Source organism: Mastacembelus armatus, chromosome 4 (genome assembly GCF_900324485.2).
Source record: "Mastacembelus armatus chromosome 4, fMasArm1.2, whole genome shotgun sequence".
In the NCBI taxonomy this organism is placed as follows: domain Eukaryota; kingdom Metazoa; phylum Chordata; class Actinopteri; order Synbranchiformes; family Mastacembelidae; genus Mastacembelus; species Mastacembelus armatus.
The window spans coordinates 8519883-8664061 of record NC_046636.1 but is presented as its reverse complement, the minus strand read 5'-3'; the positions used below and the strand labels follow the sequence as shown (position 1 = coordinate 8664061).

The 144179-nt window shown below is 38.9% G+C and overlaps 3 protein-coding genes across 7 annotated transcripts; all 3 read right to left on the bottom strand.

Moving 5' to 3' along the window:
- Window positions 1-81736: 81736 nt before the first annotated feature.
- kdm4b (lysine (K)-specific demethylase 4B) lies at window positions 81737-120532 on the bottom strand. Of its 5 annotated transcripts, none has more exons than XM_026322972.1 (22): window positions 120379-120532; window positions 117413-117823; window positions 116871-117046; window positions 115200-115314; window positions 114550-114743; window positions 108796-108845; window positions 104615-104718; window positions 102807-102944; window positions 97117-97313; window positions 96692-96930; window positions 96090-96337; window positions 95487-95607; window positions 94292-94452; window positions 93797-94001; window positions 92099-92175; window positions 91737-91792; window positions 91490-91598; window positions 88852-89040; window positions 87771-87947; window positions 87262-87381; window positions 85353-85445; window positions 81737-83912 (listed from the first exon to the last, which is right to left on the bottom strand). In XM_026322972.1, exons 2-22 carry the CDS (start codon window positions 117794-117796, stop codon window positions 83379-83381), a joined length of 3687 nt encoding a protein of 1228 aa, XP_026178757.1. In that variant the 5' UTR covers window positions 117797-117823; window positions 120379-120532; the 3' UTR covers window positions 81737-83378. The 5 variants fall into 5 exon arrangements, 4 of the variants coding, with proteins under 4 accessions (XP_026178757.1, XP_026178760.1, XP_026178758.1 ...); XM_026322975.1 differs by having other exon boundaries at window positions 96090-96334; XM_026322973.1 differs by lacking the exon at window positions 120379-120532 and adding an exon at window positions 120200-120286.
- Window positions 120533-121271: 739 nt separating this feature from the next.
- uhrf1 (ubiquitin-like with PHD and ring finger domains 1) lies at window positions 121272-132891 on the bottom strand. The gene is made up of 17 exons (XM_026322977.1): window positions 132762-132891; window positions 130789-130951; window positions 130234-130500; window positions 129098-129252; window positions 127616-127831; window positions 127266-127381; window positions 126704-126890; window positions 126238-126361; window positions 125839-125946; window positions 125608-125712; window positions 125300-125406; window positions 125047-125209; window positions 124616-124753; window positions 123973-124093; window positions 123599-123747; window positions 123374-123472; window positions 121272-122772 (listed from the first exon to the last, which is right to left on the bottom strand). Exons 2-17 carry the CDS (start codon window positions 130939-130941, stop codon window positions 122626-122628), a joined length of 2355 nt encoding a protein of 784 aa, XP_026178762.1. The 5' UTR covers window positions 130942-130951; window positions 132762-132891; the 3' UTR covers window positions 121272-122625.
- A 997-nt stretch (window positions 132892-133888) lies between these two features.
- On the bottom strand, window positions 133889-140355 carry kcnn1b (potassium intermediate/small conductance calcium-activated channel, subfamily N, member 1b). The gene is made up of 10 exons (XM_026323747.1): window positions 139686-140355; window positions 137779-138912; window positions 137126-137551; window positions 136630-136725; window positions 135908-136326; window positions 135580-135721; window positions 135249-135359; window positions 134942-135069; window positions 134596-134665; window positions 133889-134364 (listed from the first exon to the last, which is right to left on the bottom strand). The coding sequence occupies exons 2-10, from the start codon at window positions 138895-138897 to the stop codon at window positions 134080-134082; spliced, it is 2796 nt and encodes a 931-aa protein (XP_026179532.1). The 5' UTR covers window positions 138898-138912; window positions 139686-140355; the 3' UTR covers window positions 133889-134079.
- Between the last annotated feature and the right edge of the window lie 3824 nt (window positions 140356-144179).

The window sequence follows — 144179 nt, the reverse complement described above, 5'->3', positions numbered from 1 at the left end:
TAGTGGGTTTGAATGTGAGCCCAGGTCCAAGATACCACGGTTCTCTTTATTCCCATCTCATTCAAATGAGCCTCTTTTATCTGCAGATTATCCAGATTGTTGTATTCTTTCTGGTGGCTATATTACCCAAATGCTGTCTCACTGCACACATTATTATTTTAAATCCAAAACTTTTTTTTATTTCATCTTTGTTTATAATCTGTAATGAGATTTTTGCCATGTCAGGTGTTGCTGGATTAAAGGAGAATTAGTCCTGTTGAGTGTCAAAAAATTAAGTGAACCAATTTACACAGGTAGCTTGACATTTGCATGTGGAAAATGAGACAACTATTGTAAAGCATATTAGGAACAGCAGTGAAAGTATGTTTCCGTCTGTCATTTTTGATCTGTGCCCACAAAACTGGAAATAAATATTTGTAAAAACTTTGTAATAATTATTACAAAGTTTTTATGTATCAATGAGACAGAAAATTTGATCAGTAGCATGCACAAAGCATGTGACTTAAATGTCCACTGAAGCTTCTGCTCCACCTGAGGCAAAAAAACTGCAACAGAAAAACAACAGGTGTGGAACAAAGAGACTGTAACATTCAAGAAACTACAACATAAATGCCACATTTCCATTTTGTGTTCATGCCTCTGAGCTTTGACAGGTGGTCCTTCCATTACATCATCTCATTGTGCCATCAGCAGCTGCAATGGTTTGATAGCATCTGACTGGGCAATTAGCCCCATAGACTGCTTATCTTGATGTGTCCAAATCCAAACATTCACATACAGTAAGTATAGTCAATGGAAATGTACATAAATTAGTGTTGTGATAAATTTCAATGGAAACTTTGTAAATGAGAAAAAACGGTAGGGTGAATAAATTGTTCCTTTTGAAAACAGCTATTCACTTGGGAGCTTGAGAAATACTATAATAATAATATTACATTTTATTTATAGGCACCTTTCTAGCACTCAAGGACACTGTACAATAAGTACAAAGCAAACAATAAAACCATAAAAATTATACAAGATAAAAGAAAACAAGTTAAAAGTCGACAATGCAATTGAAATCAAAGGGATGAAGTGATCCTAAACATATGGGATTTGAGTGTGGATCTAAAGAATGGAAATGAGTTGATATGAATGAATGAGTTGAGAGCTGGGGAGCACAGTGGCTGAAAGCCCTGCAGGGGCATGCGGGGTAAGAGACAGGCAATGGCAGCTAATGTTACATAGGTGGAAGTATGCAGACCAGGTAATGTGCGATTGGAAAGATAGAATACTGTTGACAATGACACCCAGACTCTTAAAGACTTTTGAGGAGGGGGAAACAGTAATTGTCAATAATAAGGGGAAAACTGTCACTTTTGGATAGTGTTGATTTTGTACCAGTGAGGAAAACCTCAGTTTTTTCACTGTTTAATTTTAGGAAATTTAAAGAAAACCAGGACTTGATTTCTGCCATGCAGTCAGTGAAGGAAGAGGGTGGGAGGTTGAAAATTGGTTTATTGGTGAGGTAGAGCTGGATGTTGTCTACGTAACAGTTATAGTTGATAATATATTTGCGGAAGATATTGCCAAAGGGAAGGAGGTAAATGATGAAGAGAAGGGGGCCCAGGACAGAGCCCTGGGGCACAACTGAAGTGACAGTAGAGACCTTAGATGAGAAAGATTTGTGCTGAATGAACTGAGTACGGCCAGAAAGAATAAGATTTAAACCAGTCTAGTGAAGAGTGAGTGATACCGATGGAGGATAATCTATTGAAGAGGGTAAGGTGACAAATAGTGTCAAAGGCTGCACTCAGGTCAAGGAGGATGAGAATAGTGATACAGGTATCGCTACCAATTTTTAAAAATACACAAAAAGTATACAATATTTTATATCAAAGTTAAATTTCCCACTTTAGAACATCTGATTGTCTAGTTTTAGCAACACAGGTATCTATCTGTGCATGTTCTGGAAAAGTTGGAAATGTAAAAGATTATAGGAGTCAAAGACCACGTTGACATGACCACAGAAAGGGAGGCACTGCATCGGCCTTCTTTGGAGAGTAAATTACTTCAAAAAAGGTCATGGGTTGACATTTATCCAGAAAAACTATATAAACAAAGTCTGACACCATGAAAACTGGACCTGGTATGATCATTGAGGAAAAGAACAGAAAAGGCAGTACTTTGAACATAAGCATAGGCGTCTTTCTTCTGTTGCTGCTCGAATAACGTTCACAGACCTTGTAAGAAAAAACAACTGTATCTTGATGGGCTGGCTCACTGTTCGTGCACTGTCATTTTGTCCTGAGGAAATACAGCCACTTTGGCGACTGCTCTGTAATTGCTGATTTTGACAAAATGATGGAAGTCATTTTAGAGTTGTCATTCAAAGTCAAACAATGTGCAGTCTTCAAAATGACTGGATAAGAGCATTCACCACATAATTTGGCTTTATGTCATTGAGCATTTTTGCACGTTTGCATAAAATTTGCATTTTATTCAAGCATGCGTGACTAGAAAATAAATCCATCTGACCTTGGATTCTGACTCTGAATACAATGGCACATCTGTTTATTGAATACCTGCGTATCACTCAGGCTGTTCGAGTCTGTACTGAATCAGATACACAACTCTTCGCTTATTCGATTCATACAACATTAAATAATATAATTTCAGTCTTTTATCTCAGGATTTTCTATCACCTGTTCATCCTGCAGTGAATGAGACCTGCAATGCCAAAATGCCCATCACAAGTGTGTTATTATCTACTGCTTCTCAATATTTCAGATTTTTATTTATAAAAATAACTTACTTTCCTTTACATACAGACTCTCTTAGTTTGGGAATTTGTTTATAGGTGTGAATATTAAAACAGGGTACACTTAACGAGATCACTCTACCACTAACAGGATGAAAACACTGAAGCAAATTTTCCTTTTTAAAATGAAATGCTGTCAATCTAAAAAGGATTTATTCTTTAGTGAAATATGAAATTTGAGCACTTAGTACTATTTGGTATTAATGCCCTTAAATCCAGTCCCTCTCTGCTCTGTTCTCTTTTTAATTCAACTGTAAACTCCACTGAGAGCACCTCTGTGGGTCACCTCCAAGTTTTTTTTATTTTTTTATGGTAGAACCCTAACACTTAAGTAAAATTCATAATTTTTTTATAAATTTCTATTTTTTTTATGTGCTGCAGCACTGAATGTTATCTATTTATCCTTTCCATATTTTTTTTATATCATTCTATCTCTATATTTCATGGCCTTGCTGTTTCATCAGTTGCAATCTAAGGAGATTTTGTGGGTTGTGAGCATTTCATAAGTATGAAATGCTCAAGCAGGTTCTACAATAATGATCATTACAACTCCTGTGTCTTTACCATTTGGGGAGAACAGATTTAAGAAAATGTCACTGCATATCCTCAGGAAAAGCATCTCACTGTCATGCTGGGCAGTCTGGCAGGTCAAGAGACATCATGACATGTTTATTGTAATAAAATAATGTCACCAAGATGCAACAAGGCTCCTATATGTGTAGGCTAATTGGCAGTTGTGTATAGAGGGAGGTGGTTTCCATATGAGAGTGTGGTTTCATGTTACATGCTACAAGAATAGGCTGAATGCAATGTTAGTTTTAAACTTAGCATGGAAATTATATTAATATAATATTAATATTAAGAATTTGCGTCCATCCATCATCTACCAGTTATCCTTCCAGGCTGCCAATCCCAGCTGCTCATGTCCAAGAGGCAGGGTATGTCCAGGGCATATCACGAGTCACAATCACAGCCCACACACAGAGGCATATTCACACCTATGGGCAGTTTCACCAGTTAACCTAACCGCAACCAGTATTTGTACTGTCAATGTATTTTAATTTTTATGTACAACAGGTTGCATATTTACATATATCACTACAATTTTAAAAATATATATTATTATTAGTATACTTTAAACCATGGCTACTTTTGAAATAACTAAACATGTTGGTCCTTCTACAAATCAACCTTCCTGGCTGCTCTAAAGCGTGAAGGCGTTTGAGTATTAGAACAGTCACACTGGTGAAACTTGAAGAAAACTAATCTGTGATGTACAAAAATAATCACCAACTCAGAAAACTGAACAAATTTAGTTTGTTTGATGCTACCCACTGCTGTTGTTGCCTCCAAAACAGTAAGTAAAAAGTTCACACTGAGAAATTAAAGATGGAGTCACTCATGTGTGAGAGAGTCTTAAGCCTGTGGTTGTGTGTGTACGTGCATATTTGTGTTTACGTGCCACAGCCAACCAAGCAGAGCAGCGGTGGTCAGACCTTTGCCTGGACTCACAAAGCTGAAAGCAGATAAAGGAGCAACTCAATTCCACAACAGCACTCAGTCCCAAGCCAAACACCAGCTTCCAGAAGGCTCTTTAAGCCTCTTACAGGACTGGCTTCCTGCCTTTCCTTATCCGAATTTTTTTCGCTGCTTCCTTCAACTCCTCCTTGATTTGGCATCTCTTAGCTGAAACAGTGTTGGCAGCAGGGGTGGACATCAATGCAATAAGTCAAGCATGATAGAGATCGTGGGTTTACAAGATGAAATTGTTGAAAATCAATCAAATAAAACATTACCTAGGTAGAGGAGGGGAAGTAAGGGAGTCCTTGGAGTATGCCTAAACATAATTGTACGTGAGAAATTTTTAAAAAATCAAACAAGCAAGTTGTGCTGCTGAGGCATACACACAAGGTAGTGGACAGGGAATTGGCAATGACGAGTGAACTTGTTCGCCTTGAATTTTACGAAGCTGTTTCTTCAGGGAGTTTCATGCTGCCTGTGATCATTTCAGGGACACACAAGCAGTTTACAGTTGGCAGCATCACAGCTTTCTGTTGTCAGGCAAAGCAACAAAAGGAAGTATATGTGTATTTGTGTCCTTATCAACATGTGCTTGTCTTCCTTTTTATTAAGCATACAAGATTTTCCCCATGCTTGAATCTTATTTGAGATTTAAGGTGGCACCATTGTCTTGTGTCTTTCTTGTCAGCAGCTGGCAGAGATTGCGGGCCTCCATTCACCCAGGCAGACACAGTGATTGCCTCACCGTCGCTTGTCTTCACATGTCGGGCCCACATCCAAGCCCTCAGCAGCCACAGGCCTTGTCACAGTTAATAACATTGGCCCCCAAGATTTTTAACTGACTGTGCCTGCAATAAATTTTCCCAATTATTGATTAAATGTTTTCTCCCTAATAATAAAAGAACATAAATCCACCTTTTCTTAAAAGACAAGAAATATAATCAAACAAGAGACTTGCAAACCTGCATCACTGTTGCTCCAAAAATAGCAGTGGTTTCAATTATAGAAAATATATGACAGGGGATGGCAGCCTTATGGAGGAGAAACCAGCAATGAGATGTAATGTGCAAATCAGGAGCGAGGGAAGGAGCATGACAGAGATAGCAGAGGGCACATACAGTATGCAGCTCATATAGCTGGTTTCACCAAGTTATTTACTTGTTCATAACTATCAGCAAATTACTGATTTCATGGTTTTGTTTGTCTTTTAGAAACAACAAAATGTACGGCAGTCTGAATGCATGCAATTTAAGATTACTAAGGGCTTGCCAGGCACAATTGCATGCCATAAATTGCTGTGCTGTCTGTTACACTCCTTTTATCTAATATTGCAGATCAGTCACTCACCTCCCACATTAATAGCTGCAGAAAGAGAATCTAGTAAAATAAATAAGCAAATTATATATGTTTTCAGATATTTTTCTTTTAAAGGCCTTGAAAACTCATATCGCAGGTGTTTTCACTTTTTATTAGCCAGAATGTGTAAAATAAAAGCTGTGTGGGTGTTGAATGAATGTTGTTTTCTGTTAGTTAAATGGATCATTCTGCATTGAAGGCTAAATCAGATGTTCATTGCCCATAATAATTACATATGCAATATATTCACATTATATATAGGATAGTTAAACCTTTATATCATAGCATAACTACTGTTTTTTTTAAACTACTTTTAAATATATTATTATAAAAACACCAATATAAAAGTTAATACAAAAATATAAAAGCTATAGATTCAGGATTTGCATTAAATTTGCATGTGCCTCATTATTCTTGTTTATCCTTAGAATTTCAGCAGCAAAAAAAGGTGAAATATAGGCAGCATGAATCCATAAATATCCCGAATGGCCCTTTGGAAACTTACATGCTGCCTACACATCAATGACCTAACAATCAGAAGAATCATGACGCAAACAGAAATTCACATGTTCAGTCATCCATGTGCTTGGGAAGGGTGCTCAATGTTGTTCAAGCTGGGAAACATCATACTCTGAAGCAATGAACTCAATTTCAAGTGTCAATAGAAAATAAAACAGCAGATTTAGATAGAGCTCTGTTATTCAGTCACACAATCACCAGGTATGATTTGCAAGAGAATTTTATAATTAATTACTTTGGGATGATGGATGCAAGTATTCATATCTGAAATATATTTGGAATTTTATTAAAATGACCTCATGGCTAGAGCTGTGCAGATGGAAGGCTAACTCTGAATATGTGGAAATTGCTTTTTTTAAACCATATTTCCTTTGCTTTTGTCTCCCTCCTTCCAGTGATGGAAGGTGGCAGAGGATAAGTCCTCCTCCTTTCATTCAGGCCAACTCTGTGCTGAGGAATGTATCTACAAATTGGAATAACAAGGTAATGAGGTAGAGCCCTCAATCTTCACTACGCTATGCTGTGGTCCCCTGATCATCATCCCTGCTGACTCTCTACAGTAAGTGGTCCACACTACTCATCTTAACTTGCCCAAACATCATACACTGTGCCCTTGAAGGATGCGGATCATTGAGACCTGTCGGAGGTTCAGAGGGAAGGAGATGTCAGAACTAAGAATAAGGGATGTGTCTTCTAAAGAACTGAAGGATCAGCAAGTAATCATCAGCCATTAAGGTGACATATGTGTATGTGTGTATGTGTGTGTGTGTGTGTATGTGTATGTGTGTGTTGTTTTTCTGCTTTAAGAATTGATCTAATTCAGCACTGAGGTTAGAAAATCATGCTCCTCCTAACATGAGAACTCTCAAGACTCTTGTTTGTTTTTCCATTAACTGTTGTCTGCAATGCATTTCCCAGAAATCAACAGCCATACAAACATTGTGAGTATTTATTTGTCTTTTCAGTTTAATTTGGTGTGTAAATGTGCTGACAAATCTTCTGTTTATACCAGAGAAATTGCCCATCTTACTTCTGGATGATTATTTCCACTAAAAAGCCAATATTGCTTATAAAACAGCAATTAACACTGATCATATCTACTGGCAAAAAAGAACAGAAATATATATCTAAATATATTAAAAAATGTTATTCCTTTGAAAGGCACATTCTATATCAGCCATTATACAGCATTTGCCAACTAGTAGTAGCGGAAGACATATGTTAAAGCAATCGGTAAAGTGTTATTGACAGACAACCAGCCTTTCTTCAAATGTTACAACTGAAGAATCTTAGAGCGGTTTCAAAGTGCTTTGCGTCTGTGGTGAGGCCATTTCACAGTTCCCAGAGAAAAGACCACCACATACAGAAGCTGTGCAACACAAATATTCTTTCCTTGTATGACTGTGCGTTCATTCTATCTATTTTTTAAATTCAAGCAGTCATTTCATAGGTGTATTATAAATAGCACATGTTAAATCTTTGAATACTTTAAAATGTCTGGCCAAAATCTTTCTAAAAACTTAATAATGAAACAACATAGTGCTGAAAGTCATTTAGTAAACTGTTTGACAGAATAATCTTAACTAAAGGTCCACTTATGAGCTTCAAGCTCAGCCCTTTTTTCTTACAACACTTACTTTAAGTTTAAATTAATTCCTTATTTCTTATTCCTTCTTGTGCGTTATTAAATGACATGAACTTGTGGAGGTATAGTTTTTCTAATAAGATCAAAGTCACACTGAGATTTATTTGGTTCTTATTTGGTTAAAATGAGTTGTCCGACATCTTACTCCATTTCAGCCAAGGGTGACCTCTTTTGCAGTCAACAAAATGAGTCTTAATGAATCCAAAGTGCAAAAAGACTGGCTTGGGGAACAGTGGAGAAGAGAGCAACATCCCCTCTGAGCATTCTGAGTCAGGACAATGTGATGTTTGTACATTTAGTGCGTTTTTACTGTGGCTAAAATTAACACTAGGTCCTGCAAGCAATGACACCTGGTGTACCTAAGTAAATACGATTGTCTTTTCTCACCGTACATACTGTATGCTGTAAACATGGTCATAAAATGTTGTGTGGAGGCAGATGAAGCACTTGACAAACATTTGTTGCCATTTATGTCTCTGAATAATTCTGTATCTGCAACACATGTTTTTTTATAATTGTCTCGGTTTTAAAAATCAGTGTGTTTTTAATTCTTGTCTGTTGCATAACACATAACACAGAAAGAGGACATGCAGCATCATATGATCAGAGCTCTCTTCAAACTCACACTTAATATCGGATAATACACAGAAAGAACAATATGCCATAATGCGTATAGCCTTGTGAGAAAAAAATCATGATAGTAAAAAAAAAAAAAAAACATTAAAAATGACACTAAGAAAAGACAGAGCAAATAGGAAATCAAAGCAGTGATGAACTGAAGTTCTTAAGGGTTATTGTCACTTTTTTTTCATTCTTTCCAAACCAGGCTTTATGAAAAGCTTGCTTTTTGCTGGTGCTTTGAAATAACTAAAAAAAAAAAATATATATATATATATATATACATATATATATATATATATACATATATATATATATATATATATATATTTCTTCCCTCTTTTACAGGGACAAATTAAATCACATGCATTGTAGCATTATCCTGATAGCATGCTCTGGTGGCTCCAGGAGATAACCCCAAACAGGCCTCCCCATCCTTCAGTGGAGTGATTTCAAATGCTGGGTAGATCCCTGTGGTCCTCTAGCCTTTGAGCTTCTGATGAAAAGAAATACATGCAGCTGGCCCAAGCACTCTCCAAATCCCACATACACACTTGCTCTTATATGCTGTGTATATACAGCATATACTGAGACTGCAGTAGTTACAGAAACACTCAAAATACAGTTTGTGCAGGTAATGCAAGGTCAAATGCGCATACAAGCATCACTAACACACTCGATTTGTACGCTTTATCGGAAACATCTTGAAAATCAAATAGAGTCCACATTAACATTATACTGTACCACCCCACTACACAGACTAACAACAGCCAACACAGTAAACACAGGAAACAGAGAGATTTCCCAGGCAGCGAGCCATAACCATGTTAACAGCACTCAGGATCCTCAGCAATCAATAACCAGCATCTAAAGAAACCCCACTGATCTGTACAGATCAGCAGAGGCACAATTGACAGAAGTAAATAGGACTGATATTGCAGATGTTATTGCAGATACTGCAGAGAGCATAAAGCTCCCACACAACAGCTAAGACGAATGGATCCAAAGTTCATATATTTAAATGACTTTATTTTGATAGCAATGCTTATTAAATGGTATAAAGTCCCTAAAGTATCTTTGAGTAGAAATTATGCAATATCAACAACCTAGGATTTCCACCTTTTAGTTAGTTCCATCATAGGCCCAAGCATCACTCACATAAGTTTCACTGGTATTAAGTTGCACTTTGGGAATTGCAGCAATTTTTGGAGACAGGCCCATTCTGGGAATACAATTAAGACTATTTCAGCCTCTGCTTGATTAATTTCGCCCATTTCTTCTTTTAAACACTTTTCTCAGTCCCAGAACTGTACAGTACTGCAATAAATTGCAGAAATACTGTTTTAAAACAAACATCAATCAAGTCTGTAGTGACTTGTATTTTGGCTTTTCTTTCTTGCTAGATTACTTTATGTACTGTATCTGAGTTTGTATACTACAGTTCTCACCTAATGAAAATCCAGAGATTGAATAAAGCACTTAGGAGATGGTCAGAAAATACAGTGCTTCGACTAGGTACATGTGATCCACTTTGTATTGCAGATGAATACAGCATTCATTAGGGAAAATACACTAAATGTGCCTAATGGGTTTTCAGGCCTTACCCATAAATTGTCTCCTTATGCACACCTTAACAATTGATGCAGAGAGCATTTACAAATAACATAGAATAAAACAGAGACTTATAAAACTTTTTTTTAATTTCCTATGACTTCCATTATGTTTTAAAAAACAATATTGAATGGAAGTATTCAATCCCATTATTCCTTTAATGGTCAGTGATCACGTCACATATCAAACATTTGAACAGGCTCTCCAGGGAAAAAAATTACATGTGGCTGCATAAAACCAATTTGATCCACTGACTGTGTGGTCCCAAAACAGTCTATAATCCCCTTTCCCTTTGCCACACAGTCACTCTTTCCTCACTACAGTATTGAGTTCAAATGATTGACATCATAATAGGCTCAGCTAAATTATGATAGAGGTCAAATTAGAATTTAATCATCTCCCTTTTACCCCCTCTCTCCTGAGGGCAAAATGAATAAACATGATTTTGTACGAGACTGATGGGCTGGTTATGCAAAAACTGTGATAACTCTTGCAATTTTTCTCCTTTGTAACAGCTTCAAAGAGTGAATGAGAGAAAGCATGGGGGTTAGTAATAAGAAAGTCAGAGATATGGAGATGAAGTAAGTGTGTGAAATACTGCAGTCATCCAGCACTTCTGTTACCCATCAATACTGGGTACATGATTTTGTCAGTCATGGTTTCCATTAAAGTCCAATAATTTTCTCAACCAATGACTTGGCACATAACTAAAGACATTTTGGCCTTGAATCATGGAGAAAATACATATTCCTCTACTCAATTGTTGCTTTTGGCAATGAGAATCTCCAACAGTCAAAACTTACTTTGGCGATTGTTTAACGTACACTGGTAACATATTCTTCGGTTTAAACTAATCTATGATCTGTGAATTTCCACATAACTTGTATTTTCAGTTTGCTTTGTAACATTATCATCATCATCTTCTTGTTAAGTCCCCATAAAGATTTTTAAGGGGTTTTTAATTGCATTTCACTGTTTACTGACAGGTAAGTTGCAAGTAAACAAAACTTTGCTCTGACTGTTCTTAAGTATCATATTTGACCAATAACTTTACAGTTATTGGTCCAGTTGAGTATTATTATTATTATATACAGTTTACAGTATTATTGCTGTTAGCATTAAAAAAAACATTGTCATGAATTTGACAGAACTGTCCCTGTACTTTATTTCTCTGCACCCACCTCCCCTTCCTTGCCCAAATTCCATTAATAAAGTTAATTGCTTAGCTTGGTTCCAGTCTTCTGAACTAACACCCACATCTCAAATTTTGTCAGTGAATTAATAGGCCTGGTGTTGCTCTTATGAGCAGAGTGCCAAAGTTTTGCCCCCTTCTTAAGCTATAGCTTCTGTTCCACTAGTCTGAGCCAAGCAATGATATAGAGCGTGTCTTTCATTAGGCTTCCAATAAATAATAATGTCATCTGAGGCATTAAGAAGCAGAGAAATACAACTATGCATTACAAGGTTTTATTTTATTGAAAAGCATGTGTTTGAACAGAAATACACCCTTTTCATGGACCTTATCTGGCACTTGTAAAGTTTGTTTTAGTATAATAATAGAAAAACATAAACATAAATGCACAAGCAAAATTATGAATAACATTCAATACAAACTCTCTACAGTAGTACAAAATTAGTCTCATGCCCAAAATCCAGACTGAGCAAACACCAAACAATCTGAGCCCAATAATAACAGTCTTCTGTTCCTCCATTCTACCTCCAGCAGACAGCTGGATGCAATAAGAATTATGGAGCAAAGGACATACTTGTTTTGCTGTCGAGGCTCTTCTACTTTGGAGGATGGGTATTTGTCTGCAGTGTCGTCCGATCCACTTAGAGGTGGGAAACAAATGCCAGCAATATATTTAATACCCCCCGAGATCATGTCGCAGCAGGCCCAAGGCGTCCAATCGTTCATGGGGGCTTACAGGCAGCAGAGGAAAATAAATAAATAATTCAATATCCAAAAGGAGTGGAGCATTATGCTTTAGTGGGCAATAAAACATGTGGCGTGTCAGGGATTGGGGCTGCTGCCCACAGAAAGAATACCCATTCTGCTATGTGTGTGGTAAGGGAAGGGAGAACACCATGAGCCAAGGGAAAGGGAGATATAAATTTTCACGGCAAATGAACTTCCCATCTTGCCTTGCTGAGTGTACGAAAGGCCATTGAGATGATTCTTTCTGGGCTCCACTTCAGATCAGTGGTGTTGGGAAGGTGAAAAATCCCTGTCCTCCTCTGTGGCTACAGCCTCTCAAGACCAGGACTCTGCATGGAGGCCACCTCATACCCCATCATGAAAATAATGACGCAGTTTAATTACTGTGAGTGATACTAGTTTTCACAGATGATGAAATGAGAAGACCAAAGCTGCAGATTCACAGATTATTTAAATGTATATATGAAAAAACATAATGATTAGCACTGAACCATGGAGTATAGAATTACTAAATGTAGACAGAGTAATTACAATTGAGATCACAGTGCATGGGTTTTTATTATGGAGCAGAACACAACAGCCAAGCACAGAAGACCAGCATGTAAACTTCCGTATGTCCATACATGTATGTACATGTACATCTACATGTGTGTTCACTGACTAGGGCAAAACTACAGCAACACTGCAAAACAATAATCTTTACACCCATTAGGAAGCTTCTTGATGGCTGTTTGATTTTAAATAAAGCTGCTTTTGTTTGCAAAGGAAAAAGAATGAAAAGACATCCAATTATAAAACAAGCTGCTGCTTGACCAAAAGGGCTCATAACAGCTTGACCCCAGTGGGGATAAACCTATTTATAGAAGGGCTAGCCGATCAGGGTGAAGGACAAGATTGATAACAGAACTGACTGCTAAATAAAGAAGACACTCACAACAACAATGTAAAGGACAATCTTGTGTCAATCAAAAGATATTATACCTTGCCATTCTATTCACTGATAAAAATGCCCATATATAGACAGCACATCCTCATGTCTCACTTATTGTGATGTACTGTTGGTAAGACTACCAGTTAAATGATTAAAATGTAAATTTAAATCTTCTGAATGTACTGCTATTTGTGATAAATGGGGTTCTGACTTTGTATTCATTAAGCTGAATGAAAGTGAATGAAGTTTGACCTTTAACAGAGATAAACCTATATATAGCAAAAAGCAATATCAAGACTCAAAGAAGAAGCTTAGCAACAGGCACTCCAGGCAACATTTTTGTTGCTAAGGCTTTTATAATTAAGGTAACAAATACTGCTCTCATAAGTCATAACTCAAATCACAAATCAACACAGACCACTTCAATGTTGTATTGGCTAATAGGATATCATGGCTGTTTCCACGCTTTGTTTCGAAATGAATTAAAAGACTGATATGTCTCTGTATTCTGATATTCTTGATATTATCAAAAGCTGGCTTCTTGTAGAGTTATTTTTATTCAAATTCAAATTAGTCTTCAATTAGTCTTGCTTACATGAAGGCGTACAGTAGCTGCCACATGCCCAGATGTAACTGAGGAGCTAATGATAGAACAAAAGGGAACAGATCTGCATCATTTGTCTGAAAGAGCAGCAGGGAGTTCAAAGTTCAGGTGGTGCCTCTGCTGGAGGTTGCAAGATTAACGAATTCATTGGGGGAAAGAGTCGACATAAGATAACAGAGTAAAACGAAGTGAAAAATCTACTGTAGGTAAGTAAGTATTTAGGAGATGGATAAAGATGAGAAGAAGAAGACTGGCAATGGTTTTGTTGGGTTAGAGGCAAATTGTGGAGCATTAAAAAGTGTTAAATTTGACCAAATTGTGTTAGAATGCATTTGCAGGCAGCTGGCTATAAACATTAGCCAGAGATGAATGTATGAATGCTGCACTTAAATTCAACCAGTCATTTCCATTTAGATGAGTTAGACGCAGAGAAGCATGCTGTAAGATTTTATCATCAGTTGGAAAATGAACCCCTCATTGTATAGTAGCACAAGTACATTAGTTAAATTATGAGCAGCATCACATGAGAAATTGAATATGTTTGCAGCAACATTTACTCCGTCTGTCCTTCTTCATGCCATGGTAGATTCAGCCGACAGCAAGTCGAGTTTTTCACCATGAATGGGTTCTTAGCTCCTGAGGAAATGCTTAATAGTTTAACATACTTCTCCTTCTGTAAAATCTTATATTTTCGAACTGACGTTTGAATAGAATTTTTAGACAAGTCTTCTGTAAGATGCCCGTTGACTCCTTTTATCCAGAATAACATAAGAATTTTGAATATCATTCATTACAGTTTTAAGAACATTTCTAGTTGTAAAATTGTTCCAATTTTCTACACCTGAATTTAAAAAAAGCCGATATACTAACACAACACAACCCTAATATGAACATAATGGCTACAATATAAATCTAAGCTGTGACAATACAGTTTTAAGCAACAAAAATGAGGGCACAGGATATAAAATCAATTCGAGTAGGCTACTTGCCTGGCAGTAGAGGTCCCAACTTGTATTTGTTTGTTTTGATGTAGTTGCCACTTGTCCATAAAAGCAATATGAGAAAAATCTATAAGTTTTTTTTTTTTTCCCCTGCAGAGCAGCCACAGAAAAATAAAAGAATTCAGTTTCAGACAGCTTGACGATTTCCAAAGAACAAAAGAAATTTCCTCAAGTAGAAAAGGTAGCAATCTAAAGTGGAGAAACAAAGGTTCGCTCTTTTTGTTGCCTGAGAAATGTCTTTGAATCCAGGCTGTAACATTGAAAGAAGGGGACATGATAATGCTTTAGCTGAGTACCATACTTAAGTGCATGTTTGTGCACAAGTATTCATGTGTCACATTACACTGTGTAATCTTAACACAACCTTAGGTACCATTTTCCTTTTATATGTGTTTTTTTTTGTTACTTATGTACAGTTGTGTGTGTTTGTGTCTATTTCAAGTCTATTGTCTAAGTCATTAAATTTCACTCTACAAAACAAGGAGCTATCTATAATTTAGTACCTACTATTGATATTAAAAACACTCATAAATTCACTTGTTCCACTGGCATGAAATAACTGCACCACAGTTTCTTGTGATATTTAATATCATTTCAGTTGTTTATTAAAGTTACAAACTTTACTTAGTCAGATAAACTGATTATTGGTCATACAATGGTAAAATATATAGTGGTCTAATAATTGATTAATAGGACTTTCAGATTAAATTCTTCAGTTTTGAGTGAAGCACAGCTGTGTAGTGCTTTGGTCCTCTTCCCCCAGCTCCTTTTCCCGAACAGCTGCTAAATTAGCCGCTGAAACCTCAGTTCTGGGCCCTCATGTTCAAAAACTCCAGATGTGGAGCCCCACTGGGCCCCTGCTCCATTTTCAGCACTGATCTTCAACCAACTGCTAGGAAAACACCCCCAGATGGAATCCATGAGCAGGTGCTTTTTATAAATCACATGTATGGATATTATATTTTGTTCAAGCCCACATATCCTCCTACGCTGCACTTATATTTTCAGACTTTACGGGAAGATTCGGATGAAATTTCTGATGTAAACCTAATGAGATAAGTTGTAGATTTTATACCTGAATATATTGAAGAATCAACAGTTTGATTTTAAAATATACAAATATTTGAAAGTAGAACAATTTGCATGCTGTCAAGGAAAGACCCAAGCTCAGTTGTAGCTTTATTGTGCATCTAGACATGCACAGATGCAAGTGACATTTTCACTTCCAGGTGTAGAAATTGGGATTTAGTTAAGATAATCTGAGAACGTGAAGCCAGCTGTTGTGTTTTGTAAAATTAAATCTGAATGCTAATGTTATGCCATAAAGCAATCATTGTATTCAGTACGTTGTTCCACTAGAGTACATTGTTCCCCTAAATCATGTCCTCCTTTGTCAAATGCTTGAAGTTGGTTCATTCCTATATGACTGTAGCAGCAGCAAAGAGGGGAAACAGATGTTTGTGCAATCCTCCAGGACTCCTCATGTAACATAATAAAGATGCCATCTGACAGTTCCTGCTGTCAAACCACTGCACCGTACACAGCTTCTTAACTCTGGTCCCCCAGTGTTCTGTTGTGTTTGAATATAAGTTGAAGGGGCATGTTCTCCTGAGAGGGGATTCAAGAGTCATAGTGGTGTATGGGAGACAATTTTTGTTTCAAACCTTCTGGGTTTTGTTTTTATACAACCTTTGTTTAAAATATACCAGGGTTACTTCAGCTGTATATCATAATTCATACTATTTCATTCTATCTCCAGCATTAGCATAACAGTGCATGGAGGATGGTGGGATTGTAATCAACAGGGAGCAAATAAAGTGGAGGTGTTAGAAATATGCAGCTGGATGTGCTACACCTACAACACTTTAAAGAATCCTCCAGGGCTGAAAGATAATGAGGTGATAAAGTATACAGAGATGTGGGGAGGGAAGTGGGTATGAGGGCAAGGTAAACTCACCAGGGTTTCTATGTGTTATTTGTCTTTAAATCCATGTCAGAGATGAGATGCTACATGCTGAGGTGCCTACCAATGGAGGAAATCTAAACTAAGGGAGGAGAAGTGCTCATCAAATCATCTATTGCGCCATGTTTCATGTTTCATGTTTCTAGAAGAGCCATATAATTTATGAGAAAGGTGATTGGCAAGTGTGAAGCACTGACAGTGTGCAGGTGTCTCAATGGGAGGCTGTTTCTTTGATCATATTTCCAGCTCCTTTTTTGATTTTGATAAAACCTTCCCACACGTTTTTGAATTGTTTCAATAATTCCACAGTATCTTCACCACTTGTTCATTAGGACATCTGCAGGGGCTCATGAAGCCTTTTTCACTTTTGGTTCTTGCTTCTATAAATACTTCCCTTCTTCTCTTTGTGTTCGCGTAAGCATTATTGCCTATTGCAATTGTTTGTATCGCCTAGTTTGTATGTATGTGCTACCGTTTCATTCGGTTTTCTCAGTTTCCTGTTTCATTCTGTAATTTTCAGTTTTCCAGTTTCATTCGGTTCTTTTATTTTTTTTTGGATTTTTCTTGCCCTGGTTATCCCAGGAGGAATAAAGCTCGTTTTGGTTCTGCATTTGGGTCCTACCTCTCCTTCTCTCCAGCACACCGACACATAACAGCTGTTCAGTTTGTGGTCAATTCATGGAATCATTTTGCCATGACGCAATGTTCATATACAATTACCATGTAACATTATTATCCTAAAATATTTAAATGTTGGACACATTAAGCTGTTAAAAAATAAAATATTTGTGTTTTACTATTCTTATCAGTCAGCTGTACTGTTTAAGCAAGCTAAGCTTTATCACACAGTACTCAGGTGAGTTTTCAGCATTTTCATTTATACAGCTGGCAGTTTGATAGCATAAAAGGAGAATAGTCAGGAGAAGATGAAAAGTTCAGTCAGTGTTGGACAACTGAGCATATGGCTGTTTCCTGAAGGCAGTATGTAGCGTAAGCTCAATTCATATCAAACTCGCAAAAAAAACCATTCGACAATAGCTAGTTGTTCATTTTGTGCCAGCACTATGTTTGGATCAATGGGCTGCCATAAAGTTTTGGTAAAACCCTTCTGACTTAGGTGATCATCCAACTTTTCCTGCAGGACAACCAGCAGGTTGACATTTGTATACTTTGATGATCTCCTGACTTTTCATCTGGTGACAACATTTTTCCAATATTTTGATTTATCTACTCAACAGTTTCTAAGCCGTGCCACTATTCCATTTGCATAAATGTACTGTACCTCCTTGGACATGGATTTGTCTACGTGTGTGTATGAAAATTGTCTGCATAGTAAGAGCCAAAGTTGCTTCCTAACCATGCACAACTTAACAATATATAAATGTCAATTTCTATTGATGTATTGCTTGAGATATGTTGCTTAGAGATATGTATTGTAGTAGAACTTTTTAAGAATCTTCTAGATATTCCAGAGACATTTAACCTTTAGCCTCGATTTTACTGGTGGTTTTGTGTTCCCTTTTTTACCTCAGTTTTGGAGCACTGCTGCCTGTATCTCTTCATTACCTTTTGTGCTCCTCAGTTTAGCAGCAGTTTGGTCTTTATCTCTTTAGATTTTTCAATTAATCAGACGTGCTTCATGGCTCATTGGCCAGCTTTAGGGCCCAAAACGTTTATCTAAGTTGGAGGGAAGCAAGACAATCCACAACACCAACAAAGGCTAAGATATAATCAGCAGAAAAGAGGCACTACTATCAATGCTATGGTGCAATGGCACTATTGTAAGAGCTGAACTACTACATGTAATTGAAAGAATGAAACAATTGCACTGTATTTATGAGAGTTCAATTACAGATGTTAGTGATACTGTGATACTGTATCCTGTTTCTTCACACAATGAGCATTTCTGCACTTATCTACTTGAACCCCTGAGCCCCAGTATCCACAGTGACATTGGCTTGCACGGATACTATACTGTACATACATGGACAGTGGTATCAAGACAGCACCCCTCGGTTAACACTGTGTAAAGTACTATGCACTACTGTACACTCTGGACTAAGAGCTTAGTCACGGGTGTAGAGTGGATTATTCTCTCCAGTATTTCCTCTGAAACACCAGGGTATTCACATTTGGATGTTTAACAGAGAGTAAAATCACATTAGGAGACAAAATGGGTCAAAGATACAACAAGTAAGAGTTGGAATAAGGAAAAATCTATGGTGTTGTTTGTTAGTGGGAAGAACTGGGCAGTCCCTGTTTCCTGCGCAGCTATTGATCGGGGGTGTGATTAATGAAGCTGTTGCCAGACAAAGGAATCCATAAGTGTCTTCTTCTCTTCCTGTCCTCCAAAAGCCACAAGTTGATATAGTCGTCAGTGCTCAGAGGCAGAACTCCACTGAAGCAATAGCCATTACATATAATTATACATTTTGACAGGTAGTGTTTATTAAACAGTAATGTTGCCGTATGCATATTGTATCAATATTTATATATTTATTACACACAACCAAACTTTTGCTTTACAGATTTCATGCCAGAGAAAATGTTTAATCACAAATTTACTATGCTAGCTGTGTTTCTCTTCCCTCTATATGTCTCTTCTCATTTGTGTTGCATGTATTTCCATTTATGTAGAACTTTAGGTGGTCCATTTAGTTTCAAGCATTAGAGTTATTTTCTTTCATCCAATGAGAAATTCTGCTGCCATCCTCAAGTTCATTTTAAGAGCAAAATATGATCAGTAGTAGATAACTTGACACCATTCTGAAGCCACCAGTTGCTTCATGGAAGAAAAGGAAGATGGCACCATCTGGGCATGTTCTCAAAACCCTCTCAAGCATAACACAGAGCACATGGCACTCAGATACATCGAGCAACTTAGCGAGTATGTAACACCAAGCCTTGCATACGTGACAGACACCCTCATGAGATGATATTTCAGCACAGAGTTTTTATCCCTTGCTGTAACTTTCCGAACACATGCCTTAGTTGTAGTCAAGAAAAGTTTTTTGCCAAACTCCTCCAACTGCCATAGCTTCATCCCCCAAAGGAATACCAGTGAACAAGAAAGAGCTAAAGGATCACTGTGAATGAGCAAAAAAAAATTACATTTTGAGCGAAAGAGTCGAAAGCTAAAAGGCAATGTAGCTCAGGCTAAAAATAGACAGTAACTACCAGCCTTCACCTCACTAGAAAGTAAAAGAAAAGAGGAGAGAAGGAGAAAATGAGGAAACCTCATTCGATTTGACTGGACTTGAAAAAGTGGTAGTAAAACTGAGAGGGTGCAGGAAATGAGGCAAAGTTTTTGTGTGAAGCACTAAGGGTGAAGCTCTTCCACTGGCACACAGTTCCTGTTTGAGGTTTTCACTGCAGGAAAAAAAATGCTTCATACTAAGAAAGGTATATTTCATACAGCGGGGAGACTGCTGTGCACATGGACACCTTAGCATAAACTATGGAAAAAGTGCGTGTAAACACTTTTGCTTGACGTGCAACTTCTGACAGGATGTCACAGTGGAATTTTTTCCAATTAAAGAAAAAGAAATTAACACTTGCCATTTAGTGAACATTTCTATCCAATATTATTTAATCTATCCTTATTTATCATTACACTATCCATGCCTTACCTCTTGCGATTGCAATACTAGACTAGTGATGCTTACTCAAATGATATTTAAATGGTAAACAACTTTGCACTATACTGGTACCAGCTGAACTCCTCTTAAATTCCGTCCTAAATCCTGTAATAACACCCAGGAATAGTATATTGCAATTGCAATACTAACATATCTAGTTTTTCAGGGTTTAGTTCTGTATTTGAAGCTGGGAAGACATATACTGTAGAAACATGCCATCAATTAGCTCTGTTAATTATCTTTATCAAGAGCAGGAATTCTAGGGCCCCTAAAGCTGTTACCATGGAAACAGGATCCCTGACAAGGGGATACGTGTGACACATAGCAGATATCTCAACATCATGACATTTACAACTATATCAAATTTGCAAAGACATTAAGAACTGCAAAGATTAAAAAATATTCATTGGAGAGGCTTGTTTAATCAATCATGCCTGCTCCCTGAAAACAAAGGTCTCATTTACAGACAGAAAATGTACCTCTTAGGGATGGATGGGGTTATTATAAAGTTTTTGGCTGGGAAAAATAACAACATATAATGAACATAAATTTAGTGTTTTCAGTATCAACTCCCTTGGTTTATTTCTGTCAGTATTTGTAACCTTCTGTCTTTATCCTTGGTTCATAATAATCATTCCAAAAATGACACCACTTGAGAACACTTGCCAATTCATCAGCAATACAGAGGCAATTCATCTACAACAGAGCACTTCACAACCGGCTTGTGTGTTTACTGGCTGATGAGTTCGACAACTCAGGTGCTCTCTGAAATGTAAGACACATGACAGAAATATTTGTCAAAGTAGGTTGAGAGGGGAATAATGAGTTTGGATGGTACTACTAGCTCATTGGCAAGGCTGCATGTCAGAGAGACGCTACACGGCAGCTCCCAGCCCGCCGTCTGCTGTTGCTGAGATAAAGAACAAAACTAGGCCGACGTGGTGGAGATCTTTCAACATGACATGTTTCATTTCAGTTTATTATTTGTCACAAGCCACAAGAAGGAACTCATCATACAGGTCCAATACAAGGTGAGAGATACGACAACAAGCAGGCTGGTAAAACATAACACTGCAATGTGTAACACACATATTTTACAGCACAGAAACACCTCTCTCATCATTAACTGAGTTGCTTCACCTTTTTGAAACTGTCTCCATTATTTGAAGGTTTAAAATAAATTCTACATTACTTCTTTATTGGATATTTATTTTATATCTTATCTTATTGTTAGAATGAGTTGCTCACAGAAGTGTTTCTAAGGTTTTTTTTTTTTTTTCAAAAAACAAATTTCTTTTTACTGTATTCTGAAGCAATTCAATTCAATTCAATTCAATTTTATTTGTATAGTGCCGAATCACAATACAATCATCTCAAGGCACTTTACAAAAAATAGAAAAAAAACAACAAATCCCTTATGAGCACCACTTGGTGACAGTGGAGAGGAAAACTCCCTTTAACAGAAGAAAAAAACTCCAGCAGAACCGGGCTCAGTTTGGGCGGCCATCTGCCTCGACCGTTTGGGGTGAGTGGGTAGAGGAGAGAGAAAAGAACAGCAACAATAAACAACAAATAGACACTGCAGGTTGGTGGGGCCAGTAACTGCACATCAGCAATATACAGCTCCAGGACCAGGGACACCTGCAGAAGGTACAGGGAGAGTACAGAGAGAGCACAAACTAGGGGAAAGAGAGAGCACAAGGTTAGTGACATTCAGTGGTTAGGGTAGGGGAACTTAGTGCACCGATGGTCCTCGGGCAGTCTAAGCCTATAGCAGCATAACTAAGGAATGTTTCAGGGTAACTATACACCTTGTCAAAAAGGAAGGTTTTAAGTCTAGCCTTAAAAGTACAGAGAGTGTCTGCCTCCTGAACCCAGACTGGGAGCTGGTTCCACAAGAGAGGAGCTTGATAGCTAAAGGCTCTGCCTCCCATTCTACTTTTGGAAACTCTGGGAACCACAAGTAGACCTGCACTCTGAGAGCGAAGTGTTCTATTGGGATCATTTGGTACTATGAGGTCTTTAAGGGTCTTAAGCAAAACTCTTCTAGAAATTTAAAGCATGGTTAATGTCATAAATGATTTCTTTTTCACTTGTTTTTTAGAAAATAAGGCCTTTAAAAGTCAAGTACAGATAGGAGATTTTCTTCTTCAACCTAAATGATTAGTGCAATTGTACATCCTGTCCAGTGCTGACGGTCTCAAAAGATTATTATTGTCTGTTTGAGATTGAAGGGGAAGTTAATTTTGGTGCATCTGCAATAGTGCACAACAGAGAGGTTTGCAAGTTTTGGTGAGTCCCAGATGTGATACACATAACTACAAATAATATTTGGGTTACCAGGTTGTGAACCCAAAATCCATCTATTCATCCATTACCTACCACTTATTCCTACTATCCAGGGTCATAGGGGGACTGGAGCCAATACCCTGGACAACCCTGGACGGACTAGTTTAACAGAGGGCTGGCACATAGAGACATACAAACACTCACAATCACATTCATAGCTATGGGCAATTTAAAGTCAGCAAGTAACCTAAATGTTCAGCCCAAAATTTCATGTTGTTTCAAGTTATTTATGTATTTTCTTATGCTGCCATCCCTTGTAGTGCTGATATGTAGTTCACATAATGCTTGAACTTCAGCAGCGATGGCTGTGTGTGACAAGGTAGGAACTGCTGTTTATTGGAAATGGCTGCCATTGGTTTTTGAGGAGTATCTGTTCTAAACCACATCACTTATTTAACCATACAGACTGGTTAATTGGTTGAGTTGGTGGCTAATTGGTTAATTAAGTTACACAGTTATAAGAGTGAAATAATAAGATTAGTACCTAATTTATGAAGGACTTCTGGTGTATCACCTTGAAATATAACCTCTTTAATTGTCATCTAGGGCCATCTCCATGCTTGAAATATTAATATTTCAAGCACTAAACATAAAAAAACATTATGTTTTTGCTTGTACACTAATAATCAGAATAAATCCTCAACCAGAATAGAAACAGTAGTAGTATGTCTCTTTCTTAAAAGACAACGACACTTGAAAACACAGGCATACAGAGTGAGTCAGACAAGGAGAAGAAAGTGGCAGAAAGTGCAGGCACCATCCTGACAGTTGTTTGTCTTCTCTAAAAAGAAATGCCAACTGAGGACACCCTGTGAGAATATTTTCTTGAATATTTCCTTTTGATATCTGTGTGGGGAAAAATAACCTTTAATGAAGAATGAATGCTGTCTGGCTCACTACATAAAACGGCCTTAGGTGAAGTGTGGCCTGGTGGTTAGTGAGAACTCCCCGTGACTGATAACTTACAGATCCAACCCTAAGTACATTTGATTTGTGTCAGTGATGTTTTTCAGTATTAATTGCCTTGAATGAGAGTGTAAATTGAATCCCTGATGTGAAAATGTAACAAGTCTTAGTGTTTTTATTTCCTTACTAGACAAAATGTCCAAATCTGAACTCCCCTTGGAGCTTAAGAGGTTAATTTCCAGTTCATTCAAAACTTAAAAAGAGCAAATAACCAATTAACCAAAGTTCATGATCTTTAGAACTCATTTAATCAAAGCTAAAAGGTCCATTGTTTCCCAGGTAATAGTTCATCCTTTGTGCTGCAAGGAGACATGGTGTGCCCTGAAATATTATAGTTCTTCATTTTGAAAATGTGAGAACTTCATTAAGGTTAAAAAGGTCTTTCACAACTTTTAGATGAGATGAGATCAGATAGCCCAGACTGAATTCATTGCTTTAAACAGCACTGAAAACATCAGAGAGTTAGAGAGATTTTTCTGTTAAATATGTTCAGTAAAAATGACATTTGGAGCTATAAGATAAGAAATGAATAGAAGAATTCTACAAGAAATATGTTAAACCAATTGCTTGCAGAAAATGTGGGGCATATTGTATTGCATCATATCCACCACCCTGACCTCCAGACTGTGTTAGACCATGACACTGCTGTGCTTATAAACATAAATACATACATCAAATCAATGTGCTATCACAAAAAATGTGATTACATGTATGATTTGAAAGTGAAAGCATCTTCAAATGTACAAGTGATAAATGTAGGTAATCAAAATATAAATCTGTTAGTTCATATGAAAAAATGACAGCCATATTTAGTTGAAAATTTGAGAAATTTGTGCCTAGATAGAACCTAGTTGGATAATTAGGCAAGTCTATAGCAAGTCAAAAATACAAAAATACACAAACTCTAATAAAGATGTGACAATTTTTAGCTGGAGGAAGGCTCTGTTATTCCCTTCAAATCTAGGACAAACTGTTCAGTTTTCTGAACATTGGTTACTGCACCTAACTATAACAATCAAATATTAAATATGTGCATTAAATTGCACCTCATTCATATTCATGCATAAGAATTACTTGGGAATAGCAGGTATGTAAGGGGGCATCTTGGGCTACATTAAAGATCTTCCCTGCTCAGTCAAATCAGAAATGTCTGACATGTAAAAGGGACTATAATGTGGACTTCTGAGAGGTCAGCCACTTACAAGCAATCATCACAGCAGTCTGTGTTTGTGCTACAGTACACTGTGAACATTCCCAGATATAACTGTACACAACAACATTTGTTACTCATGTTGCTCTAGAAGTGCAATCGCAAAGATACAGCTTAGGCTGTTAGGATGGCAAAACATATATTAGGTTGCAGAAATGTACCACATCATTCCATTGAAAGTTTTAAGTTTTTAAGTTTTTGTGCATCATCCTGAGCTGAACACACTCGATTATATGGCTAATGAGCCAAACTCTGCTCTGCAGGCAGTGTAGGTCAAGATACTGATAGTTCACGTCAATTTCCTTTAAGGCACATGCTGACAAATCTGCATCAAATACATTGTGTATTAACAATAAATTAAGCACAATGCATTAAAGTGCAGCATATGGACACATTCAGTATGGGATACATAATATACAGTTCACTAATGCTTAAATACCTAGGTTTGTCCCATGTTAGTTGGCCCTGTAATGTATGACAGTGTTATTGTGTTGTAGTGTGTTAGCACATGCTGACATTGTTTACCTAATACTGTGTTTCATCAGGAATTGGATATTTACTTCCAACAACAACATGAGAATGAAGTGTTGCCACCACATTTGATTACATGGTTTTCCAATAACAATCTGCATCACTAAGCAAAATGATGATGTGTTTTGAGCATCATAGACATCACAGGGGGGAACTGAAATGATGCTGAATAAAAAGTCACTGCAAAGCCCTCAAATCCAGATGATATTTTAAAAAAATAATTGGCCTTCTCTTTTGTATGATGATTAAAATAAAAGATATTGTGCACTTGTGACATGACATGCAGGTATTAGCATGGTACATTAGTTTATTTATAGCTACAGTACAGCTCAGATGTTCTATACACACTAGCTGGGTCTCACAAACAATTTGTTCGAATTTGGTGAGAATATCCATATACTGTTCCACCTATATATTATATCTTCTTCTATTCTGGAACAAAGACAATTAAGCCTGTGAAACTACTTATTTCCAGCCTCCTTTGTTTTGATGTTTTGTTAAATGTGTGTAATGTGACTACACCACTAATTGTTGAAACCTTTTTTTTTTTTTTTTTTTTTTGAGGTTTTTTTAATGGTTGTCTGTGGCAAAATGACCTGTCATCCATGCAGCACTACCTTGCACAGCAGGAAACAATATGCCAACACAATACAACCACCTCATGTTCAAATGTCTCCCTTCCTTTAGCAAAACAATCTGAATTGAGTGCAGGATCATACCCCTTGGTTATGGGATGGTTTACAAAGGGTGTGCTGAATGACTCTCAAAGCATAGTGCAAGTAGATTATAGTCCAGCAGCAAGAGGAGCTTGTATTCAGAGTTGTAGTTCTGGCTTTTTCCAACTAATGCTAGGGTTTGTATGAGCAAAGTACTTCTTATTCCTCTATAATTCAATAGCTAGTAGAAGGTTGTGTTGTTGGGCACTTACCATGTATTAACTTCTGTCACTGAGTTGGGAGCTGGGTTTCCATTAGGGAAATCATTCAGGCTGAGAATGAAGCTCTCCCTCAGACCACCCTGCACACACAGACCACAAGGTGCTGTTATTATAACCTTTTATATTACTGTTCTTTCCTTAAGCTCAGAAAGAGCTAGCCAATATGCATTCAGGATTTAATACTTAACACCTTAGAATTAAAGGACTTGCACATGTCATGCTTTAGTATTTTCACAGGTTTAATCCAGGTCCTGAACCATGATTACTTGTGGTATAATACAGAAAATGTCTTAAAGTTTAATTTTGTTTGCACTTGAGGAAAATACTTTCCACACCTCTCCTACACATATGTTAACAATATAATTCTACATTCTTTAACACATTTTGGTAGTTCATTTCTGCTTTTAAAAAAAGTAACCTCTTTTTTCACTGATTATCTGATTATCTTCGCGTGGTGGGACGGATTAAGTTACCTGATATAATTTTAGCATATTTGGTCATACAGGGGATCAGGGGATTACACACAGTAGTAGTACATAGTAGATTACACATTGTAGTACTACACAGTAAAACAGTTCAAGCTGGTTAAACTTCAGTACATTTCCCTACCACTCAACCCTCTATTTTGCATGTCTTCTTCAATCAAGAAAATACAGGAGTCTGCAGAGTTTATACATGCTGGAAGTTTGCTAATATGATTATCGTGTTTCTAGAAGTTAATGAGTTGAGTGAACTTTCATCAGTACAGTAGTTTTATTGATTTCATCATTTTAAATCAAATTATTTGACGACAAAAGATCAGTTGACTGTACTAAAGTTTAAACAGAGGCAGAACCTTTGAAAAGACCTCTCTTGTTTTGCCCACTTGCAGGCTTGCAGGCCAGTGTACAGAAATGGGGCAACCAAGAATGAATTCACTGTCTTGTCCCAGTATACCTAAGTTTATAGCAATATATAGTAGTAATATGTTTCGTGTATATCCAATATACCTCACAAAGTTGTGTTTGTGGTCTGTTGCACACTGACCCAGTTTACTCAGTGTTAGCATCAGATGTGTTTCAGGTTTGCACATACATTTATACAACTGTTATTACAGAAGGTTGATTCTCCTGCCTGGCTGTCATGCCCTTCCCCTCACCTTTCACTCTGACACACAAACACACACCTGTTTTTATATCTGTATATACATATATATACATATATATTATTTTTGCTTGTGTTATCTTGCTTGATAGAGATGCCACAGTTTCCATAGCAACACAATAAAATGACATATTTGGCTGGGGTGTTGCCTGATACAGGGATCCAAGACAGAGAAAAAAGAGGAAATGATGGCAGTGCAAGCAGTAACTTTGAAACTAATCCAGCGTGCTATCAGTGTACCTGGACTTTTTAAATCATTAATAAAAAATGAGGAGCTGTTGTGCTGTGAAAGAGCATCTAATCACAGTTGAATGATTTTTCACTTCATTTCACTGACCTTCTCCTACACTGAGGTTTATAGTGACAGGTGTGTATTGTGTCTACGTGTCTATGTGTGGGAATAACTGACAGATGGCACTGGTGTGTGTTGCCTATATTGTAGTTATTTTCATGGTCATCAAACACAGACCTGACAGACTGAGTACTGTTGCACATGAAGCCTTGTACCTGTAACCTTTCTTGTCCTTCTTCCCTTTGTGTGTTTATGAGAGAGAGTATGTGTGTGGGTCCACCTGTGGAGCACTGAAAAGAGAGGCATTAAAAGATTGCATCTGACCCCACTGAGTAATAACTTCTCAGTGACCACAGCTCCTCGTCAGGGAGGAGGACTAGCTTTATCTTTGCCTGACAGCCTTTCTTTCATTCCCTCTTACTCTGTTCCCCCCCCCCCTGCTTTTTCATTTTGCTCCTGTTTCTAGTGTCAGTGGTTTACGTATAGAGTTGGATCACATCTCCTTCTCACTCATATTTTATTTCTGTACTTGCACATTGTCCTGTTTAAAAGGTACATTTTTCTCAGCTCTGTAACCATAAGAATGATCAGTTGTGACACAACTACACTTTACATTCTCCAGTATTGATCTATTTAATTTATGTAGGTGTCCATATCAAGCAAAAGCGATTCAGACACTTGGCGATGGTATTACTGTTAATATTAAAACCATTTACTTGGTACTTTCTTGACAGTTACAGTGAATTTATAAGCAGTACATATATTAAATGCAAAAGGTTGCTGAAAAAAAATTAGATGAGATGATAAGAGATAAACTTTCTTCATCTCCAAAGGGAAATACAATGAAAATGGATGCAGGCCTTACTTGAACACCCAGTCAGCTCAAAGTTTTCTTATTTTCCAGAATGACTTGGCTGTGTGGTTAGACCATACATTGACCTCAGAGTCCACTTCAGTTGTGAGTTGACATACTCAAAAAAAAATGTTTCGAACCTCAGTATCATAGTGGGATTTGATGTGAATTAGACTGAGATTTGCACTGATTAGACTTATAAAAGTAAACAGGTTTGTAATGTACAGTTAAATATCATCTGCATATAGTTTGAATTTCTCTCCCAGTTTCTAGGAATGCTATAAAATAGATATGTGGGAGTGGTATGGAAAAGTATTGCCTCGAGACACAGCCTATCATACATATTTCTAGATTTATTAGCTCAAAAATTTTTGGTTGTCTTCCAAGGAATATGTTTGTGTTTGTAATTTTGTGTGATATAAATAAGCCCCAAGTTATTCAAGTCAGAAATAATTGTGTCAATAAATTATTCAGGCACTAGTCTTAATGTGCCATCAGAAAAAATAAAAATAAAAAAAATATGTTTTCCATATATACATCTATATATTTATGCATCGCTAAAAAGAATATTTGATTTTAACCAGAATACCTAATATTTAATTGTTACTACATTTAAATGAACCAAATCTGCTTTTCCTCCACTGATGAGTGAGACAGAAATGTTTAAGACTAAACACACACACACAGGCACTTAAGCAACTAACTTGTGTGCTTGTGTGAAGCCCAGCTCAAATTAAGGGAGGTACAGGAGTAAAAGCTACAGAGTGCAGGTCGACTAGTTCCTAGAATTTCTAAAATTAGAATGGGAGGCAGAGCCTTTAGCTATCAAGCTCCTCTCCTGTGAACCTGCTCCGAGTGTGGGTTCAAGAGGCAGACGCCCTTTCTACTTTTAAGATTAGGCTTAAAACTTTCTTTTTTGACAAAGCTTATAGTTAGGGTTGTCTCAGCTGACCCTGACCTATCCCTTAGTTATGCTGCTATAGGCCTAGACTTCAGGGAGACTTTCTATCATGCACCAAGCTCCTCTATTCCCATCTCGTCTCCTCTCCTGTCCTTTCTCCTCTTTTCTCCTCTCCCCTCCTTTCCTTTCCTTTCCTTTCCTTTCCCTTCCTCTTATCTCATCTCCTCTTCTCGCCTATCTCATCTCCCCTCTGCTCTCCTCTCCTCCCCCCTCACACTTACATGCCACCACTGAATGTCACTAACTGTATCCATTCTCTCTCCTTCTCTCTCTGTGTACCTTCTGCAGGTATGCCTAGTCCTGGAGCTGTATATTGCTGACAGATTCTGTCCCTACCAACAAGCACTGTGTTTATTTGTTGTTTATTATTGTTTTCTCTTTCTCTTCTATCCACACACTCCAGCCACCTAAGGCTGATGGCTGCCCAAACTGAGCCCAGTTCTCTTGGAGCTTTCTTCCATTATAGGATGTTTTTCCTCTCCATTATCATCAAGTTTATATGGGTTTATATGTAAAAGTGCCCTGATTGATGATTTGTTTGTGTGAGTGTGTGTGTGTGTGTGTGTGTGTGTGTGTGATTTTGTTGCATATATAATTAAACTGAATTGAATTGACATAATGGCCTTCCAGTGTGTCCAGTGTCTATGCTGTTTGTTATGAGAGATAAAGGCAAAAGAAATGAACCAAATAAACAAAATGGCACCAAGTCTGGTCCCCCACTCCTGAAACAAGAGGAAGATAACCTCCTGTATCATTCAAGGTGATCGGCAGACATTGCTGTGGCTTGGTGGGGCTCTGTTTCCCCAGTGTGTGAAGGATTTCTTGGCAAAAGGCATCCAGCAGTGACACACATATACACACTTGTGAGGCAGTCACAGGGAGGATAATAAGAGCCATTTTGCCCTGTTGTGTGAAGGCCTCAGCAGCATTCTCCCCCACTGTTTAACACACGTAAGCTGCAGGCACACAAGGACACACAACCTTTGGGATAATAGTTTTTCTTCCAAATATAACAGCGCACAGCCCCTGTCTGGTCTGTAGACTCCAAACATGATTAAAGCATGACTCTGGACAGGTGCACAGCATTTATTGCCTCTCTTTTCATTTCAAGCATTTTGTGCTGGCATGCTTTAGGCTAGGGAGCTGAAGCTTTGTTCACATACCATTTATTTTAGTGCTATTTAAGAAAACGCCTAAATGTGATTAAAAAAAAACAATGAAAACCTTGACTGTATCAGGAAAAGGGGGTTTTAGTGTCCTGTTTGTATGCTGGGGAACCTGCACAAACAATGTGTCATTTCTCACACCAGCAGCATACCCTATCCATGTGCCATGGAGGTCTATGTATATGGCTCACCAACTTCAAGAATTGATTTCATTAGTTACGAGCTCCTGAGTGCAGATGTCAATAGCAGTGAAAACACATGGAGACTTTTGGGCCGCAGTGACACATGGCTTGGGCCCACTGCACCATAACATCCAGCTCCACCTGAATAAATAACACTTTATGTTTCCAGATTTCACATCCCACACCATCTCATATGTGAGGCTACACAGGTCATTTCACATTCCAGCTAGCACTACATCAGCAGTAGTAGGGCCTGACCAGCCCTTCTTTTATTTATGACTTGAGCCTTATCATCTGTTAAAAGTGCTGAAAATGTAGCAATCTGGGACCCCCATAGTAGTAACCCATCCATCCATCAAACACACCTCATCTTAAAATGTCTTTACACTATCTGTCCTACTTCTCCCTAAAACTGCTCTTGGATCTTAACAACTTGTGATAGCACCAGAGAGGAGACAACACCCTTTTTGCCTTACCTCGGATGATCGATGCTAAGAACATCATATTTTAAGTGTATTTCAGTTGTGCGGGGTAACGTGTGAAGTTGAGAGACTGTGTGGACATTTTTCAGTGTAGTTAAAATAGAACAATTATTTCTTCACATTTCCATACAATACTGGATGGATCGCAGCACTGGTATCTTATGGATATTGCACAATGAAAGTTGACTAAAGAGTAAATTTTGCAATCCACTGGTGGTAATCTGGTTACTGTTAATGTGACATAAAGCAACAATGTCACATAAAGCTCAAATTGCTCCCAAATTAAAATCATATAAATTTAGTACAGTAGTTGCTAATACGTCAATGGAAACATAATTTAATGTTAGATACTTGTCCAGAAGGAACACCACATGTGAATACAATTTTAGCTCTTTAGCTGCTTCTCACATACAGTGGGTACGGAAAGTATTCAGACCCCTTTAAATTTTTCACTCTTTGTGTCATTGCAGCCATTTTCCAAAATGACAAAAGTTCATTTTATTTCTCATTAATGTACACTCAGCACCCCATCTTGACAGAAAAAACCAGAAATGTAGAAATTTTTGCAAATTTATTAAAAAAGAAAAACTGAAATATCACATGGTCATAAGTATTCAGACCCTGTGCTCAGTATTGAGTAGAAGCACCCTTTTGAGCTAGTACAGCCATGAGTCTTCTTGGGAATGATGCAACAAGTTTTTCACACCTGGATTTGGGGATCCTCTGCCATTCTTCCTTGCAGATCCTCTCCAGTTCTGTCAGGTTGGATGGTGAACGTTGGTGGACAGCCATTTTCAGGTTTCTCCAGAGATGCTCAATTGGGTTTAGGTCAGGGCTCTGGCTGGGCCAGTCAAGAACGGTCACAGAGTTGTTCCAAAGCCACTCCTTTGTTATTTTAGCTGTGTGCTTAGGGTCATTGTCCTGTTGAAAGGTGAACCTTCGGCCCAGTCTGAGGTCCTGAGCACTCTGGAAGAGGTTTTCTTCCAGGATATCTCTGTACTTGGCCACATTCATCTTTCCTTCAATTGCAACCAGTCGTCCTGTCCCTGCAGCTGAAAAACACCCCCACAACATGATGCTCCCACCACCATGTTTCACTGTAGGGATTGTATTGGGCAGGTGACGAGCAGTGCCTGGTTTTCTCCACACACACCGCTTAGAATTAACGCCAAAACGTTCAGTTCTTGGTCTCATCAGACCAGAGAATCTTATTTCTCATAGTCTAGGAGTCCTTCATGTGTCTTTTGGCAAACTCTATGCGGGCTTTCATGTGTCTTGCACTGAGGAGAGGCTTCCGTCGGGCCCCTCTGCCATAAAGCCCCAACTGGTGGAGGGCTGCAGTGATAGTTGACTGTGTGAAACTTTCTCCCATCTCCCTACTGTATCTCTGGAGCTCAGCCACAGTGATCTTTGGGTTCTTCTTTACCTCTCTCACCAAGGCTGTTCTCCCACGATTGCTCAGTTTGGCTGGACAGCCAGGTCTAGGAAGAGTTCTGGTCGTCCCAAACTTTTTCCATTTGAGGATTATGGAGGCCACTGTGCTCTTAGGAACCTTGAGTGCTGCAGAAATTCTTTTGTAACCTTGGCCAGATCTGTGCCTTGCCACAATTCTGTCTCTGAGCTCCTTGGGCAGTTCCTTCGACCTCATGATTCTCATTTGCTCTGACATGCACTGTGAGCTGTAAGGTCTTATATAGACAGGTGTGTGCCTTTCCTAATCAAGTCCAATCAGTTTAATTAAACACAGCTGGACTCCAATGAAGGCGCAGAACCATCTCAAGGAGGATCAGAAGAAATGGACAGCATGTGAGTTAAATATGAGTGTCACTGCAAAGGGTCTGAATACTTATGACCATGTGATATTTCAGTTTTTCTTTTTTAATAAATTTGCAAAAATTTCTACATTTCTGTTTTTTTTCTGTCAAGATGGGGTGCTGAGTGTACATTAATGAGAAATAAAATGAACTTTTTTGATTTTGGCAAATGGCTGCAATGACACAAAGAGTGAAAAATTTAAAGGGGTCTGAATACTTTCCGTACCCACTGTATCTCCAAAAAGTCACTACTTCAATCTGGCAGTCACCATTTCAAATACAGTTATCCTTCAGCTAATGAAAGGTTCTTGGCTGATGCAGTGTTATTTTATCCTGTTTTGTGTGTGTGTGTGTGTGTGTGTGTGTGTGTGTGTGTGTGTGTGTGTGTGTGTGTGTGTGTGCGCGCGCGCGTGTGTGTGTGTGCGCACGCGCGTGCGTGCGTGTGTGTGCGCGTGTGTGTGTGTGTGTGTGTGTGTTCTTGGTGTTGTTTTTGACAAACCTTGCAACTTATACTGGGGTATTTACATCTCATGAACTACTACAGCCATAGCAGAGATTATTACATCTGTTGTTACACCTCCCTTGGATTACAGTCCTCATGTCTGCCAAGCCAGTTAGTTGTTCCTATGCTTGACCAGCCTCTATGGTCTAAGGGCCTCATAGTTTTCTACCTCCTAGGCAACATGAGTGGTTTGTGGTAATGCTGTCAATATAGGGTCATCTGTGACAAATGTGAGAAGTGGATGGGATGTGAGAGTTGCACGGTAAAGAGGGTTACTGACTGACTACAAGCTACAAGATTTCTGCAGAGTGTTTATTAGATAGAGGGTGCAATACAATACAAACAAGCAATAGTGGAGACCAAAGGAAAATTGCAATTACAAGTGTAACACTGCATTTAGCATCATGGACCTGACTTGTTATTAGTGTTGGCATTATCTTGTTGAGCCTAATTATACTTTTTTTCATATTCATTCGGACTCCACAGGTCACTTGAAGATCTGGTGTCTTTATGCTAATTTTTGAATAGCTTTCAATGGTCCATCGTGTATAACATATTTAAACCAGCTATTTGATTCCTGCATAATTGTAATGCAATGACTGCAATGACAATGTGAAAGAAATATTCCCTAGTAAACATGCTGACAGCTTGGTTATTAGTCTTCATAAATTAGTCATTTGCAGTCATTGTCCATGAATGCACATAACAAATTTCATAGCATCCTGTGTTACTGTGGCCCATCCAGCATCATCATATTTAAAGACTGTTCAGAAAATGTTCTATTTTATTTTTGACAGAGGAAATTTTAAGAATATGCATGTTTACATCAGGTGGACCATCAGGACCATCAGGTGGCATTCCTCTGAATCCCCATAATATGTACAGTACTTTTATGGAACACTCAGCAGCATGTTAGCTGCATTAGTAAAGCAGCTCCTGGACTAATAATGCAACTCTCTGTTTAATCACAGAAAACACTGGTTTAACTGAATCCAAACAGCTCCTCGGTTTAGGTAGTCAAATGCTGACAGAACCACAGCTCCACTGTGTGACTCAAAATTGAAATATTTTCTCATTAACATGTAACACAAAAAATTGGCATTCTTAACTCTAAACCTAATGAATATGAAAAAGGTGCATACTCAGGGATATTATAGAGGATGTCTGCACTTGGAATAGCTTGATTTAATGCTTCTTTATGTGCAGAGCAGCAGCCAACAATGGGCACATTTTAGTGCTAAGTCCATCCCCAAGAGTGTAAACACTGATGACAGCTTAGTGCTGAAATATGTCAGTTGTTGACTGCTGCTGTGCACATAGAGGAGCATAAATTTAGACTTATGGACAACATTTTTCAATAGTTGTACTCATTAAAATGTTTTCTTTATAGAAATGGACCCATGTGCCAGTGTTTGGTAGATATTTCATAATCTAAGCAGAAACCTTGATCTATTAGTATACAAGATGTGCATCCATCCATCCATCCATCCATTAGCTAAAATGCTTATATTGCAGAGAGTTGCATGGGGCTAGAGCCCATTTCACCTGACAAAAGGCAGGTACCCACTGGAAGATCACCAGACTGATATACTGAAATAGACACTCATTCACACCGACAGCAATTTAAAGTCACTAATTTACTTCATTTGCATGTGAGTATCCAAGGTTCAAACCCAGAATCTTCTTGCTGTGAGGTGACAGTCCTAAGCACTGCACCACCATCCCCCCTATAAATACATTCAGAAAAATGAGGCTGTAATTCCTGGCTCTTAAGACTGAGAGTACTGCTGGTATTCTATCCTACCAAGTAGTTAATAGCATTCATCTGGCTTTCATTATAACTAATAGATCTAACTTTCTAATTAGATTAGTAGAAGTAGCACCAAACAAACTAGACACAATGTGTGTGCTAAATAACCCAAAGGCCAGTATCGTTCCATACAAAGCAAAACCAATAAACACTGTCAGTGTTTGCAGAGTTCAGTAGCTTTTAGCAGATTTTTCTGTTTGTCTTTAACGTTATCAATGGGCCTACAACTCTTTATGTTATATACAGTAGTAGCAACCAAGCTGAGGCTTTCCCAGAGAACTGCTTCAATGTGGTGTCACAAAAGACACAAACTGCTAAATAAAAATAACAGAGTGGAAGCTATACTGTAGAAATAGGTTTGCAAGCATAACATTACCCATAAACCTGGTTTTCTAAAATGATTATGTAATTTTGCTTTTTATATTGCTTTATTATCTTCGACATTTTGTCTTTGTATATCTGATTCCCTGAATTAATGCCATGAATACTACAGATAATTTAATGTTTATTTAAAGGCCCATTGCCAATTACCAACCCAATATCACAGTTTACAAATAATTCAAGTCCAACTAAGTCAATACTGTTTATATCGTCATCCAAAATGTTGCCATCCTGGCTGGGTCTCGTGTTTAGATAAAGGTTAAAAAAAAAAAAAAAAAAAAGTTGATGAATTTGACCTGGTTAATGTAACCTTCCCTTAAGATGTTAATGATTTGTTATTTTGAGCTAAATTCAGAGAAGACCAGCAACACAGCAGAATAATCCTGTAATATGTAGAACTGACAATCTACAGTAATGTGTAACTCCTGTGATTGTGATAGCACAGCTATAAATGACATTTCACTGCACAATGAAGATCTCGTACAATATTTGGTATAGTTCTGTTCTTCAGTCAAGCTATTAAGTAAGAAGAAGGGGAGAAAAATCCACAGATGCATGACACATAATAAAAGCTGGAACACTGCCTCGGCCCATTAACGATAAAGGGGGAAGTGGGGGATGATGGGCATGCTAATGCATATTAAGCAGAACAGTATTGCTGGCAACTACCATCACTAGTCTTTATGAGAAAGAGGCTTTAATGGATAATTGATTAAGCTATAAATTAGCACCCCACAAACAAGCAAATCAAAAGACTGAAGACAGGCAGTTTCTCACCGAATGTCACCAATGGAAGGGGAGGAGGAAATGAGGGGGTGTATGTAGAGGCACTTGATTTGTGGGAGGCTACTGAGTGTGTGTGTAATTGTACTTCTATCTTTGTGAGTACCATATTGAGCATATTTCTATCAAAGGGAGGACATTCTGACAAGGTGAGAACATTTTTCTGGTCTTCGCTTTTTTCAGACTCCTGTTTGAGCATTAAGACTTGGTTTTAGGGTTAGGGTTAGAAAAAGGTTTGCATTAGGGTTACACATTTATTTGTGATGGTTAAGGTTATGGCCTAGGGGAATACATTATGTCTAAGAGTATGGCCACAAAGATAGAAAAACAAGTATGTCTTTGTGTGTGTTTGCGTGTGTGTGTGTGTGTGTAATATATAATATTTTTTATTGTCTATCCACCTGTTCTTTTCCATCCTTCCATCAGTTTGTTTAGTCACATCCTGTTCACAAATATCCTATTCATTCTCCTGTTTTTATCCATTCACCTACTTGTAAAACAATCCATCTATCCCTCAATAAGCCACTCATATAATTGTGCATTATCAATAAATATTGAATGCATTCTCTTTCTCTCCTTCATATATCCCTTGACTTTAACAGATTCATGGAGTTTTCTCTCAGATTTTTTCATTCATCCATCCAGGACATTTGCATCAATCTATGAGCCTGGCTTTAATTTATTCCTTCACTGCTGTTTATACCCAACAGTACTTATAGTCATCCATTAAGTTATTCAGTCAGTTAATCATTCTTCATCAATCCATGCTTTGTCCATTTATATAACTTAATCTGTCCACTACATAGTTATTCATCTATCTGCCCATCCAGAAAGTCTTCTCTTTAGCTATTCATCATGTTCCACTGACTCCTTCTTCCACCTTTCTATTGTCCACTTTTTCAATCTATCCAGCGCTCATTTTCCCAATTGGTCTTTTTACTTTTTTGAATCAGCTGCAGAATTTCTCTGCTTTAAACACCAGTCAATAATTTATGAATTCCTACTTTAACCCCTTTATTCACCCATCCATTTATTTCTCACTTAGTCCATTCATATCACATTAATACTTGTTTTGTTCAAAGCCACCAACAAGTGTGACCTTGGACCACCACAGTCCCCCTGCCCAGGACCCTCTTCCCTGGAGAGAACATTTCAGCTGGAGAAACGCAGCGGACAGAGCCAGCAGGCATTTGACATTTCTCTGACATTTCCATTCTCCCCACTCCATTCTTTGTACATACACCTACTTGTAAACAGTATGATGGCTTTACACAAAAGCTTGGACTTTTTTTTTTTAACAATGGCCGACTGGGAAGCACATAACCTTTTACAAGGCACAGGGAGCAAAATGCAAGACCTTAGAATCACTGGCCCTCTAGATCTCACTACCTTTCTCCACATTTCACTGTGAAAGTGACACATTACATGAAGGAACTGAAATAAAATGACTAGGAAATAAAAAGAGATACAGTATGTGCACACACTGTAAACCTGCTGTGCCTACTATAGTTTGTAGTACTGAATAACATGTTAGAAAATGTCATGCAAATTTTCCATGACATACACAATCTCATAAATAAAACTGCCAGACTTTACATTTTAAAAAGGTTGCGAACAGAAAAACAGCAGATTTGAGACAAAGCTTACCCCTCTGTCCTGCCCATCAAATAAACCAGTCCTTCTCAACGTAACCAATTTTCCCTTGCTTTACAATGGCAAGGTTACAGTATGTCCTTCTCTGACATGCTGTTTCAGTGGGAAATAAATCAAATTAAAGAGGTAACATGCCATTTTACTGGGAGATTAGTCACCGATTAGCTTCTAAGCCTTTACAAGTTCTCATTATCTCAGTTCTGATGTAATGCCTGTGCAAAACAGTATCACACAATAATACAATATACTGTAATGTGACACTATTAAATCTCAATTTTGAATCTTTATTCTTCACCATAAAGTGACTTACTTGGTGGGGAACATAATGTGAGTCCCCATAAAGTAAGTGTGTAAGCACCCTAATCTTAGCCATCACAACAACCCCAACCTTTAAACTTTAAGCCAAGTTTTCACTTAACATTGTGAAGACCAGTATTTTGGTCCCCATGAGGACATCAAGTCCCCACAATGTGCAGATTGCAGACGCCACAATGTGAGTAACAAACAAGAAAAGGTGGGATTTCTATCACATGCACATGCACTGTATACATTTATGTACATATACATTATATACACCAATCATTATTTATTGCCTGGAATCTGTATCCCTGCAGTCATAATTATGCCATCATTCAACATTGCACAGAAACTGAGTCTGAATGGAAATGAAGCCAGCGATGTAGCAGTGTCTCGGTAACATTCAAATTGCTGTCTTACCCAGCCCTTAAAGGTCAGCTCAGTCCTTAGCAGCAGTATGATCATAGAAGCAAAATGCATGCATGTTTGTCCTAATATACGGAAAAGGCTTCTTTGTATTCAAGACATGTTCTTTGCTGCTAGACAATGTTACTACTTAGATGGTGGTACATTCATTATACTAATGCATACATGGGACTAAAACGTGTTGGGTCAAAAAATGCATACACGACATTCAATGCATATGAGTTAGTAGAATGGTAAATAAATACTGTATACCCATCTAATATGGCAATACATGAATCAGTGTATCGGCGTTCATCCTTTTTGTAATGTGTTAAAGTTTGCTTGCACATTGTGAGCCCTGAAACTTGTGCAACTGAGACACCTAATTATCTCCTCTGGGATACACTCAGTATGTCTGCATGTTAAGTGTCTAAATGTTGAATTAAACATAAATAGCGTAATTTAAGCACATTGTAAAGCTAGTTCCTTCATATGACCAAGTAATGTGAGTGCACACACATTTCTACAAACGTTCAATATATGCTGCAACCTTTTCTGTATTTCCATGTTGATACTCTTTTATTCTTGTTACAGATTTAAGTTGGATGTTAATATTTTCATGGTTATATTATTTTATGTTTCATGTTACGTTTGTAACCTGCTTTAGCAGATTTTCATTTAAATATTTTCTGCTTAACATGTCTGAATGTTGCAAATGTCAAAAGCGCTGTTTGTAACACCCATTTTCCCTTTTGTTATCTCATGCTCTACTCCTCTTTGCTCTCCTTCGTTCTTGTTACTACTTTCTGCTACAATAGTGGTTTCCCCACAGGGATCATTAAAGCTGCATAACTTCACACACTGGCAGCTCCAAATTGTGGTGAAAGGGGAACATGTTTTGAAAAGTTTTTACTTCGGTGCTAAAATATCTTGTAGGGTGATGTAAGTAAACTGTGCACCGTAGGGTCATGGGCACCAGCCTGTGCCAGGAAATTAGTCTTTATGTGACCCAGCATGTATATCAGGCATAGTGTTGACTATACAGGTTTGTCGGTAATGTTGAATGGTCTCAGCAAAGTGCAGTGGGTGTTTTATGGCTATGGTAAGCCTTTAGGGGAAAACGTGTCACCACCTACACAGCTAAAAGTAAGTTACACAGTAACTCAGACAGTGTAGATAGGGTTTGTAACACTGAATTAAGGTTGTTTTGCTTCCTTTTGAAATCATTGGCAGTATGTTGTTTGCATGGTGTTTTATGCAGAGCCAGGAAAAGTGGCTGTGAGGCTCAGAGTAAGAGGTTGATACTGGAAGCATTACATGGACCCACATGCTCACTGCCATATGGGGAAAAAAATTGTATTTTGTACATTCGTTGCACTCTTTTCCTTGTTGCTTTTTTGAATTTTCTGTAGGCAGAGACATGTCCTTGTTACCTGCACTGCATTGGAGAAAATATGCATATAGGCTTTTACATTCAGTGTGAAAGTTACAGTACACTGATGTTTGCATTTTCAATTAAAAATGAAATAGTTATGGTCCAGATTTTTATCCCACTTCTCATGTAATAAAATCGACGTACAGTATACAGTACACATCTTCCTAACACAAATCCTTCATTACTGCATGACTGAGGCTTTTCTACAAATACATTTACCCTTACTGGATTGAGCACCATGCCCACTGTTCCTGAATCCACACTGCTCACCAAACCATAGCAAATTGTCCTGATTGGCCGACATGGAGAGGAAGTCGGGGCGCTTGGGTTCCCGCCTGATGCGATTTATTGCGCTGCACACAACAGACTAATGGCCCATTGGCTGCAAACAGGGAGCAAAAAGAGGCTGCTGCTGCTAATGAGGACTGTCTATGGGAAGAAGCTAGTGCGAGAAAGAACAGAGAAAAGGTGAAGACAGACAGAGAGGAGGAGGAGAGAAAGAGCGAAGCAACACAGACTGAAAGAGTGTGGGATGGCAGATGGAGTGAAGGGATGAGAGCGAGAACGAGAGACAGAGCTGGTGACAATAAGCGGAAGAAGCGACACAGACAGAAGTGGAGAGTGGGAGGAGAAAAGGAGAGAAAAAGGAAGAAAAACACACAAGAGAAGGATAGCAGCACTGTAAGTGAGAGAAATATAAAACAAGGAAAAACTGAGCAGTATTGGATTGTAATGAGATAGCTCCTAAGTATTTTATAATATGTTTACTTTTTCAATAATAAATATAAGGGATTACAAGACAATTTATAATTCAGTAATTACATCACAGTTACTCAGCACACTATGCTCTGTTACATTAATATTTTGGGGACAGCTTGTTTACTCTTTTCCATTGAGGGTTGTTTGTTATGTGGAGTAACTGGTCCAGGATCTGTTACCGTGGTCCGCTGGGTGCAGTTTTAACCCAAAGTTGAGTAATATGGACATCACAATTAGACTACCCTTTAGGTACATCACAAAATCTACATGGTTAAGTTTAAGAACAAAAACAACATAGTTAGGATTAGGGCCAAAAACGGATGTGGCTATTTGAGGCTTGACACATGAATGGCTTTAGTTACTGATGCAACTGTGTTAACACCGTTCTCTGTTGAAAAACCCTCTGTCTTAGTGCTACTCTAAATCTGTGTGTTTCTGCACAGGTTGTGGCAAAAGCATCCTGTCACCACTAGTTGGCAGTGCAAATGGGATAACTCGGCTGCAATAAAGACAGCAATAGAATAGCAGGTGCCATGAAAATGGAAAGTAGGAAAGGAAGCAAGAAGTGAGAAGAAAAGAGAGGGAAGGATGTAGCAGCATCAGTACAACTCACTCCTGCCAGCTTCCACTTCAGTCACATAGAGGACATGGTGATGTGACACATGAGTAGAAGGACATGTCCATGTTTAAACATGTGTACTATATACACTGGTGCACATTTGCACCTACATTAAGAAGTATAGTTTATGCAAACTGTTTAAACCATAAAGACCAAAGGCTTGTTAAAATTATTCTATTTCCTACGGGAATGAAAGCGCTCTGCCCACCTGCAGCACACTGCCTTTGTAAGGCTTTTTCGTTTCCATCAGCTTAAGTGGAGGCTGCTCAATGGTGTGCTACCCACAATTAGAATTGAAAAGTAGTTTAAAACATGGGCAAACAGCTACAAGAGGTGTACTTTGGAAGCATATCCATTTTATTGTATAATGCTGTGTTTCTCTTATTTCTGACCTGCCATATTTAGGTAAATTTGCATACTTTGGACCATAATTCTTTTACCAGCACTCATTGTGTGTGCTGTAGGGGTTTGCAATTTGGCACTTTGTGGAAGTGCCCAGTATGTTTTAATATTAAAACATGTAGCAAAATGACCTAGAGAGATTTATCTTTAAGATTCCTTGGACATGTGCAGATGAACACTAAAAATACCACCAACAAATGACTTTACTTAGCTCTGAAGCCATGACAAAAAGTGATCAAAGATGAATAGATATGTTAACACAAACAAAGCAGAAAATAATACAATATGGCAATAAGTCTAGTCAGAAATGAAGGTGTGTGTATGCATGGTTTTAGGATATAATGTCGGATGGCATAAATCAAACAAAGGTGTGTACAACAAAAGAGCTACCACTACCACTGAGAAAGGGTGGAAATTTATGGTGGAGAGACATTGAGTCAAGGTGCCTCCAACTACCATAATTGTTCCTGCTCCCAGCCACCTACTATATCAGGGTTAGCCAGTCCATGTTCCTACAGGGTCACTATTCTGCTTTTTTCCAACTGTCAGGGCAGGGACTGCTGATTACCTGGATCAGGTGGGTTCAGTCATTCAAAAGATGTAAGGGCAGGAATAGCTGGAAAATAAGCTGGGCTGTGGCACTTGACCAGGGTTGGCTACACCTGTATTGCATCATAGCAGAATATAACATGCAGGAAATCATAAACCAGCAAGCCATCAGTCACAGTGACATGCTGTAGTTCTACATGGCCTAAGTCTTCATGCTAACAACAGTCAAATTTCAAAGTTTTATGTTTCGTGATCATCTGAATAATTACATGTTTGTTACATAAACCTTGTGCTACAAAAAACACCTTTCAGAACCTTTTCATACACCAAATAGAACAGAAAATTGTGGCTACTTTTTTCTTTGGTTTATGTAAAGACTAGTTTCTTTTATGATGAGATATCCGTCCTCTTATTCTACCTATTCATCTTGTATCTTCAGCAACATGTCTGGTTAAATAAGATGTTTTTAAAAAGCAAACATGGGTTCACAGACACACAAAAAAAGATGGCCTGTGACTGAGCTTCAAGGCAGCCAAGTACAATGCTTTTAGCTTCAAGTACCTAGAATAAAGTTGCCAACACTGTTGGCCAACAACCTTGATGAACCTACTGTAAATGTGTGTGTACACCTACTTTCAAAAGAGAGGAATCAACTCTGCTCCAGCTCCCTGTCAGGTAAATTATATTTGGATTGGATTCTTTTGGATAGTATAGTAAATTGGTCCACATACCTTCAGTCATTCTCCTGTAATGCTTGATGGTTAATGGGGTTATCCCAGGATGGGGCTGCAGTGTCAAATATATTCTGGAGCAATCTCAGAACAGACTAATAATCTTTTACGTTACATATGAGCAGCAGAGGTTTGTTATGATCAAGCTGTGTTTGATTTGCAGCCTGCTCTTCTGTTGTTATCACCCTGCATCTGAGCCGAATGTGGAGTCTGAGACACTCATCACAGCATGATATATCAGAAGACTCCCACCTCTCCCTTTTTCTTCCTGCACGTTTCATACCCTAAATTTGCACTTCCCCCTCTGTAAGCAATGAGCTGTTAGCACAACCAAAAAAATGTATCAGTTCTTCTTCAGGACTTGTCTGCAGAAACCATAAAATGTATTTATATATTGAATATATGTATATATTTACCACCCTCCTCTTCCTCTCCGTCTTTACTGACTGTACCCTGCAGTGGTGCGTTAAAGGTGTTAAGGTCCATGCAGGGCGTTATTCCCACAGCAGTGCTGTGTAGCGAGCTGTCACTGGCTCAGTAAACAGGAGGCGCAAAGGCTAAATGCCTGTTCCTGCCGAAGGAACAAGGAAGCACAGGAGAAAAATGATGGACAGCAGAAAACAGCACATCACCGCTGCCACATAAGCTTGTAAAAAAAAAAATTTAAAAAAAATAGGAATTTTTCAACCCTCTGTTGAAAAGCTAAAGTAGAAACTGTATAAACCTCATATTCCTGCATTGCATCTGTAGTAGTTTAGTTTCAAAATTAGCAAAAAACTGTTTTCTTTTGCAGTCAGTATATACGTTCACTATCCCTCTAAACTCAAAGACAACACATTGTGCCCATTTTATTTTCTCGGATCTGGTCACAGTACAATGATGAAAAAAATAAGTGGGATTCCTACACTGGCTTCCAACAAGTGTAACTGTGGTAGTACGACGTGTCTGACAGGTTGTAGTTCGGTGCAGGCTTTTGGTGCTTTACCAGAAATAGCACCAATTGTTTGTTCCAACAATTCCACAAATCTGTTCCTGTAAATAACAGCAGAAGATGAAGATGCTGCACAGTAATGTGTAATTTTTCCATGTTTATGATAGGTCTTAGTGCTGTGAATCACAGGCTGAAGAGAGGCACCCAGTGGTAACCTGTAAAACTCCATGCCCCCACCTCAGCTTTACAGGGATATGTGAATTTTTACAACTGTGTACCTCACGGACCGTTCACAAACCCATCTGTCGAGCCAGAACGATCATTAAGAAATGCATAAATATATAAGAGGGATTAGTTTCAACGTGTGATCATTCCAGCACCAGCCCTCCTAACGACTGTATCCTCGTGTTCATGGTTTAGTCATCTACTGGAGTCCCTTTTCGTCTGGTCCTCAGTTTGCCAACTATTTTCATCACTACCCTCTGACGCAACAGCAGCATCCGTCTCTTCAGAATTAATGTAGGAACTAAAATCCATGAGGTCAGATTTCTTGCTTTAATCTATTATTTCTAGCCAGAAGTTGAGTTCACATTACATATTGACTGTGAAGAGAATCGTAACTTATTTGACTTAATATGCAAGTAGTGGCATGTGCCTTTCCTAAGATGCTGATGTAGATATAATTTTAAAACTTTAGTCTTCAGTGATTCGTTCAACCCTTTTTTGGATTATTTTGAGAGTTTAGAATAAATAAATAAAATAAATTTGTACCTCCCTGGAGGTGTTTCACAATGTCTCGTATTTGCTGTGTATATTCCCTCGGAGGCCACTCGCTGTTGTCCTTCATGAAGTAGGACAGAACAAAAATGCAACAGCCTCACTATAGGTTGTATGGCAGATGAGACTGGTTCAACACAAAACAAGGACGGTTGACGAGTTTCTAGTTTCTGTGTGTAGCAACATTTGCTTTTCCAAAAGGAAGTGTGTTATAGCCTAAATAGTACCAAGGCCTAGTTATTAATGTTGTGGGTCTAATACAAACAGTTTTGACATTTTTATACACTGCCCTGTATGTCAATGATCATTGTATTATTTTAAAAGTCATTTATGAATATAATGTAAGTAAAATAAACAAACCAGAATTAATTCTGTAAAAAAGCAGTAGTAGCACAATGTTTCTCATTTTAGCAGTTTTGTGCCTTGACGCAGTACCTCTAACTTTGAGACAGGTACTTTGTTAAGGATTCCAGTGTATTTTTTGCCATTAATATATTTTTCCATCAATATATGTCAGTACATTAGTTCTGAGGTTGCAGGTTTATCTGTGTGTGTTTTCTCTGTGTGGGTACTCCGGCCTCCTCACGCAGGTCATAACCGTATATAGGACAAGCAGTAATTTGTCACAGCAGTTTAAAGAAACATTTATTCTTTTTGCAAGGCATAAGGTCAGGTCTTTCCATTTGCATCCAAAATGGCAGCACGTCTCTACATTTGTGTGTATGTGCACTTGGCTGTGTGCTGAGTGATACACATCGTTTTGGACACTATAGACACTACAGTCGATACTATCTCTGTGTGTCTACAAGTGTTCCTATTAGCTAGAAACTACACTTGTTAGTAACTTGTATTGCATGTATTGCATGTATGTTTTATTGTGATGTTTTAAGTCATATGTTTTGCATATGTTTTATTGTATGGATGAAATTTGTAACTGATCTCTGTAATGCTTGGCCAGCATTTAATTTCAATTAGTTATTTGGTTAAATAAAGGTTAAAAAAAAAAATTAAATTCTGTTTTGTCTTTACACATATAGCCTACTCTATTTTTTAGTTTACCCCAGTTTGCTTCACTTTGCCACATAGATTTATTTTTGCATCACTGACATGAGCTTTTCCCCATGACCCTAGTTAAGGATTAAGTGGGTATAGAATGGACATGAGCTTTTTGACTCCATCACCTTGCAACACCCTTCACTTTTTAGGTCTTTTTAGTCACGAAGTGCAACAGCCTCCTCTTCCATGAAAAAAAAATGAATTTTTACATAACCTGTTTAAATTCAAGGCATCATCAGTAGCAGGTTACTAATTTTGTGGCAAAGTTGATCTTTTATTTTATTGCATGTGTTATGCATGTGTTTTGTCTTTATTGCATCTTTGATTTGGAATGAGTAAAATCAAATCTTTTGAATCTTTTTTCTCACTGTACTTTCACATCTCCCACTCCCTCTCTGACCTTGCAACCATGGAGAAACCTAGAAGCCATACCTCCTCTCAAGCACAGTGAACGTCATCTGACACGCTCCATTACATAGTGCTTGTTCCAATTAAAGCTGACACCATTTGCTGTCAAGAGCACAGTGATACCATGCAGAAAGGTATCCCACCCCTTCTACACCCACTGCCCATAGGGTTTAAGTGTTTCTAGATGTATATTATGTTGTTACAAGAAGATCTATACTGTGGGATGACTGTCTAAAGGTTGGACCACTAAAATTCTCCCTTTGGGGAAAATGTGTACTTGATATGTACAAATGAAGTCTTATACCAAAGTGAAAAAAAATATATATATTAGTTTTATTGCACTGAATCAAAATTTCATCGTAAAATGGTCAACAACAAGACAATGAATTATTAAAGTGAACTGACTTCTCAGTGGAAAGCTCAAAGCTGATCCGTCACTGGATATGAGATACAGTGAAGATGAGCACAGTGTTCTACAAAATGAAAATCGTGTCTAGAATAAATGTTCTTTTCTTTCATTGAGGGGAAATTAACAAAATATTGTCACAAAGACATAAAAAGTCTAAATTTTTTGCACCTCAACTGTAGCGAATTTAAACATATACATGTATCGAACATGAAGGTTTATTATGTCTAGTTTATGAATTATGAATGTCATAAACCATCTTAATAATTTGGGGCACCAGATCCAGTCAATGAATTAACCATACAGGATATCAGTCTACAATCTGAGAGAGAGTTCTCCCAATTCAGTGACGTATTTACTGTGTGAAATAACATTAATGATGCCAGTCAGTTGTCTTTTTGAGATTTATTCAGCTATTTACAATATTCACACAGAAGGGAGAACTGGTCAGGGAAATTAGCTGAATCAATGAATAAAACATTTTAACAGTCTAACAGTAGGTTGTTTGCAGTGGTGGAAAAGAAATCTTGAGATTAATTTATGTTCTGTGTTTGAGTCTGAGGTCTAAACATACTTTAGGAGGAAGCTAGAGTAATTATGGAGACCAACTGAGATTAGTGTGAGACAACCAGCACAGCCACAGGTTACTTGCTTGTCCTCGGGTTTACTGAGGCTCAATCCGTTCGTCTGTGGGCTGGTCCGACTACAGGGTGCCGGTGGGAGTAGGAGAAAGTAGACATTCCCCAGAGTCTTGGGCTTCAAGCCTTGGTCCGTTCGTCACCCTTTCTCGCTCTCCTTCTGGCCACTGCAGGGTTGTCTCATGGAGTTGATTGATGTGAGATGGTCATCTGGGGGACAGCCACACGCAGGGAGGATGTCTTTGTTTCTCCTCTGCTGGGCAGTAAAACAATCTCTACATCATCTTCTCCTCGGGGAGAGAGAGAGGGTCTCAATGAGTCTGGAAATCTGAATCTGTCTGGAACTTTGTCCATTTCTGTTCTCTTTGGGGTGTTCAGTTCCAAGTGTTCATTCTCAAGTCTGCTTCAAGTTCCAGTTCTTCGGTTCGGTTCTTGTTTTCTTTTCTTCTTTTTCTCAGTTCAGGTGTGTCTGTCTGTGTAATGTGTTTTTTTTCTCATCATGTAGATGAATATTAATGTGAAGGACAGAAACAACTAACTGACAATGAAGAATCTGTTGGCTCTGAAAACAGCAAGGCTGAGTAAAAGTTTATAAGCAGCCCCTGACTTTGGCTGAAAATATGAAAACACTGAGCCAGCTGGCCTGACAGCCAGCCTCTGTGGCCTATCCGAACCTTTGATATTTAGATAAACAGCAAGCCAAATCCAATATACTTTGCAAGTATGTCACGTTACCTGTACCAACTTTTTAATTATTTGTACTACTAAAAAAAAAAAAAATCCATCCATGATGGCTGTTTACATGAGTTGCTTTGACTGGAACTTTTCTCTGCATGTCTCATTAAGCAGAGTAATGTTAATGTACAGAATCAGGGTACAGAAGAGTCTCCATTAAAACTATCTGTTGGGCACGCAAAGCAATGAGGCTGACAAAAAGTTAGTCAGAAGGCCCCTCCTTCAAAGAAATGACCCCAAGTAAAGTTGTGGAGAAGCTCTAACATGTTTCCTCTGCAGCTGGCTTCAGTCTGCTGGCCACCCAGAACCAATCTGAGGCTTATGACGGCAGCAGGGGAGAAGATACATTAGGCCTCCCTCCAGTGGGTAATGAATGGAACTAATAGGAATAGGCAATCCCACTCTACACCACTGATATATGTAGAAATATACTAGATGCAGCCTGTGTTGTTCCTATAAGCAAACTGTGATGCCAGTTGTGACCACCACTACCTTGTTCCAAAGTGTAGTCATTTTGATCTAAATAGGAATCTGTGAATGTGTAATGTAATTAAAATTATAAATGACCATTATTTACATGCAGAGAAATTTTGTGTAATAAAACAGACATGGCTGAAAAAGTTAAATTATCTATGTAGTGACTAAGAAACTTTTTAGCCACATGCAGCAGTATGGGAGTATTGCTCAGTTGGCCTATAGCACATAATGAAACATCTCAACCAATCATCTTGGAAGATTTGTACATATAATGTATCTTATGAACTTTAGTGATCCTGACTTTTCATCAAGTGCCACCTCCACCGCCAACTGCGGTCTTGAGGGAAATGTTATTACAAATACTAAATGGATTATGATACACTGTTAGTGATACACTGCATTATACGTAAGACTTTGAAACTATCGCAAAATTTACTTAAAAAAGAACAGATATAACTGTGTTATTTTACTTAACATACTAATTTCCCACAGTCTAATCTAATTTTTTGTAAAAATTCAAAGCAAGATTAAATTATTTGTGCACATGAATACTTCATCCAATGCAGTTGCGTAATACACGGGATTACTCCTGAGACATTTTCAATTCTATAACCTTAGCTGCATGTCAGAATGATGTAACAGATCTGTATGTCAGGCAATGCAGTATCTACTATTTATGAAGGCTCATGAAAGGGAATATAGAATTGTCATTGACCATTTGCGTAGAAATTTTGATAGTGCGTCTGACTCAGGCATTGACAAAATGTGTTCATGAAGCTCTTATCAGTGTGGGACCATGTGCTCTCCACTTTCCATCAAAATGCATGAAGACAGATAAAAACAGAAAAGAAAAAAGGAAGCTAAACAGCATGGACATAAGAATGACTCGATGTTAAATCTCATACTTCGGTTTCAAAAAGGATCTTATGACCAATGCCGCATTTAAGTTGTAAATTCCTAAAGCTTCAATACAAAAGGTTGAACCTGCACACACAAGGGCTGATACCACAACATTTGTTTCACAAACGTAATACCATGAATATACAGTGTAGCTGCTAGTGACCATTGCATGATGAGACAAATGGATGACAAATGACAAAAGACCTCAGGCTGTAAATTTGCACAATATGTAAATCGTATGTTCATTAAAAGGAGCCTACTGACCCAGCCATTGTTTTCCTCAAAGAAGAAATAAACAAAATTAACAACAAAAAACCTTGGACCCTTATAGGGAATCAAGCAGCATTACATCATTACATTTACAAGCCTTTAATACAATACAAAATATTTATTGATAATTTCTCTGACATTAAAGCCAACTCTAGAACTCCATGTGTAACACTGTGCCACTCTGAAACAATGTTTTCTTACACTGTGCTGAGGTGGCAGAACAGTCGACACACTGAGCCACAGAAATAGAGACAGTGGGGAAATCAATTTCAATGACTAGGCTCACAAACAAAACCTCATCAGTGGAGAAAATGGCTTTTTACAACCACTGCAAATTGTAAGCTTTTATAAATTTCACAAACAAGACAAGGGTAATGTTGGTCATCAAACATTTAGCTCAGCATAACTGCTATTAGGAAGTGCAGTTTGAGTGTACTGTTGGTCTGATAAGTGTGCATGTCTGCTTGTATGGCTATCCATTGTGAGTTTTACAGCACAGAATGGGGACTTTCGGGAAAATTAGGACATTTTTATAAACTTCTATGTGAGGGTTAAGGGGGGGGCAGTCATGGCCTAATGGATAGGGAGTCTGATTTGTAACCTCAAAATTGCAGGTTCGAGTCTCAGGTCCAGCAGGAATTGTTGGTGGCACAGAGTGAATAGCCTGCCCACCCTCAACACCACAACTGAGGTGAGACCCTTGAGGAAGGCACCGAACCCCCAACTCCTCCCCGGGTGCTGCAGCACTGGCTGCCCACCGCCCCAGGCGCGTGCCCACCGTGTGTGTGTGCACTTTGGAATTGGGTTAAGGGCACAAATTCTGAGTATGGATCACCACACTTGGTCATATAAGTCACTTTCAACTTTCAATTTTTTTCAAGACTTGAACCACTTTGTGGTTAAGGTTGAAATTAGATTTAAGTTAAGATTAGGGTAAGGCAGGTGTGAAACATTGTAATGTGCTCTAAAGTGATGGAAACACAACTGTGCAGTGTCCGTGTGCGTGCATGCGTGCGTGCGTGCGTGCGTGCGTGCGTGCGTGTGTGTGTGTTGAATGGCGGAAAAACCAAACATTCACCTTAGTGATAGTCTTTTCACGTTGTACTTTTTACAGATTTAATGAATGTCGAGAGCATCTCAGTATGAATATTTTGTTGAATCTGTGAAATTCAGTACAGTGCAATGTTTTTGTTACTTATATGTTTAATAAACATATAAATGTCTTATTGGTAGGCACACACACTCAGTGTAACCATATAAACCATACTTAGGTCAGATCCTGTGTAGTGATATTCATGCTCCTCCAAAGACTTTCTAAGAATTCATGTACTCAAAATAAATTATGTTAGTTTTATTTTGTTTGTGAAGAAAATCCTTCACAGCAATTAACGCCTTCGAAAAGCCTGAAAGAGGAGCTCATCTGTAAAACATGGGCAACATCCTTAAGGCCAGCAGCTGAGCTCTGAATAATGCAAGGCCACGGCTTCCATCAAAACCAGCTTTAATTGCATTTTTCCCCCATTTTCTTCTGCTTTGGCTGTAAGTGAGTTTGCAGAAAAACAGCTACTCCCAAAATCCTTTTGAAATGACTAGGGGGGGAAATCAATCGTCTTCCACTTACAGGGAAATGTAAGGTGTGTGTTTCTGTCTATAATGTGCCTGTGTGTATTAACACCCTATAAGCACAAGCGCAAATGCATGTCAGGATTTGTTTTACTATGCATGCTGGTACAATCAGATGTCTCTATACTGACCAGTGGACCACAGATAAAGACACTATAGCCTCTGTCACCAAAATAAAAGAATATGAAGTTACTTTTGAAAAGATGCCCCTTTATTTTATTCACAACACCTTCCACTCTCACATGGGAGTCCCTCAGCATGCTTTCTGCTGACTGGCTATTTGTCTGAACAGATAGAGAAGGAGAGAAAAAGCAAGAAATCAGTCCTCTGAGAAGTTTGTCCTCCCTCTGTGCCTGACCGTCCTAGACTGCTGCATTCATTTCATCACAAATGAAGTGTGCTTTTTAGCGACCATGATACGCGTCGGCCAGACAGTCAAAGACTTCAAAAGAGACAAATTAGTAACGAGAAATGACACCTATGATAATGTCTACAACCAACAAAGCAATCACCCAAGGATACAACCACAGACTGTCAGGGGAACAAACCGAGGACTGAGTGAGGTTGAACTGTATTAATGTCAAAGAGGACTGTGTCAAAGTGGACAGTGGATTAAAAAAAACATTCCTGCATCCCTGACAGACACAGATACATAATCCTGCCCTAAAGGATGTCAATTCTTCAGCAAGGCACTGACATATGGATTTATGACATCATTCACAATCATTTCCCTGTGATTTCTGTCACTGAGAAAACCCTCACCTGACATCAGAAACAGTAAGGTAAGAGCAGGCATCAGCATAACACAAACACTTTTGAGAAAAATAATGATCCAAGCAGTAAAGAGTGATCCCCACTGAGAGGAGAATTACAACTCAGTATCATAAGTATGAGCTGATCGAGCTCCCGCTTTCCACCACATTACAGCTCTCACCTCACAACAGGAAAGACACTTGAAGTAAGAACTGACTCCAGCAGTGTTCTCTTTATTTAGTCAACAGCAATAATGTTTGAGTTATAAGAGATTTAATAGCTTATTGAGTCTTGCAATCTTCTCGTTAAATGTTACAATGAGACAACTGGAAAAGCAGAGCTAAAAATCTATGAGGGAAACAATATGAATTAAAATGTAAATATATTTTGGAGTTACATACAATAATAGTTTTTACAACATCCACAAAGTGTGTTAAAGAGAAAAAACAACCATAATAACATATAATAACAATAATGAGAATGAAATGAATAAATGTGCCCTGTGATAGACAGGAATCCGGGATTTCATATATTTTATTTAATCATTTAAACTGCTTTTCAATTGTACCTTAGGAGGATGAAATGGATTTCTAAATTGTATTACCCCAAATTATAGCAGACAAATAACAAAAATGGCACATCATATTTTTCAGTTGCTGCTCAGTTTAACAAAATGTGATTTATTAAACGTGGAACAGGAAACAAGGAGAAAATTCAAACCCTTGTGGATATTAAAAATGCATTCTCAGAAAACAAGGTTTGTCTGAGTCTCATGGTAAGCATATCTACTGAAGAAGCCAACGTGTGCATGTATGTGTCTAGATTGATACACAAAAACAGATGCACAACATGTCCTGGCATCTATCAGTCATGGGCATTTCCAAGAAATATGACTTAACCAACCAGTCGTGGCAAAACCAACCCAGTTAATCTTGCTTAGAAATCACACTAAAAAAATCACAAAAAACAAGTTGATCATAGCTAATATCAAGTAAAATATTTTTTTGGAGTATTTGAAAGAATACATTTAAATTTTGCTATGTTTCATGATGACCTCCATCATGGCCAATTATCTACTTGATCAGCTTTTGTTGTCAAAATTTGACATGGTCTTGAATAGAGCTTGACCGCTGGAGTCAATCAGTCACTCTGGCAGATAAAACATTACCATTTCCTGTTTTGATCACAACCAGAAGGCATGTAAACACCCCACTGGTGGAAAATGTAGTGGTGATGTAGTGTGAAGGCTGATTATTCACAGTCACACTTCACCGACTCCCCTCACTAAGTGAGAGTGATCGCATCAATATAACATCCTCCAAGTTGTCAATATACTCCTTTTCTCCAACACTTAGCATCCCAGGTAAAACATGATAAAACATGATGGAATAAATAGACTCTTTAATCGGCTAGTTAATTAATTTAGAAATGTGTGAAAATACACTTTAGTGGGTTTAAATTATACGTTCATTAGAACTACACAAGAGGGTGGAAAAAAGATAATGAGTGAAGTTTCAGCTCTTCCTAATAGTTTTGGCTTTCAATAGCAAATTGATTTTATTATAAAGGTAATTGTGTTATATAGGAATATTTTAAAAACATAAATGCAATCAGCAGCAGTGTTTTGCTAGCTAGTACAGCCAGTCTATAATATGCGTTAGTGATTATTGACACAGGAATTATAAATGTAGTTAGGTGGACAGAATAACCAATACACACACATCCTGCAAACAAACACACAGACTGGTTAATCAATGGGCAGCATGGTGGCTGAGTGGTTAGCACTGTTGCCTCACAGCAAGAAGGTAGTGGGTTCAGTACAGAATCCAACATGCTATTCACATAAAAAACACCTATGAATATAGGACAGGCAGAATATATGTAAGATGTGTTTTTGCAATATATGTTTTTTTATAAAAATGTGTACAATGTTGAGATTATACATAAGAAGACTCTTTAAAGCCTCTTAAGGCTGAAATATGCTTCTGTCTCTGCACAGGAGCTGTATGTTCACAGCAGAAGTCAAGCTTTTGTTAACTGATACTAAATTTTATGTAAATATGTGTGAAATTTCTTTCTCATAACATAGACCCTGCCCTGAAATGGGTCTGCTGTGGCACTGTAGCCCTTACATTAGCTCATCATCAGCTCCTGTTGTAAAGCATAAACGATGCTCTTAGTGAAAAGATGTTTTAGAGGCTAAAAAACCCAGTCCCTGCAGTTGTGCTGCTTGCAGCAGATGGAGACGAGAACAAACCTGTGGTGACACGGACACATTTAGCACCAGGTAAAATGAGGATGATGTTGACATCATACCACAGCAGCAGGGAAAGGCATTAATGGTGTTTGCTTGTTACATGTCTCTGTGTTTCTCAACCCACAGGTTCAGCATCCTCAAGGAATGAAAACAAACGTGTGTGTGTGTGTGCGTGCGTGCGTGGTTGCGTGTCTGTGTGAGTGTGTGTGTGTATGTGTGTGTGTGGGGGCATACATAGCCTTTGGATTCTTGCATAAAATCCAAATGTCTGTCAGCTTTTGCCTCATGGTTATAAAAATAGACATTTTCATTTCTGTTCTTTGCAAAAACAAGAAAGGGAGGGATTATAATGACCCAAAAAGTAGGTGTCAGATCAAGAAGCTGTCTAGTGGGCCAATAACAATATGATTTAGCAAAAGCAAAAAAAAAAAAGTTTAATATTCATATAATTTTATGGCATATTCTTGTGATATTACCTTAAAGGTGACATGGGTTGTCTGTGCTGCAGCTTTCATCATTGATGTATGTCACCCCCACAGGTAAAATACTGTGAGGACAGCATTCCTTCATCCCAATTTACATACTGTACACAGGCTCTGCAACTGAGATTCTGAGAGTTTGTTCTTAGAAGGTTCAGGTGTTCCAGTTCCAGAGTTAAAAAGGGAACCTAAACTAAGTGCTCACAGTACACCTCACACAAAATTACTGCTGACCTGCAATAAGCTAACCCGTCGACCTGTGACACCTACAGTTGAGAATGACAGCAGCTGGCAGCACCTGCTCAGGTAGGTTACGTCCACTTCAGCAGTGGCAGTAGTACAGTATTTGATGCAAGTTAAGTTATTAAAATTCCCACATATAAAAAGACACATTTAAACACTGAATTGTCTTCTTTAAATTTGATGAACTGTTTGATGAACTTTTGTTCTTTATTTTGAATTAAATTAAGTTATATTGATAATGGCTATTTTACATGTTCCCCTGTTGCACTGAATGTGAAACACCAGGGCTTGAAGCCCAAATATTCAGACAAAATCTTTTTTTCTGACTTCAAACCCTAAAACTTTGCTGTGGATGACCTCATTAGTGTCTTGGCAACCCATGGGACAAATTGACCAGATAAGTTGATCCCCAATGTTGAGGATAGGCACCATGAAGCACCACTAGACATTTTAAAAGTCTGCCATCTCATATGGGTGAGTGCCTCGACAAATAAGGGGAAGAGGAGCGACAGGGGAAAGGGATGGAGGTGAAGACAGAGGTAGCAGAGGAGCTGGAATCAGCCGAGCGGAATAGAAACCCTGCCGAAGGTTAATGAGCAGAAAGATAATGTTTTAGCTCCAAATACAACCCTGTCACTATCTGGAACCCTGACAAGAGGGAGTATGGAGGGAGTAGGGTGTCAAGATAGTGAAGTGTATGGGTGTGTGCGTGTGTGTGTGTATCTGTGTTTGGCAGCAAACACACTCCTACATGTATACTGACTATGTTTACATTCAAGACATCTGGTTGGCTCTCTTATCGAGGCCATCTTAAAATGATAAAATCACCATGAGTACAAAAGCTTAGATACAGACACAAGAGCAGTTTTATTTTTCTCACACTTTTATCCACTGTATCTTCATATACCCTACATTTCAGATTTCAAAGTAAATAGAATTTGACAAAAATTATGACAGATTTTCACTCATCCTGGTAAACTAAATAACATAAATGACATGAATTGTATAAATGCACAAGGAGATGCTCCTGGGGTCTTCCAGTACTGTCAGCTTTATTTTATGTTTTACTACATTTCTGCACTTCCACTTAGCCACAGTAAATTCGACCCACAGACTTGTGCACTCTCCGATTACCAGATAGCAATGATACAACATGCCTGCCATATTTTGTTTTCCCTGCACCTGCCATAGCTAATACAGTTGGACATTACTTTCCTAAGCATTTATTCTGATGTTGTCCTTTGTCTCATGCTGTTTGATTTGTTGATTTTCAGAGCTTTGCTTAGCTTTGTTTGGTTAGAAACAAAGGCTTTGCAGGTGTGACACAAGTCTCAGGTACGTGTGTGATTTATTATACAGATACCCTGGAGAATTAACTTTGTTTAAATAAAACATTAAATACAGACAAATGTATATATCAGTAGTTGTGGTGTTGTAAATCAGTTGTCAAATTATCAAATGGTTATTACTCTATTACTTTAAGGTAGTCAAGTAACAATACTACAACTGTAAAATATTGACACATGGAAGTATTAAGGCAGTCCTCTGCCATGATTTCAGCATCATCCGTGGAACGTCCACTCAAAAGCAGGAGAAAAATATTTCACTTTCGAGATGATTAGGTCTTAATCTACGGATATGCTTTACAACCTCAGTAGGATATGCTAGTGGATGTACATTTTAATCAGCCAGAAAAACATAAAGTATACAAAGTGTTTATGCACGTGTCTTGGTATCGAGCAAGTATATCAGTGATGTTAGAGGACCACGCAGGAATCATTAATGAGTGCTCTTTCAGCATGGACTCAGATATAAATTGTTCCCATGTGTGTATATGTGTGAAGATAAATCAGTTTACATGGTCACACATAATGTAAATGTCCGTAATGTAAATTTTAGGGTAAACACTTTTCTGTAAGGTTAGGGTTAGGCTTTTTTATAGTTTGGATTCTGGCCACCCTCCCCCAAGAGATGATTGTAAGCCAATGGAATGTCCTCTGAAGTGACGCAAACATGATTCTGTGTGTGTGTGTGTGTGTGTGTGTGTGTGTGTGTGTGTGTCTGTGTTTGTCTAACAGGTAAAAGCAGAAGGCAGAGAACCAGCAATTTAGAGTTATTTTTGCCAACCAATTTTAGCCATCCGCAGAGCAACAAGCGTCCAACTTCATAAAACACTTATTCTCCAGAGACGCAGAGGGAAAGACAAGGTGAGATGGAGGCAGACAGTGAAAAAAAGGAGGGAGGAAGAAAGTCAGCAGAGGAAGACTAACAGAAAGAATTGATCATGTGTTCAGGGGGAGCCCAAGGGGGATTGGATATATGGAAACACAACAGAAAATGAGAGGATGGAAAATTGGACAATCAAACACACACAAACAGAAAGCAGACAATTTCAGAGGCTTGTACAGCCGTCAAATCGATTTGATTTCCTTCATTCTCAGCTGAAGCAGGGTCACACACACACACACACATGCACAAACACACACAAACCAGGGCACATTATGAACATTATGAATACTGTAATCGAAGGAAACATCTCAGATGGCTCCGGCATGTTAATATTGAGTAATCACTCCCTCATTTCTCTCTTCTCTCAGTTGCACACACAAACTCTGACTCTCCGATTTATTGACAGAATGAAAATCAAGTCTGCTAAAAGAACAAATTAGAGGGTTGGAGAAGGAACACTTCCCCTGCGGGCGAGGGGACTTCAATTACAATGGAGAGCCGTGTTGGGCACAAACAAAATAAATAAATAATCATAATCATAAGTCAAAAAAATATACAATAAAAATTGGCTGGTGGATTTGCCGCTCGACTCTCCCCTAGAATCAATTTGTCATATTCAGAGACCTACATATATGAGAAGCAATTTATTTCACACCCTGAAAGAATTACTCATTTCCAATTTTCCTTGTTGACATCTAAGCCATAGAAGGGGGTGGAATATTTATTTTGTTTGTTTGTTTGTGGTGGTTTTTTTTATGGTGGGGGAGATGCTGTGGAAGAGACACCCAGAGAACCAGAGATGCTTCTTGACACTTATTTAAAGATTCTCAAGAGTCACAGGTGAGGCTGGAAGAGTAAATTCCAAACATGTTCATTCATCCACTTGCAGAAAATGAAACTGCATAAGTCATTAGTACGTTCTTCTGCTTGTAAGAACCCACGAAAAGCAGGCAAGGAAATATTCTCATTCTTTGCCAAAGCTCTGATTGACTTGGTTATTTCTCCAACCAGGAAACACTGTACATACAAGGACACAACACAAAATATATTTTTTATTAGCAGACAAATCTGGGTTGTGATTTAGAGGTCTGCATACTGGGAACCATTCTCCTATTTAAAATGGGAGGAAATTTTAGGTTATTGAAAACAGCTTGTTAGGACTTGTTGTTCATGTATTTTTATTAATAACATCTAGCAATGATGTTAGACATCATCGGTCAAAATAACAATTAGCTCAACAGTTGTCATTGCTTTTGGCAAAATGAAAATGTCTTTTGTTTTGCTTTGTTTGTTGCAGTTTTTCTTTTTACAATTGCTCACACACTAAAATTTAAATATCACACAGTCAGTGACACTTAACACTCAGAACAGAACATCAGCCCAGATCTGCGCAATTACAAGCACATTCTCAGTTTCACACATTTTTCAGAACACTACACTCAGTGTTTTGTTAAACACTGAACACTTATCTCTACATTAGACGCACAAACCACCACACAAATGATGTCACTTCTTTGCCATTTCAAGGCTCCGATTTCCAAAAATTGCCACGCCAATAAACCAACTGATCCAGCACGGTTGTGAGGAATGCAGGCACTTAACTGTAAACTCACAAATGCAGTGTAAACACTATAAATGAGCAACAGGTGAGTTTACCTGTCTTCAACAAGAATGAAAGGCAGCTTTGCAGATAGAGAAAGAAGGAAAGGATGAGAGGGAGAGCCTGCAGTGGAAGATTGGTAGAGAGAAAAAAGGGAAAAGGTAAAACTAGGGGGTCACAGTAAAAAACGAAATGGATGCAGAGCAGAGATGCTCTGGTCCAAAATTGGTTTTAACCAGCGTCCATTACTTCCCAGCATACTCTCCCTTACAGTCTCCCAAACTCGCCTAAAGAGTTTTTTCAGCATATGGTCTCCAGTCCTATAGTCCTCATTGAAGCCATGGAGGAGGCCTGCGACCAAACTGCTGCAGGGTCTGTGCACAGATGGATTTGCCACAAAAGAAGTGTTCTTATTTATTAGTGCAACTTTTGGCAATGTGCAGTTTGACTGATTTTACAATCTGGAGAAAAATTTATATTTCCATCAGTGTGGACACACTGTGATTTCTTTCCCATATATGTCATTAATGTTTGTCTGCCATCAGCTAATTCTCTTGACTCCTTTCCCTGATATTCTTTTTATTATATACTGCCTGTCTCACTCTCCCTTATGCTTCTGCTCTCTCCCTTTGCTTGGCTGCACCGCCAACAGAGGTCAATTAATCATCAAATACTATTTGCATATTTACAGTGAGCCTAAGCTAAGCTGATTACTGCTAGTCCAATAGCCGCTGATTCAACAGGGCTTATGCTGCGACATAATGTGATGAGGATTTGGAGAAAACAGCTTTAGAGTGATCTGATTGGATCGCGTCCCTGAAACCCTAAATAACAGAGGAGCACAACATCGGTGACCTTCACGAAACACTTCGTTGTATAAACCACAACCACAGAAACTGATTCTGTCCTCTCGCCTTGCATTTTCTCCCTGTCTCCCCTTTGGCCTGTACTTTCTCTCAGTGTGTTTCTCCATGTCAGGATCATAAAGGAACAGACACTAGTTAATGAGAGATTGGCGTGTTGGTGAACTGAATAATCAAGCAACAAATATGAGAGACACCAAAACCCAATTAAGTCATTTGCTGTGATGTGGAGGTCCTCACAGGTCCACTTGGTCCTTAGCCAAAGTATATTCTGTGTAATCGGGCGCAGGATGGCTCCCATTGTATCGCTGTGGGTCTCATCATCCAACAAAATGCTGCACACATGGAAGTGCACAGTCATGGGAGATTTTTAACATGAACGCTGTATCTCTACAGTTTGCCCCCGGTCATCACAATCACAATGAAAATGAAAGCAATTGCCTCTGTGTTAAATTTCCAGAGTTGTAAATAGTCTCATAATATAAACCTTCATTTCATGGATCTGTTGCTCAATCTCCCTCATCAAACTCTGCCTATCACACATCCAAATGTTGTCCCCCAACAGACTTTTGATTTGAAAGATTTCATTGTCGCTATATATCTGCTTATGTGTCCTACTGATTTTCCATACCTGTGTGTAATCTGTAGTACACTTTTACTTACATCTATACCCCTCCAGTCACCTCCTCCTGTTTTAATTTCTCTCCCCCTCCTCTATCCTCTTTCCCTGCTTCATAAAAAGGGGGGAGGGTATGGATGGAGGGGGGTATTATACTGGGATTAGGTCTCAGCTGGCCTTAATTCCACCTCCTGAAATGAGATCCATGCTGTAGCCAACAGAGAAGGCTGCTCACAGCTCTCACAGACATACACACAATCCAAGAACTTACTGTCTTCTGTTTGTATCTGTGTTCGTGTCTGTGAGACAGAAATAAGTTTTGTGTGAAAAGGGAAGAAGCAGAAGAAATGATGGTTTAAATATTACCTTTTTTAAAACAACACATTTTGCTTGATTGACAGTAAAACAATTTTTCTAATGACCACACAGTGACATATTATCCTGAAAACATTCGCAGTGAGATTGAAATGTATTCATTTTTTAAATAAGATTTTTTGCTGTTTTTTATTTATGTTAGTAAAATTAATAAATAATGTAGGCTTGTATAATGCTGATACTAAATGCAAAAATATTTTACATTGTCAGGTGGAAAATAGTTTTAAAGAAATTATGAATATTTAAAAAGTATTGAATTCTATATACCTATAATATATTTTTGCTTACTTTATTTCCATTTAAATAGCAGATACTCAGGATTATCTTTTAAAAACCTATGGGTGTGAGGTGCCAGGACTAATTCAATAAAAAGCACTATGTTTAAATGAGGGCACAGTGACCACTTACATGTGCCTGTGTAGCATCTTGCTTCATGATTTATAACTAATGTGAAGGCTTTAAAATCACGCAATCCAAAATTACCTTTACTGAAAATTAAAAATATGTATGTACATGTTTGAGAAAGAGAAAGTGGGTGTGGACACATTAACACAATGCTATCATGTGTGAACATGTGGAGTTTTATTGCCCCCTAGTGGCAACATTTGCCCAGAATGTTGTCAAGTTATGACATGAGTATGTGTATGTGTGTGTGTGTGTGTGTATGTGTGTAAGAAAGATGGAGTGAGGTAAATTCAGACAGAGGGTTGTGCTTGACAAGCAAAGCTAGAAAAGGGGACCAAATGGTGTGTGGTTTAAAAGAGAGGGTGAAAAATCAGACAGAGAGGATACAGGCTGGTCACATGTGAAACAGTCTGTAAAAATCCACAAATTCAAGAATGTGTTTCCTTGCAACAGAGTACCAATCCAGTGTGAGAGATGGGTGAGACCTGTTGTTCAGGAAGTACTGATTCAATTTATCTGTGTTTGTATGAAACAGCATGGTGAAAGAAATGGGAAAGAATGGGACAGGAGCAGAAAAAAGGTGACCTAGAAATACAAAACACAAGAGGAAGAAAGTGGAAACAAATAGAGACAAAAACACTATAACTCTATCTAAACAAACCAGCACATACAAGAAACTGTACTTTTATTAAAAGAGATGCATAATGAGAGCAGATGGAGGATAACATTTACATACAACACAGTGGGGGTGATGCTTTAACTTTTAAAAGATGAGCAGCATTCTTGTGCAGGACACAGGTCACATAGATTCATACACACACGCACACACATCTATCCATTCCTTTTTAGTTGTTTTATTCAGCAGCACTCTTTATAGGCGTTAATTGAATGAGAGCAGGTGCAGAGATTTTGTTTTGCGTTTAAAGGAAGGTGAAGTGGGTGTCCAAAAATTCCAGGTGAAGTGGTTAAGGTGCGAAAAGAGGAGCTGAACTCATCTTTATGCAAATTTGAAGAGTCTGCAGCAATTACAGATACAGTACCAAGTGTCCACTTGATTGATGTGAGTTCAGGGAACATTATGTTCTGCCTCAGACCAATAAGTTAAACTGTTACTATGAATCAAATGGCAAATGAATATGACGACAAATAAAAAGCAACAAATCTGTCTCTAGCCTTGTTTTCCTGTAAAGCATAACACAAATAATGCAGAGTAAGTTATTTAAGAAAACAGGTTGGTGTTGTTTCTTGTGTGTTCATGAAAAAATGTGCTGAATTCAAGAGAGAAGTATAATAAGAAAGAATTTCACGCTTAATTATCATTAATTTTGCAGAAGGAATTGTAAATGAGGCAATTTGAAGGTGTTTCCCCTTAGAATAGAAGTGTGCTGATGTAGTAAATGTTACTTTATCTGTGTGAAAACTGTTGGAGCCTCAAAATGGAATGGTGACCCAAAACTTTCTCAGAAATCTTTTACAAAGTCATTTAAGTTTGTGCATAATGTGATGGGGTTTAAATGTCAGTCAACATGCGCACCAATGTTTGGTGCTGCTGCATAATGTTTAGTGTATAAAAGAACATGGGTGTCTCAACAGTGTTTGGTGGTGGTTGTCAGAGATCAAACCATACAAGCAGGATGTGGGCACCTGCTGGAAAACATTTTGATAATTGAGAATTGAGATACAGTGTTGGCACTTGTGCCCGTCTGGTTTTGGATGAGCCTTTTTCTCCTCTGATATTTCCATCCATCGTTCCTTGTCAAGCTGTTTGTTGCCACTCTCCAGTTGAGACAGCTGGATGGGATTGGCAGCGACCGGTGGCGCTGCGCCCTGTTTAGGCGGCGAGGTTGCCAGGTTGAGTCATGAAGTACGGAGAAGAGAGCGAAGCCAACAGACAACCTCTACTTACTGGGTCGAAAAACAGCCACGCTGGCAGGCAAGGAAGCCAAGCTGTCTGTGAGCCTGCATGGTCTTGATCCCTGGATATCTGTTCACATGTCTGTCCTGCTCATGGAGGAGTAGATATTATCCCAGGATGATCACTCACTTTTAGTATGAGACTTGTTTGTGGTTACAATCATTTACCAGTCTACAAACAATGATTGTAATGTGCAAAGTACTTTAAAGTAAAGATTTCATTACAAATATTAATGATTTCATATTAAACTACATAGAAGCACATAAAAAACTGCAAAATTCATCCGTAGGATTCAGATCGGCTGGTGAAAAGGTACTTCTTTCCTCACTGAACATCTACTTTCTGTTGTTCATTCTCAACTGTACTTGCACCGTCTACTGTACATCCCATCACAAAGAGCTGGAGGCAATCGTGAAATATTAGCTGCTGCCCAGCGAGGATGAGTTACTCCATCACAGTCACCTCTTGTCGTTGACTTTGAAGACACTACAGGTAAGCTCTCATTCTAAATATAAATCTATCAAAGCCGCTGTGATAGGGAGCAAAATTCAGAGAATCCTGCAGCTTATCACTGCTCCTGCTCCTAAGCTTGACTCTTAGTTTTAAACAGCAGAATATTCAGGAAGAAACGGCAGCAACATTAAGCTGCTTTGTTCTTTCATAAGGTAGGATTTGGGGTTGGATTTTCTATGAAAGCTGTAAATTCCTTTCTAGCAGGATATTAAATAACATTTTCATTAGAGCAGAGAGGACAGGAAGTGTGACTAGCATTTCTAAACTGTTTTAAATGTTTATCAGGGTTTCTATGGGAGCAATTGTCATGTTTTTTCATGAAATTTAAAAAAAAAAAAAAAAAAAAGCCATTGTAATGGTCCCATTAAATGCAGTGACTGGTCTTCAAAAACATTTTCCGAAATCTTTGGTTTTCAAGACAAAGTAGGAGTAAAATTGCTTTATGGCAATTAAGGTCACAGCAGCTGCTTCCACATTCACTTTCTGAAAACCTGAATCTCATTTCAACTTTGATGGATGAGGCAAGAAAACTACAAGTTCTCAAGAAGCTGCCATGTGCTTTTTTTTTTTTTTAATGCAAACATATACTACATAGATATGATCAAAAGTCCACAGTCTGCCCCAGTTCTCCACAGATTTTTCCTCTTGTCTTGTTGTTTTTAGGGACAAACTGGCCAAACCTATTTTGTGACTAATGTTTGATTATGGACCATGATTAGCGAGAACAATTTAATAAATTCTTAAAACAAGCCCTAACAAGCAAGTCTTTATCTTACATTGAAGTAGCAGCTGTTGTCTGCAGTTAAAAAACAGACATTGTGATTCAGGCGTGCACAACTCAGCTTCCTTTACAACCCTAATGACGAAGATTATTAGAATTACACATAAAAGGTGGCTTCATGAAATCAGTGATGTTTTTGTCTTGTGAGTGAAAAATCAAAAGCTGCAGTCGTATTCGAAATGTTAATTGGCACCAACAGGAAATGTTAATTTTACTGTAGATCAGCTGTGTTTGCCATCTGCTCCTTAACTCACACAGAGGCTTTCAGGACACTGGTTAGGACACTGAGCATCAGAATAGCACAAAATGAATGAAACGTTCAGGGTAAAAGGGAGGAAGAGGTCGCCACATGCTTTTTGCCTCAGGGTGACAACTTACAATCACAGTGATGTACTGTTCGCCACATCAGAAAATCTTTTATGCAAATCAAACGTGTAATTTCTGAGAACCTCTACGTAACCTTCATGGGTTTGAGAAGTTAGGTTCTATTTCAAAAAAGTCATTACATGCAGATCACTTGGAAATTGTCAGACTCATGCATGGGTTATGTATGTATAGTTGACTAGTGTGTTGACTAGTGAAATTTGTCCAAATGAATACAAAGAAATCTAAAAATATTAATAGTGTGGAATATTTGATGTTGAATGATGAATGTAGCTGTACAAAATTGGAGAGGGCACATAAATCTGAAATAAAGATTTCTTTATCTCTTCATACATAAAGAAAGAACTATATGAGGCATTTGTGATTAAAGATTTTCTTGCCGGGAGACAGCATCACTTTGAGTTGGGCGAGCAGCCCTGTGCAGCAGACGACAGGCGGTGTCCTGCTCTACAGCTGGGAGGGATGACCAGCCAATTACATCTTCTTCCCCTCTTAAGTCCATTAATCACCTCATTACAAAGGCCTCCCTTCCCTTAAAGGAGAGTTCTGTCCTGCTATCACACTTTATCACATTAGTGCTTAATTAAGAATTATGTCCTAGCATCTTGGTTTAATTATGTGAATGCCGAGCTCCATTTTGTCAAGTAACTGTGCAGTGACATGCAGCAGCACACTGCAGGAAAGCCAAGGAGGGAAACAGGCTGTGGTCGGACTAATGAAGTAGTTTTAATGGGCAGGGCTTCCAGGCAACTGTGGCTTATTTGGAAAAATGAACACTCAAAAGTTTAAAGTGATTGTGAAGAATGTGTCATGTGACCTTACAAGGCCAAACGCTGAATATAGAGTTTAATTTGCTGACATTAACAGCTATGATGCTGTCAGCATGATACAAGGGTTGCACCAGAAAGGATGTTTTATCACTGCATCTTCACATCAGCATGTTTGTTTTGAAGATGGCGAAGACGAGCTGCTGCTCACAGGGAAGCTTATGAGGCTGCTGCATCTCTTTTGTCAGGAAGGTTTAGTCATAAGACTCAAGCCAAACTTTGTTGCTCAAAGCAAAGATTAAATGATTTACTTTCACAAGCAGGTACATTTTTATCCAGGTATTCAACTTTTATTGTATTCTACCATCTACCATATACATGGTGGACTAGTTCACTTCTCCTGCAATAAGTATGAAACATGTTTATTTAGAAACATATTGAAAGTTGGGCTATATTCATTTATAAGTTCCTTCTTTGAGTTTTCTAAAATTTAATTTATAGTTTTTATTTCTTTTATTTAGACATGGCTCTTATTATATTTTGGCACTTTTATTGAAAAATGACCTTGTGGTGGAAAAGCAGCTTCTCCTGTGAAACAGAACTGTTGAATATTTATTTCTGACTGGACAGTGGGGCCTGTAATTTAGATTAGATTATTGATTAATTGACTCACATCAAGTCTCTCTGCAAGAAAGAAATGTAATCACTTTTTTACCTTTGACCAGACAAACTTGGTCTATATGCTCTTTATGTCTTCAGGCTTATGTTACTTTGCTAACAGCTTTGACCGACTCTATTTAGTATTTAAATCAATTCTAAAATTTATTTACATATCTTTAAATTAATATGGTAATGATTTACTCATTCAGTACTTCATGTAGCAGAAGAAGCTTAACTGATTGTATGAGGGTTACCACAAGTTTAAGGTCAGAGTTGGGAATTATTAGAAAATAGCTGAGATAGTGTAATGTAGCTTTCATGTTTTCATGCTGAATGCAAAAGTTTTTGTAGCTTTGGGCTTGTGTTTTCTGCTGTTGTTTTCATGCCAGAAACTGGGACTATGTTGACTAATGGCTGTCTAGTTTTAAAAGTGAATGTGAGGATGACTAGTGACTGTCATCTGAAAACTAATAGGAATCAAACTCCAAAGAGCGAAGATGGTGTGTGGTCCATTTCCACAGAGAGACGACTACACAAAGTCTCTTGAAGTTAAAGTTCCTCCACATATAAAAGAATAATGAAGACCAGTCTTGTCTACAATACACATCTCAGATGTTTGTCCTGATGTAAGTTTAAGAATCCTTACTGAAAAATAAAAAAAAAATGTGTTGTTCAGTTTGGGGTGTTAGAAAGCCCTCACTGGTGAATGTGTGAATGTAAAATGAGTTTGCAGCAGAGAAGAGGAAGTGTTATGTTACTCTCAATTAGCAAGAAAAGTAAAAGGCTCCTCTGTGAAGGGAGGGGCGGAGGTTTGGGTGTTGGATGCGATAATGATCTCAGGATTGATGCTGAATGAGACAGGGAAGGAGGGCTGATGAGGGCATGCCAGAGCAGCAAGGGGTAGTTTTCTCCCAGTGTGCACTTCTGTCAGGTGTTTAAGGAGGGCCAGCCAGTCAGGTTTGTTGAAGGTTGATGTTTCCATTCCATCGCTGCCTTATTATCTGTTGCATCAGTGCTGCATTTGTAGCTCTCTCACAGATTGTTGTTCACAGCAGCTTTGATAAGACTTGGAGTCAAAACACAGACTCATTTGTGCATGGATCATGTTTCGTTTGCAAAATAACATTAGCCATTTGAATGAGATATCACCTATGCCTTTAAAGTTATGGTTTTGATGTAGCTGAACCTTAGATTCTTCTTCCTTCACAAAACCTGGTAGCTATATTTTCCCAGTTTACCTTACCTTACCTTACCTACTTACCTTACCTTATCTTACCATACCTCCTTACCCCGCCTCTTTACCTTACCTACTTACCTTGCCTCCTTATCTTACCTTACCTCCTTACCTTGCCTCCTTATCTTACCTTACCTCCTTACCATACCTCCTTATCTTACCTTACCTCCTTACCCCACCTCCTTACCTTACCCCCTTACATTGCCTCCTTATCTTATCTTACCTCCTTACTTTGCCTCCTTATCTTATCTTACCTTACCTTACCTCCTTACCTTGCCTCCTTATCTTACCTTACCTTATCTCCTTACCTTGCCTCCTGTTATGAGAAATAATCCAAGGGACATCACCTTTACATTCTTGTGACCATCTCAATCATGATAGTGAAGCCTGAGATGACAGAGAAAATATCTACAATATCCACTGTTTCCCAGAAGCGACGCCATTTTGTGTATGCTTGTGTGTGACATTTCTTGTGTGGAAATGTGGGCATGTTTTCTGTGTGTGTGTGTCTGCTTTTGGTATGTTTACATGAGCATATGTCTGTGTGTGTTTACTGTCATTTCTTTATTTCTAGAATTTTTTTTATGGTGTTTCCAAAAGGGTACACCATGTCTTTTCTATGTTTGCGTGAGTGTATACATGCCTGCATGGTTGTGTGTATGTGTGTTTGTCAGAGAGAGCAAAGAAAGATTTCTTTCCGATAATTATAAAAAGCTAAGATGGAGGGGGAAAGGGAACACTTTAATGCTGTTAATTATCCTCCTCTCTTCGCTCGCCACACCTGCGCTGCCAGTGCAGGGATTTCATTTGAATAAAACTGAATTAAATCAGCAGCAGAGGAAATTGTGTATGTGAGTTGTGTCTGTGTGTGTTGTTAAGGCTCCAAGGGTCAACATTAGCAACCAGGGAATTAATACAAGAGAAGATATTTGTTCCTGTTGACAGGAGAGCGACAAGCGTTCATTTGATTAATTGGTGACTGAGACAGCAGGAGAGAAAATCTCTCTGTCCTCCATGCCTTCACACAGGAGCAACAAATGACATAGTCCACCTGATATTTATGTCTGCACATATACAAGGTAGAAATATTCAACAGCAGCATTTAAACAATTGCTGACCATATTACCATGAATCAATCCCATACAGTAATTTGTGATGTGAAAATATTTAACCCCTTCACCTCTGCTAGGACGCTCTCTGCCTCTAGTTGGCGCTCTCGCCATTTTTAACCTGTCAATGGCTCTGACCAATGTGAACCAGGACGTGAAATACTGATGGACTTTCTAAAAGGGGCATGTTACAACAGGTAAGCTTAACTATTTTTGACTTGATATATAGAGCCACAAATACACCTGCAGTTCTGTGCTGCTTAGTTTTGTGTCTGAGGTGAAATACGCCTTCGCCCCAGTGACGGTTTGTTATCATTAGGCTAACATTATCTTGTTAGCATCAGTTTGACTCGGGGCTCAGACTGTTGTGTTATGCTAGCTCGGTAAAGTTAGTCCGATATTCACATATTCGATCTTCCGGCTTCAATAAGTCTTAAAACAAACAATATTAAAACACAAAACCGCTGTAACGTGATTCCCCTCACATGGCGTTTGGCGGTAAACGCCAGCTCCGACTCAACATAAATCTGAGATTAGTTTTGGATGGACATGCGTCACGGCGCGCTCCACTGATACAAACGAAGGAAAAAAAACGTTTTTACCGATGAGAATAAGAGAATGACTAATTAACATGAACTGAGCTGTTACTGTTAATCTTACTATTTATTACTTTCACTACTTTCTCTTTAAGGTTTAATACATTTGATATTATTTTAGGTGTTTTTACTCAAAATATTTATGGAGTGTAAGGTAAAAAGGTGAGCTCCAATGGTTATACACATCAAAGCCTGTTAAAGGTCTTGTATAAAGCCTTTTGGGGCCCCTAATGGAGGTGCATGCAGTCTGATGTATTCCCTCAGGACTACTGATAAATATCTAGGGTTGTGGAGTTAGAAAGAAGTGATGCTTGAGGCTGGCATCTAAAGGCTATATGAACGGTTGTAAACATATACAGTGCAGGAGACTTTAAAATCCATGAGATCCACTGGATTAGTGCTGGGAACTAGATGAGAAAGGAGGAACAGGTTTGGTTGTAGAAGTGCGAGGTGCAGGAGGCCCCTGGTATGAGATCCATACACTCAGATTTGGGGAAAGTTTGTTCAACACAGCCCCCTGCCCCTGAATACATTTTAGTATTTTAAAGTATCCAGAGTTATTGACGGGGAGAAAAAAACAACCTTCATATAAATTGTCTAACCTTAAACAAAGTAGCTGAGAATTCTGGAGATAAAAGTGTTTTCAGTCATTTCTGTTGAGTGACGTGTAAGATCTATTCCTGAAGGGAGCCACTTATCTACAGCTGACTTAAACTTGCATCAAATGGCAATTACCATTTTTGCAGTAGAAATGCTGGTCCTTCTATAGTGTCTGATATTTAGTATTTTAGTAGTTTATAAACCTGCTTGTAACCAGAACTTAAACTGAATGCTTTGACAACTCAGGTTGCAACATCATAATATGTCTGTTTTCGGCTGTGGACATTTGCTGTTTTCCTCCTTCCAAACTGTGTATGTGTGCAGTGGTGTTTTGAGCTATCTACCATGAAATGTATTTATTTTTTGACAATGTTGAGGGTTTACTCTGGAATACTGGAGAAAACTTGATTGTCTCTCATGCTTGTAAGTCAAGAATAGTTTTTGTTACTTTGTTTTCAGTCACAGCTGATGTTACAGGAGACTGGTGACAAGAGGGCTGCTGTTGTATTTCCTCAGTGACTCACTCAATTTTGTTTTTGACTGAATTCCAGGGTGTTGCATTGTGCCTAAAATGCTCTGCATAATACTTTAAGAAAAGAAATCCTAGCATCAAGTCATTTATTTTCAAGGATATGAGAATATTAGTCATGTCTGCAGTGTTTTTGGAAATGTGTTTGAGTTATTGAGTCCAAACTTTGGGGTTTGGCAAGGTGTTGTCTCTGTCTCATTTGTCTTTATTCTTAGTACGCAGCATGTGGACTGCTTGTCGCTGTGTTTCTCAAATTTGTGCTTGTGGCTTGCTTGTGTAGGTGGACTTTTAAAAGAGGGAATAAGGTTAGATCCCACCCCTGGTTTCGTGACAGCTGCATTGATTATCATCAGACCCCTCCACCTTGCGTCAAGTTATCCAAAATAGAATGGGCTTTATAGTACACTGGCAGTGTTGAGAAGCATCATGTGTAGAAATGAAATGTTTACTTTGTACTTCTTTACTTAATAATCATTAAATCACTTAATTCAAACTCTCAGGAATCTGTGAAAACACACAGCAGATTTTATTTATAATAACCATAAATGTATTTATATATTATCGAGTTGGGAGAAAATAACTTGTAGCAGACTGTGCTATACTGTAGTATTGTTTTTCTGCTATTCTTTGCTGTACTGTATTTTTTGTGTATAAACAATATATTTTTTTTTTATTTGTTTTGTAACCTTGCATTGTTCTTTGGTAGGCTATTATTTTGAGTGATTATCTCAGTAAATGTTTGCATTTGTCTGTTTCATTATTCTTGTATTTTGGGTTCCTGGATGTTTCATACTTATAAATTGCCAAAATGATAAATAAGACTTACAGCTGTAATACATTAGTTCTGCCTTAAATATACAGTAACACCACACCAGGCCTGAAAAAATCAGACCCACTTTTCAAAAGCTTCCTTCTCACTTTTGCTTACACTCATCTCTTAATCCATTTATACATCTTTTGCTCTTTTAGTTTTTACCTTTTTTTTTCTTTCACTACCCATCACATTATCTTCCCCTCTCTTCCATCACCTTCTATGGTGGTTTTGAGATACCTCATCTGATACAGCTGAGCTCTCGGTGCATAATTACCCTCAGGTTTGCAATCATGCACATCCAGGCCTCCTCACTGCACTCACCAAGATGCTCAACACCCCACACTGCCAGTTGCAACAGGAAATAGCAGTCATTAAGCAGGTGGAGGGGGTGAGACTCACCGTGCAGTGCTCACACATGATGAACTGAAATTTTTACCTTAAGATGAAATTTTCACCCAGATGTTTCTTTGTATTCTCCAACAGTTGATTTTAGATATACGTCCTGATGGAAGGAATGCTAGTAATGTTAGAAACAAGCTGATCTAAAGATCCATGTACATTAAAGCAACAGTGTCATCGGGTACTGTGGCCCAGAATTAAAACTGGTATTGAAACAACTTTAAATTAGTTTTCTTCAGCTGTACTTGGATTTGGATTAAGTATTTGGAGAATTTCAAACTCCAAACCATACTCACTGGGGTTGTTAAAAAGAAACCTGACAATGAATTCAGTTTGTAAATCTTTCTGTTAATGGAAGTACAAAGCTTGAGTTTCAGTTGAGCTGCTGTGAGCATTTCATTTCGTTTCATTTCGTTCTGGCCTGAATTATTACTGCAGGAGTTTTTTTTCCTCAAAATGGTGTAGAATTTGTTAGAAGTTACAGACGCAGTTAAACATATCTGGCATTTATTTTTCTGTTTTCAAGCAGAACAGAAGTGATACTAAAGTAGGTGGAAGCTCTTACTCAAGACCTGTCAGCACCGGCTGCTGGGATGAGTTAATTTTATTGTCATTAAAATAAAACTAAACAGTAATGGCATTTTGTGTAGTTTCAATGAATACAGGGAAAACAATGAGCTAAAACCTTGAAGTGCTAAACCTTTAGGTTGGCCTAGTATAGTTGTGATATTTTGATTTCAGAAAAACCTGTATTCCCTTGGCCACAATGTCAGTCCCACTTCAAAATGCTTTCATGTTGAATATCTCCAGAATAGTGGATGATAAATGTAATTAGGTAGCTGAAAATCTTCCCCCTGCAGATAAATCTAGAAGAAGAAAAAACTGACACACAAATACATTGGTACTTTTTTTGAGGACACTGATTAACACATTCCCTGGCTCCTTATCCCTAGTCTCAACCATTACAAATAAATATCTAACCCCAGCCCTTACCCTATTCTAAACCAAATTCTAACCTGAACCCTTAAATCAAGTCGTAATCCTGAAACCATCCTTTGAAGGTGTGTGAAAAAGAGGTCTAAATCTCATGGTCCTCACAATGTATCACCAGACAAGTACACACACCCTTTATATACTTAGCCCAACAAAAATCACCCAAATGTGCATTTGAAAAATAAACCCATTTACAAACAGCTGCAGAGCAGACAGTTAAATTATGTTGCGACTTGCCTGCAAAGTGTAAATGATGAGCATTCACATTTTGCAAGCTCTGCAGTTAAGAGTTTCCCAAAAAATAAATAACACTAGGCTCTGCCAGGCTCTGCTATAGTGAAAGTCTCTCCCTTTAAATGTAATTAAAAAAACTTCTGGCAAAGGAATGAATTAAATGCTCCCAGTAGCATTGATAACCCTGGCGTGGCAACAAGCGAGGGTTTTAACAGTCTCCTAATGGGCCCGCTAAAAGGCTCTTTAATATGTTTTGTCCTGTAAATGATCAAAACTCCTTTTCAGTAACCTCAACAATCTTTATCGGGGAGTGGAAGAGAAAATGTTCACAAAGGATGAAAAGGGGAAAAAAACACCACAGGCGACGGTACTTGGATGGGCTAAAGGCTAATTGTGTCTGAAATGAGATTTTAAGCGGCTGAATTAGCAAAGGGTGCCGTGCATGAGAGCTGAAAAATGAAAAGAAAATGGAGGAAAAATAAGTGCGGGTCACATACAGATAAGCATGCCAGCTCTCCGATATTCTGACTGTGTTGTGCATCTCTTTAAACCTCGCAAGATGCATTCTGGCGTTTAATTAGGCTGACTTAGAGCAAAGCCTGTCATTACTTAGCATATTCATCTTTCATTTCTGTCATTTAGACGCTCCCTTCTGTAGAGGTGTTTACACTGAGTCACAGAATAAGACTGAATTCAGACATCGGTAAATAAAAATTGCTGCAGCCCAAAAACAAAATCACAAGGGACATAAGTGTTACATGAAGACAGGGGGATTCTTCAGGCAAGTGGAGGTACAAGTGAAGATGTAGTAGAACTTGTTGAACAGATGAGTTTCCAGGTTACTTGTGCAAAGAAGAAGTAATGTGAGTATTTAAATGATGTAGAGAGAGAGAGCGAAAGGAGATGGGCTCAAGATGTGTGTTTATTGCACAAGTAAGGCAAGTAAAAGAATAAATATGATGTAGCATCTCCAGCTGTGCACTCAGCTCTGTCAGTGCATGTGGTCGGCATGCAAATATGAGGTGATGGATGTATCTGCTCTGGTCTAAAGGGAATGAGACAAAGAGGAGGGAAAAAGAAGAGGCTGTGGTGGCTTGAAGACTAATGGGCCGATTAAGAGCTTCAAGGGGGTGGCCATTTATTTGTCGTGTGTGACTGGATGAAGATTCACTTCATTAATAAGGGCCGGCACTTGCCAACATTGTTTTTTTTCCCCCTTTTGCTCTCCACCAAGCCTCTCTCCTTTTCAGTTAATTGTGTCTCTAGCAAGAGAAACAAATTGAGACTTGCAAGACAGAAAAACAGTAGCAGAGCAAAAGAACCGCATCCAAATTCAGACATTCAAGACAAACACTTCCAAAAGGAAAGCTTTCACATTTTCACTAACATTAGTGATCACTCAAACTACAACCTTTTTAAAACGACATCCAAACCTACAGACAGGAGATGAATGTGTGTGGAACAATGTGTGAGGTGTTCAAGAGCAAGATAAAGTATAGCCGCTTGTCTAAGGTTCCCTGAGCTGTCTGTTCAGTTCATTAATTTCAGTATAACATGATTTTTTGTTGATCTTGATTTGTTTGTTCGTTCCGCTTTGTTGAAGGGTTTCGATAGGAGTATTTGGAGCTAGAAAAACACTGTTGTCGTTTTGTTTTTATTTATTTATTTAGAGTATGTGGTATTAATATTTTTCTAGAATCTAGAGTTTTATTTGCCACAGGCACACCACAGGATTTAAATCTAAAATCTAAGCTACTGAAAAACACAACTAAAACTGAATGTGTGGGTGGATTTTAGTTTGGTACCATCACTGTGAGAACATTCCAGACTTAGGTAGATATAGGTGTGTGGTTTGGGCATGCATGATTAAATATGGGTGCTGGAGAAGACATCATGTCAAACCTGTGAGTGTTAGATTTCCTTTGTCCTTCCTGGATTTCGATACCACTTTTCCATCTTCCTGCACTGTGCACCTGGGTCTTTCCCTCGAGACTGCATTATCTTCAGCGCTGGGTAACCACAACCAGAGCAGACTGCAGGAGGTATCTGCATAAAATTTACCCAAATTAATATGGTAGAAACATTGAGAAGTCAAAATTGCATTCTGTACAGAGAAGTTTAGCATAGTGTAGTCCAGAAACTGTAGTGAGGTTGAAACGTGTTTACACTGGCAAAATGATAAAGAGATGGCAGCATGCAGGCTAAAATAACAGGTGATGCAGAGATGTGTATTATTTTAATTCTAATAAGCATTGTGATCCAGCCATGCAAACCTCATACCAGACTGTGTGAGACTTGTGTGCATGTTGTTTAGCTGCTCAGAGCTGTCAAATAAAGAAGTGAAGGAAAAAGTATAAAGTTTGCCTCTGAAATGCAGTGAAATAGAAGTATAAGGCAGCAAGAATTACTTCATTGTCTTGCTACAAGCATTCCTCCAGCCAATCAGGCTTTAGTGACTTTAGTGTTTCTGCCATTATCACTTTTATTCCTAACTTTGCACAACCCACCACCTCCTCATCACCACCTCATCCCACAGGTCGATGTAGGTATTTAAACTGGAAAATTCAATCAACCACTTTTAGTTCCTCACCACCACCAGCTTCTAGACCCTGGGGAATTATACCTTCATTGGCCTAATGCTTATCGACAAGCATCGCAGTGCTGCGTTCTAATTGCCAAATTTTTCTCCGTTATTAACCACAGCAAAGTTTTTTTTATACACTTTCTATTGATCTCTCCTTACTGAAATGTAGTTACATTGTTCTACTGTCTTTTAGTTAAGAACTAATTGTACAAGAGAGAAATATGTGTCAAAGCAAACATTTGTGATTTCAAGATGTCGCTGTGTATCACACATTAAAAATATAACAAGACATCTGTCATTAACCCATATACAACCCTAGAGAGACAATGCAAAAACCTTTCTGTCTAGATGAGTTTATAAATATCAGCTGCCTCCAACTACTCAGTCCAGTCCCCTTCAAACAAGGGACAGTGTTGACAGATTGAGCTCCACTAAGTCATTATGGTAATATTGCTTCAGTGATGTGATTTACTAGGCAGAAATGTAATAAAAGCTTAAGGCTATAATGGAGCCTGTCATATCAACCAGCTTGTCAACATAATTGCCACTTCCATCTGCAATTAGATCCCACTGCATTGACTGATTTTTCATTTCCATGCAAGTCATTTGGCTGTTTGATAGTCATCAAGCGGGTTAGAGGTATTAATGTCATTCTGAAGGATAATTTGGTGAAGATGGACTCACACTGGATGTCCTGACCTTTGAACTTACAGGTATGTATGTGTGTGTGGTCTGGTATCATCGTCACATGCTGTTGTAGTACACTCTTACTCGTGTTGTTAAAGTGCTGAAAGTTTCCTGTTCCTTTCCCCACTAAACTATAGTTGGGTCAGCCTAAACTTTTGTCCTTTGGAGTACTTTTCCTCATGTTTCTCTGTAGTGTTACCCCTGGCTGGGTTCAACTGAATAAAGAAATCAAACTCTGGAGTTGTTAAAGTAATTGCCAAGCTGGCACATCCCCAGTTCCTCTGCAAAGACACAGCGGGCACTTCAGAATGTTAATAGCCACCCTGATCCAGTGAGGGCAATGCAGCTTTGGCATATGCACAGCTAGTAGTGTTAGTGTGTGTGTGCACGTCTTTGCCTACATTAACGATTTGTCCATAAGACGCAGATTTCTTGTTCTTTCAGTGACCTCTCTCCACTTCTCTCCTCTTCTCATTGAGCATCTTCCAAGTTTAGAAGCTCTTAACACTGAAGAGTCATAGTGAATCTTGTTAGTGTATCAGGACATGGAGAAGCATTTCTAAGTGATACAGCTGTCGTCTATGGTGTATTTTTATTCTTTTGGCAAATGTAGACCATATGATTTATTTATTTATTTATTTTTAAACAAAATGCACAGTGTCATTTCAGACACTGAAGGGAGGACATGCACAAAAGAACCGTAAGTCACTCCAGTTCTGCACAATTAAAGAGCAAGGATGTTGTTTTAGAGTGGCACCAATATTCACTATGAAAGATATGTGATAGCACAAAACCTCTACTTGCATTTCAGATATCAGGAAATTGTTCTACAGATTTGTAATGTGCTATAATTCACTCTAATGACATTACACATGCCATATTTGAGATCCATGTACAATCGTGCCAAAGCCTTGAAAGACTTTTCACTTCCTTCACAGTGCAGTTCATATTGTGAGCTGCAGTAATTTGTGGCTTGTCACTTTGCCTCCGCAGTAGAGATCTTCAGGGGTCCAAAATTTTGGACTCGACCCAAAACAGACCCATGGAAAACCTACTCGAACCCAACATATACAAATAAATTTTTGCAAAAGAGACTCCCAAACTGAGAGCTATTGAGGAGAGAGATAAAATTGATTTGGTCTGTTTTGATTAGATTCATTGTGTGTTTAATACATTGTTTTTTGTTGTTGATTAAACACTGTTGTTTCCAGTTTGTTACATTAGATTTTGTGTGTGTGTGTGTGTGTGTGTGTTTAATGTATGTAATGAATGTGATTGATTGGGTTGATAGTTACTGGATGTGTTTGGGGTTTTTTGTATGAGGGCGATGTGCCGCTTTGGTTATGTATTGAGCCTCTACGTGTAATATTTGGTGGCAAAGTAGTTTCATGTTGTTTGAAGGACTGTGGGAGTGGATTGGCAGAGCCTGTGTGAATTGGGCACAACAGCTGTTGGCACAGAGCATGTGTGTGAAAGTGTGTATTAAGGCCACTGTCTGTAGGTTTATATGCCACTGTGCTTGTGTGTAATGTGGGCACTATAAAAATTTCTATGCGGTTTCTTCTGCACAGTATATGTGTGTTTAATATTTAGTCCCATAGTGTGCAACCTGAACTTTGGAGATTTGTGATCCTTTCACACCTGCATGCCATATGTTGCAGAAAAACATACATCATACTTCTATTATACATACAGATCATTTTGCGTGTTCCTGCACAATGATCTGCATTTGTCTATCTATACTGGATGCTAGTACAAGTATTTTCTTAAGGACCACTCATTAGCTGTGTCTAAATTAGAAGCTTGACATTAAATCTGTTCGTGACATGGGAAAAACTGACTGCAATGAACAGTCAAATTCCCTGCTTAAATTATAAACTGTAGAATTAATTTGAAGGGGGTTTCAGCTGGTCTTGAATGGTGGTTTGTCCTAATTATACCATCTAAAAATAACTTGTCGAGCCCAGCGAGCAAGAGCAAAAACATACTTCCCTGCTGTGTGCTTAATGTGCAACGCCAGAATTCCTGCCAACACGACACTGCAGCGAGAATAAACACCAGTGCTGCAGTTTGCATTGCCAGTTATTAAAAATACACTTTCAGTCTAAGTTTGAGGAGGTGGTGAAGGATCATGTCTTAATAAAACGATTACACACCACAGGCCCAGGGCAACCCTGGTAGTCTTAATTAAATTGCAGCATTACTAAATTAATAAATAGGAGAAAAATAAAATTTCCCTTGAGGCATAAAAGGAAAAGCATTTTAGTGAAATGTAAATGTCATGCTAGATCTGGTAATATTTTCATTTAAGATGCAAAATTTTGAGATATATATGTGTGTGTGTGTGTTTGTGTGTTTATACTGTTCACATATAAATGCATTTTGGTGTTGATGCCAAAGTATCTGATCCTCCAGCACAAAAGTAAATTTTTCTGACTATAGCTTTTTTTTTTCTTCGTTTTTTCAGTTTTCAGAAAAATAATCATCATACAGATAACATATACATTTACAGCAGAGAGAAAGGAAAAAAAATACACTCACCAGAAAAAAGACACGCATTCATACACACGGTCCACACCCTTTATCCCATCTGTTCCGTGCCTGTTATTGTATGCCATTCAGGCCCAGGATATTTGCTGAGGGGAGACTAATCTTTCACAGACTTGTCCATGGTCCCGTTCAACACATCTGATAGTCTTTCATACAGTTTGTCGTACCAGGATGACAGAGTTGGTGTTTGATTATTGAGCCAGACATGAAGGATTGACAGACGAGCCTGTACAACATATTACTGAGCAGTTTGACATTTTGACCAGAGAGAAACCTTGCACCCAGAATGTATAGTTTTAGATCCATAGTTATCTTGATGTTAATGATCTTTTCAACTTCTATTACCACTGATTTCCAAAATTCCATAATCATTGGGCTTGTCCACATCAAATGATAATATCCCAACTTCTTTCTGACATTTGTTACATTTTCCCGTGCTGTTTTTCAGGTGTCACATGTAATTTATTAATAATCTTATATTGTGTTTGATGTGACCTTCCTGATCTGGTTGGTTTTTTTTAGCATTATCCAAAACTTTTTGCCATGTCACGTCATCAAGTTCAACACCAAAGTCTTTCTCCCAGCGTTTTTTAACATAGTTGATATTAATAATATCATTCTCTACTAACTGATTGTATAATAAAGTTATGACTTTACTTTTAAGAGCTATAGCCTTCATAAGTAGTGGTATCCAGGGTACTTAATTTGTTACGAGATATATATCTATATTCCAGATATAAATCTGGTAACAAATTAAATACCCTGGGTACTATAAGGTTTTGAATTTAGATAGTTTCTTAGTTGTAAGTAGCACAGGGGTGGAGCTAGAGGGGGTGTCTGTGGTGTCACTGGCCCCCCTGGAACCTGATGAGTTTTAAACTAATGATAATTTGAAGGCACATGCAGAGAAGAGATTTTGTCTCCAATAGTTTTAACTATGTGAGTAAGTTTATAGCCTTTCATAATGTTGGCTGATGTTAGCCTGAAGCTATGTAGCACTAGATTAATAGGGGGAAATCACACCATAGTTAGTAAGGCTGTCTTATTTTGTACAGGGACAGGCAATGAAGAGAAAGGGAGCTATTTCTGACTTTTATTTAAAGAAGCATAAATCATGTGCAGATCAGGCCCAGACAGACTAGTCCTGATATCAGCAGCCCTGGCAGTTCCCAAACCTGAAGCCAGCCAGGCAAGTCAGTGTGGCCAGACACAAGGGCCCAGTCTGATACCAACAAGTCAGAGGCAGTAAATTGCTTGCCCAGTTCAGACATTGAAAAGTGTAGCCTCACTGTAACAAAAGGTGATTTTGACAGAATAAACCTTATTTTGAATGTTGACTCAGCTTGTAACAATATATGATTTTGTGTGATGTTAATTTATTGTTTAGTTTATTTTGACTGTATCTATGTTTCTTACAATTCAGTTTCATCAAGAGATGAGTGTGACACAGGTACTCCTGCCACTGAGGAGGAAGACGGTGAGCCAGAGCTGCTAGGAGGAGATGACACCAAACTCCCCACATCTACATTATGTACCACATATTGTAGAGGACCAAGTGGTAAGCCTATCTACCTATCTATTTATGGACTGTTTTAATAGCACCTATTCTGACCTTATATAGTATGGCAAACACATGCTACTAATGGCAATACTTAGCCTAAGATCCAGGTTCTGCTTCACTTGGATTGAACAGAAGCTTACTGAAGATACTACTGCTGTAATTGTTGGAAAGAATTTGGCGTATGAGCCATAAACATGTTCTTAATACACTTTATACCTGCAGATCTCCATTCTTTAAATCCATTCAAAATTAACATTATTTGTTTCCAAAAATTAATAATGAAATAATGATCAAGATATTTACAGATGTTTAAGGAATTACAGATCTGTTATAAAATTACTTTTAAAACTAGCATGTCATTTTCTGAAGCATGTGAAAGGATAGTCTAAGACTGAAAGCCAAAACTGACCATTTTGAACACATTCAGTAACAATCCTAAATTATGCTGCCCAGTGAAAATAATATAAAAATTGGGAGGTTTCAGACCCCCTTTTTAAAGAGGTAAATGAACTAGTCTTGGGACGCTTGTTTTTCCATATGAATCTTGAAATGGCACTATGAGTAGTCTAAATACTTTTAATGGGATATAGACAAGCAGCATTTGACAAGTAACAATCTCTGGACAGATATTAAAAGTCACCCTAAAGGCACAAGAAAAGAACAAGAGCTGGGGAGTAAATTTAATTTTAATTTTTCCATCTGGGTTGTGAAGGAAATACCGAGATATTTAAATACACAAGTTACCGTTTTTAAAGGATAAAATTTACAATTTGTATTATTTTTACGAAGAGGGCTTAAATTATTTTATATATTCTTCAATAATCTTAATTAATGATGGAATACACTCAGATGGATTGCTCAGAAATAGAAGAACTTCATCTGCATATGATATTTTGTGTTCAGATTGTTTGGATGCCTTTTAACTCAACACTAGGTTTCATAGTTTCAGCTAGTTGTTCAATACTTACTTGTGTGTGATGTTATTTTATTGTTTTATTTATTTTGACTGTATGTTTTTTACAATTCAGTTTCTTTAAGGGATGAGTGACACAGGTTCTCCTGCCTATGAAGAGGAGGACAGTGAGCCAGAGCTGCCTGGTTGAGATGACCCCGAACTCTCCACATATTGTGCACCCAACGGACCAAGAGGTAAGCCTATCTACCTTTCTATGAACTGTTTTAATAGCAGCTATTCTGACATTATAATATTTATTATTACATGTGGCAAACTTAATATTTTGACAAGAAGTTGAAAACATTTTTTTAAAATCAGATTGATTAATCCAAAGCATAATTGACCAATTGATCAGCCATAATAAAATATATCAGACTTTCTCATTATCTGTACTTAGCTGGAGGATTCTGACTGAATACTTTCTACTGTCTGAATCTTGGGGCTACTAAACACAAAACACAAGAGTTGGTGACCGGTACCCCACTTTAATCCCTTTGAAATAAGATTTTCTCAATGGATATCATTTGAATACAGGAACACCCCTGTGTCCCAACGTTTCAAATTGTGGTGACAGAAAAAAGGAAAAAGTTGTGTTTGACATTTACAAATTTCAATCACAATACACAAGGCCTGCAGTATGTACAAGGTGACAGTGTTGGGAAATTTAGTCCATCAGTAGTTTAATATTTCTGTAGCACCTCTGTAGCACAAAACGGCCATCTCCAGAAAGAAGAAAAAAAAAAAAAAAAAAAAAATGTGTGGTCATCAGTACAAACTAGTAAGATACCTACTAATACGCCTGCAAAAATCTGTCAAAAATAAAGGTGTTGATATTTTAGATTGGCCAGGTTTGTGAATTATTTTCAGAAGTGAACATAGATACAGTAATAAAAAACAGACGGCATAACAATGTACAATATTGATTTATACACAATTTAAACCAAGATTGTTACAAAATAGTTCCAGATTTTAGGGTTCCTACATAATTTTCTTTTTCCAAATATCATAGTTTATAGTCATCTCACAAGTTTGGCCAGTTTTCTGTGCCCACAGGCCAAATGTCACAGTACACAAAGATGTATTACTCACAGCAGCAGATAAGCTGTTAAAATGGAGCAGATAAGACAATGTAAGCAACAGATATTCACGTTCCAACTGAGGAACATTTCAAGACAGTTTTCCAGGGTGTACTTCCTTTAGACGTGCGAAAATTTTGAAGGTAAAACAATATCTTTTTCCCCACATGTAGGAACCCTGAGACAGGTTTGGGTGTGAAACGTGGAGCCACCAAATGAGCATCACATAAAAGTCTTACCTGTTAACTACTGTGACATCTTCACAAAAATTCAAAGCATCCTGCATACAAATCTACTAGTGTTTGCATACAACAGATTTTTTCTATTACAAATATTTCTTTCAATATCTTTCTAAGACATTTAAATACTGAGTTCCCCCTACAATATGTTTTTTTTTAAACCCCTTCCCCTGTTTACCTCTTGCAATCAGACAATAAAAACACCGTAGTGAGAATATCCTGAAGATGGACAATGTGAGTTTTCAAAGCCACAAGTGGCACAATTGAAAAATAGACACTTTGTTGCTGGTTATTCGACTTAAAAAAGAAAACGGAGTCCACCGGGCCTTACTGCCGAGACCATTTTAGTAATTAGCTTCCTGTAGAAAGAAAATGGGAGTGTGCTGTTATTGAATTAATGCAACGAGGTATGAGTTGATACCACCCAGAGACATATTCATTATTAAGAGAGAGGAGAAAAGCACAGCAGCTGACCAAAACGAAAAAAGCGAAAAACAAATAATTATAATATTAATAATATTAATGTTAAAAATAAAAACAGCCTTGTCCTCTTTAGCTGCAGCTTCAGATCAGGCTAAAGCACCACTGCAAATACATTAACTCAAAAATAGAAAAGTAACATGCATTGAGTGCTTGTGTGTCCGTGTCTTTTCCTGCTCCTTCCCTGAGCTTCAGAGCCAGTTCAGGAAATGTTTTTGTCTGTTAATACAGCACTCAGTACAGTCCACCTCCATTAGCTTAACTTCAGATTGGCTCAGCTTCCTCTGGCCGGGTAATAACATAGTGGAGTTGGTGTTTAATACAAGGGCCTGGAACCATCGTCCTGAGGGAAATGTGAATGGAGAAGGGTCTCCATGTAGGAAACGTAGCCGCTGCTCGGTGTGTAGTTGTCGGACATGTGCTGGGGTGGTGGGTGAGGGGACGGAGTGGACAGCAGGGGATCAGAGTTCAACGGTGACCGAAAAGGGGCCGTATGTGGAGTTAGCGTGGTGGCCAAGGCCAGGGTTGACTCTGTTAGAGTGTCAGTGAGAACGACATTCATGTCCATTGGGGTGTCCTCGGTGTCCACCTGATTACCAATGGTTAGAGTGGGAACATCCTTTGGAGTAATGCTGGGCTGAGATAGAGGTTGTGAGGTTGGTGGTGTATTAATACTGTCATATTTTGCTGCAGGTGCTGCTACTGGTGCTACGATTGAGGGGCAGGTGGGTAGACTACTTGTTTTCATTAGGGAATCTGCAGTTGGAGCTGAGCTGGAGGGAAGGCGGCGACGTTTGGCTGCTTGGGCTTCATCTGCTGAGGAAACCTCCTCCTGGGATACAGGTACAGCCTGAAAGCACAGAGAGACAGATTCAAACTGGAGACACATGAGGATTTTACCAGGAGTTCCATGTCTGAGCCACCAGCAGTTGATTTCAGCTGAGTATTGTGTTGCTACTAGCAACCACTGCAGCACTGTGCAATAGTCTGTCTGATATAGTTACATTTAGACTTTCGTCAAGAGTTGTGACCAAGCAAATGTCAAATAATATTTTTAATCTATTAACACACTACATGTATGTATATTAGTGTATGGTTGTACATAAAATGCACACAAAACGTTTGTACTCCTGCATATATAAAATATGGAGTATTTTGTCTGGTTTAAAAATACCAACTTGTGAAATTTCTTATGAATACAAATTTACAGCCATGACTCTATCATCACAGATAAAAGCATAATGTATTTGACTTATACAAGACTTTACAAAAACTATTTTGTGTACAGACGTATATGCATGTTTATTTGTACATATGACGAAGGATGTGCCAAAACGTATTTATGCTCTGAGGAGCAAGGAGACTGGCTGGAAGAGCTAAAACCAAGGACACACAAGCGCATCCTTCCCAGAAGCCTGTTACAGATTGACATGCCCCTTTTTTGAAAATCACACTTCACATTAAGCTATAACAGTTACAAGCTATAAGAGTTTTGGGAGATCCTTCATCATGACGGACTGGAACAAACTCCGGATTGACAGAGGAGCATTAAAATAAGGGAACTGAGATTCACCCCAGGTAATCAGCAGTGGGATGGGCAAGGATAATTGGAAAATAAGCAGAGTAGTGCCCCTCAAGGAGCAGCGATTTCCCCCTGAATCTAGTCTCATCTATCGTCACAAATAGGTTTGGTCTAAATCTTCATGGTATCTTATCTTTTTCCTATTACTGATCGCCACCTTTGTCATGAAATTTGTCGTCCAATACTATTTTACAACACTAAAAACATCCAATGCGAGCTGCTCTTGTCTGTCTTTACTGGAAGAGTGCTTTGCTTTCTGTATGTGCAACTACATGTGTACACATTTATCATTACTGCCAACTGGCAGAGCAGAAGCTAGTGCATATCTGCAAAATTAATTGGGATTTTCAAAGTCATCATTTCAGCCTTCATCTCTATATTCATGGAAAACTGAATCTGAACTATTTAATGTGATAGCTGGGTTACAGATTGGGTTACATCAACACACACAAAAACATATTCATTCAAACTAACAACCTACACATTCTAGCCCACACTCGGGCCTTTATCCTCCTTGGGCTGCAAAGTGTCAGTTGTTTGCATAAAAAATAAAGTTTCATCTGTAGTTACTTAATGTCCTTAATGCAATACAAGGACTATGTTTTTTTATATTTTCCACCCTCTTCTAATTTACTGTTAGAAGCAGATATAAACGTTCTGTGTGATGTCTGAGAACAGCAGCAAGCAAAATTTTTGTAAAATACTCACAAGCCTGGTCCGGACCCTCTTGGGCAGATCCTGGTCCAGCTGATGGATCTCTGAGTGTTTGATCATCAGCTGACTCTGGTCCTGAAACTCAACCTGCACAGATAACGATAACATTTTGGATTAATCAAGCAACACTTCTACTTCCATTGTCTCCTTTGAAGCGGAGGAACACACAATTTCCAAATACATCACTTGACTAATTAGTTGAGGCTGTATCAAGAGGAGACTGTGTTGGTAGTATAACAAAAGAGGACACATCAGTGGGTAGTGAAGAAAGGAGTATCAGGGTGTCTTAGTGATTCAAAATATAAACTTGTACACAGAAAGTCATAGTTTGGATCTCGGCCATAACAAACAGTTCATGAACAACTCGGTTCTGTCAAAATGTCCTTGACCACAAAGCTGTTTGCTGAGTGGATAAGACCATCAGCACAGTGTTTTAAATGTAAATGTAGATTTGAAAAAATCTTGAGCAAAAAGGACAAGGTTGGGGTCATGGCATTGACACAGTGACCAGCTGGAAGCTTGTTTTTAAACTCATCCAAACAGTGATCCTCATCCTTAACAGGACTCTCTGTGCTGTAGCCAATGGGCTACATGGGGACATGACAAGAGCACACAAAGATAACAGTGATTTACTTTGAGGGGAACTTATTGGAAAAAGAGAGGCCAGGGATGAGAAACAGGACTGAGACACTAAACAAACATTTCTCTGTTAGAGTGAATCCAAAAACAAGCTGAAAGACTGGTTCAATATTTTACACATTATATTTTAGGCTTTTCAATTACGTGTAGATACGAAGATTGAATGAGGCAGACTGGGTTCAATTTCTTGTTCAGTAAATGATCTCTGGGTTATGATGCAGTCTCCATTAATCCTTTTTCTGTTCTGTATGTGCGCCTGTGTGTGTTTGTAAGTGCACTCAGAAAAACACTTACAGATGTGTTCACAAAACCGGCATCATGGTAATTAAAGATTAATCACTTCACTTAACCTTGTCTGCTAATGCCTTCTTGTGTGTATGTATGTAAATTACTTTCAAGATGGCCTCCACTGACAGCAGTCCCATTTCTGTATTTTCTACTTTGGAAGCACACTACACATTTGCCCCATAAATTCCCCAGCATGCATCAGTGATGCTAAATCTCTCCACTTTATGTTTTAACATCACACTGTATCAAAATGCTCAGCCATAATCTACAAGGGCAGCCAAGCTTTTCACATGTTGATAAATACCAGACTGGGGAACCAAACCAGAGGTGGCAAAGTCATTAGACAGAGCAGTTACCAAAGGTTCACAGGCTCAATCACTTCAAGTCAAGTCAAGAAGAGCAGTAGATGAAATATGTAAATGATGCTGTTGCTCACAGAGTACTTGCCTAAGGCCATGTTCAGAGAGGGCTTCACTGTGAAAAAATACAGCCCTTCTCATTCATTTAAATTAGGAGAAGTGTGCTACACAGCAGAGACCAGGCTGCCAGGGGGCTCTGCCAAAATGTCACAGTGTCATGGAAAAAAGTTCGATTTAGTTCAACTTCTGCAGTGCGATGTGATGTCACGCGCTGTGCTGCACTGGCCAATCACATGCATGTAAACGTGGATTTCAGGTGAATTACGTCATGTCTATCGTTTGCCTCTAGACTGCCATAACACTGGACAAACATCCTTCTGCACCAAAGCTGTATTTAGAAATGCTTTTTTGCTTTGTCTTGGTAAAGTGAATATATTTACAAAGTGATAAACTACAAACATCAGTTAAACTGCTCAAAAATTCAACTTTTCTAAACATTTTTCTCATAAATCTGAACTGGTGACATAACCACAACCCTGATTCTCTATCCTTTACTCCACTGTGTCACTTTGATCACAGATTTGAGGCTAATTTGTCATTTTTGTCGTTTCCCTCACCTGGTACAACTTGTGGGTGTGCTCTTTGACAAAGGAAGCGTTGAGGATATGACCCTCAGAGGTGCTGACCATGATCAACTCGCCCACCTCAGGAGGACCATTGCGCAGGCAGTCGTGACTCTGAAGGAGGAGGAGGAGGAGGGAGAGGAAGAGGGGGGGGGCAGGACAAAGCGAGGGGGGGACAAAGGTGGAGTGCAATCAATGACAGCAAGAACAATGTCAAGTAATCAAATATTTTCAAATAACAGATCGTTTGCTCTTTTTTTTAGTTCTTCATCTTTCTCCTAAGTGAAGTTAATCTTTTCAGGACTTAATGTTATTAAGGTTCTGTGTGTTGCGTCCTTAAAGCAGTGAGCCATTAAGAGGTTATTTGAATTTACATTTAATCATTACATTCTCATTTACTAAGACACTCCAGCTCAAAGTATATAGCAGTTGCTAAGATATTCCTCTGGTTTTGAAAACAAATTGCGTCTATAAATTGTACACAGGTACGTGTCTGTACTCACTAATATGTTTTCAGGGTGCAAATTGTCACAGTATGAGCCATCATCAAAGTTGACCTCGTAGAACGTCTGCAGCGCGACGCCAATGATGGTACAGTGGTAGTACCAGCCGTCAGCGTTGCGACCGATCACCCTCTGGCCAAGGTTCATACTCTGTGCACCTTTTGGTATAGCACGTGGCTGAAGGGAGAGAAAGACAAGACAGAGGCTCAGACAGGTTTTATTTGGAAATAATTACAGAAAACTCTACATAGAGTATGTTCAACCAGCAGTCATACAGTTGTATGTTTGTATTGTCTCTTTCAGTGGGATCATACTGCAGAAACATGGAAACACCTAAATATACTGACTTTTGTGAAAATCTAAAAACTATTGCCACTAAGTGAGGTTTTATTAGTCCAGTTAAATGTGTTATCCAGACTGTTCCTTAGTTACAAGTTACAATCTCTTCAAAGTGGATGACACACATCCAGTTTTTAATTTAACAACTGTCACAGCAGCAGCTATACAGAAAACAATAGGCCCATTCAGAAGCTCCAAAGCCTCTAATGTGTTTGGAATAGACACTGTGCTCCTGAAGAGGTTTAAAGAGGCTTTTCCTATCCTGCCTGTAAGGCAGTGGTACTGATGCATCCTTTGATCAGAGGGTTTATCATGGCTAAAGTCACATATATTTTTAAAGCAGGTGATGCAGATGCAGCCTGCATGACTAACTGTGTACATCTTTTCCAAGGGGGCAGAGAAATGTGAAGAACCACAAATGAAAACAGTCCTTTTAATCTAAACCCTATGCAGTTTGGCTACTAGCTTTACCTTAACAGCCAATCAGCTTGCACCTCCCCCATTTTGCACAGTGGCATCTCAGACAAAACACTGGGCACAAATTAACTATTTCCAGAGTAAACATGAACATTGTTGTCCCAAAGAAGAAAACATTCTTCTATTAAAACTGGACCCATCATCATCATCATCATCATTATGGTCATTACATAAAATGTCTGCTCTCATCTCTCTCTGGGCTTGTCACTGTCTTCCTTCTAAATTCATTTTTACAAAACAAACAGTAGTTGCTCACAGGTATTACCTTTGGAATGGCCCTTTTATGCTTGTGACAGGTGACAGACACCACATAGGGCCAGTCAGCAGGCGTCATGATCACTCCAGCAATTTGGGCACAGGTGACGTGGAATGAGGTGGCACAGTTCTCGTATGAGCACTGAATGCAGGCTCCGCGGTTCTGGTGGGCAATCTTGCCATGGCAGAACACGCACTTCTGCAAGGAGAATTAAACAGAAAGTCTTCTGTTGGTCATTCAGGTCGGAGAAAAAGTGCAAATGTACATAAGACGTGTTAGGGACAGAACCAAACTGAATGGGTAGCACAGGAATTTTCTTAAACTCCATCCTGTTAACTCAGAACACGTGAAAACAACCACTGCAGCGTAACCATTTTCTCTTTACTCAGATCTTTGGTCCTGTTTGACACTCTGAAATGTTTCTAATTATTAAAAATGTTTAACTTTGCACATAGCATGAATGTGCAGACATCATGCCATTGTTTTTAAAAAGAAACTTCATATTTGTCCATAGTAGCAGCTTCAACAGTTACTCTGACATTCAAAACATTCGCTCCATGTTTCTTCCTCTCCAGCATACTTTCTGTTGTCTTGCATCACTCATTCAGCCTCTACTCTTGCACAACAACATAAAGAATTTGCTTTTCTTCCTTGGAGCATTTTCCTTTCAAAAGCTTTCATTCCATCCAACATTCTGAGTGTGAAATTACCACCAGCCTATCAAATCTCCGCCTTTGTCCAAAAACAAGCTCTACTATGTGCTCGGCCATTTCGACAGATACAGAAAACCTCACGCTCTTCATTTCATTCACTTCCATATCCTTCTACCCTCCACGCTCCTTCTTTTTACACCTTCTCCCCCAGTACCTCATTTGTCCCTGATTAAGTTAAAATGGAGAACAAGAGAGAACTAAATGAAATGCCAGGATGCAAGAAGGAAAGAGCGTGTGGTGGAATTGGTGGCCTGTCAAACTGAGTTATTTTCTCAGTTCAACAAGACAACCTCAGGTGTGTTTCAGAAACATCATCTTCTTTCAAAATCCTAATGACAGTATTTATTTACTAGCCCAAGAAATCAATGTGATTGCAGAAAAGTGGAACTGTATACATCAAACTCATGACAACACGCTTCGACTGAACAGACTCAGCCCATTATCCCCAACAGCTTTCGCAACTGTCTCATCTAATATGACTGGTATCTTACTTGTTTTATTATGATTATCCATCATCACATAGCATGTCCCCTCACGCTTTCTCGCTCGTTCTCTCTTCTCCATCCGCCCCCTTTTGACAAATCACATGGCAAGCAGCTGTAGTGCAGCGCATGGCCAATCAATAAAGAAGTAAAAATGCTTTATTAAACTCCCAATGCTTCATTTTTGTGCGGGTGCACAGAGCTGTGCTGTCTGATATTTCAGCGGCTTGGGATAGTTTTCCTCCGATGAAATGACATGACACCAGAACTGCATGAAGAAATTCAGCAGCACTAAGAAACATTACTTGAGTGTTTTTATATCTCCAGTTCCGAATCAGTGACAAACAAAGCAGTGGGGCAAACAAACGAAAAAAAAAAAAAAAAAAAAAAAAAAACAACTTCGCACAAGAAAATTGACTTGGAATGTGAGATGGAGAACAGTATTTTTAGAGATTGTATGATGATTTATTTAAGCTGCTTGGATTCCTAAGCTTGAGGTTGTTTTCTCGCAAGAATAGAAATCATGGTACCTCTAGGTGCAAGATGCAACGCTACCTCTGGGAAAGGTATTTTCCAGCCCAGTAACAGTGCTGGAGATTTTCTGAAATAAATAACACAGAGGCAGCTTGTGTAAAATCTCACCATCTCTGAAAACCAAATGTTTCAAGATGGGCAGAGAAAGCACAGATTGCTGATCATGGAGTAATATAAACTGGTTCCAAGGGTACATGCTCACATTTGATCAGCCCAGCCATCCAAATCATTAGACCGCAGAGGTTCCTCCTCATGGCGTTTTAAAAAGAGGGAGAGGAAACCTGCTTTGACAGCACTCAGATGCAAATGTCACCCAGCTTGTCTTTGATAGATTATTCTGAGAGAAGAGGAGGAAGAGAGCTGACATTATTTGTAGATTTGTGATAATGCACCAGCAAGCAAAGTGGGATAGGGTGATTGTGGGAGGGGGAGGAGGCGGAGGCAGGGAAGGAGAAGCGGGGGGGGGGGAAGGTAAAAAAAGGAAGGGGACAAGTTGTGCTCAAAGACGCAGCAGCAATTGGGAAATTGCCCACAGGATCAATGCAGTTCATTTGGCGCAGTGAGAAACGACAGCTGATTATTCAGCCATTCCCCTCAGCACATATGTTTTACGCCACACACCTCGATGCTCACCAAAAAAAATATCTATCCATCTAGCAGCCATGGGAGGGTAACAGAGAGTGACAGATACAGAGGCAGTGAGCAGTGTGAGGGGAGGATGAAAAGAATCATAGAGCAAGAGAAAAGAGCTGCAACAAGTGCACAGAAGTCTTCTACTCTTCTTCACAGGGACAGGGTGCCATTTATAGCATACTGGTGCACATTTTGACTTTGTTGACTCTTGCCTGACTGGCATTCCACTGTACAGTGACGAAAGATGACTAAACCTTTTTTTTTTCCCCCTCTGACTCAGCTTACCAGATTCTTGCGGGTTTCTGGAACGGCAGTGACGTCAACGGGCTCCCTCTCGATGGGGTTGACGAAGCGAGCTTCAGCTACAGCGATGCCACAGATGACATGGACCCAGCTGGTGACACGGTAGAGAGAGACAAACAAAATCAGGAAATGTTCATGTTTTTTTTTAGTTTTAAATTGGCAGCATTTTTTACATATGGGAAGAAAAAAAAAAAACTGCTACAACAAAACTCAAGCATGTGCCACTGACCGGTTGTCTGTGGTAGTCTTCAAAGCTCCACCCCGCAAGTTACAGAGGCAACACTCCTGGAAAATAAAGAATCATATGTGGATCGAGTTCATTTATAAGAGAAAAATGAACAACTGGTGTTAAAGATCCTCTGAGCCATCCTTCCTTCACCAATTCAATCTTTTTTAAGTTGGTGTTCTGTGGTAGCTGCTTGGCAACATGACCAGTTTATCTTCAAATCAACAGATTTTACTGTTAAGACTCAGTTCTAACAACTGTAGTCCTGGACAGGATGGAACAATTTATGTTTTTCTGCTGGAACCCAAAATGTGTAGTTTTTTTTAAAACTTTTTTTATTTGCATAAAGTAGTGCTGCTGCTCACCACTGTCCCGGCTCTTGCTGCACATCTGGAGCATATCCAGGACTCACCGACAGAGTCTGGTTTTACACCATAACAACCTATGAAGGAAGAGATTTAGTTCACACATTTGTCCCATACCATTCTGCACTTTATGTTTCCAAAGCACCACCTAGTGTATCGCTGCTCATCGATCAGTTGATCGATCTATTAAATATTTAAATTTTGCACTAAGCACCACTGTTAACCAGTGTGTTCAAGCTATATATATATATATATAGCTTACCTGACCTTCTCGTCACTATCTCCAATTTGAGCTTCTGAACACAAAAGGCTTACACACTTTTGTAACACCTAGCTGGGTCTGAGTGCCTTTTAGGTGAATGTCCACTCAAACAATGAGCAGCGAAGTCATGAAGTGCAGCGCTTGTGTTTTTGACAGGAGCTCTTTCTGCTTCATGTCCTCTTATCAATAGCAGCACCGCCTCCCCAGCTGAGCCAAGCTCATCCCTGGATGACTAATGAACTGGCCCTTTTTGAAGGTGCACTCCAGCTTTAGGGATAATAAGAGCCCAGGAGGGTTGGGTGTGTGTGTCTGTTTGTATTATTGTGTATGTGTGCACATGCTGTCATCTATGTGGTTTGAATGTGCAGCATCACACAAAACATCCACATATGAAAAATATTTTAAAGGTAAAAGTTTTTTTTTTTTTCCATATGCCACTAAATAAATGTTTTTTTAACACTATGATTTAAAACCAAACAACAAAAACGTGCTTTGTTTAATATAGATAACAGACATCAATATATGCCAATTAAAAGTAGTTCTTGAGCTCACTCAAATGCAATTCCTGTACATACAATACAGTTGCCTGTCTTTTCACGCTTTGCTTTGACAGAAGCTATATGCCCTCAAATGTCCAAAAAAAAAAAAAAAAAAAAAAAAAATGTTGAATGTGGAAAATGGGGTAAATAAAAGCAGGAGAGTTTTACAGTGTGCTGTCTTCAGAAAGGCCTTTGCGTTGCCAGTGCTGCCTCCTAGCTAGTTTAACCCAATTCAAGGAGAGTTAAACAAGGAAGCCTCACTGAGCATGTCGACAAGGGAGTTGAGCAGTTTGTTGCACTGCTACGGTGAAGTCTCATCCTTTATTTTCTCCAATGCTGTTGTCAGGGGCACAGGGATAAAAAAAAAAAAAAAAACTGAATAGAGAAGAGCAGTGAAAATGCCCACTAGAGTGTCTGTAGAGACTGAGACCAAGATTCTGAGAGTTACAAATCAAACATTGCAGTGTGCTCACAGCTGCTGAACTGATTCAACTTTTCTACAATATTTGCTTTTTTTCCCCCACAAACTCTTGCTTGTATGCTCAGTTTTACACATCTGTATTTCACAACTATTCGGATGTCTCTATGTGATGTCAACTTTAATGTAAATTTGTGGAATTTCAATTGTACCTTACAGCTGCGGCTCCTTCTTGGGTTACATTTGTAAACCTTTTGTTACATAAACAGAATAAACAAATACCCAATAATCAACCTTTAAAACTCAACTTCTCAATGTCTCAATAACTATTTTTGGTGACAATTTAGTGTAAAAGCTATTATCAAATTCTCTTTGCTAGAAAGTGTTGATTTTTCAGTAACAGCATACCAGCACTGTGTTGTGCTCCGACTTATTTTTACTGCTGATCTTTCTTGCCATACTGAAGGCTTTATACTCACTGGCATGAACCTGCATGTGGCAGGCTGAACAGCAAAGCAGAAGGCTGGTTCCATCCTCTCCAATGTGATAGTTTGTGGGTGGAGGTTCTGTGTTTCCTGCCCCAACGCTGAAGCACATCTCTGGGACCAGGGGACGAGTCCGGCTGCCGTGACGTGGGGGGGATTTTCGTGGGGTGTCATTGGCAACAGAGCCCTCTTTGTGTGGCTGGAAAGGCCAGAGGACAGTAACACGATAATATGACAATTAGTGGACTGAATCAATGACATCATTTAGGTCAGCCTTTAAAATGGTTGAGATAAAAGGAAGGAGGATGTGGTTAAAATCATTCAATTCCTTAAATTTAGGGTGTAGCTGCAGTAGTGAACATCTGAATCTGAACATCACTAATACTACCTATAAACTGCTGAACTGCTACAACTACTGATTGTACTCACTGGCAGCTATTACTATCGTTACTTTTACTAATTCACTGACACATTCTCCAGCTGTCATACCTTAGTGTAGGGACAGAAGAGTGAGCAGATAGCGCAGTGTGGCTGGAGTTCTGCCACTGCAGCATTGAAGGCCTTCTCTGCCAGGAAGTTGGGAGATTGAGTCTGCCACAGGTGCTCCTGTTTCTTCATGTCGTTGTCCAGTGGCATGGGGGAGGAAAGGTCTGCAGGTAGAAAAAAAATACATTAACCAGGTCTGACATCCACAGTCTGGAGCAAGTGGCACATCCTGAGGAGATTCATTATTAGAAGTTGTTTTTCTCAGCAATGCGTGATGATGATGATATATGAAGCATTTTTGGAAAGGCAGATCTTTTTTAAATAAGAGAACTGAGGCCAAGAGACAAAAATAGCACATTGTTTTCCAGACAACACAACCGCTACTCCTGATTTAACTAGCTAATGAACACAGACAGGAGAAACATTAAGAAGCTGCTGTTCTGAGTTGGGGATCAAATTTGCAGTAAAAGCTCTGAAGCTACTGATCCAGATCACTCATTAGATTTTTGACAGATGACCAAAAAGTCTTTTCAGAAGATTCTTATTTAACACACTTTTTCTCACTAGCCCTCATTTTCTCCTTGTCCCCCATCTACCCCTGTGAAGGACGAGCCTGAGTCAAGAGCCCTGCTGCAGACCTAAAATGACTTTAAAAGCAAGTAATTGGAAGTCATGATCCCTAGATCAATAAGTGTCAGTCAGAAAATTGAAAAGAGAAAGACAGATGGGAGGCAAGGGAAAAGAAGCCTTGCAGTCTTGATTTCATTATCCCTGTACGGAGCTTAAGTCCTCTTTTTCTTTCTCCACAACAAGAATTCAAACAAAATGGTGTCTCCTTAATTTTACGTACCATAAGTGCCACAATAGTGAGATTGAGTGCAACAGTAAAAGACAAACAAAAATGGGTTTGACAATCATGTTTTGGTGTTGAGCATATTTGTGTTCATTTCATCTTGTAACTATTTTCACTGCAGTTATTCTGTTACTAATTCACTCTTTTATTACCATATTTCTATTTTCATCAAGAATTTGCAGCACCTGGCAGGATTTCTCAACTGAGACTTGTGAGTAACAACTCATTAACAAATAGTGACTCCTGTTTAACAGAAGAAAAAATTTACCAAAATGTTACCAGAATGTAAACTAGGCATATTTTACTTTAATTATATTTTACACTTAAATAAATGAGGCCAAATACCTTTGTCACTGGTTGGGTCTTGCTTAACAATGGACAGAGGTGTCTTGCTGGGCGGCTTGCTGAGGGGATGACGGCGGCTCTTTTTCACCTCCTTTGGCATCTTCATCTTGGAGTAGGATGCCTGACAAAACACAAGTTTGTCTTCTTATTTTTTTGTTCAGTGTTTTAACCTCGTAATATGAAGCAGGAAATAAATGAAGTATTTTCAACACATTAAAAAGTTAATTTTGTAGATTGTTGTTTTGCTGTGGGCAAGTACTTTAAATTCATAAAAATTACGAGAGGAAAAATTATCATTAGTACAGCTTCCCATTTTTCTACATGTAGGCTAATGTGTTATGCAATATTCCATTGTTCAACACATGGTGGATTTCATTTAACTGATTTCAGCTAATGATGGTGAATTTTTTTAATTAACTTGCTTTACCTGCAGCAGTGACAGAAAACCAATTAAAATCTAACAGTTTAACTCAGCTACATGTTTGTACAGTAAAATGCCAGCAGCTGTAGAGTGAACTGCCCTCGAACTGAACGTGAACTGACACAGTAACTCAGCACAATAAATAAATAAATCTATTGACATGTAGTCATGATGAGCCTCACCTGGGCAGCACTCAGATCCAGTTTGCCCTCTGCAGGGATGTCACTCTGCCTTGAGGATTGAGAGTTCCCCATTCCTGCATGATTGACCATGGTATTCTTGGAATTCTTGATGCCTGATGTAGCAAACTGCTCAAATGCTTCCTCAAATCCAGTCATGGAATTGTACATATTTGACATCTTCTTGGGCTTTTTTGGCTTCTTTTTCTCAGTGTCTCCTGTCAAGTTCTGTGGTTTGGCCTCAAGTTCTTCTGATGGCATAAAGGGGGGGGGGGGGGGGGGGTTAACCAGTGATGTCTCATTGGAAATGTCACATTAACTATATATATATATATATATATATATATATATATATATATATATATATATATATATATGTGTGTGTGCGCGTGTGTATTTTCCCAGTTTGATCAAAGCTGCTACTGCAAATTGTTAGAGCATCTGAAGAAGCATTTCTAATTTGAAATACAGCAACTTTATTTTGATCATATTGATATAAATTTAAAAAAAAAAAAAAACTCAGCTTCCCTTTTTCATGTGTTTATACACATTTAAAACTAACAAACAAACAAAAAACTACAACTCCTGACTGATATTGTCCTCACCCTCTACAGCTGGAGTCCCTGCTGCTTTGGCGGCAGCCTCCTGCTCCTCACGCTCCATGGCCTCCAGGGTCATCATGGCCTCTCTGGCTAGGCGGTCCTCCTTCTCCTGCTTTCGTTGGGCCTCGCGTTGCTCCACCTGACGCTGGTACTCAGCAGCATTCAGCTCAATTCCCTCCTGAGCCAGCACCTTCACCTCCTCAAGCTTTAGACGACGAAACTGTTTCATCTTCTGCTTGGCCCTGGGGTAGTGACGAGACAAGAGGTAACAATATCATATAATATCCTTTTGAGACCACATGCACATACACTGCTCTTATGTTCTTGCCTCAATAAACCTGACTTGGTTTGTACGTGGGAATATTAGAATTAGCACATATACAAGGTGTGGAATAAATGTGTATTTTGTGTGGAGTTTGACCTCTCACCTTCGCAGGAGGTTTTCTCGAAAGGCGATACGATGCTGCCTCCAGGTCTCTAGTTCAGGACTGCTGAGCTCAGTGGCTTTGAGGTGGTCTAACACTGTGGTGTCTTTACCCTGTTTCCACAGCTCATAGCGATCAGGCTGCAGGCAGCGCACAAACACATCCATGGAGATCTTCACCATGTCCTTACGACAGGTACACTGGAGGAAAACAAAAAAGCAGAGAAACAGGAGATAACTGCAAATTAGAGTGGGGAAAAGCTGCGGGGAGGGGAGGAATTAACTCAATTGTCCACAGCAAACAAACAAAAGGCTAATTAGTTTCCAGGTAAATAGCACCTGTGAACCAGTGTCACATCACAGATTGAAGTTTTTCAAACTCAAATTCCCTGCAGTGGTAGCGTACTGCTAAAGAGGACATATTCCTGTGTGGCAGACTGATGAAGAATGCTAACAAACAGCATGGAACAGCACAGTAAAGATGAGAGGATAACAGCAAACAGCAAAAATCACACATTATTTGTGGGATTTATTTGGACTTTTAAATTAAATTTTAAAAAAAATCTATATAATGATTTTGTTAGGCTATGTAATTGGCATAGCATTACATTGATCAATCAATCAAAGACATATGTTAAGTAGTCAGTCAATGCATATGCCTCTATTCTATATTTGGTGAGCAGTACACCACAGGGCCATCATTTATAATATACACAGCATCAAGCAAAGTTATTCTAAACTATGGTAGTGGGTAAAATACAGCAGGTAATAAGACTTAAATGCAGTGACAGTTGCATCTGGTAACCACTCACACTTTAAAATGACATTACAGATCAATGAATCACTGCTGGCTAGAGAAGGGAGGAGCAATATATTAACAGCTGTTAAATGAAACCACAGCACTTTATGGAAGCGAAGGGAAAAAGAGCAGGTACAGCAGAATGAAGTCTGGGAGGGAAAGAAACAAAAAGAGGGAGATTAAACAAACAAAAATGCAGGAGGAGAACGAGATGAAAATCTTTCTTTTTTGTGCACAGCTTGCTGTATTACATTCTTGCTCTATTATTTCCCAAGCTGTACTGAGAGTCTTATGTTCAATTACTGGAAACACAGCAACTCTCCCTACCCAGCAAAACAATATCCAGCCTACATCCCATCTAGACACCACTTGACAGACAGAAACATTACAATAAGGTTTCATATGAAGGGTGTTGGAGCGGGAAGTGGGAGGGCAGAGGGAGGCAAGTGAGCACGGGTACAGATGATTGTTATCATCATGAAACCTTTAGTGGAAACTGTATCATGTCAAGGAACTACAAACACAGAAGAGCACCAGATAAATACTGTTCTAACACTGACTATACCTGGCAAAATGTGCTGTTTTTCCATTTATAAAAGGAAACAAAGGCCCATTTTATTTTTATGAAACTGTTAAGAGGTTATGGAGATTGTTGCCATCCTCAAGGGCCAGGGTGAGTTACACTTTATTATCATATAAAAACTTAATTAGAGGAGGGACACTCATTTGGAGACGCACAAGATCTGGGAAAACACAAACTCACCCTGAGGCAGGCAGTCAATGAGCCCTGAAGTATACTTGGGCTCCTAATGAAGCTAAATTGTCGAAGCCATAGAAAGCCTAGAGCTTGGGTTCTCTGTATGGATCAGTGGACTCGCTGAATGCATGCATAGTGAAGCACTAAAAACAAAACCAGGCTCAAGTCTGACCTATCTGACCTGCACAGTAGCTGGAAATCGGTGATAACTCCAATTTCTCTACACAGTGTTTTAATCACACTTGCTGAGAACAGAAATAACATGTAAGTAAATCCAATGATTGGGGAATGATTAGAGGGGTTTTTAAAACTGTTAAGAAGCACAATGCAGAACATAACACACAGCATGGCTGTTTAGCAGCTGCTCATGCTGCTAAAACCTACTGTGAAATTGGACAAAACCTTTTCTAAAGTACTGCTTACGTGTCAGTGCAACAATTATTTCACGTTTTTTTCTCGTTGATTCAGCTTGTAAAACATAACTGCTCTCATTTTTCTCACCCTTCCACTTATTTTTTTTTTGTTATCTCCTCATATAGAACCCCATTCACCAAACAGCTGCTTAATATGCTGAAAACCAAAAGGGAGAATTTTAAAAAGTAATCAACATATGGTTTTCACTGCTACAGAGCTGACTGTGTGTATAAACAGTGTATACAGCAGTGTATTGCTGCACCTGCCAAGGTGATCTTGAGTTTTCTGTTGTAAAGGCATGTAAAGATGAACCAGTACCTACTAATCTCAATGCACACTGCACAGCTACAGTCTCTGGTCTGCTCTCTCCTTTGTTGCTGCATTCTTATAGCAGTGACTAGTACACTCACTGGACTAGATATTACAGAGCCTTGCCTTGACACTCAAGTGATTTGATGCATACATCTTTCAGATCAGCTCAGTGATCAACTACATAAATTGTAAAAAAATGAATGAATAAATCAATAAATAAGAAAATTAAAGAAGTAAAAATTGTTGATTGGTTCTAAATAAACTCACATTTCCTAATCTTTCTCCAACATCAAGACATCTCTGTGAAATCTCTGTGCCTATGCTATTGTGTAACCTTAAGCAGGTAAGAAGCAGGTTCATTCTGAATCAAAACTGTGGTTTAGAAAATGCACACTTAAAATGATTGATGATAATGACACCAAATGTACATAAGCAATTTTGGAAACTCTCAGACAAATATTGAGATTGATTTTGTTTCTGAGATTTTTCTTGTCAACATAGCTCGTCATTGTGTCAGTGTTTGCTACAAGACAATCATCCTCTCTTATCTGTTTAATAGTGCAGTAAGCCTGCACTAAAATAATGCATTTTGTTATCATGGACATAGGCTACACAAAGTCTAACAAAAATTCCCTCTGTCCTAATCTGTCTGCACTGGCTAAAACAAGACAGGTCTGCACACAAATGTAAAGAGGAAGATGTAGTGAGTCATCGGCAATTTACTTTGAAAATGAAAAAGTGAAGTGATTTAGTCTGGGAACTGGGAAGATGATTTCTGCTCCTCTCTCAGACAGAAAAATCGCCATGCAAGCCTCAGGGAACGGCAGCAAAGGGTGACGGCGCACCAAACGAATGGAGAACCCAAACCCAGAAAACAGAAACTCTTAGCATTCAGCAACATAATGGTGTGGCAGACATAAGCATTCTCAGAAATCATCTGTTAGATCCCGTTTTTACCATCTTAAGTGCTTTACTGGGCTCAGCGCTGAGCTGTTTTCTACCAAACCTTCCAAAAATACATGTTTAGAACGTAAATCAGTGTGTCTGGTAGTGCAGTGGCTTTGGGTACGTTGTATTTTTAATTTGGTTTGAGCTGATCTGTACAACAATCACTTAGAGTCAAACAGCTATGTCTGTTTGAAGTAATCTAGGTGAGATGTTGAACCTCTGAATTACTATAAATAGAAAATTAAATGGCTAATATCCAATGCATAGTCAGGAAGGTTTATGAGAAGGTTAATTAAGAGTGCAATTTCTGAATTAATATAAGTGCCTGCACACACAGCACACAAGGACTGCTGACAGCAGGCCTGCTTTGACCGCAGGTGTGTGTTTACTTTGTAAGTCAGACAGATGGGTCAGCAGTTGAGGAGGTTGTATTTAAGAAGGCTGAGATATGAAGCAGGGCCAGGCTCACTCTCTTTCTCTCTGTCGTATGCTGGCAGACCCCAAACGGTGACAAATTCAATACACAGCCCCATCTTTCACTGTCCTGTTTGGTGCTGACAAAATAGGGCTCGATAGGAGGAGGGCGGGAGAGGGAAGAGAGAGAAAGTCAAACAAGTTAACAGATGAATGCTTGAGCCAAAGACAGAAAGAAGGATGGGGGCGCCAAGCTATAGCTAGTATGTGGACTTGAAATGAGTTCAGTACTTATGGGCTTAGTTGTACTGTATCTAAAAACCTGATGTTCAAGGCTTTGGAAACAGGTTATCCTATTCTAGTTTTCAAGTATGACAAATGTTTGGGGGGGGGGGGGGGGGGGGGGAACTACTGGAACTGAGTATATTGAGACTTTATACACCATGTCATCACTGTTCACTATTGACAGCGAGACCCAGGGAGCCCAAAAACCCCATACTTAGCTCTACTGTTGAGTTGCTACATTCTGCTAAGGAGCCCATACATAAGGGCCAGAGTGAGACAAACAATTATTTTATTAGCACTGAAGGCATGGTTACTACTTAAAAAGACATTTCATTTGTTAATCTGGATGACTAGAAATAAGAAAGCCAGGGGGAATTCTTACAGGTCAGGTGCCATTTTGCTAGCTGTGCTCAGTGGGGCATTCAGCCTACCTTCTTATTCAGGATTATTCATGGTAAGGAAGCATGAAGGGGCACAGACTTTTCCTGAAGGACATAAAGTACAAGTGCCGCTGGGACTTCATTTTAAGCAGCACTGGATACAGGACAGTCTTTATAACCACTATGCTACAACAGCAACCCAAGTGAGAGAAACTAAAAGAAAGAAAGGGAAAGATGGACTGACACACTGGTCGAGCTGTTCTTTCTCACATTCCTCTGATTCTCTGTATAAGGTACCGTGTTGTCGATTTGTCGACTCAGATTAGCAGTGCAGAGTGGACCACTCTTCTTTATCAAACTGTGTAGCAGAGATGCTCCCTTGAGCACTGGGTTGGGTGGAGGGAAGATTGCTTGAGCCTGCACTACTGGTTCTTAAATTACAAGTGGCCACATGGGTAAAGTAGGAAGGCCGAAAATGAGAAAGAGAGAAGGGAGGGAGATGTACTTCTAAAAACTGGCACCTCATAAATCTGACATGCAGCCAAATAGAGAGAAATCAGAGAAAAGGGGCGCACTCACATGAACATTCACACACAAAAGGAAAGGAGGAGGACTGAACAAGAAAATGAAGTGAAATATAGAAAAGAGACAAAGGGGGAGGTTCTTCCAGAGGACTTTGTAGTTGGGCTCCCATCCACAAGCAACCCATGCCCTGTCAATTTCATGCTCAGCAGCCCACAGGCAAAAAGGCAGTTTGCGTCAATGCAACGATGCGAGGGTACGGTTAGTGTTGGTAACAGATGGTGTGCGCCAGAGAACCAGACGTTGCTTTTATATTTCAATATGATCTATTACTTCATCCCTTCAGAGAAGCAAACAGCGGGAGGAGGAAGGCTGCAAAGTTGCTGCTGAATCACACGTCAAATCAAACCTCATGTGCCCTGCAGTGTATGTGTGTGTGTGATGATGATGATATTGGTGCAGTATTAGGGGAAGGTTTCTACATATTGTTTCAAATTAAAAGTTTCATACTTTGTGAAACTACTGTCGCTACTAACCACATCCAATAACTTTAGTATTCAGGATTTGGTCCCAATCCCAATTAGTTTGCCAATATCATGTCTAAACTGGTATACACAGCACCCACATTGCCTCAAGTAGGCACACATTAAATTTAGTAACACATCAAGTGCATCAGTAGATATCCACACTGACGTCAGGCAGTTTTCTCAATCACTACAAAGATTTTCAAGATCCAAAAATATGTTTCCCATCATTTCTGGGACTTTTCAGATGTACATCTCTGTCTTGCAAATTTGACTAGTTCTACTACTTCAGTACTGTCAGATTTTAAAAGGTTTTTCTGTTACACTGTCTTGTCTTACCAGTGTAGCCATCTTGCCGTAGTCCACCCAGCGCAAGGTGGCAAAGTTTGTGGACTCTGCGCAGTTGAAGCCATGGTTGAAACCGGCATGGTAGCCATACGGAAAGGTAATCATAAACTCTCCTTCATTTTGAGTTATCTGCACAGAAAAATAAATAAATCAAAGATTTGATTTGCTTAAAAAGACAAAAGAAAATTAAAAAAGAAAATAAAAATTTTAAAATCAGAAAATGGGTAAAATTGCCCTCCAAATTCCCACAAGCTTAATTTCAACTGAATCCTCAGAAAATTCATAAAGATAAGGAAAATCTCTGGTCTCATTGATGGTTCCACTGCATTCTGAAGTCCCCAGCACATTATCACTTGACTGATCAGACAATTTGTAACATCTTAGTGCAACTTAATTTTTTTGCTTTTTGCAACTTTTCACTTTTCCTCACCTTCCTATTTTATATCCGAGTGCTGAAATGATCAACTCTTTTGTTTTGTTTTTTTTTTGTTTTTTTTAGTATGTTTTCAGTGTACCCAATTATTCCTTCCACGTGCAACTCCCAATTTTCTGACTTTTAAAGAATTATCTGAGTTTACTCTAAATATAGATTCTCTTATTAGTCATGAATATCATGCCATCACAATTGCCATGGAGATTTTAAGGATAAAGTTCAACTCCTCAGAAACAACTTCTCAAAACTTTTCTGACTTGTGAGTAAAATTAATGCAGCCTAATATGACTGTTGCTTTGAGTGTTATTTTGATGTTTAAAATAAGTGAGGACAAAGTTAAGCACATTCTTTTTTTAATGCGTTGCCCCAAAACTTTAGCCCTATATATCGGGCTGTGGATCTTCTTTGTGAAGGCAATCAAGAGACACATCAAGCTAGATAAGGTGACAGGCATGAGGGGAGAATCAGCGATAGAGGCTGAGAGCAAGATATAAACTTCCTCAACTAAAGGCAGTGGTTCAGATATCAAAAATCCCTTTTTGCTCTTGCAAGAACTCAAGAAGACGGAAGGTTTTATTTTTATACATGAGTCGAGAGAGGTACTGTAGGTCTGTAACTAGTAACACATTCACTGTGATAATGACGTCCTGAGGGGGGAGTAAAAAGATAAACGGGGTGGGCGAAGAGAAACTCTCTGCTGACAGTGGAGAACTTTGTATGCCTGATCTGTGCCAGTCTTTTTTTTTTTTTTATTACCCCAATCCTCCATTAATTTTTTCCCTATATGAGGATTTATATTACCTGCTCAATAGAATACAAACAGAAAGGTTTAAAAAAAAGCCAATTAATTTCTTAAGACAGACACATGAGAGCATCATTACTCATAAGATATCGCTAGTACAGTCCATAGCAGTGTGAGGTTTGCATCAAAGTCGAGCCACTAACGTCTCTTACACTGTCATTAATCATTCAAATCAAGCCCACTTGTTATCTGAGAATAGGGCGTATGGAACATGGAACTTTAATTCCTTTTTTTCAAACATTGTACATTTCAAGCTTTTCTATTATCATAATATAATTACACTTATTAATGTTGTCTCTGTGTGTGCATGGGAATATGGGGAGTATTGGAAATCACTTGAACATTGGCACACATGCGGTAGTTTTTAATAACGTTGCCAGGGGACAATGAAAATCTATCTTCCTTCATTTAAGTGTTAAGCTAGACATTTTAGTTGAGAGTGTGGGAAGAAGATCGATAATATAGAGGATATCCCATAGTGAGACCAAAATGAATGTTATTTTCTCATGGGGAATGAATAACATATTATTTTGTGTCATACAGCACAGGCTAGCTGTCACTCACCCTGTCAAAAGGAATTCCATATTTCTTTAGAATGGATGGAGATATTAGTGTCATCTTGTGGCGAAGGAAAGCATCACAGCCTTGGGAACTGCCAGGGAAGAAGCCTGCAGAGGGGGACAGTGAACACATAGCATCAAAGCAGGAGCCAGGGGGTAAGGATTGGGGTTCCTTCAAAAGTCTTAGCCATCCTCTCTCATGGACAGACTTTTTAACCTATTACATTAACCTTGTGTAAACATGTTTTAATTTGCCTTATCCTAAAACCAAACAGAGCCAATCAGAATGTTTTATCATCATGACAGAAGAGGTAAGGGGTCACTGGGGATAATACCTAATGGCGATGGAACAAAGCAGCAGAGCGAACAACATAACATGCTTTGACTGAAGTACAACACTGGCTACTACAGCTTGTGGTACCTGTACTCTGATGTAGTGGAATGCTAATGCTGCTACTTGTTAACTGAGCCCAAGGACTGATAAATTGGACTATGTATCATTAAAAAAACAAAACAAAAACAACATACATGATTGTGTAGGCAAACATTTATTCTATTGACACCTGTACAGGACAGTTTTCCTCTACAAATAGTTTACATGTTGTAATGCATAACCTCATTGCCATCAAATGTTTATGAAACAAATAACTTGCTTCAAATTCATAATTTCCTGGTCTCACAATCCCCTGATGTTATGATACCCAGCGCTGTACTCGCTGGCTGTCAGATGGCACAAGTGAACGTGAAAGGAAAACTTCTAATGACATGGCAGCTGAACAGAGAATAAATAGGTTGTGGAAATGAAGCGATTTTATACTGCTGGCATGATCACTTACTGCTGCATGGTGATTAATGATTTTCATTCCACTTATTTTGTTGTCAAAAGCTGTAAAGCTGAAATGCTCTACATCAGAACTAATTTTAATTAAGACCTGAATATCTGTGTGAAAATGAGCTTAAAACGAAAAAAAAAGAAGAAGAAGAAAAACCAGATTATGTTACACATAATGGAGAAAAAATAGTCACTTTTAAATCTTGCTTATAAATCTGTTTTCACATGTGTGTTGGAGTCAAAATACAGGTGATTCATTTTGATTAGTTTCTAATGTAAGATATTACAAAAGTGTTTATTGATGCTGCCTTAAGAGAGCTTTTTGGCAGTTTTAGAACAAGGTTTAGTTGGCAAGTAAGTATTTGAAGACTGCCAAATAAGTGCAGCCACATAAACGGGTTGTACCAGCAGAAATGTGGCTGCGTTTATTATATTACTGGTAATTCCTCAACATGGAAAAGGAAATCTGGTTACACTGACATGGACATAAATTCATTTACTGCCCTAAAGTATAGGATAATTGCATTACAGCACCACATGTAAATGCACTGTTTGTGTGCCTCCAGGTTGGATTACAAGGGAAATCTGATGGATCATATTATTGCAAAAAGGAAGACTACAGTGCAAAACTGATGCTGGGTGCAGTCATCTCCAAAAATCTTTATCCCATTCAGTGCAATCAAAGAGAAAACCTTTGAACAATGCTTTGCAATGGAAAACAATTCTGTATTAGAAATTGTGCTAATAATAGTGAGAAGCAACAGCACTAAAAAGACTAAAAGACAGAGGCAACCAATTGTCTATACCATGGTCTCATTTGTTTACTGAGATAATTAATCCAAAAACAATATAATGAAGTCTAAAACTGCTAAAACTGCTGTGTTTTAATTGCTGATGGTTCTGTCCCTAAGGTTGCTAATAAAAAATTCTGCAGTCACAGTACTTCACCAGACTGCTCAAATTGTGTATTGTGTATGTGTGACTGCAACTACTATTAAGTTTCATAAGCAAAACCACACTTACACAACTGCCTACAACTAGCAATGTTGCCTTTTGTGCTACTCCACATCCTTAAAACCACAGACTGAGTTGGGATCGTAACATAGGCTAACCCTCTGACATCTCGGGTTTTCAAAGCCCCAGCTCTCTCACTAAAACAAAGGTTCACTTTTGCTCTTAGAGACAGTGAGGCTCAGGCGGCTTCTGCATAATCAAAAGCAAGGATTTCTCCTCCATCACTCTCTCTCCCACTGTTTACTGTCTGTACCCACTAGTGCATCAAAGGGGGGTCCATCCAAGCCTCCACCAAGTTAAACTTTAATGTGGCTGACAGTATAATTGGCACCCACTTCATCTTTCATTTTCACTGCATTGTTTCAGCCTCTGTTCCACCCTACAAAGCATAAGAGGGAGCGAGGGCCTCTATTCTCTCATCGCCTGCCTGCTTGTTGGAGCTGATAAAGGTGAATAATGTGTCGACAGAGCCCGGGTATTAATCCCCATTAAAATGCAGCTGGCTCTCTGAGCTCTCCGCGGGGTAATATTAACTTAAAGGCTTCATTCAGTCCTTTTGAGTTTGAAAATTAAGTTCCTCCCTCCAACCCCGCATCTTCCCCTCCCTTCCCTGCACCCAAAAAGTCTAAAGCCATGACTGAAATAACGTGGAGATGAGGAGTGATAAGTGCAACAGCCGTCGCTGTGTCAAACGTTCAGAGAGGAGTTTTCAAGTAACAAGACCATTGTCCCAGCCCCATTAGGCATTCCTACTACACTCATAACAGTCTTTTTAGGACCTCGTAAACAGTTGGCTGCCTGTGCTGACGATGGATTTGATAGGTCAGTGGGTGCTTGTTAAATAACATTGGCACTGTTTTACTCCCACTGCCACCTGCTTAGATAAGATGAGAGGAAGGCTGCAGTCTGACTGTGACTGAAAGCTGAACGCTGACATGAAGGATGATAAGAAAAAGCCATCTGTATGTAAGATGGGATTTTGATAGCATTTTATCAAATCTATTATTCCAGTATTGAATTCACTTATCAAATCTGAAACCTTTTGAATCCCTTATCAAATCGCACTGAAAATCATCATGGGAATAACAAAAAACATGATATGAAGTAAATGCCACGTCTTACTGAAAAATCCATATGAAACTGAGTCACCATTAATATAGTTCAGGCCACAGTTTTTGACATTCAAAGTTAAATAAACTGAATTGTGCTGTTTTCCTTTGAAGAGATTGCCTGTCTGTCACATATTGAGTGTTACATATTCCAGGGGTTCCAGCTGTACAAAAGGTGGATTGCAGATGACAAGGGCTATGTATTGATATTGATTTGCTCTCAGCTCCAGAAAACAAGGACAACCTGCGTGTCTACTTTATGTAGTTTGGACTGGCAGACTCTCCCTTCTCATCCCCACATATTCTACTTTGCTCTGAGCTGTGATACAAAAAAGTAATCCTCATTGATCAAAACAGGGGCTAGGAGGAGAACAGGAATAGCAAAAAGGAAAAGGAAAGATACAAGGAGACATCTTGTAACATAGAGAGAGGTGGGTGACACAACACTACAAGCAGAACAGCTGCAATATCACATGCAAAACCCACTTATTTGAGTCTGACAAGATTTTCAGAGTTTGAGACAAAAAGCCTCGAGTCAGAGACAACCCTGGCTGCAACACTCAGCAAAGCCATACCATAATGTCAGAGAAATTAGAGCTGTAGTTAGATTCTCATCAAAACAGATTCCTGTGCGTATTTACCTTCAGCATCAAAATTATACTATGCTCAGCCACAGCCAAGCTTTTGTTCCTTGACACAGATGTAGAGTTCAGAGCCTTTCCTACCAAATTCAGCATATATAGTCCTCCTGATCTTTTCATTACAAATGACTGCACATGCTAAGTGCCTCAAGATGCTCTTCCTCATCATTTTAGCACAAAAAGGTGCTTTTGTATCTGGTGCAAAAAGTAAGATATCAAAGTTTCTCACCCAATGAATGCATGCGAAACATTTTCAAAGCACTACCCTCAGTATCTACCACTGTTTACTGTGATGACCAATGTGTCAGCTGAACAAGAAACTACAGAAAGGTTTTTTTTAATTTTTTTTATTTTGAGTGGTAAAGGGGTCTTAACAGTGTTTTGTATGCTCTGCTTAAAAGGTATGAGGCAGGGCGCTGGGGAGAGCTGCTAGGGAGAACCAATAAATGTGCTTAGACTGTACTTGCGTTACATTCCGTGCATGTCGCATGCATATGATTTCAAGTGAAGCACTTGCTCCTTCATTTAATGTACAGCGCTGACAGAAAACAAGACATGGTAAATGCTCAAACCTTCATGAGAAACTCACCTTGTGCCAGCCTCTCCAGCCTCTTGCCATGCTCAGGTGGGACTGAGTACCTGCAGGCAGATTAGGAAAAAGGTAGGATAGGTTTAGTGAAAAGTTAGTCGATTATTACAAGCTTCTTACCAGTAGGACAAGCTCTGGCACTCCTTATTCCCTAACTTCTTTAGTACCATTTTCTAAATCTTTCTCAATTTTTGTTTTTTTTTTTTTTAATCTTTCAGCTGCTCCTGGTAGGGGTCGCCACACAGCGGATCCACATGATTGATTTGGCACATGTTTTTACGCCGGATGCCCTCCCTGACGCATTTCACTCTAAAATATTCTTGTCAAATAAATAAATATTACTGAATTTTAATGTAATTTCACACTGCTGCTGGCTGGCTAGATCTGTACATTTCTATACATGCTATTCCAAAAAAAAAAAAAAAAAAAAAAAAAAAAGGAGTGCAAAAATCACTACAGTGATCAGGTTAGCATGAATAACTTCAGGGGACATATCTCAGCACTTCAGATGTATAAGCTGACACTACAGCAGTCATCTACATGCTTAAAACAACTTTAATTTGAAGGAGAGATGAAGGGCACACAGGAAGAATAGTGGATGAGCTAAAATGACCTGTGAAGGGCAGAACTAGGAGAAATGACTGTTTTGGGAGTGCTGGGTTATTTCACAGCTCTCAGCACTTACCATTTTAGGAAATAAAGTTACCCGTGACATACACCTCATTACTCCTTCCTCTCCTCTTTTACACATGCACACACATATTGAGCAAACCAATCACTGTTTTTGTCCATTAATTTGAAAACATGCTAGTGTTTTATTAATCTGTTAAACTGTTCTGATGCACTTGATTTTTTTTTTTTTTTTGATTTTTTTTAACGGATGTACCTGTGCAGTTGTCTTAGAATATGAAATGTTTTTCCTCCTTCAACTTTGCTATCATTTTATTATCTTACAAATAGATCAGCCTTGTGGCCACAGTTCTATGTTGCTCCAAAGGCAGAGCAAGGTAATAACATTACCTAGAAGTCAAAGTGTCTATACTGTTATAACATGAAGTAAGCACTGTAAAGTATGTGTCATTACACACAAATGTCAGATGCTACATTTAGAAAGCGAGTTTATTTGTATTTGACAGAATGGGAGGGAGCCCAAGCATAGCTCAAATCTAATCTGTTCTTTTGTGAAGTTATTACAACACGTTTTATTACTGCAATTATTTCCTCTGGTTTCCTTAAGCCTCCAGAGACCTCAAGCAATACACGTCTTCTTTTCTTCTCAACCCTCAACAACCACACGGATGATCGAAACGAAGGGAGAAACGGAAGGAAAAGAGGAGAAACAATGAAAAAGAGAAAGCGAGTGGGAATGACACTTGAGGAGGAGAAGAAAGGGAATTAGCATGAGCACAAGACAGACAGAGAGAGAGGGAGAGAAAAAAATATTACACAAAGAAAGTAAAAGACAAAGTCAATTTCATTCAGAGGAGCTAAGATGCGGTGCCACACTGCCACCTGTAGACGAAAGCTCAGAACCTTAGAGGTGTGCCACCTCCTCTTAATGTTTTCCTATTACAGCCTGAATTCATACAACTATCCAACAGCAGAGACCCGTGACCAAAGTCCTTCATGCCACTAAACAGCAAGTGACACTTGGTAAGGAATACGTGTATTTGAATTCAAGCTATTATTAGAATTTTAACCGGTCTATTTTAGTTAGAAATGACGGTGTTAACTACCCTGCATGTGTTTGCTGTGGTGTAAGACTCTCTCTTTGTGTGAACATCTTAATGTGGGCACTTTACACCTGAAGATAACTGCTAATGAGTAGGGACATAAAATGAAAGAGGTTATATGATTAGAGTTGTAATTCATCCAGTGGCTACAAGATAACTGACAACAACTGTATGACCACTGGTGGTTCACTTTATTTTTCCAAAATAACTAAAAGCTTTAACCTGACCTTGGGTTTTGATTTTCCATTGCAAACTTCTCACTGTAATTGCCAGAGGGCCATTATGACAAGATACATACAGCTCTCTGGCTTCGGTCTCCACATGTGTGACTGTTCTTTATTTACACTTTGATAATGTACATAAGCGCCCTGTCTATAACACCCCCACACACACACCATTTAAACTGTCCTGAATCATTGCTTCTCAGCTCAACATTTCTGCTTCTGTGTTATATAAGCATTTGTCACAAAGCTTTTATTGTGTGTATAATGTGCACTGAGAGCACATGTTTGCATTAGTAGCATATACCACTTTTATGGCTATGCAGCACAAAACGCATTTTACAGTGCAAACAGACTTAAGTCCCAGTGCAATCATCATTGTGATGTTAGGTCTAAAGTTATACTGGAACTCAGCCACATGAGGGAGATAAAACAAAGTGGGTGTTAAGTAATGTGTGTTATAGTGTTTGTGCTTAGCTAGGCTAAATCTGTCATGGATATACCTCTGGATGAAATTGATATTGATCTTCTCGTCTAACTCTCAGTAAGACAGCAAGTGTGTACATTTCCTAAAATGTCCAAGTATTTTGTCCTTGGGAATCGCATTGCAGAGTTTTCTTTGCAAATGTGCACGTATTCCAGACGTGCCTGCGCCAGAGAACATCCCTCAGATTATCCCTTCTATCCTAGCTTCGAACTAAACAAATCAGCCGATCAGTCTGTCTCCTCCTGTTCCCTTCTTCCTGAGGCCACAGTTGCTATGGCAGCAACACGTCTGTCACTCCGGCAGCAGAGAGAAAAACACAAATAAAACAACACACAGCAAATGATGGCTTGAACTTTTCCACCTCGCTGAGGAAGAGTATGATTTATGTATGGTGGGACAGTGTTCCTGGCAGGTGGAATTAAGCTGTCATGAGAGCACAGTGTGTTAGTGTGTTTTTACCACTTTTACCTGTTAAGTATATGTGCATACTGTTACGCTAAAATGTGACAAGTTTCTCCTGTTTAACATACGGTTTATTAGGGCCCCTTATATGCAAATCAATGAGGTCACATCTAACTTTACAAAAACCTTAAGTTCCATTTAAATCCTGGGTGCTTGTGTCTCCCAGATCACAGATGCATCATGGTTTGTTTAAATGCCTTGCTGATCAGACAACACACTGCAGTTCTTTGATGTAGTAGAACATTGCGAGATAAATGATGCCAAAGTTACTTAGGCTATTTAGAATATTATTTGAGCCAGTAAGAAAAAAAAAAAAAAAAAAAACTTCTGCTATTTCTGTGCCTTAACAAGTACTAGATCAAACAGACTTGAAATCTCTTCCTAGTTATCTACATGTCAGATGAGAATTTGTTCAACACCATTAGACTACAGAGGATATTGAAAAATAATAGATTTATCAATCCCCCCACCGATGCAGAGTTGCAGCCAGGCTATGCTTTACAATATCCATTTCGATTACCTTCTGTTAGTCTTTCACTACTTTCCCCTCACATGCTCTGGGCTAATCTTTCATCTGGCAGCAGACCTACGGGAGTGTGGCAGCGTAAAGGGATTGAATAAATAGAGAATGATGTACAAAGAAAAAAAAAAAAAAAAAAACAGAAATTGACCAACTGCTCCAACTGCTAAGGCTGAGGTCTTATACACAGACAACGGTGTATTTGTACTTGTATTACTCAGGTTGTGGGGAGATAAATCTGATTACACACAGTGCAACTCACCAAAATGTAAGTTGTTAAATTTTAGAGTGACTAATTGCTTTAAGGTTAGAGTAAGGGTTAGGGTTACTCAAATAGTGTTTATGGTTAGGTTAAGAAAATGAATTTAAGTCAGTGTAATGTCCCCTGAAATGATGGAAATGTTTTGTGTGTGTGTGTGTGTCTTGCAGTAGTAGTCGTTACGGTGGGGTCTGATTTTGATGGGAGCAGAGTTGCAGGGGGAATACAGTTAATTTCACAAATGGCTGCACTATGAGGAGTGGAAAAGAAAGAGAGAAGGCGCGTGTGTGTTTTAAGGGGGCATGCTCTGTCTAACAGAATGTAATTACCCCACCACACACACGTATAAAAGTGAAAATGATTCCATTTCAGGAAAAAAAAAAAATGAAGGCGGGAAGGCTTGGTAAACAGTAAGAGTCAGAGAGTGGGAGGAAGTGACAGAGAGAACAAAACCAAGTGACAGAATTAGAAAAACACAATGAGTGGCATCCACCAATTCATCTGGGAGTAAATCAGTCTTAAACAGCAGGGATGACATTAACTGCAGAATAAATGGAAGTGTAAAGAGGAAGAAATTAAGAAAGTTGGAAATACTTTGCTGTGTTGGCAAACTGCAGCCTCAGCACAGTAGTTAAAAAAACAAACAAAAAAAATATAGGTAGTGCAGACAAAGAACCCAATATGCAGTACAGTTCATTACTGTACATTCATATTGGCACAATCACAAGACTTGATTTGTGTTTCTTTTGCATTTGTAATAAGATATTATTTTCAAATGTGAAAACATCACCGATGGATGATTTCAATGAGTTCATATGACAGACAGAAGGAATTGGTATCACCACATGAAACACCTGTCCAGGAGGTGGACGAGAAAAGTGGAAGAGAAGGATGGGAAGCATAGGGTAACAAAAAAAGGTGAGGCAGCAAATGGATGAGGGAAGCCTGGAAACACAAACATAGGTGACAGTGGGTTGATTGTGCTTACCACCTGCAGTGTCAGGGATCAAAAACAACATTGAGCAAAAGAGAGCAAAACAGACACACAGACATGAGCAAGAGAGGATAAAGAGGAAAAAAAAAAAAGTGTATTTTTCCTTAAGTACCTGGGATCTCCAGGGGTGAGTGATGGAGAGACTAGAGGAAATGTGAAAAAGCAAACAAGCACGAGCAAAAAAAAAAAAGGAAAATGCTCAATTCACTGTAATTATATTTACTGTATAATACCCGCTATACTGTACATATGCCAGAGTCTGTTTTCAATACAGATGAATGCCAGATGCGAAGCCTGAAATGTACTCAGCCCTTTGACAATTATTTGCTTTATCCTCTAAAGAACTACACGATACTAGTGATGGTGGTTGCCTGGAGCAACCAGTTATAATGGTTGACAAATAAATTATCTTATCAAACTGTGTTGATTGATTAAATTCACGGACACATTATGTGCCAGTTAGTCTCCATATTGACTTTGGTTGGTACTGTTAAACACTATAGCTTTGTTGACATCGAAAGACATGTCAGCTGCTGCTTGCTGCACAGCTTCTGGGCTTTGCAATCACAAAACTGTAAGAAAGCCACAGCATCAATAAGCTTCCAACATATCCTCCACCCTGATTTGTGCCAGTTAAATGAAACCTTCAGTGGAGAATTACTTGTCCAGAGTTTAGGCACCATTGCCGACTGGGACAAAGGCCCATAAACTCTATAACTACCAGTTTGAAAAAACACAAAAATACTCAAAAACTGAAATGAACTTGGACATAGTCTATGTAAGAGCGTACAGAAAAGATGATTAAGAAAAGAAGCCATTGGGGGGGGGAATCAGTATTGGATCAGTCAATAATAATCACTCTTTCATTTCAATCAGTGATCAGCTACAGTCCTAATCAGAGCACAGCCCAGAAGTGGCTTTGGATGTCAGAAAAAAAATCCTCTGAGTTATCTATGGACAGTCATATGGTAGAATGGTTTTACTGCTGCTAACTAGGTGCACAGCACTAAAGCACCATGCACCAAACTACTGGTCATAACTGATTAAAAGCTTAAAACGACAAGTGACCGTGACTTACCAGGACTTAGACTGTCCAAAATGCAGGTAGTTAATGCTGTAGAGGTCCATGTCCTCAGTGTGCCAGGCAAATGTGGTCTTCCACATGCCAAAATACAGGTACGGCGTGTTGACACCCTCAATGACAATGCCACACTCCTGCTCCACCATATTAAGCAGCGTGTTCAGATGGCCAATGTTCCACTCTTTAATATCCTGGACAGAACAATATTCATTTTTAGAATTAGTGTCTCTGCACACTGTACATCGAGGCTACACCACTAGATGGTGGTGTAGTCAAACAAAAATGTACCTGATCTGATCATGGTTATAAAATTACACCATCTGGTGCAGAAACGGTTTTTTTTATAGTGGCAACAAGTCATAAAACACAATATTAGTTATAAAGTTATATTATATTAAGTTATAAAGTTATATTAAGGACATAATATCCACAATTATATGAATGTGTGTTTTAAGTTCATGGCAATTATAAAAAAAATGCAGTTTAAAGGTACACTGTCTTTGCAAAATGTTAAAATACTAACAAATGCAGTCAAATGCTAAAAGCAGAATACATGTTTTTAGCCTTCAAACCACTGACTCAGAATTAATCATCTTGGTTAAAGTATGTAGTACAATAAGCAAGGTCGGCAAATCAACCATAATCACCTCATCATAGATTGAGCCACTAACATCTGCACCATAGATGGGTGACACAAATGTCAGGTTTTTCCAGTATTTCCTCTCTAGGTCATCAAAGTCTTTGTGACGAGGGGTGCAGTACCTAAAAACAGGGAGAGTTATATTGTCAGAAGAGAGTAGGGAGATGGTCCTTCAACTTAAACTTCATGTTTGCAAAGATTCAGCATTATTCAGCTTTTCAGTCACAAGCTACTTTAGGTTTAGGGATGGGCATTTCAAGCTAAAATGCTATGTGATATTTTCTAGGTACCATTTCAAAAATGATTTAAAAAAGTGACACCCCCACCCCTGACCCATCCCACCCACAGATACACATTGCTCACCCAACACGCAGAGAATGATAGAGGCTGTTCACATGCACTGCCACCGCACAGCTCACATGCATTATCATATGGTTTATCCAGTCGTGTCGTGACTGTTTGACTGTTCGTGACTCCAGCTGAACAAATGTTACTAAACTTTGAAAAGCCTCCCTATGGAGTGAGCTAACAGAGGGTCCTTTGTGTGACCTTGGTTTGCTCTGCACATCGACCATAAAACATACTTCACAAAGGTGTCTGACTGTTGATCTGTTGACTACACCCTACTTTGTCTTAGATGCCTCACCTTCAAATGGCTGTGCATAGTTGCTCTGATATGGCAACCTAACCTGGCAGAGTTGGCACTAGTTGTTTCTGCTGTTTGTATTTAGTGTTGTATATACACTAACCTTATTATCATGTAATTGCCTGGAGCCAGCACAAGCAAGGGATATCTGTGGCTGTTTGCTTTTCAAGACAAACCCAAATATTTGATGACTATTTGAATATTTGAAAACCATCCTCCCTAATTAGATCAGTAAATAAACTATATACGTCCAGCCCTTGGCAAACCCTCAAAATTCAAATGGCTTTACTATCGTGTTCATTCAATTTCATTTAACAATTTTACACTTCCGCCCCCTAAACACTAGGGGGAAGAAGAGACACTTAAAAAAAGACCTTCAGCACAAGGCCTGATATGAAATTGTGTTATCCAACTTGGTCTTTTTCATGTGCTACTGTTTCTAACATTTATTCAGTGGATAACACTGACTGACAAAAATATTGTTTATCACCTGTTCATATTGTGCTATTTTTGCACACGTCAGGAGAAATCTCTTTAAGAAAATATCATCTTCAAATGATGAATTAGTGTAGTCAGTAAAAGCTCCTGCTTTGCAAATAATATGATTTGGTCAAAACTCAAGCAGGAAAACTTGTTGTTCTTACTGGAGGAGGGGGGGGGGGTTTGTACCTATGACACCCTTGCAGATGTAGACTTAACTCATTTACAGAAGTCAGACGTAAGGTAGAAGTTATAACTGTTTTTGATTGCCTTAAATAATAAGCATATATTTGATTTATTAAAAATTCCACATGGCGTGGTGGTTAGCGTGCACGACTCCTGGACCGCACAGCCTTTTGTGCCACCTGTCTTCCCTTGCTCTCCCTCCTATATTTTTGTCCTATATATTTAATAAAGACAAAATAGCTCAAAAAAACAAAAACAAAAAGCAACTATGAAGCCTAGTCAGTTCTAAACATGCAACTGACAGTGTGTGCAACAAAAGAGTAACCACTATTTTAAATGTAGCCCCTGGGCTAGGAATCAACTTACTTCTTGCTGTTGGCCAACTTGCGGTACTCGCCCACAGTCATGGACTTTTTCTGGATGTTGTACTGGGTGAACAGACCCGACTGACCAGTCACCACCTGCATGATGGGAGCTGGAATCACCATGTCCTCGATGGTGTCGTAGGATTTCCTCGGTTTCCAGCCTTTCGGGGGAATCACCTGGTGACAGGGCCAGATGGTTAGGCATTGCATGCAATAAGCCAACATTGATATTGAGCATTTTACAGTGATTTGTAAAAGTTTTACCTTCAACAAGCCATCTAGATCTTACTGTACTTTATTTTTGGCAGTGTATAACTCCCTAATCTCGCAGTACATGCAGTGTAATTCCAGTGTACAGATCAGAACATTTAAGACTCAAATAATACGAATGTTAATGTCTTAATTGTTTGACAGGACATTAATTTATAATAACATAAATGAACAGTAGCTTGTGATGGGATAGAAAATGCAAAAGTGGGACATTACTAGGACAATATGCAGAGTATGTACAGTTTACTGTGTGCGCACAAACATTGTGCTCACCTTTGCAAGCCCGGCACGGTGAGCACCTTGGTTCTCCATGTAGACAATATACTTGGCAAAGTCTTTAAACTCCTCCATGGTGGGCTGAAAGGTCATGATCTTGCAGCTGGGGTTCTTGGCGCTAACTGGTGGCGGTGGTGGTAGCACAGGGGCAGGGGGAAGCTCAGAACCTGAAACAGGTCCTGGGGCCATGTTTGGCTGTGGAGGCTGAGCTTGGTTGCGATATGATGCAGCATTGTGTTCTGAGGTCACCACTGGCTCTGGGGTTTCAGTTCCTGCTCGGTCCTGGCTTGCACTTGAGCCAAGACCAGAGGGTGAGGCTGGGGTTAGGTCTGGGGTTGGGTGAGGAGCTGGCACCGTGTTTAAGGGCTTGTCGGTAGCCATTTGGTCGTTTAATAGTTGCAGGTAAACCTGGAGGAAAGAGCATGGGTAATGAGCGCATATTTCTGAATATTTTGGCCTTTTTCAAATAGCCTCAAGGTGTATAAAACATACAAGTGCTTGGAAAGTTTGGCAATCTTTGTAAAGTTTAGCCAAACATTATAGCAGCCCTGAGGCTTGTGTATGAACAAACACTAATTACAACAAACTCCTCCAATAGCTCCTAGGCCACCTGAAAATACTACCTTGAGAGCACAAACTTTTAGCAACCAACCATTTATTAATATTAAATGAATTAGGAACTATGTTGATAATCATTTGGGTGATTTTTTACAGTAAAACACTACCCAGTCTGATTGCAGCATGTTGAGGATAGTTGGTCTGACAAATCAATAAAAAGGCACACTGGACCACAGGAATTGGTGACAGGCATTTCACTACATTTTGAAGATTGATAACTGACAAATAACAAATACTCAAGTATCACTGCATTGCACAGGTGCAGACTTCATTTAGACTAGTAAAATGCAGGCAAAGTTCCTGAAGAAGTTTTTAATTTATAGCAAACATTACTAAAATGAGGTATGTGCCATAAAGCATGTGTCCAGAAAGGAAATCATTCTTATGACAGAACAATGAGAAAGGGTGTTGGTATTTTAGATTCTAATAAATACTGGTGAGGTGAAATGTAAATTTGGATCATAAAACTTGAAAACTGTAGTCATAGGGGACAGAGTGGGTGGAATTGGGGGGGGGGCTCAAAGAAGAAAATTTATTTTGTGTTGCATTTTTAAATTTCTAATTAATTAATGTCATAATGAAATTTACCCTGGCTGAATGGAGTGGTTGAGAGGCCACTGCCATTTTGCATGAAGAATAATGGATATTCTCTGAAGCCCCTATCACCCTTTAAAAAGGTGCAAAATGGTTTAGTCCACACCTGCACCCGGTCGATTCAACAGAATTATGTAGCCCGATCGGACAGCCAGAGTAGCATGCGCTTGCATGAAAAGTCGTGTATTTCTCCAAGAAAATAAACAGGGAAATAAAAAAAAAGAAAGAAAGAAAGGAGAGGCAGAGAAAATTAAGGGAGGGGAAGCAGCTGCTTACTCATTTCTTTTAGAAGAGAGGTGAGCAGCATAACTGAACTGACACAGTTTGAGCTAATATTAGCAGCAGTCGTTTCAGACTGAAGGCAGCAAATTAGCGCTTTATTTTCACAATATAGATGAATTACTATCATAAATTCATCAGCATCAAAGTTATAACCGCCAGTCATTTGAAAGTGAGATGTCGCTGACCTCGAAGTAAAAACACTTCAGCTTTGTATCGATATTTTAGCCTTTTCCCAGTGACTGATCGTGACATATTTAGTAATACTAAATGTCTCATACCATGGGAAAAATATGAGTGGGAGATACTGATCAAGTGAGCATAGGGGCCCACCCAGAGGGTTTATACATAGGGCCCATAATTTCGTGATACGCCCCTGAACTGAACACTCAACTCAGATATGTGACGCTTCTTCACTTACTCAAGGGTTTGTTGTCAATACCAACAGCTTGCTTGTCCTCTACCTCTATCCGGAAATGTTTAGTGTGCCACTGCCGTAACATTTATACGCAACGTACCGTGTAGCTCGTATGCAGCTTCCCATTCGTAACTTTACCCAAAGCTTTCTCTGTACTTGAAATTCCTGCTACGAGCCTAATGCAAATTATAATGCAACAAGTCGTTTGAATCAAGCACAAACAGCCTGTAGAGCAGGAAACCCCAGTTTAACATGTCAAAGTCTGGTTTGGAACAGCTCGATAAAAAGGGTGAGAGCAAGGTATGTTGGCGGAAATAGTTAAATAAATCACATTTCCATGCAATACTAAAAAACACGTCTCCCAAACTCACAATTAAAAAACAACAATTTAGGATTCATTTAACTGCTACTCTTTCAAGATTTTGCAATGTTATAACTTTTATTCATAGTCAGAGAACTATTTTTTTTAACCGGGACTGACCCTTTCAGTCAGAAGGACACATGACCCCCGGATGTCTAACCACAACAAAAAGGGGCCTACACAGACCCTTTAACTCACGCTGGGCCTGAAACTCAATGCTGCATCAAGCGGCCTCTTGATAAGTACCGACATATTAACACCAATAACCTAAGTGTGCTACCCAGATAAGGGCACTCGTATCGCTGCCTGTAAACCGAAGTGGCTCGATGCCAGAGCAGCTGTAACGACGACAATGCTGCACAACTAACATCAATTGCTGTTAGCATTTGACTGACAGCGAACAAAAAACCCTATCTGACGCGCTTCAGAAAGCGGAATTCATATAAACGTGCAACGCAAACGACAAACTGTAGCCAAATGTAACCACCATGTCGTTGCAGAGCTGACGTTTTACCTCAGCCTGTCCTATCGTTCACCAGTCCGCAGCTAACGCTCGCTGGCTCCGAGCTAGCTACTTCCATATCTGCATTTAGAAAAAACAAAACACCGCGACGACAGACACCGCACATCACGATGAATCGAGAATAAGGTGTTTGCGTTTGGATCAAACGGGTACCATTTGGGAAGTATTACCTCCTGCAGTAAATCACAGTCCTCTCCCTGTAATGCACAAACGATTTGGTTTCGTTCTTTTTAAAGAAAAATTCCCTGGATCGGTTTTCTTCCAGCATTAGCTAGCTGAGGCTACACGATGTCCCGCCCACCTCAGAATCTGCGTCTTGTGATTGGTTAACTGACGCAATTTATAGACTCCTTGCCATAAAGACGACGATGCGGTTGGTTAATCGTTATAGACAAACAATTCAACCAATGAAAATAGACTGTTGCTTCTACTCCTGTCCTTGCTTGTATTTATCTGATGCTGACGCCCCACACGTACACACTACCGGATTTGACAGAGGGGTTCATGATCCCGCTGCCCCAAGCTAATAAAAGACTGAGCAAAACAATACGTTTTAAAAGTATTCTCATATCACATGAACCTTATCCCATATTGAAGTCCATTATACACTTTTTCTAAGCTTTGTTGGCTAAAAATCTCCAGACAAGTCCTCTGCAAAAATTATATATATAAAAGATTTTCAATTTTTTATTGAACACTGAAAACGTATTGACAAATTCTTTGCACCAAACATGTGCAAGCAGTTCTAAAACTACATATCAAAACTAAAATGAAGTAAAATTATACAATTTTAGAAAATATACACATTTCCCCAGCTATGCAAGTCTTTTGTCTCTACATCAGAACTCAACTCAAACTCAGTGCTGGCATGTGGAAGGAAATTGCCGCGCGCACACACACACACACACACACACACACACTGCTATTGAAATTCAACACCAAATTTTAATCAGTAAATTAAAAAGTTAACAGTAATTGTAAGAAACAATGGATAATTTATCTGATTCAGCAACAAATTTCAGAAGCGAAGTGTGGAGTTTTCTTAACGTTTAAACTTAATGCAAGCGTTTCCTCAGTTTTTTTTTTTTTGTTTTTTTTTTTTTTTTAAATGAGGTCAGGTAACCAGTGACTGCAGAAGACAAAAATCTGAGTCCAACCCCTCTATATGGCAGTAATAGATTAAAAAAGATGAAAAGGTACATGTTTTAGCAAAATTACAAATAAAGTTTCTAGACTCAATTAGGTTTAGGTGTCAGGCACAATATCTAAAGAGTTAAATTTAATGGGAGTTCTACGTTACTCTCTTGGTTAAGCACTTGTTTCTTTGGACTTATTACTTGGAGTGAATCTTTTCAAAAGCAGGAGAAATCCAAATCCATGTCAGAACGAAATAGCTTTAAGATTGTAGGACATTTAGCTTTTAAAGATTTAACCAAACTTAAAGAATCTTTAAACCAAATTCACTTAAAAATACAAAACTACTTAAGGAACCAAATGACAAGTCAGAAAATCCAATCAAGTTTGATGACACTGTTCCCCATCAAAACACTTCAGGAGACCAAACATATTAAAAAAACAAAAAACAAAACAAAAAAAAAAAAAAAAAAAAAACCTTTAACTGGCTCAGTTCATGCTTGTATCTTAGGTCTTCAAAATATTTCATGTGCTGCTTCAGATTCAGAAGACCCCTTTTCTCAAAACGGAGCTTTGTTCACTAGTCATGTTTGTGCAATTTAAATAATCTGATCATGCCATAAACCGAATACAGATATATATCAAAAAAACAAAAACAAAACAAAACAAAACAAAAGAAAAAAAAAAAAACAAGCACAGAGCTCCAGGCTCTAAAATCTTTCAATTCAGATGTGAATGGAAATAAAATAAAATCTAAAATCCCAATTGCATGATCAGATTGAAGACAAAAAACTGCACCAAACTGATGACCAACCATAGGTCAAGCTAACGTTGCATCCAGATTCTAATAAATCCCTTAAATCCCTCCCTTAAATCTTGTACCAAAGAATCTACAAACAAGTTGGATAAACACCTTAACCACTTTTGACTTAATATTCTCTTAAGGAGTGCTAGACATTTAGTTGACATCAGAGGGATTTAGTTGAAAATAACAATTGTACATCATGAATACATTAGAATTAGTTAATGAACAAAAAATACTGGGAGTAAAATTACAGTTGATCGTATTAACGGTTTAGGCAGGTAAAGGAATTTTCAATTTATCAGTAACTACATATAATGGCATATACAAAGTGAAAAATGGTAGCATTTAAGTCCACAAAAATTGTAGTTTTATAATCATAAAAAATATATTAAAAGCAACTGATTCTTTATTGCCACTACTGAAAACTCTTGCAGTTTACATCGCATATCCTCAGGGGCTGAGTATGCAAAACCAATGATCATCGCCCGTTGCTGTACCCTGGGAAAAACTGATTTAAAATGTCTTGCAGAGATTTGTTGACAGTCATGGAGTAGTTTTTGCCCAGATCATGCCTGCAAGCTGGGCAGGTGTACACCTCTGCTTTGAAGGACCGCTGAAGGCATTCCTAAAATAAAAGAAAGTTTTCAGTTCTCAGGTACTCTACTATATATTCCACTCTAAGATAATGTTTTTCTATTGTTAAATATCAATTACACACTTAAAGGTTCATTTTGTCACCACACTACTATGAGATTTAAGATCATTCTAAACATCCCCATCACTGCAACACAATCAAATAAAAGCTTCTTTTAGACCATTAGCATTTTATCAACAAACCCCCTATAATGTCCAAAGGTGTGACTGAGTAACTGCAAACAATGTTTTCAATAAAAAATAAAAAGGCTATGCAATGTGTTGTATTTAAAATACAAATGTATCTACAGGCAGAAAGTTTCTCTGTCTAAGTCAGGGGTCTCAAACTCCGGTCCTCAAGGGCCACCATCCTGCTTGTTTTCCAACTATCCCCGCCCAACCCACTGCTGATTACCTGGATCAGGTGTGTTCACCCAGTCCGAAGCTGCAGGGGCAGGGATAATTGGAAAAGAAGCAGGACAGTGGCCCTCAAGGACTGGAGGTGGAGTGCTAGTCTTGCAACCATAATGTGTCTATGTTGGTTTATATAGTCACTTGGGATGCTAGAATTCAGGACGGTGATAATCTCTTACCCTGCAGACATTGTGTTGGCACTCTGTGGTGATCGGCTGATAGACCACTTCTTGGCAGCAAATGCAGAGGAAGACTTCTTCAACCTTGTTAAGGAATTTCTGCAGAAATAAATCAAACATTTCAAAGTACATTACAATCTGCCCTATGACTGACAGTGGGATTTCAAAGTGTGGTTATAAATAACAGCTTTCACACACAAAAAAAAAAAGTCAGCTCAGCCTCACCGGTCCAAGTGACAGTGACTCCATGGCTTCATCCCACAGCTTCTTGTTTGCCTTGTCATTCTTGATGAGCGTCTTCTGCTGTTGAGAAAGCTTGTACACCTCTACCTTCATTTTCTTAGGAGTCTTGGCTGGTGAGCTCTTGGAAGACTCTGACCAAAAAGAAAGAAACATATTTTCCATTTAATAGTGTTAAAAAAAAAAAAAAAAAAAAAGAGCAAAAGAGGAAAAAAAAAAAAAAAAAGCAACCTTGCATCTGCACACAGGCTATGATGGTTATTTGCATGGCCTCAGGATAGTTTGCAAAAGTCTTGTATGAACCTCTGCATACTATCAAAAAGTAACAATACTAACAGCTACATACATATAGCGCTTACCGCTACCCTGAGATTTTCGCTTCCTCTTTGCCTTGCTTGGTGTTGCTGCCGCTGCCGCCGCCGCCTCCTCCTCCTCCACTTCATTTTTGTTCTCTTTCTCTTTCTGATAGCCAGCAGGATACTGTAAAAACACCATAACATTTAGTTCATTTACACTAACAGAAACAAGTTAATGAGTATGCTTAAAAGGAATTAAACAATTAGATGCAACATCTTGCATTTATCAGCCAACACTGACCATATTTATATATTAATTTGCTGATTGTTTGTGTTACACCTTATTTTATGTCACTGACTTGAATTTTGTATCAGCAGTAATGTGCCATACTGTGATATTTAGCACCCCGACAATGAAACACAGTAGTTTTATTTGCATCAATTTGAATGTTGTATTTAGTGAGATCTATTTGAAAAGTGAAAAACCTAAAAACATTTTAGCAGTATTTAAACCTACAAGGGGTAAACAATGGCACTCCTCCCAGTCTATTTTTCTGTCAAAGTTGTGATAGGAGTATTTTGTGCATACTGAACCACGAATGATGCATTTCCGACTGTGAGCTCAACAGTTCGTAACACCGATAACGTATTATTGATTTGTAGACAACAAGAAAGCCGTTGTGGTAGAATGTAGTCTAACCACTACCTGCATGGTGAGACCGAGCTTCTTGATGCGTTCCTTGCCATCTCTGGTCCATGGTGCGGGCTCATCATCGTCACGCTTAAGTAGATAGCGCCAGACCAAGAAGCCAGACTTGCCTTTGTCTGGCCAGTACTTCACCACCTAAAGGAAATCAAAGACATGAACAGGAAAGCTACTAGCAAATCCCCACATTTAGAATAATCAGGTGTATCATTTAAATGTAGACCACTGGCTCAACAGTAATTCAGTTCTGGTGAGGCTACTAACATTTATTTTAACAGATCTGCACAAATGAATTACTAAATTAATTATATTTATCAGTGTAATTAAATGGTAACCTAGCATCTTTTTAATAGCTGGTAAAACTGTAGTGCAGTGTGCCAGTTTGATGTCTCCCTTCACCTAAAATGTATGTAGCAATGTGTCCCTCATACCTTATATATCCCATCATATCTGTTTCCTTCCTCAGGGCAGTATTTACTGTGCTTGCGACCCTTGCAGCTGCGCACAACTCTAACCGGTTTGCCTTCCTTCCAGTTCTTGGACTCAGCTCCATGTTTGTCGTTGACGGGGACATTGCAGTTCAGAGCCAACGCCCTGATGAGAAACAGATCAAACAATTAAAATAAATAACTTAGAAATTACATTGATTTAGGACATTTACAATATGTTTCCTAAGTGTAGTACCGGTTCATGTGGGTCAGTGTCTGATCACACGATTGCTCTGCAGTCCTTTTATTTCCAGACAGATCTCGCCCTCCAGAGCCAGTATAAGTGAACTCATTACCATCATCCTACCATGTAAGACATCAGATATTAAATATAATTACAAAGGAGGTTTGGCAAAGTGTAAACCCTTAACAGAGAAAGCAATAGTTTCATATCAAAATATGACACCAATTTCAGTAGCATTAAAACAATTACTACTTCAGCCTCAACTTAAACCTTTAATAATTAATCTTACTACGATCATTAAATTAGAAGATTCAGCATACCACATCATCCTCATAGCCTCCTGCAAGGACCAGAGAGTAGGCACCATCATTGCTCCTGCCATGAATCCCAGCTACATGTGGCCTATGAACACCAGACTCACTGACCTAGGAGAGCCAAAGAATTAAAATATTATTGCAGGCAACTGAAAAATGACAGAGAAAACCCTTATAGATGTTAAATATACCCTTAAGTTGAACGAAAGAACCAATTCTCCAGTTGCATAGACAGACCTGTACTCTGAACTTCCACAAGGAACCAACAGGGATGCCAGGGATTGGTCCATAGTGGTTGGATGGGACAATTGTACATTGCTTGGTTCGACCAACACAGGCCATACCCTGGAGAGAGTAAAGTCATGAAGATTTTAGTGCAACACTAATTCTTACTGTAAGCTAGCTGTGTACAAAAACACTAAATACGTACACAGTAAGCCTATATGTTAAAACAGTGTGTATGCTGTGGCAAAAAATGATCTGTGACAAAAACACCTTGCTACAAAATAATTTATTATTTAAATGGGAGCTTTATGTTTTTGTAACCATTTCATATTACAGTGTTAAATCTGACTAATTTATGTCTTGCACATCTAAATAAGAGTCACTCTCTGCCAGCAATGAGTATGTACTCACCTTGCCCCAGTCTCTCTGGCTGGAAGAGCTGGCAGAAGCCATCTTCGCCTTCTTCTTGCTCTCCTTCAGCTTCTCTCCAGCCAACACAACCTCACTAGTATCATTACGGCAACCTGGGCAGTACCTGTAACCACATGACATGCAAAGGTCAAGTCAAAACAAATATATTGCATCAATAGTGATGATCAAAAAGATGGACAGTTTATTTATGAATAAGAGTGATGTGTGTTTTAATCCAGCATAAAAATATTTCTGCCTTAAATGGTTATCAGATAAATACAATTTAGCTCAGTGCAGTTGTAACTGAGCACAGAATACTTGATATGGTATAGTATAAATAGTTAACGTTTTTTTTTTTAATACTTTAAAAAGAAACCGCATTATTCAGTCCAATACCGAGTCCATATGAAAAACCCAATATATTAAGCTTGTGAAAATACTGAGTTTTGCAAATGCTCGTACTGACCAGTCCTCATCTTCAGGGATGGAAGTGAGTGGTGGGTTCAGGCAGTAGGTGTGATACGCCATGTCACATTCATCGCACAGCAACTGTTTGTCAGGATCCTGCTTGATGCCGCAGATGTGGCAGTTGCACCATTGACAGTTTTTGTTGGGATTATCCTTACAGTGCTTGCACTCAGGTCCATTTGACCCTGGAGAATACAGACATTTGATAACATTGTATTTCAATATACAACTATATTGTGTGTGTGTGTATACATATGTGTGTGTGTGTGTGTGTGTATATATATGTATATATATATATAATATATACACACACACACACACACACACACACACACACACACACACACACACACACACACACACACACACACACACACACACACACACAGGTGTATAGTTTGAACACACTTTCTCATTCAAATCATGGTAAAGTGTCCAAACTTTTTACTGGTATTGTACAGCACAATGACAAGATTGATAGGTGAGTAACACATTTCCTTCCTGTCAATTGCTACCAACGCTGAACTTCGCAATTTAAAAGTTTTCATCATTCAACCTACTTTTTAGTGGACTCTCAGATCCAGCTGCGGCATCACTTAGAGAACCATGCTCCTCAATTTTGTAGATTTCATTCAAGAACACGATCCTACAGTCATTTAGAGAGTCACCAGCGTCACTGTAAATAAAGAAGGAATCTGTCAGTCACACTGCACTGTGGCAATAAACTCATCAAAAATGTTACCAGTACATGTCAAAATTTGACATGTATCAGGACACCACAGCAGGAAATTTACATCTGTCCACCTACTACTGTGGCATCAATAACCTTGATCTTTGTACTCCTGTATTGTATCTGTATGTCAGACACTCTCTTAGACCTGTGGTAATTCACGCTGCATAGCGCCCTTACCCAAGGATAATCTTGGCATAAATCTCTCGCAGGGTGCGTGTCTCCCTCCTCTTCTGGATCTCAGCATCGTACCAGTAGCCACGGTCCTTGGGGTCGTCTGGGTTGTAGTTGACCATAACAATCATTCCTGGCTCTAGCTGATGCCACTGGTACACTGTACGAGCACGCGGACGAACATCCTTGGCCAGCAACTGAATAACCCCATTCTCTGGGTAGCTGCGACAACAAATGGTACACCATATCAGTTTGCAGTTCTGAGACAAGCCACACACCACCACAGGTGTTTCCTATAGAGTGATTCCAGGGAGTGTGACTGAATGCATGAAAGTATGTTTGAATGAGGACAAACTGAGGACAAACTGCTTCTGGAGCAAGTCTGAACACCACTCAAGTCAATGTTCCCTCCAGAACTAACGCACCAGCAAACTCAGCGACACAGGAGCGCCTTTCAGGGAGGGTAAGATACCATAGAAAACCCAGTACTTTAACTGTTAGAGCAACACAATGACTAAATACTGTGCCATTTCCATGTAATAAAGAATCAAGACTGTTCACCTGAAATTGTGACAGCCAAAGATGTGGCAGGAAATCTTTTGCATCTGTTACACATTCACTGCAGCACACAAGTAATGTTCCATCCCTGAAGCTGTTGATAGACCTGAGGCTTACTTATTGAAAAGCACAGCCTCTTCAGCTTTAGATGCATTAACAATATTTTTGTTGTTTTTTTTTTTAAAATATGTCCCAGTACCATATTTTCAAGACTATAAGTCACACCAGAGAATAAGTCAATTTTAGCAAACACACCCTTGTTGAATATGAAAACAAAATCTCTTTGCTATATAAGTCGCATTTCTAATTACAGTAATTATAGTCTAAACTAGCCTATGATAAATGTACACTAGGTATAACAACAAGCAGAAGTACATTATGAAATTCATTCATCTGTGTCAAGCAATGTTAAACTGTACCAACACTAGAGCTGGGGGAGATGAAGCGGTGTGTTCTCCTCCTCTTCCTCTCTCGGGTTGTATGAATGCCAACACTCATTCCAAACTTTGTTACAGCTATAAACTATAACCTGCACATTATAATCCGCACTATAACTCTTTCTTTTTGTTGGCATTTTCACTTGTGTTACACTATGAGTTGTAGTTTAGCATGAACATAAATGTTTTTACTTTTTCAGTGGTACAGTATTATCTTTAATTGAGTCAAGAGTGCAATCTAACACTAGTGACTAAATGACTATAAATATACACACGAGTTGCTTTGCTACATAAGTCGCAATGCAAGCCAGAGGAGTAGAAGAAAGTGTGACTTATTGTGCAGAAAATATGGTAAATATTGCAAACATTTCAATGTTAGCACCCCTCCTCTTTCCCTTAGCTTATAACAAGTTAGCACAATCTACCACAGTACATACCTTTATCAGGGCTCAAATTGTTTGAGCATTAGTTAAACATTGAAAACAATTCTTACTCTTCGTATTTAACATGGTAGAGTATCTCCTCTTCTGCAGGTTGAGCCTCTGCGGCCTCCTCTTTAGGTGTCTTTGTTGTCTTGGTAACATTCATGATCTGGGCCTCAAACCACGCACCCATGTTCAAGTCTCTTGCATCCACCAGCTCATTGATCTTCAAACACACAGAAAGGAAACAAGTTGGCGAGAACTTCATACGTATGTTATGGAGCTGTAGTTGTTTCAGTGAGCAAATTTTACCTATTCATAGTGATGGATACTTCCTGCTTATAATCAAGGGGAATAAGTACATCCTGTTATGTCCCCATTTATTTAGAAATTCCTTTCTAATACAAAGTGGCCTACTGAAGTATGACTTTGACAGTGGTGTGACAGCTTATATAAGGCAGGTACAGATGTGCAAATATTCATACAGTGGTTATTCTGCCACTCTAACATTAAGTGTTCATCAGAGTGACAGTCTGGGGGAAGAAACTGTCTCTGTGCTGGGTGGTTTTGTTGTACAGTGCTTTGTAACATCTACCGGAGGGGAGGAGTCTGAACAGTTTGTGTCCAGGGTGAGAGGGGTATGCAGACATGCTCCTTCCCCATGAGGTGACCCCGATCACTTGGAGGATTTACTGGACAATGCGGGTTAAAAGCAGTAATACTAACTTCCTAATATTTAGCAAAAAATGAAAATGATCCAAATGTAAGAAATGTATTAGACACTGTTCGGCACTCTGGATCAATGAAGAACTATAGAACAACATATGTGTCTTCTGCTTTCAGCTGCTCCCTTCAGGGGTCGCCACAGCGAATCATCTGCCTCCATTTTACCCTATCCTCTGTATCCTCCTCACCCACACCAACAATCCTCATGTCCTCCTTCACTACATCAGAACAACATATGTGTGGAATGGCTAAAATTTGCCAGGACCTTTCATTCCCCTCAATCATGTGGTTGATCAAAGTGGATAAACATGTCATTTAACCACGTTTCATGACCTCTTCCCAATTCACGTCACACACTTTGAGTATTCACTCTCTATTCCCATTTGATTTACCCCACCACTGGACAAAGTAAAATTAACCATTAGACACTAAATATAACATCACATCAAATGTAATCCCAGTCATTGGTTTTAAAACACACCTTGTATAATCCAAACCCAGGATCAACAAGCTCTGGGGTGTTTGTCTGGGCAGAGGTGCCGGCAGTCTGGCCCTCCACCTCACCGTGAGTGGAATTCTTGTCGGACTCGCTCTGTGTTGAGCCACAGCCAGAATCAGAGTCTGAAAGCTCTGCTTCTTTGTCCTTGCTTTTGACAACTTCAACAGGGGGCATCTTCTGCCTAACAAGGAGCTGCACTATATCATTTAAGCCCACGTTGTAGTCGAATATGGTATGGCCATCCTCCATCTGAACAAAAAACAAACATAAGTAAAAGAAAACAAGCAGCACTTTTTGATGACTGGAGTTTAAACATTCAATGTTTTGTTAATGAGTAAATGTCAAAGTAGCATTCATGGCTGAGCTACAACGACCAAATGTGGAAAATTTAACATCAACTGAGATTGAATAAACAACTCTGAAAATTGTTTAGAGATGTTGCCTTTCTAAATGCTACTACTACTATACTAATACTACTATCAAACTTAGGAAAGAATGCCAAGATGAAAGATGTGAAATGTGATCACGCTGCCTCACCTGCTTGCCACGGTAAAACAGTCTCTGCCTCTCTGGCTCTACCTTGAACAGCTCCATGATTTTGAGACGCAGTTCATCCACCTTGGTAAGTTTGGATAAGGAATCCACTCGGTGGGTTTCCTTCCCATCCATTGTGCGCACTTGAATCCACATTGCAGCTGCCCTGTGTCAATAACCAAACCATGACTTATAATCTCAATCATTGCCATTATATTTTACTCAATTCCATAACTACAGTTAATCCCTTTTAAGGGATCATTTCATTTGAGACATTTTCCACTCAAGCGGACACTGTTAGGACACACAAAGGCTTTCTATGAACTTAAATATCACACAACCATGGTCAAAACAAAAAGATGTGTCTGCAAATTATTTGAATTTATCTACATTTGAGCACAACTGCATCCACTGCAAAAAGCTTGGTCAAATAACATTTGTCTCCAGCAATACATAAATTAATGCATCCATCAAGCCCATTAACACTATTATTAATTATGTTGGGCTTTGTCTGAAAGATTTGAAGGCCTGGTCTGGGTATCAATCTTAATTTATTTTAATCAGTTTCTGCAAGAAGCTACACAGTATTATAAAGTTTGTTTTGCAACTAAACATTCTTGATTTTAAACATATTCAAGAAAAATTAATACATTCCATCAATGTTGGCCTTGATCAGGTAATATTTTAAATGAATCTTTTCCCTGTCATTTTAGTCTTCAAGCCACACAAAGCCAGTATTTTAAGAATTGCTCACATACAGTATTTTACAATGTTTACTAGAGCTGCAATGATTAGTTTATTAATTGACAGAAATTCTAAACACACACACACACACAGGATGTGGATGTAATTTTGCCTCAGCTAGACGCCCTATATACTTCACACTTTTTACATTATTATGTGTATGTAACAGTGTTTATTTACCAGACTCTAGACGGATCCATTATTAAAATGCAGGGCATGCTTCCTGAACTGAATACAGTCAAAGAATGATCTAAATGTGTCAGAATGTAGCAGATATAGGACTACTTCTCTCCCGCAGTCAGCACTGGGCTGTCACTTGAGCAGAGTATCAGAAAGGGAGGGAACAGGCTGATTTAAATACAGTGCGGGAAACTGACTCGTAGGCCACTCCCAGTTCTTTTAAAAGCAAGCACATCCGGACGCGAGGGAGCCCTAGCAAACAATGTGCCTCCACTGTGTGACAACGAAACAGCCGGAATACTACCGTATATACGATTCAGACTGGATTATTACAAAAGAAAACGATCTTTTACTCGCACAAATATCGCCATGTCCCTATTTAGATAACGTTAGTGAGCTCGGCGGCTGCTTTGTTTGTACTTTTTCGCTCGCAGCTGAGGTCTTGTCCCAACACCAATGAACAAAACACAAGTAACAGCACCGAAAACAAACCACCGTGTCCCCGGTAAAGACGAATGATTTCACCGACATCCTCGGTTGTTTTCAAAATGCAGAGCAAAACATGAGCTAAGCCATCACAGGGAAATATGGAAAACCAGGAAAATAAGCAAACTTTAAGAGTAGGGTGTTTGTTTTGCTTCGTACGAAGCAGCAACAAAGCAATTTGAGACTGTACGATGTGTAGTTGCTCAATATGTTGCTATATTTCAAATGCACAATACAGAATAAGTGAAGTTCATCACCCACCCATATCAACGCTTAACGTTACAGCAAACCACGTTACAACTTATTGTTAAAAAAACCTTTCATTTGGTCTGTTACGATAAGAAAGCAGAGCACATCTCACAGCATGGAAACTGTCCCAGTGACAAAAAAGTTTGGATTGATTTTGAAATTCACATCTAGAGAACTTGGTGTAGAAAAGCAACCAGAAACGAGGTAGGACTTTGTCAAGTTAGCTAACGTTAACCTCAGTAAGCTAGCTATTGGATGATGATATCAATGGGCACAATTTTAAAAGTTATCAGAACAAGAGAGAAAATGCGCCTTACCTATTTGTTCGTCCAAGAGAAAACAAGAAATTGATGTTTAGCTAACGACGCGCACGATTTCCCAAAATAACGTTGACGGTTTGGAGGACCAACTCTTGAGCCCTTGTTAGACTGATCAATGAGTTATTCTTCAAGACTTTGATATCCCGCCTGCTGTAACAGTGCAATCTCGCGATTGGCTGTGGGCCTCTAAGCAGCTGTAGTTCATTGGCTGGCAGAGCTGTCAGTCTGGAATGTGACTGGAGCTTAGCCTTAGCGCGCGAAACGACATTCTCGTGGGTGCAGCTCGCCTCCAGACATTTATCGCGAGATTATGTAGCACCTTGTAAACCAGATGGTAGACTGGTAAACAACCCTATTGGTAGGACTGTTTGCCATGTCTCTTTGTTATTTTTGTTTCCTGATGAGTTTCCTTCGTAAAACAAGTGCCCTAGTGTGTGAAACTTGGATATAGAACCCCACCCATGTCTGAATATAAAAAGCTTTTTGACTTTATAAAGCTGATTAAAACATGTTTATTTATGCTCCCTTCCCTTCTGATTGGCTGGAGGTGAAAATGAATGAGACCTATTCAGTTCAAACAAGAGCACTGGGAAGAATAAGTAGAGGTATGTGTGAGAAGAGGATCTGTGTCTCTTCAAAATTGTTATGCACACTGAGTGAAATACACCACCTGTCATTTGCTTCTGCTATTTTCTGCTTATGAGCTAATCCTGTTTGGGAGTGCAATGAATAAAACAAGTGTAGTTCTAAAAAAAAAAAAACTTTACTATCAGTGATTTTATATAGTATAAAGTACACTGTACTGTATCTGTGTCAAAGTCAGTCTGAAATACTGTGGGCTACTCTAAATATGAAACATTTTCAAAATATTGCAAAGAATAGGCAACCTGTGAGACATACTGTCTGCTGCGATGTCTAAAACCCATATCCTTTATATACAGAGATTAAACTATGGGTGTTGTAAATGCTAAGGCTAGTGATTCACAAAGAAAGAAACTATAAATACTATTTGCAAGATATTATATATATATACTGTATATATATAAACAAAACTTTATTTCTATTGCACTTAAGAAGGTTGTTAAGTTTACAACTTAAAAATACTGATACTATTTGTATATATTTAGGTCTAGATGGGAAGATTTGCTTAAAGACCATAAACACCATATGGAAGGTAAGGGCCTTAATTCTCATATGTAACTGTATGAATGTGTAGCAGACCATTGCAAAATGCAAAAAGAGATCTATGTTAAGATCTCTCCTGGCATGAAAAAAACTGCACATGAGGAAGAGGAAAACCACTGGGGAAAGCCTATCAGCTGTATGACATCTCTGGTGCTCTGGATCCTGGGCAGAGGTGTCTGGCGGGGACTGAACAGCACTCAGAGCTCAAGGACGATGAAAGGAAGTGGACACGACAGGCCAAGTCCTCCAGGAAATCCTTCTGTAGCTTTGTTATTGCTTGACACAGCACAACGGGCAGCGAATGCACATTGAGAAGGATGGAGTCCAGTTTCTCTTCCAGAGCTACAATCCTCCTGTCCAGATCCTCGCTTCGATGCTGCAGCTCCAATACCAAATCATACATCATGTTCTGAGTCTGGGAGCAGCAGGGAGGACAGTTAGCCAGTAGAAGTAAAGTGCTACTTTCCAAAAAGTGTGTATATGTGTATATCACCTAAGATACTAGACAAAATATCTCATGACAGGTTAATAGTTGATTATGGACACATAGCTGACAAGGTGATAAATCTTTTTTTCCATCACAATAAAACATTCATTTTCTCTTTTGACATTTTTTTAAAAAAAAGTTATGAACCCCATTACAAACCTTTGCAAGATCAGCAACTGTATTGGCCTGGTCAGTTAGTTTCCTTTGCTCCATTTTGACTCTTCGCAGTCTAACGTTGAAAATCAGAACCACAGTCGGTTGGTGTGCCAAGTAAAATAAACGCAGTGAACACTGTGTCTCAGTAGCTACTGAACCTACAAAACTACATGAATGAAAACCCTGTCACATATTTTACTCTAACAACATTAACATTTAGCTAAAGAGTAAGGTTAGTATGATTACATTCTACCAACAATATTAACATGTTGGTCGTGCCGTACTGGTGGACTGTGATTCACTGTGTTTTTCTCCACTCGCTTCCTGGTGATGATATATTTCTACCTACTGGTGGATGGCTTGCAGGAATTTACGCTGATGGTGTCGTACTCTGGCGTGGTCAATCTTTTTAACCAGCTTTGTATTTTTGTAGATGAGCCACGTCTCCCTCAGCACATTGGCGGCTGTGTTTTTAATCTGTTGGGGAATGGGGATGTTTTAGGCAATGGTTGATAAATTTGACTTGCAGATTTTAATATATTACACAAAATTTTAAATAAGTGTCAAGTAAAAAAATATTTCTGTTGAGACTGAACTGTCACAGTTAATTTTAAAAACAACATATGATAAATTTGCATGTACAACAGTAAAAAGACCTTTTTGTAGAGTTGAGTATCCATCATGAAATTATGGACGTGCTTCTCGGCTCTGGTGAGTTCAGATTTTCTTGCAACAACAGCAACAACTAAAGCTGTGCAGCCCGCTCCCTGAGGAGGAGAGCACTGATTACAACATTGTAGCTTTCTGTAATAAAGAGCATTATGATTATCTATCATCTACAAGTAAAAGTTAAAGATATCACCTGTATATTATAGAAATTTGATAATAATTCTATATTATGCTGTTATATAATTTGGCTGGTGGGTATGCTTAATATGTTTACACTACACTACATGTCTGCTTGTACTGACTCAGTATAAATCTCACCATAATTCCTGTTAACAGGCAAACACCTTTTCCACAGTAGGTGTGAGGAACCATGTCTCCATAGCCAATAGACAGGAACGTGATAGAGATCAGCCACATTGCTCCAAGAAAGGTACTAGTCACCTCCTGTGCGTCGTGATACCTGTTGAGACATGACATCTGAGCATAACTACTGTAATTTTAATCAGTGTGTATCATAGAGTTCTGTTTCTTAAATGTGTATCAACTAAATAACATGGAGAACACTGAATTCCTACTGATGATACTGAAGTAAAGCAGGTGGTCAGTAAAGACAATAGTTAGAAGTTGCCAAGCTTTAACCTAATACCTCTCACATACGCGTACAGTCCACGCTGCAATGATCCAACAGGACACACTGAAGACCAGCAGCACTGTGCCAGGGCAGATGGTCATCAGTGTCTTCATGACAAACCGAGTGTCGAAGTTGATCTTGTTGAGGGCCCCGATACTGCGGGAGGAAGCGTCTGTGAACAGCTTGCTGTGGAGCAGCATGACCCGACCAATAAGGTAGAGGCGTAGAAACATCGGTACAGAGAGGATGATGTCAACATCAGCGTCCGCTACAGATGCTGTGTAGCTAAAGGCCAGTCGTGTTTTCCAGGTGAAAACATACTGGCCGGGGATTGGATGGATGGCACAGACCAGAAGCTCCATCACGACAAAAAGAATTCTTTCAAAGGTCATGGCTATCCTCCAATCATCTGCCCCGTTGTCCACCATGAAAAGCTGCACAAAGAATCAAACACAAAATTTTAAATAATTAATGAATCTTACATGTTAAACTACGCACAACACCATCCGAGAAAATGATCTATGATAAATGGATTTGTTTGGACTGTAGTTTTTATTTCACAGTTTTGTTAATGTGTTTTTTAAGTCTGTGAATATTTGGAAAGTAAACATATCTGAGCAAGGTCCACTGAAGAAGGTTTGGGCTTAGGGAATAAAAATTGTGTTCTCATGGTCAAGAATGAACCTTGACAATCGTATAAAAAGGCAGCATGGATTTTTATTCATCCTTTCACAAACCTGGATTTCCCGGGCATGGTACATCACAATCAGTCCAAGGAGAACAGCAGTAGAAAGGCTGATCAGACCCTTAAGTATATATGAATATATGGAATCCTGCAAAACAATGGAGACATAAACATGAATATGGAGAGTGCAATCTGCTGTGAAGAGACAATGAGTGAGCAGAACAAATAAACGATGCAACAGTAAGTCATATCTGCTCAAAAAAAGTCTAAAAAGTCTTTCAAATGGTACTGAAGCGATCACATCGTGTGACATACTGTAGTTGGCAGGTCCAGATTGGTTTCACTTAGAGGTTGCTCAAAGTTTGAGGTGCATTTTAGCAAAGCATGTCAGTCTGTTGGTAAATTGTACTTGCACTTTTCTCAGTCAGCAGGTCATGTGTACTGTGCAAACTGTTAGAAAGCTCTATGAAGTTTTATTGAGTCTCGAGTGGCTCTGCACTGATGTGAATCCTTTTTGTAAATCTGTTGATGAATATAGGTTACAGTACCTTGGTGTAAAATCCCCTTGACATCTCTGTCTCAATCACCATGACAATAATGCCAAACATCCCGCAGACCAAGGCATAGTCACTCAGTTGTTTGCGCTTCCCAAAGAGAGCTCTTCTCTGACCCAGCCGGTAGCTAATGTCCTTGGTCTTCTTCTGTGGTATGCTGCCATCTTCCCTGGTCAGGCTCTCACTGTTGGCCTTACTGGACTCTTCTCTGAGGACTTTGGAGAAGGCATCCTCAAGGATAGCACTGTGCAGAAGCTGAAGAGGCTGCTGTCCTGAATGAAGATCTGCAAGACTGGATCTTACAGTGCCATGGCTGCTCAGTGATCGCACTGCATCCCCATTAACTATGTCACCAGTTTCTAAGGTGTCAGATGGTCGGGAAGCGTGTTTCAAGAGGGAGAGCTTTGATCCACTGAGGTGCTGAGAGAAAAAAAATTAAGAAAAGGGAGGGCATACAGATAAATTCTCAGACAAAATATCCAGGTCAGTATATAACCTGATTGTATATAAACAGAAATAGGACTGTCCAAGATGAAACTATCCTTTGTGTTTTGCACTCAGGTGCTATGTGACACTGACTGAGTTTTAAGAAATTACCTGCACAAATCATGAAGAAAATACGAAGTAAATAAAGAAACATCATGTACCTGACTTTGTTGCTCTGTTCCTGTTTCCTCAAATAAATCCTGGTTCTCTAGTGAACTGTACTGGCTGGTGGAGAAGGATTGGACACTTCTGTTACCAGCTGGCATGGAAGACCTCTTCACACGAGGCGTACAGGTCACAGGGTTGTATGGGACACGACAGCATTTGGGGGTGATGGAGGGCTCTCCGGATGACTTGCAGGTTGGATCACCAGTTATCGAGAAGTGAGATTCTTGCCTATGACGTTGCTGAACTAACAGTGGTTCCTTACCAAAGAGCTCTCTCCAGTCTGCACTGACAGCAGGCTGAGGTTTTTGGTGAAGTTTCTGATTTGTCTCAGCACACTCAGTGGAGCTTAGAGGAATGTTGAACAAATCTGGACAGGTTCCTTGGCTTCTCTCTTTGGGTTTAAAATGATTGCAAGGCTGTTGCTGGACAAGCTCCTTTTGATGTTCATGGTCACTGCACTGAGGCATGAAATTATCCTGTGGAGTTTGAAGTTTCAAAAAATCCTTTTGGTTTGTTTGATGGGGTAAAATGTGGCAAGAGGCTGAAACCTGGGTGCTTTGAGAGAAAGGCTGGGTGTGTGGTGAAGATGAAAGGCTCCACTTATTTGTAACCCTGGAGAGGCGGTCTTGGACTGTACCATGTTTTGATTGTGGTTGGAAAGTAGAAGCCTCTGAATGTTTTTGTGCATCGGGACAGGAACAAACACATCTGTCGTTGTGGCTTGAATGTCCCACGCTGGTCCCAGCTCTCTGTGCTGAGGATGAATTATCTCCTACACCGCTAACCTGGTCACAAAGAAGCAGCCAGTCTTGGTCACTCAGATGTGATAAGGTTAGTCTTCGGGTTTTCAGTGACGACCTCGGGGCTGAAACTCTTGGAGGACTAATTCCATTAGATCTTTGGTGGCTTGAAGATGTAACACAGTGCAGATTCGTCTCCTGTGGGGATGAAGACATTTCAGCTGAGGTTGCAGTGAATCGATCCCGCTTCCCCTCCGTTGGAGGGGATGGACCTCCTGAGTTACAATGCTCATGGTCCCCATCGTGGAAGACTTCACCTGTTGAGTCAAGACGTCGTGTTGCATTGGTGGGTTTAACCAAAATCAACCTCATGGCATTACTGTAGAGCTGAAATCAGATCACACATAAATAGTTTTTATACCACTGAAAACATGACACATATATATTTGAATCAGGACATTGCATATAGTAAAAAGCCTAAAGCTTCATTTTCTGTCTTTGACGTCTGTGCTGGCCTCAATGTGTAGTGTGAAGTATAACAGTGTATTTTTACTAGCATGTTACACTCATCTGTTCACACAGGGTACTTGTTAACAGCAATCATCACTTTTCTAAAAACAATTTATTTAATCTCAGACTGTGTACTCAGATGGGTGTAAATGTGAAACATTCTGTCAGAAGCAGATGTGAAATCCCCCACCCCCATCTTACTTGTTCTTGTTTTTGAATGGTGCTTTTATATTTACTCTAAAAAAAAAAAACATGCTTGATACCTCATGTCAATTCTTAAATGAATGCAATTAAAATTCAAGCCACAATAATCAAATTCAAAGTTGCATATATCGACAGTTGCAGTATGCACATATATAGAGATTTATAAACTATGCTTTTTTCCATAAGAGATGTTATCCAGATGCAGAAGGACTGACGCTCCATGATATATATTATTTACCAAACTCCTAAAGCTCGCAATTAAGGCACTAATTTGATACTCAACATCATGATGACAATATTTTTTCTTAATCAGTCATTTTCTGTAAATGCAAAACTAATTATTCCAAATAGTAGATGTCTAAAAACAATTCAGCATCACAAAATGTATAAATTTCTCCTTAAAAGAAATACAAATGACACATAAGCAAATCCTCACTAGTACTTACCTTTTCCTTCCATGTGGTATTTTCTCCAAATTTAAAGACGCAGCTTACGAATGGTCCCAGTTTTCAGAACAGAGGTGCTAAGAACAGCAGCCTGAGTGGGTGGGACAACGGCTTGCCTCCTCCCAGTTTGAACACTTGATAAAGGAGCTTTGGAGACACTGTCCTTTGAAAGTAATGATTAGAATTCAACATGAAGAAAAAAAGGGCAGGAGCAGCTGGCCTGCTAAAGGGTTGCCATGCAAATGACCAGGGAGTGGGAGGGTGAAGCAACAGGTTAGGTTGCAAAAGAACAAAAACCTGTAATATCAAACCAGTTGTGTTAAAGCAGAACATGTCATCTTAGAAATCCCTACAAATTGGGGGTGGACTGATTGGTTGCTAGGGAAAGTAAAAGGAATTGGTTGCTTTCAATGCAAAGTGGAAAATAAAAGGTCAGTTGAAGTTGTCATTGAAGCTCTGCAGTTCAAAGGCCTTCACAGAGTCTCTTATCTCCTCCGCCACAGGAGCGCGGGTGGACAAAAGTGGCCATTTTAAAATCTGGTTCTGAATGAATCAAGCCAGTGTGTGCAAGGTCTCATCAAATGTGTCTTAGAAGATTGAACAAATTTAATTGCAGGAGCAATTTTGCAATAACTGTATGAGCATTTAGATTCAGGGCCAAAAACAGTTATCAGAACTGCATCTGATGTTCAAATTCCAGATCCATTTAGAAGGAGTGGTGGTGTTTTCTCAGCCAACTAATTATTTCTACTGGTGTTTTGTTGCTTTTCAGACATAAAGGCCTGAAAACATTAAACAGGATTAATGGCTTTCCACATGCATTTTAAAATGCTTCAAAAACGCCCACACATTTCACATGCAAAAAAAAAAGATGGTTTGGTGACATTTGAGTTGCTTTGCTACTACCAGAGACAAACTGACTGTTAGGCTCATAACCCTGAAACCTCCATTTTCAGAAGTTATCATCCACTTCCATTTCACCACCCCACCGATTCTGAAAGAGAGAACAGGACTTAAAAGTCACACCTGGCTACAGGCCAAAGGGTCTGGTGGAGTAGATAAGCGAGGCCACTGAGCTACTGTTTGACATCTGGGGATGTTTTTGTTAAAAACATTCTGCTCCATTTGTTTAAATTTGCGACTTTGTACAACTGCTTCTGCACTTAGCCGTCCTAAAGCATATCATGCTGTGGACAATGCCTTAAAGTACTGGCAGGAATGCATCAACATGTATTATATCAATATCAATCATAGGGCTGAATAGCCAGCGATGAAATCACGTTACTTTCAACACTTGAATGCAGTATTGTTCTTTAAACTGACTAGGCATTGTTTTATGTCTCACAGAGTGATGATATCTTTGTAGAAGGGCAATACTCTTAATCCATTTGCCACAGGAGGCCGAGTGTTCTTAGCCTGGCCAGCCAGACCCGCTCCCTTTTTTTAGCGAAAGAATGTGGGTCTGGACCCCCTGTCTTAGGGAGTCTCTTCCTTCGGCTTCAAATGAACCGGGCCAATCACAGCCGTCTATCTGCAATGGAACGGGCTTTACGCTCCAGTCGTCCAATCAGATTTAAACACATACGCACTGACTTGTTCTCAACGTTGCTTTGTTTGTTCATACTGGTCTCACTGTCGCTTTGCTTGCAGCATATCCTTCGCTCCTGTGATTGGTTTATTTTGCTTCCATTGGCCCACCCCCAGGAATTCGAACGCAACCCATGAGGGTCCAGACAAATTCTTTGGATAAAATAGAAAAAGAGTCAGTCTGGCTGGCCAAAAAAATAAATAAATAAATATTAGGAGGGCACATTAATCTTCTGTGTTTTTCCTGTTTTGTATGATTAGATGTAACATATATGAACAGGAATAAAATAGACTTATTTGGTAAGCACAAGAAAAAATATTTATTAACAAAAATTAAAAAAAATATTTATTAACTGTTAATAAATTGGAAATTTTGTTTAATTTAATGATATTCTGGGTATATTTTTACAAAATAAAGCGTGCATTAATTGTATTTTTACATTGCTTATCCTAAATAATGCAGCACTAACATTGCTTATGTGGCATTTTACATCTCACTGTATTCAAATCGTGCAAAACTTACATGTGAGGTTTTGTGAAAGCTGTGTGTGTGTGTGAGAGCAGGTGCGTGCAGACATATCATGGGTACGCACTGGTGACCCTGGCACTTGACACCAAAACAAGACAAAATTATTTACACTTACACTGGTTGTGGAAGATACTTCAACATCGATGAACCACACTGAATAAACTGTTTGAAAAACTAAAAAGGCCAATTATTTAAAACAGGCAATAGATCCATTTCTTGGAACAGTCAGTGATAGTTAGAAACTGACATCACCAATTTTTGACTTTTGTCAGAATTTACAGGCCACTGCGAAGATTTTATTCCAGAATTATTCCAGAATTTTATTCCAGAAGAAAACAACATCCTCTTCCGTTCAAAATACAAAGACAATCAACAACCAACAGCCAATGTAGACCCTCATTACCGACACAGGAAATACATCTACAACCCTCACAGTTGGTTTTCCAACTATTGGCATACACAGAGAACACAACAAAACAGCACATGACCCTAGTCTCAGGACACCACCCCGCAAATCCCAAGGCGAAGCCTAACTCTAACCCCTTACTCTAACCCTGGCACTTCCTAGCCTACCCTAGCCTCAGCCTCTCATCCTACCTCCTTGATCGTAACCCTAACCCCAACCTAGCCCCCAATCCTAACCATAATCCTAACCCCCTAATCCCAACCCTTACCCTAACCGTAACACCAACCTTGACTTCCTAACCCCAACCCTCTTTACACCTACCTCTGTACAGATTACATTGCTGGATAGGGGACTATCCTTCATACCACGTCCAACCAAACTACACTGGGGAGAACTTCAAAGGGAACTCCACCAAATTTCACCACAGAATTAAAATAATAGTCCATTTTCATACTAAACCCAACCCCCAGAATCTTCTATTTACAAATCCTTCCAGCTGGGAACCAGCCACTTCCCAGACAGAAGTCAAGATTCAAAAATTCATGTCATAACCTCAGAACTCTTCAAACTCTTCATCCCAGACCAGAAAAATCCCAGGAAAAGGAAAGCTCTCCATCAAATCAGAAATAATATCAATATAATCATTAATCCTGCAGACAAAGGTTCCAGAACCGTAATCATGGATAGACAACAATATACACTAGAAACTTACGGACAATTATCTAATTTATTACACTATTAACCACTCCCAGTATACAGCCAAAAACTTAACCCAACAGAAACTCTACATACCACAAAATATATCACCACCAAACAAAAACAATTCCTATCAGGCCCAGACCACACACACCCCAGAGAATTCTATATTTTACCAAAATTACACAAAGACCTCACTCCCTGGACTGTTCACTTTGAGGTTCCCCCCAGCAGACCAATAGTGTGTGACTACAGCAGAGCACAACACAGCACATTCTATTGCTCATTTTCTTAACCCCCTCTCCAGCAAACATCCCAGTTATATCAAGGACACATACCACTTTTCTAGACCCTCATACATTGGATCTTTTGTCTTGCCCCAAGGTTCTTCTAATCTACAATGAATCAAAATATGAAATATGGTTTATGCATGGATTTGTACTACGCTTACAAACTTAATTATTTGAGGAAGAAAAAACTAAATATCTTACTATATATCTTAATGCTGCTGCAAATCTGTGAAAAGATTGGTGTCCCTGGCAAGCCAAACTTCTTCCAGAGTAAGAGTTCATTATTGAATTGTTGTATTAGGAATTATAATACTGCATTTGAAATAATTGACACGTTTTTTTCAATACACAAAAACTAATTTTAAATTTCAGTGGGACAAGAGCAAGCTGACTTGAATTGGATTAAGCGTATACAGAAAGGTACACCACAGCATCAGCATTTTCTTAATCTGATTACTTGCTTTCCAGTGTCCACCTCCTCTATCATCACGTTCAGGATGATGCCCTGCCGACGCCCAGTTGTACACATTATAAATCTAGAAAGGAGACCACAGAACCACTCAAGGTTCTCATTTGATGAATCTTTGTCAAGGGTCACTGTAAAATAAAAGGAAATTACTGCTCACTGATCTGCTCCTACCAATGGATTGTGTACATCATCACTATGTGCTTACCAAGAGCTGCTGGAGTCTCCTTTTGTGCTTTCAGAGGGAATTTTGCAGTGACAGCAGATTTCACACACATGTCTGAAAGACAGTTGTAGAAAACTGTCAGCCCACAGTTACACATTGTATTACGGGGAATTTTAACCTCTGGCAGCTGTGCTTCTAGAAGAAACTTCAAAAACGCCCACACATTTCCAATGCAAATGCTGGGTGATTACAGCATTGTGCTAAGTCTTCCTGTAGCTCACCTACAAATAAGAAAATCTTACGTTCAACCCTAGAACAACACCTATTATCAAAATGTATATCTGTATGTAGTAG

Bases quoted from the DNA above. Each gene is read 5' to 3' on its own strand.
- kdm4b (XM_026322972.1), bottom strand. From the start codon at position 117,796: ATGGCTACCGACAAGCCCTTAAACACGGTGCCAGCTCCTCACCCAACC. The intron at 114,744-115,199 runs GTGATTATGGTT...TGTTCTGTCCAG, and splicing joins GTGGCTCAATCTATGATGAG to GATATTAAAGAGTGGAACAT. The intron at 87,948-88,851 runs GTAATACCTGTG...CTCTCCCTTCAG, and splicing joins ATAAAAGGGCCATTCCAAAG to CCACGTGCTATACCAAAAGG.
- uhrf1 (XM_026322977.1), bottom strand. From the start codon at position 130,941: ATGTGGATTCAAGTGCGCACAATGGATGGGAAGGAAACCCACCGAGTG. The intron at 124,754-125,046 runs GTATGAGGGACA...GATTTCCTTTAG, and splicing joins GATATGATGGGATATATAAG to GTGGTGAAGTACTGGCCAGA. The intron at 123,473-123,598 runs GTGAGGCTGAGC...TTATTTCTGCAG, and splicing joins AGTCACTGTCACTTGGACCG to AAATTCCTTAACAAGGTTGA.
- kcnn1b (XM_026323747.1), bottom strand. From the start codon at position 138,897: ATGAGGTTGATTTTGGTTAAACCCACCAATGCAACACGACGTCTTGAC. The intron at 136,327-136,629 runs GTTTGTGAAAGG...TTCTTTGTGCAG, and splicing joins ACCATGCCCGGGAAATCCAG to CTTTTCATGGTGGACAACGG. The intron at 135,360-135,579 runs GTGAGATTTATA...TCTCCTCCTCAG, and splicing joins GCCTGTTAACAGGAATTATG to GGAGCGGGCTGCACAGCTTT.